Consider the following 138,289-nt stretch of genomic DNA (forward strand, 5'->3'; position numbering starts at 1 on the left):
CAGGAAGCAGAGGCTGGTAGATCTATGAGTTCAAGACCAGCCTGGTCTACAGCATGAGTTCCAGGTCAGTCAAGGCTACACAGTGAAACCCTGTCTCAGAAAACCTGAAAAGCAAAAACAAAACGAAATTTTCTCGTTATATTTATTCATGTGTGGGTTGATGTACCATGAATAGCATTCCTGAAGAGGTCAGAGGAAAACTTAGGGGATGAGGCACTCATTCTCCTTCTATGTAGGTCCCAGAGATCACACTCGGGTCCTCAGCAAGGGCCTTTACCTGAAGGACCATCTCAGCTGCCGAAGGCACTGACTTTATCAACTTAGTGTAGCCTGGGTGGAGTCCTAGAGTGAGTCCTGGGCCTTCCCAGCCCTTCCTTGCTCACCCACTGGCTCACTAAGGACAGTTCCCGTCCCTGGATGTTCCATCCATAGTGAGAGTCCTGAACAGATGGGCCAGGTTTGCACTGTAGCATTTAGAGACAAATATCATCGTGTCCCCAGAGCCTGTAGGATTGAGTATAGTGGTATCCGGCTCACAGCCTAGGAGCACCAGTCCACCGTATCAGCTGGGCTGTGGAAATAAATCCTGCCATGTTCATGCAGAAAGAAAATCACCTGAGACATTTCTCACAGCATATTGGCCCTGTTCAGCAACTCACTGTGTGTATAAAATCTGCAAATATCTATGAATAAGTAATACCACTGCAGTCTTGTCTTTTGGGACACTAGTATATTTCCTTTAGCTGTATTCCTGTTTTGTTTTGAGATATGGTCTCTATGTAGCCCAGGCTGGAGACCAGGCTAGTCTTGAACTGATAGAGATCCTCCTGCCTCTGCCTCCTGAGTGCTGGGATTAAAGGCGTGAACTACCATGCCTGGATAGCTATACACTTAGAATGTTATGGTTCAGTCACTCCTCAGTGGTGTTTTCCTCTTTCCACAGGATTAATTACCTGTCAAATCTGAGGTTTTGCATTGTTTGTTTTTTGGCAAGGTCTTCCTATATAGCTGGAGCTGGCCCTGAACTTTGCAATGTAGAACAGGCTAGCCTGACCGTGAGCACTGGCTGTTCTTCCAGAGGTCCTAAGTTCAGTTCCCAGCAACCACATGGTGGCTCTCAACCATCTGAAATGAGATCTGGTGCCCTCTTCTGGAGGCAGGGGTACATGCAGACAGAACACTGTACACATAATAAATAAATCTTAAAAAAATAGATTCATAAACTCACCAGAGCAGTGGTGGCACATAACTTTAGTCCCAGCACTCAGGAGGCAGAGGTAGGCAGATTTCTGTAGGTAGAATTTTCTGTCCTGCCTGCCAGCTCCCAAATAACCACACAGAGACTTATTATTATTAACTATAAATGATCAGCCAACGCTTAGGCTTGTTACTAACTAGCTCTTACAACTTAAATTAACCCATATTTCTTATCTATGTCCTACCACATGGCTCAGTACCTTTCCTCAGCATGGCATGTTCATCTTGCTTCTCCTTTCATATGGCGACTCCACTCTTCTTCCTTCTAGAGATCTCTCCCTATCCACAAGTCCTGCCTCACCTCTTCCTGCCTAGCTATTGGCCATCTAGCAGATTTAGGCACTAACAGAAAATATAAAGCAGCAAGCGAGAGACAGCAGGCATGAACAGCATCTTCCACCAGTGTACAAGATATGAAGATTATTTCACACAACAGATACTCTGTGAAGTTTTGACGGGCCGAGCCTGTAATGTGTCTAATCACCATGTCTTTGCTAGCTTTGTTAAGCTTTAGTTTTTTTTTTGAAGAAATTAAGTCATATAAAAGAACTGTGATGTCTTATAAAAGCACACTATACAAGGATCATGAAAATGAAGTTCCCAATTTCTCCACAGAGTTTTAAAGTGTATTTTGGTGCTGAGTGAGCTTTAATTCAAAATTGTGATGTTTAAGGCTCAAAAATCTTGAGGATAAAATTATAAAATCCTTATCCTATGAGAATAACTAACTTATTGTAAATTGTTAAAGGTACTTAAGACATAAAAGACATGCATGGTGGCACAAGCCTTTAATCCCAGCACTCAGGAGGCAGAGGCAGGCAGATATGAGTTTGAGACCAGCCTGGTCTACCAAGAGAGTTCCAGGTCAGCCAGGGCTACACAGAGAAACCCTCCCAAAAGATAACGATCTTATAAATGACCAAATATCTTTAGTGTGCCCCGATTTGTGTTTGTAGTCCAGCTAAGTACAAAGGTAATTCACTTACAGAGACAAGTGTGGAAGGAGAGACCAATTTATATCTCCCATTATATAGTCTTCTGGATATGTTGTCAATTAAGCCTAAAACATGTAACTCAAAACAAGTTTCAAGTAAATGTAAAGTTTCTTTAATATAAACTAATACTAAAAATCATGTATATTTTAGAAATTGGTTATGAAAAATGAATGCTTGATTAAAATGGGTTAAATTACAATATGCTTGCACAACAGGACATCCCTAGACTCAAGTAATACCCTTTTCCTTGGACGGGACACAGACCCCAGCAGAGTAAATTGCATGCTAGCCCCGTTAGAGGAGAAGTATGTAGGGAAATTATACCCACTAGAAGTCTGCTGCTCTCGTCTCTGGCTGGGTAGGCCAGACCTGGAAACCTTCCTCCTTATCTATAGGGCAAATGAACTACTCTCCATGCCTCACATGACAGGGGGATGGATTCACTCACCCAGCAGAGGTTCTCAGAGTCTGCATTCACATCCTAAAGGTCTCCAGCAACAGAGACAAACAGCAATTACTCTGCTCTCAGTGTCTCCCAAACTGACATATGAGCTACTGTGGACAGAGGAAGCTTGTACCTAAGCCTGCCACCTGACTGGGAAGGGACCTGCATGCTACTTCGATTGGCCATGCCTCCTTCCCTGGCTTTCAATTATCCTCTGAGCTGACAGGAAATTCCTTGATTCTGTTAGAAGTCCCCAGAGAGTTTCAAATAACGTAAGACTAAGACAGAGGCTCTGCCACGGCCAGCCAGCACAGCAGGTCCACTGTGGACACTCATCTACGCATTAAGTTATAGGTGTCATCTGGACCCACCGTGACTGGGCAAAGAAAACAGCACAGCCGGAGGAGGGGAAATCCTGGACTGTGAAAGTTCACCCAGACCAGCCTCTCAGAGTTTCTTTCCAGAGATGACAACTGGGACCAGCTAGCTCTCCAGCCTGCTCCTGTGGAAAGCCGGAAGCCAGGGGGCCTTCCCATGGTAAAGCTTACGGAATTCAAGAGTGGACATTTGGAGACAGGGGTTGTTAGATTTCTGAGGCAGGATAAAGAGACAGAGGTGGAAAGAGAGCAGGCTGACCGGCAGAAGACCGTTTATTTCAAACAGCAATGGGCGGACATTCTCCTGAGGGAAAGGGAACACTTGGAGCTTATGTAGGGGGCCTGGGGAACGCAGAAGTTAAATGCAGCTGCAGGGGGATGTCTGCCATTCTGCTGTCTCTATTTCCTGGAACTGTTTGTCCAGACTAGGCTGTTTTACCTTTAGAAACTGTCTTGCCTGTGACCGTCAGGATGCGGGTGATAGTGGGTGACTGAGTTAGCCAATGGCAGTGGAGGGGGAGGGGCTGGAGTGTCAACACAGGGACGGGATTTCAGCAAATCTTAGGGCAGCTGAAAGCTCCTTGGTCAGGGCTCAGAAGAGATTGTTCACGGTTTATTCCTTCAGGGATTATGATGTCCCTTTCTGCCTCTGAACTTGTCATAAAATTAGCCACAGTGCTTCCTATAGGGCACTGACAGCTCCCCAGGACCGGACTCTGACAAAATTTTATTACCTCTGCTGTATCTAAAAATAATAGGTTTAGATTTTTTATCTGATTTCTTTAATAACTCATGCCTGATTATACACCTAAATAACAATTGATCCTTATAAATAATAAATAAAGGAGACCAATAATCCCTGGTTCCATAGCTGGTTTCATTGGAATCCATGGCCAACCACTTTACTCATGGCCCCATGGGTCTACTTGCCCTTGTTCTCCTAGATTTAACGATCAGGCTCTACCTAGTTCACCGGTTGTTACCCAGCACCCACTCCTTCATAAAAAAAAAAAAAACAACAATGTAAATGTACCTTAAATAAATGAGTGAGTGAAGTGACCGAGGTGAGGCCATCTTGACCTGGCTCCATTTTGTGTCCGCTTGGACGCTTAGTCCCCTATCCCACCACCTCCAACGGTCACATCTAACCTGACTACACACTTGAGATTTCCATGCTTCTGACCATGGTCCAGATGCATTAACCAAAATAATTAATATCTACAATAAATGAAGAAGGTATAAGTCAAAAATGGTTGCCATGTTATGCATGAAATAACTACTATGGTCTGCCAAAACCAGATGTTGTAAAGTTACCCTAACTCTCATCTACCATTAATGTGGTTTGTATCTTAAAAAATGCTGGACCCCTGAGCTCCCACTCCAAGAGACATGGACTGAGGCACGAACCCGCTCTTGATCACAGGCCAGAAACAAAGGGCAGCATTTGCTTTAACTGTCTTAATCTGCATGGTTGTCTGTGTCTTTCTTGAATGGATTTATTATAGTATATATGTGCAGCATGTGCCTGTCTGGTACCTGAGGAGGTCAGAAGAGGGTGTTGGATTCCCTGGAACTGGAGTTACAGATGGTTGTGGGTTCTGGTCCTCTGAAAGAGCAGCGAGTTGTCTTAACTGCTGAGCCAGACTTTACTACCTTTAATTGTAGACTTTAGCTGGGTCTGATCCCAGCACTCAAGAGACAGAGGTAGACTGATTAGTGTGAATTCAAGGATAGCCTAGTCTACATAGTGACTTCCAGGACAGCCAGGGCTAAATTGAGAGACCTTGTCTCAAAATTAATTAATTAAAGCAGATCTTGGAAACGCTTCTAAGTACATTTAAAAATGCGTTTAGAACTATTGAATATTTGTTCTGTAGGGCCTAAACAGTTATGTAAGTTTGCAAATTTGAGTGAGAATCCCTTGGGTGGCTGACTAGACATAATAGCAGCCTGAGTTCTCCCACGAGGATGGCCAGGCCCGCGTGCTTTCCTCTCCTCTGTCCTGGCTCTTGACGCCCTCTCATCACAAACCCTTTATTTTGCTGGGCCACGGAAGCAATCGAGCCTTTCCTCTAGACTGTAGACGTGCTTTGGGTCCAGGGCCAGATCCTTTCACACTCATACTTCCAAGACTCCAAGCCCTACAGCTTATCGAACAGAGAAGGTGCCATGTTATTTTATTGGTCAGTTAATGCCCGGGACGCCCCTCTGCCCGGGAGCCCGGTGAGCTGAGCTGGGTTGGGCAGGCAGGTGGTGGGGCTCAGTCCTCGTCTGCCGAGAGAGACCCGCCACTCCGTCGCGCGCGCGCGCGGCAGGACAGTGCGCTCCTACTCAGCGTAGCAGTAGGTCCCGTAGGCCGCCTGCTGGGGCCGGGGGAAGCCGAAGCTGCGCACCCCGGGGTCAGGGAGACCCCCGCAGCGCGGCCGCGGCGTGGTGATGGGGAAGCGAACGCTGCCGTCCGCCAGCCAGCCTCCGTCGCAGCGATCCAGCCCCGAGAACTTCCAGGCGGCGTAGAGGTGCCCGACCTTGGCTACTACAGCTCCGCGCCGCCGGCAAGCCGCATGGGCTTCAGACAGCGTCAGCCGCCCGGGCACGAAGAACACCTGGCCTGGGAAGGTGAGCGGGTGACCGATCGCCCAAGCAGCCGGTCTGGGAAGGGGACGCGACCGCGAAGCTCCGGAAATGGCAGGACTGTGCTGGCGGGAGTCCAGAAGACTGCTGTCCCTGACATCAGACCCCGCCCACATCCTTCCTGTCCCCTAGTCCTGTAGCACTAGGCCCCGCCCCAGACCCGCCCCCGCCCTCCAGGCCCCGCCCACGATCCTGGGCGCAGACCGGCGCAGGCCGGGTCTACAGGTCCTGCTCCTGCCAGGTCCTTGCACTCGGCCGGGTCAAGTCCTTCCTCCTGGCCCAGGCCCGACCCCGCCCTTCCTCCAGCGGAGTGCCCAGGTCGGGCACCGCCTGCCCGCGGTTGGCTCACCTGCCAGCGCCGAGGTGAAGCAGAAGGCGTCGTAGCGGTCGCGGCTGCGGTCGCGGGGCCCGTAGCTGCGGATGCCTGGCCGCCCTTGACCGCCACACGGGGCGCGCGCGTTGAGCACCGGGTAGCGCACCGAGCCCTCGAGCAGCCAGCCGGCGTTGCACCAGTCCAGCCCCTCGGTCCACGCTGGCGGAGGAGGGGCCGGAGAGGACGGGGGTCACCGGTGCAAGCCAGACTCGAGCTCCCCCCTCCTCCGCCGCTGCCAGCTTGCGGGGACCGGTGTGCACCCCGGGGTCACCGGTCGGGGATCCTGCGCTCACCCTGGTACAGTTGGCTGTAAGTGGCTAGGCGTCCGTCCTGCTCCTCGCACGCCTGCTTTGCCTCGAAGTAATTGAACTGGTAGCGGCCGCGGCTGGGTTGGTACGGAAACACCACACCTGGGAGCGGGGAGAGCTTGGGCAGGGCAGCTGGGTGCCGGGGGGGAGCGCCGGCAGGGGAGACCCCAGCAGAGGCGAGGTGGCCGGGCACAGCTAGTGAACAGCGGTGCGGGAACCACATAGCTCACCCTCCAGGCGCAGGGTCAGCGCCACGCTCTCGTCCTCGATGCCATTGATGAGCTCGCAGCGGTACCGGCCCTCGTCCTCCAGGCGCACGTTCTTGATGACCAGGGTGGCGTCCAGCCGATGCCCCCTCCGCATGCTGGCGCGCCCTCCCAGGGGCCCATAGCCCCGGGCGTGCAGTCCGTTGGTGATGAGGATTAGCGTTTCCCGGAGCTCCCCGGGCTCCACTTTGCTCCAGCGTACCTTGTAGCTGGGAGGCGAGGTGCCCAGGACGCAGGGCAGTGTGGCCGTGGCCCCACGACGAGAGTGAATGACCTCGTGGATGGGGGGCAGGAGGTAGTGGGGACCCGGATGGGGGGCTGAGCAGAGGGGCCACAGTGGCAGGCCTCTTATCCTCCCTGCCCCAAGTGCCCGCTCAGACCTGGTCCCCGGAAGCTTTCCTCGGGCTCACTGGCACCACCCTCGCCTCTCCGTACGGATTCTCCCTCCCTAGGTCCTTTCAGCAGCTGCTCTTCCTAGCCCTCCATCCCTTGACCCCCTCCCCCAGTGTCCAGGTTGGGGGCTGGGCTAGGGTCTTACCCGAGTTCCCCAGGGCTTGGTGAAGGATGGTGAACGCCCAGGGGAGAAGGAAGCAGCAGAGTGCAGAGAGAGGGGTCCGACGCGCCATGATGGTGTCAGCAAGCGCCGTTGGTGGGGGAGGAATGAGGATCAGCTTCCTGCTGGGTAAATATGGAGGCATTTGTGCAGCTGGGAGGCGAGAGGCTGGTGACAGGTTATCTCAGCCAGCAAGTCCCACCTCAGCACTGCTCCCGGGTCCCCTCATTGTCTGCATTGACAGCATCACTTTCTATCCCAAAGCCAAAGTAAATAGGATTTCTCCTGCTTGAAAGCGTGGCTCTCCCTCACGCTGCCGATGAAGTCGAACCTTCGTCACAGTTTCCAAGGCTCCAGGCTCCAGGCTCCCCTGCACTGTCAATGTCTCCCCTATCCCAGTCTGGCTCTGCACTGGAATCCAGACACAGTGAACTTAAGAGACATCAGAATTGGGCCTTAGGTCTGGAGAACCTTCCTCATCCTCCAATCTGTCTCACTGTGGATATGAAGTCTGCTGGACTGGACAAGGAACTTTTTCCTCACGCCCTCATCGCTGGCTAAACTAACTGGATTTGAAAGCACTGTACATGCACTGGCGGGCTGTGTCGCCAGGATTTTCTAGAAGTTACAGTGCATAACATTGTAAAGTTATGCAAACAGATTCAAGTGCAGCTGTCTGTCTGTCTGGGCCGTGGATTCTCCTCCTTTTTTTTTTTTTTTTTTTTTTTTTTTTTTTCCTTTTTTGGTTTTTGTTTTTGTTTGTTGTTGTAGTTTCTATTCTTATCACCTGGAAATTTTTTTTTTTAAACAAATGGTGGACCGATGACCCTTGACTTGTTTTTATTCTCTTTTCAAATTAGGCTCTTCCATGTGCTACTTGCATAACCTTAACCAAGTGTCTTGATTAGGAAGGTGCTAATCGGAGCATCCTACCTGGCTAGTCCCATTGTCAACCTGAGTGGCTTTAGAATTACCTAGTAGACTCTGGAGCAAACCTCTGGGCATGACTGTGAGGATCTAGCCAGAGAGGATTAACCAAGGAGGAGGCCGACCCTGAGTGTGGGCCACATCACCCGGCGGGCAGGAGCACCAGACAGAATAGAAGGGAAAAAAACCTGTGAGCCAAAATCAGTCTTTCCTAAAGCTGCTTCTGTTGCATATTTTGGTCGTGGCAACATTAAGCATAACCAACACACTACACTTAGCAGTTGCAAGAATTAGGTGAATTAGTCATGGATGTATAAACCACTTAGAACGGCGTCTGACGTGGAACAAGCGCTGTACAGTACAGAGTAGGGTCAAGCTGGATGTGCACTGCTATAAACTAACATTAAACAGTTACGGGAAGCAGGGATGGGAACACTAGGTTAGGGTAAAGAGAGGCTTCAAAGAGTGTCTGAAGCACTGGGCTCCGAAGACCAGTTTGTAGCTGGAGAAACAGGTAGTTACACTAAGATGGCTCAGAGCTTGGGAGCACTGGCTGTTCTTCCAGAGGTCCTGAGTTCAATTCCCAGCAACCACATGGTGGCTCACAACCATCTGTAATGAGATCTGGTGCCCTCTTCTGGCCTGCAGGTATATATGCAAATATATACAAACACTGTATACATAATAAATAAAACTTAAAAAAATAAATAAAATGTGTTTAAAATAATGGACCAAGAGTGGTCCAGGATAGCTACCATCGGCATATTTAAAGTGCAATCTGATCAAGGCACTTCACTCTATACTTGTGTGTTCATGCCTTTGGAGATTCAGGGAGGCAATGATAAAGGCCACAGGTGCTGCCACAGAGCTGTGAAAGAATTTGCTGAGGTTTGATTCCAGACCTGACCAGCCTGAGCTCTTAGCCACTGATCTAGAGTTCTGTAGTTAAGAGAAGCACACACATACCGTTTCCATACCCCTTGCAGAAAGAAACCAACACAGTAGCCTGCAGCCTGGTGCCTACCTGAAAAGATGACCTCTCCTCAGAGACAAAGAGACCGGTGCTTAGAAGCTTCCTGTCCTGCTGAAGGAAGAAGTTCCAGTGGAGGTGCTGTTGGGGATCCTGGGGGTTCAAAGCACCCTAAGGCCTCAGAGCTTGGGCGCCTGGTCAATGTTCTGGCTCCTTTGACACTTTTCCAGGAAGGCCTGTTTCCTGTGCTCAAAGAAGCCAGGTGTTGAGACCTGTTCTCCAGCTCACGCTAAGCCAGCCATGATTGGATCAGTGGCACTTGATGTCCTGGGGCCAGGGCAAGACACAGGGTTGGGATGACAGAGGACAGAGTAAAGCAAGCGACCCGGATCACCTAGAAGAAAGCAGAGGGCAGGCCCTGCTACTTCTGTTCTTAGACCAGGGATGGGACAGACCAACTGCTAGTATGAGGGTGTTGGGCCGGGCGGGATGGGAACGCGCCCTAAGTGTGAATCCAGCCCTGTATTTCCATATGGACCTCATCCAAAAAACAAAATTTCCCCTCCCCCCCACCAAAGCCCTCACCTGTGCCCTCGGTGCCAGGCTACATATGGCCTTTTGGAAGAGGCTCTCAAGGTAGGAATCAGACTTCCAGGATGTCCGGATGCTTCAGGACCCTGACCCTTTCTGTCTGTCTGTCCTTTTCTTTTCTGTCCCCACCCACTGGAAACACAATTTCCCATTGTCTCTGTCTTTCCCCCATTGTTGGACAACAGGGCCCTTTTATTCATCCCTTGGGCAATCGCGTGGAAATGTCAACAGCTGGGGATGTGGGATGCAGGACCGGCTGGCACAACGCACCGGAAAAAGGCCTGGGTGGGTGAAATCGGCTCCGAGCAGAAACTGACATCCAAGGGGAAGAGTATAGGGGAAGGCTGAAATGGGCACCCGCAGTGCTCCAGACTCGGGAATTATAGAGTATGTGTGATGCTGGGGAACCACCTCATTCAGGCGGGCGCGGGGATGGGGTCGGATGTGGGGGGCGGGGAACGGCGGACACAGGACAGGAGGAACAGCTAGGATTACTGTTGGAGAGGTAGAAATCACATGAAAATTCTCTCTCCCTGGGAACGGACATGCAACTCCTAGCAAGGAGGAACTGGGGAAGCTCTCTAGTGGTTTCATTTCATTGTGTTATTTTAGATGTGTGAGTGTTGCTTTTGGAGGTGTGGTGGTGCACATCTGTGCTCCCGCGGAGCCTGCAGTACTCGAAAAGGCCAGAAGAGGGCATCAGATACACGGGAATGAAGTTACGGACTGTGTGCGCCCGCCACACTTGGTGCTGAGAATGAAACCTTTGCAAGAGCAACAGGTGCTCCTAACCAGTGGGGCAGCGCTTCGGCTCCTCGGGAAGCTCCCTAAAACAGAGGTCATCTGATCGGCCCTTTCTTCAGGAGGGCTGGTGAGACGCTCAGCAGGGAAAAGCACTAGCCACACAAACCTGGCAACCTGAATTCAATCAGCGGAACCCACAGCAGAAAGAGAAAACTGACCTCCCAAAGGTTGTCCTCTGACCCCCACACCCAGATTCAACCTGCAGCCCCTCACACACAGTAATGCAATAAAGATGTGAAATTCTGAAGAGGCCGAGTGTCCTGGTTCACATCTCTAATGCCAGCACTTGAAATGCTGAGGCAGGAGAATTGCCATGAGTTTGAGACCAGCTTGGGCTACAGAGTAAAATCTTTCTCAAAAACAAATAAAAATAGGGCCAGAGAGAGGGCTAGAGAGGTTAAGATCACTGGCTGCTCTTCCAGAGGACCTGGGTTCTATTCCCAGCACCCACATGTCAGCTCAGAACTGTAACTCCAGTCCCAGGGGATCTGACACTCTCTTCTGGCCACTGTAGGCACCAGGCACACATATGATGCACAGACACACATCAGACAAACACTCATACATATGAAATAATAAGATAATAACAAGAAATTTCTGAAGAGGAAGATCTTTAATCTCTTGGGTGGGAATTTACTTCCTCTACAGTCTCCCCGGCCTTTCCTCCTGCTGAAGTCCACTCCCATAGACAGAATTACAGTTCACATACAGACGCACAAAGCTGAGGTGGACACCTGGTGTGGTTTTCACCCGTGTATACCATGTCAACAGGTGCCCCATCAACAATTCAGATTAAGACTAAGATTTTGGCTTCTCTCAGTGCAGAGGACCTGCCCCAAGACAGTTATCTGGAAGCCTTTGAAGTTTCAAATTGCTTCTCCTCCTCCTTTTTTCTTTTTCAAGGTTTTATTATTTTTAGCTGGGAGTGGTAGTGCATGTCTTTAATCCCAGCACTCAAGGCAGAAGCAGGCGGTTCTCCTGGAGCTCGAAGCAATCTGCTCTACACAGTAAGTTCCAGAACCCTGTCTCAGAAGAAAAATAAAAGATGTTTTATTATTTAGTCATGCGTGTGTCTGTGTATAGGTAAGTGCAGGTGAGCTCCTGAGGAGGTCAGAAGTCAGATCCTCTGGGGCTAGAGTTACAAGCGGTTGTGAGCTCCCGGATGTGGGTGTTGGGAACTGAACTCAGGTTCTCTGCACGAGCAGCTCAGGCTCCCAGCTGAGCCATCTTTCTAGCCCCTTCGGATTGCTTCTTAGCCATCTTTTTCTCTGCTGGTCAAACTACACCTGGTAGTTTCAAGATCTTAGTGTCCTTTTAGAACAGGGGCCCAGACATTGAAGAGACGAGAAAGCCGACGCTGCCCACCAAAGCTGAGTTATGACTAAACTTTCTGCCTTTTTGGTGTTTGGTGTTTGAGACAGGCTCTGATTACGTAACCTTGCCTGGCCTGGAACTCACTCTGTAGACCAGGCTGGCTTTGACCTCACAGAGATCCACCTGCCTCTGCTTCCTGTGTGCTGAGTTTAAAGGCGTGCGCCACCACCGCCAGCGACCCCCCACCCCACCCCTCTTAACTGTGGGTGGGTGTTTCGTTTGCTTGTATGTGCATACCACATGCATGTCTGCTGCCTGCTCGGGTCAGTGGAGGGCACCAGACCCCTGGAACTGGAGTCACAGACAGTGGTGAGCCTCCATGTGGGTGCTGGGAATCAAACCCAGGTCCTCTGGAAGAGCAGCCAGTGCTCTGGACCATGGAGCCATCTCTCCAGCCCTTCAATTTTTCTGCTAACCCTTCTGCTCCTCTCTTGGTCTCCCTAAGCCTGATGAGCCCCCCAGAATGTCACTTGGGAAGACCTGACAAGAGGCCCAGTGGGTTACACTCCTCAGGGCCAGGTCCTTTTCTAAGCCACCCCACCCTCCACCCCGTCCTGCCCTGCTGCTTAACCCTTCACTCCTCCTGGGACCTACCCCCCACCCCACCCCTGTGAGGGGACAAACTAGCCCTGCTGTCTCAGAGTTCAGGGCAGCCCGGTCCTGTGCATCTGACTGGCTTCCTCCCAAGGCCAACAGGAGAGGAATTGAGTCTAGAGCATGGGAGATGCTCCTCCTCCTCCCGGGAGCAGGCTGGCTCCTCTCCAGCTGTGCCCCGAGTTTCTCCAGCATGGAAGGGCTGAGCTTGGCCCCTCAGACCTTCTATAGCTGCAGAAGGAGGCTTCTGAGGAAAGAACACCCGGTGAGCCGCTGGGTTGTGTGTTCAAGGCTCCGTTCTCTGGACCCTGTGAAGAGGAAGCAGGCAAGCACTCCGGTTTGAGTTAGCATCTCTTCCCAGGTCTAGCGGCTTCCCAGAGAGGCTTGGCCTCAGGCCTCCTCCACTCCCCGTCCGCAGCTCCCAACTTGGTGGCCCTGGTCAAGTCAAGCTTGGTCCCAGGTTACCCCCAGGTGGTCACACAGGCTGGCAGGATGCTCCTGCAGGGGTTTGAGAGGGGTGGGTGTGACTGGCAGGGCTCCCCTCCTCTTCAGGGACTGTCACTCAGTTGCATCCAGGGTCCTCTCAAGGTGTCAGGATCTCACCACACTAAGGGGTGAACCTGAGAATGAGCCCCGAGGACATCACACTTCCACTCTTAAAAGCCCTAGGCGAGTTAAAGCGTGGGTTCAAATAGGAAAAAGAGAAGGGGGTGGGGGGGGGGTGGGGGGAGGGAGACACACGGACACCACGATGGAGAGATTTGAGACCAGTAGTCTGCAACAGTGACACCTCCTCAAGACGACACAGCCAGCCAGACTTCAGGCTCCCTTTGCAGACTCCGTTTGCAGTCTACGCAGAAGCTACCGCGCCTCCTCTGCTGCCCTGCCGGCCTAGGAGTCCTGGCTGGGGTCCAGCAACCTGCTCTCCACTCCGACCCCTTGAGCAGGAGTCCCCTAATACCCGCCCAGAACCTGGAACCGGAAGGAGGCCGTGGGAGGAAAGAGCTCCCTGACAGGGGCGCCTTTCTGACATCGTACCCTCACCCCAACCGAGCAAAGGCCCGAGAAGTCCAGGAGCTCTTCTCCAGGGCTGTTGAAGATTTAATGACTGAATTTTGTTCCTGAACGATCATGTCACCCACCATCTGATTGCAACAGTCCACTGCTGTGTTAAAGTGGGCCATTAAAGCAAATTTTTGCCCAACTGCCCCTGTAGATAATTTAAGATCTTGACTCCTTGTTCTGTTAGACTACTGTTGTGTGACATTTTGTTTGTGTCCTGACAAATAAAGCTTGCCTGGAGATCAGAGAGCAGAGCTAGCCACTAGTTAACCATAGAAGCTGGGCGGTGGTGGCACACACCTTTAATCCCAGCACTTGGGAAGTGGAGACAGGAAGTAATAAGGCGGGGTGGAGACAGGACCTCGGTCCTTTTGGTTGGAGGATCCAGAGAGGCAAGAGGTCACTAGTGGCCGCTCCTCTGTTTCTTGATCTTTCAGGTTATTACTCCCATATCTGACCCCTGGTTTCTATTGGTAAGATTAATTCGATTTACACTTCAGAGCACCTTGGTTTCCTGGGCCTCAAAGCTGGCTCTTTCTGTGGCTTGGCAGGCCTTATCCTCCAAATCCTCCTAGTGCAGACTCCGGTGTAGCTGGGCTGCAGGCTTGAGGCTGCCCCAGCCTTGCCACCTCAGGCCCCTGCTGGCTTTCCTGTCTGTTGGTGCACATGGGGTCAGGGTCACATGGGTCAGTCTTACACCCAGAAGTGAGGTCTGCCAGTGTGGTGTCCTCATTCTCGGGCCGGACAGACGGCTAAAGGAAACAAGCGGACCCCGTTGGTTTTCTCTGTCTCTACATTCTTTGGCAGAGGCAAATCCAGCTCAGCAGCGGGATGTTTATTTCACAACTGTGAGGGATGGACACAGGGGGCGATGGCTATGCTTGTCACTTGATTACATGTGGAATTAACTAAAACCCAGACAGCTGAGCACACTTTGAGAGACTTTTGATTGAATCATTTAAAGTGGGAAGACCTGCAATGTTCGTGGGTCAGTAAAGAGCACAGAGATGACCCACGGAGACGGTTTCAGGGAACAGTGTCTGCCTTATTGCACATGAACAACAACTTATTTAGGGGAAGCCTATAGACCGTGAGCACATTGGTGAGCACATTGGTGAGCACATTGCCTCGGACTGGACATCGAGAGCTCACGTCACCAGGGTCTCTGTGGGAAGAAGCACATAAAGGAGACATGGAGCGTGCAGACTCATCCGCTGGCCAGCTACCGGCTACTCACACCACTTCAGAATTCAGGGTTCTGACTTCTGGAATTACTCAGGAGCATGGCATGCACGCTTCTTACTTAGAAGCACCATGTGCCAGTAGGCTGACCACCAGGACATGCCTGCCCTCTCCTACAAAGACCCATCTGAAATCTGGATCTTCTGAAGTGGGAAGAGCCCTTAAATCTGGGCCACATCTTCTGGTGGCAGCCTATATAAGGACATGGAAGAAGGAAGCTTTTGCTCTCTGCCTGCTTGCTCTTGATTTTGCTTCATTGGTATTAGGGCCTATGTAGACTGAAGACCAGCGGAGACATTCAGCCTCGTGGACTGAACAACTACTGGATTCTTGGACTTTACACTGGAGACAGCCATTGTTGGACTAGCTGGACCACAGCCTGTAAGCCACTCTAATAAATCATATATATGTATGGCAAATAATATAATAAACAATAATATAATAAAAATATATGTGTATGACAAATAATATAAACAATAATATGATAAATAATATAAGTATGACAAATAATAAATCATATATATGTATGTATACGATTTATTCTATTGGTTTTGTTTCTCTAGAGAATCCTGACTAATGCATTGGGAAAGGGCTATCTGCAAAGAGGGAAGGGGATACTTGGAGTTATATAGGGGGCTTGGAGAATGGGAAATTAAGGTAGCTGATGGGGTTAAGGTGTAAGCCTGAAGTTTCCTTCAGAAACTGCCTTGCCCTGGCTGTCAGGATGCAGGTGACACTGGGTGACTGAGTTAGACAATGGCAGTGGCAGGAGGAGGGAGGGCCTGGAGTGTCAACAAGGCTCTGGTCAGAGTCTGCCAGGAAGAGGGAGGGAGGAGAGGGGAGTGGGTCTGTGGAAATGGGTATAGAGTTGATTCCGGGTGTGGTGGTTTGAATAAGAATGGCCCGTGGGCGTGGTGGCACACGTTTAATCAGACTCGGGAGCAGAGCAGGCAGATCTCTGTGAGTTCGAGACAGCTGGCTACAGTGAGCTCAGAAAGAGCAAGTACACAGAGAAATGTCTCGAAAAAAAAAAAAAAAAAAAAAAAAAAAGAATGGCCCCCATAGGCATATATATTTAGATGCTTAGTCATCAGGGACTGGTACTACATGAGAAGGATTGAGAGGTGTGACCTTGTTGGAGTAGGTGTGGCCTTGCTGGAGGAAGTTGATGGAACAGTGTAACTCCATTTTAGGATTAGAAACCATCTTGTTACAAGGTCAAAATAAATTCATTGCTGTTTTCTGTAAAAACTTAAATTTGACCATATCTTGACACATTTTTCTGGAATTTGACATCGAATCCTCCACCCTGACCTCCACCCTGAGGAGATTAGACGTTCTGCCAAGCTTCTACATAATCAGAAACTCTTGGAAAGCCCCTAGCCTTGCAGTTTGGGGGCTATAAAAACCCTATTTCTTCTGTGTTTGGGGCTATTATCTCAAGTCCCATTTTAGGGAGATAGCCTGTATGTCAGAATAAAGCTTGCTTAACTTAACCAAAAATTAGGATCAGTGACCTTTACTTTCGTTTGATGGGATTAACAAAGTGTGTCATTGGGAGTGGGCTTTGAGGTTTCAAAAGCCCAAGCCAGGCCCTGTGGACCTTCCTTCCTGCAGATCTGGATGTAGAATGCTCAGTTACTTCTCCAGCACCATGTCTGCCTGTGTACCACTGTGCTCTCTGCCATGATGATCGTGGACTAAACCTCTGAAACTGTAAGCAAGCCCCAATTAAATGCTTTCTTTTATAAGAGTTGCCATGGTCATGGTGTGTCTTCACAGTAATAGAAACCCTAAGACAGAAGCTGGTAGCAGGGACTGGGGTATTGTGTGACAGGCCTGACCTGCTGTTGGTTGATGGAATGTGGACTTTGAGACTTTGGGTTGGGAAAGCAGTTGCACACTTTAAGTGGGACTACATGGGCCATGCCAGCAGGGGACAGGGGGTCTGAAAACAGTGTAGACTGTGATAGCTCAGCTCAAGAGGTTCCAGAGGAGACTATTAGTCAGTGGCCTGGAGACAGCTCTGGTGTTTGGTGAAGAATGTGGCTGCTTTCCGCCCTTGTGATAAAAATCTGCCTGAGGATAAATTGAAGAGTTTTGACTAATGGCATCGGCAGAGGAGATTTCAAGGCAGCTTAGTATTGACTCTGCTGTGTGGTTATTGGTGATCACTTTTATGTAGACCTGAAGCACAGTGACTTCGAGAGTGACAGTGGCTGGTCCATGCTGTTGTACTGAAATGCAGTTATGGAGCTGGCAGAAGCATCCGGGGCTACAGAGCATGGAAGGAAGGCGACGGGAGAAAACACAGGACTGATGTCCACAACTGTGTCTGCAACAGGAGAAAACACAGGACTGATATCCATAACTGTGTCTATGACAGGAGAAAACACAGGACTGATGTACAGAACTGTGTCTGCGACGGGAGAAAACACAGGACTGATGTCCAGAACTGTGTCTGCAACAGGAGAAAACACAGGACTGATGTATAGAACTGTGTCTGTGACAGGAGAAAACACAGGACTAATGTACAGAACTGTGTCTGCGACAGGAGAAAACACAGGACTGATGTCCAGAACTGTGTCTGAACAGGAGAAAACACAGACTGATGTATAGAACTGTGTCTGTGACAGGAGAAAACACAGGACTAATGTACAGAACTGTGTCTGCAACGGGAGAAAACACAGGACTAATGTACAGAACTGTGTCTGCGACGGGAGAAAACACAGGACTGATGTCCAGAACTGTGTCTGTGACAGGAGAAAACACAGGACTGATGTCCAGAACTGTGTCTGCGACGGGAGAAAACACAGGACTGATGTCCAGAACTGTGTCTGCGACGGGAGAAAACACAGGACTAATGTCCAGAACTGTGTCTGGCCTGGGGTGAAAGGTGGGAAGGTCCACCACAGCCGGAGTCTCCACAGCATCTAAAAAGTCTTTTTGCAGGTGGATCAGGAACAAACGGAGCTGTTGGGGGATGAGAGCCATTCCGAGAACTTGTGGAACATTTTGTCTCGGTCTAGGGGGAAGTTCAGTAAGGAAAACATTTAAAAGGCCGGACGAAAACGTAAGTAAGTGTGAGTGTAATATGGAGGAAGGAGTGATCCAGGGGAGGAGCCAGAGTGGGAGGGAACAAAAGCCCAAATGTAGAAGGGGGCTAATGGTGAAATTTTTGTATGGTTCTTGTGTCTTTGGGCCCTGTCTCAAAGCAGTTAGTCCCCCTCTCAGAGGGCGCCTGAGCTGCCTCAGGGGCTTGGGGGTACCAATCTTACTTAACTGTTTCCATCCAACAAAAGGGTGATGTAACAGGGACACCCTCACAGGAGTGTCCCTCCAAGGGGCTAGAATAAAACTTAACAGGTGACAAAGGTCCAGAACATAAAATGGCCATTTGGTGACAGTGTGTCACACTATGCAAGGGAGGCAGTATCTGTAATATATAAAAAGTGAGGCAAACTGTTGGAACTATTATAATTTTTACTGAGCATATAGTTAAGAAGGTAGGGCAGTTTTGTCCTTAGTGGAGGAAAAGAACAGGCAAGAAAACCACCCCAGCAATCTTTGGCAGGCTTTGTCACAGGCATTAGCAAGACTGATGATTTTTGTCACCGCCCATCACAAGACGTAAGGCCATTGGTTTGGTGGAAGAGCCTGAGACAGTTTTCACTAGCCAGCACAGTTCAGAACCATCTACTGGCTCTTCTCTGTTACAACCTTGTGGAAAACATAAGAAAGGTACCGGGCTGCTAGACTCCTGCATACGGAACAAACACCAGAAGCTTTGTAAAGGAAGTCAGCTAAATTCAGCATCTGACAGTTTAAAAGAGAAATACAATCTTATTGAGTCAGTTTTATAGGACTAGCTAGCAAAGATTCCAAAAACACCACTTGGATATTCTGAATAATTTTCAAAAGCTGTGAGTTTAATGATGGAGAACCTGGCAGCCTCCTTTAATAAGGACCCTGGGTGGTTAGTGTGAACCGTGAAATTAGGTTGTGGTAATAGGAAGAACTGAAAGCCAGGGTAAAGGGTGTGACCAACTGGCTAGCATGCCAGTCTGCAGAGCTTCTGGGTGTTTGTTTCTTATGCCGGAGTCTAACCGCTAATTAGTTACCTTATCCTTCTACGGAACTCTGGTGCACGGTCCAGCCAGTTGTATAATGCATTTCACCTTACCGAACAAGCACACCAGTCAGGTGGTAGGCTTCTGTACAAGGTTCCTTTGTTCACAGCATCCCCATATGTCAGTTTAGGAGTAATTTTGTTTCTCTGTTGTTTGAGACAGAGATGTGAGTGCAGACTCTGAGATCCTCCACTGGGCAAGAGAATCCATCCCCGTCATGAGACACAATTCATCTTCCTTATAGATGGGGAGGAGGTGTTCATGGCTTTGCCTATACACAGATGTGGTTAGACTTTTGGAAGGCCTGATTGCCCCATGCATCTTTGTCCTGTAATGAGGTTCACATGCAACTTATTCCATCCAGATAGCAAAGTGGGATGGGTGCTCCTAAGGAACAGCCATGCTGAGCTTCCATGTTTCTTCTAGAGGCTTCCTAATGAGCATGAGTGGGCAGAACACCCTGAGAAGTCCTGCAGAGGAAGGAACCTGCCCGATTTTAACACAGAACTCCAGTAAACCTGGAACCCCGCTCTCATCCCAGAGACCTGTTTGGAGACTCACTTATATTTTGCTTGTTTCCAAAGGTCTGTGGAGAATAGGGTCATGGAACTTATTTGGGCATTGAAGAATGGGTTTAATCTAGCAGATTGGGGTGAGGGTGCCTGTGATTAATTAATCTTAGTTGCCAACTTGGTGAGATCTAGAATCAATGAGCTGGAAGATGGGCCTCTGGGTGTGGCTGTGGGGGGACTATCTTAATATATATATTCTTCAGTCTCTGTTTTCTTTTGTTGTTGTTGTTTTTTCGAGACAGGGTTTTTCTGTGTAGCTTTGCACCTTTCTTGGAACTCGCTCTGTAGACCAGGCTGGCCTCGAACTCACAGAGATAGCCTGCCTCTGCCTCCCGAGTGCTGAGATTAAATAAAGGAGTGCACCACCACCGCCCGGCCAGTCTCGGTTTTCTTTTTTGTTTTGTTTTGTTTTTTTGAGACAGGGTTTCTCTGTGTAGCTTTGCGCCTTTCCTGGATCTTGCTCTATAGACGAGGCTGGCCTCGAATTCACAAAGATCCGCCTGGCTCTGCCTCTCGAGTGCTAGGATTAAAGGTGTGCGCCACCACCGCCCGGCCAGTCTCGGTTTCTAACTGTGGGTGCAATGTGAGCAGCTGCATCACGCTCCTGCTGACTTCTCTTACCACCGCGATGTATTTCACCCTTTGCAACTGGAACTGTGAGTCAAAATAACCTGTATCAGTCAGGGTTCTCTAAAGAAACAGACTGATGGAATGAATATATAAATGTGTGCGTGTGTGTGTGTGTGTGTGTGTGTGTGTGTGTGTGTGTATTAAAGTTGCTTACAGGCTGTGGTCTGACTATTCCAACAATGGCCGTCTCCTGATGGAAAGTCCAAGAATCCATTAGTGGTTTTGTCCATGAGGCTGGACATCTCAGCTGCTCTTCACTGTATGCCAGAGAAGTAGGCACTAATGCCAGTGAAAGAATGAACTTTCCAGTAAGCGTGGGAGCAAGCAGGAGGGCAAGAGCTTTCTTCTTCCACGTCCCCTATGTAACTGGCACCAGAAGGAAGGTCCAGCATAAGGTGAGTCTTCCCCTTTAAATCCTACCTCAGATGATCCAATCAAGGAAAATCCATCACAGGTGTACCCAGCAGCTTGGCTTTCACTTAATTCTAGATGGTCAAGTTGACAACCAAGAATAGCCACCACACCCTCCAAGCTTGTCTCTGTAAATGAATTCCATTCGTATTTAACATGACTATAAACATAGTTCTGAGCATATTAAAGAATTTGATCCTTTATAAGGTAACTGACCATTAACTTTTGTCTTAATCATCTTCAGGAATTCTCATAAGATTAGAATTTTATGTTACAATTTTTGAGCTATTAGTGTGGTGATATTTTGTTTGTGCTCTGACAAATAAAGCTTGCCTGAAGATCAGAATGTGGAGCTAGCCATTAGTCCCGGGACTCTCGATTGAGCCAGGTTTGCGGGTGTATGGGAAGCTCCAGAACCATCGACCTGGCAAATCTTAAAATGAGACAGAGGGGTCCTCCCCTGAGCCTCTAAGACCTAACGAGGGTGCTTCCGAAACGGAGGTTAGAACCGAGCCTCGCTTCCAGCGACTGAGAGAGGAGGAAGCTTACACTCAGCCTAGTTTCCGTAGCAACCATCCGGGAGCGTTGCCTCTGTCACGGCATCTCTATGGTTTCCGCATCCTAGAAGGACCGAAGCGCACTTCCGGGAAGATGGAGACACCCGAGTCTGATGTGACACGTGCTTCCACGGAGAGGACCGCGGACTGAAGGTAAGGGCTTTGTTTTCCTCAGGGGCGGGAGCAAAGGCGAGGATCCGCCAGTAGTTCCACGCTGCTGACTGCGGCTGTGGGGCTTGGATTTATAGCAGGAGGAGAAGGCGGCGGCGGCCAGCCCTGGAGCCAGCTGCAAACGGCAAACGGGCTGGAGTGGAGACAGCGCCGCAGAGTGTGCTTGCAGCCTTCACACATCTGGCTGCGGCTGCCCACGCCTGCCCTTTGCAAGGGCGTTGAAAGCGATTTCTACTGTGTCGCTCAGTTCAACCCGAAACGCTGAACGCATTCTTGTTGTAATTGTCAAGGGCTGGGAAATAAAACTTGTTTCCGGCTTCCGGGGAGTGTGGTTTTGAATTACTGTGTGGAGGAATAGGATGTGGGAGATCTTATAGAGAGCACAGCAAGCTGTAAGAGCCCTTTCTCCAGCTTATTCCTTGGGAGACTTGGACAGCCTGTGCCTGGATGTCACCTGTCACCTGTTGGATAGAAATTCTGCTCATTATTCTTAAACCTAATATATAATATTTAAGAAGCTCCAGGTTTACTCCAGTAGTCCTTAGTCAGTTTTGACAGTTTTCTGTAGTCAGGGTGGTGGCATACAGCATTGTTCCCAGCACTTGGTAGGCAAGCAGATCTCTGTGAGTTTGAGGCCAATCTGGTCTACATAGAGAGTTTCAGGCTAATGAGGGATACATAGTCTCAAAACAAAAACAAAAAGCAGTGGTCTCCTATGCCCATAACAAATGATCTTAGCACAAATTGATACTGGTAGTCTGTGTTTTCGGTGTGATGTGCCATCTTAACTGTTTTGGACACTAAACTGTCAAATTGGCAATTCTGTGTACAAGTTGAATATTTGCCATTCTTTAGCATACAAGTTGGGTCCAAAAGGAAGTATGTGTGAGTTACTGTAAAGAAATGCAGTTACTTCAAATCATGCAATTTGGGCTTGTGTTCAAATTGCCTAAATAGGTCTCTAGAGAAGAAACCCAGGTCCTTTTTTCTTTACTTGTAGGATGAGGATACTACCTATTGGACAGGACTATCTATGAAGTATAATGAGGTGGTTTGATATAATAAATGAGGTGATAGTGTGTGACACCCTGTTGTAGAATATTATTTTAAGGTGTGTTACTTTTGTTTATGCTGCATTTGTTTAACTCTGTGAAGCTGGGTTACTGTGCCTGTCTAAAACACCTGATGGTCTAATAAAGATCTGAACAGCCAATAATAGCAAGGCAGGAGAAAGTATAGTCAGGGCTGGCAGGCAGAGAGAATATATAGAAGGAGAAATCTGGTAGGAAAGAAAGAAGTAGCTGGAGAAAGAGGAGGACTCCAGGGAGATACCCAGCTACACAGCAAGCCATGGAGTAAGAGTAAGATTTACAGAAGTAAGAGAACGGGAAAAGCCCAGAGGATAATTTAAGAAAAGCTGGCAAGAAACAAGCCAAGCTAAGGCTGGGCATTTATAAGTAAGAATAAGCCTCTGTGTGATTTATTTGGGAGCTGGGTGGCAGGCCCCCCCAAAAGAGTAAAAAAACAAACAACAAGAATACCCATCTTTGTTTCTTTAGTGTTCAGTTAGTATCCCCTTCCTAAGATGGACAGTTTAAAGGGAAGCTTTTGAAAGTGAACTTCACCGGTAATGTGTAAATGGAGGGTTTTCTCTGTCATGCTCCATTCCACAGCTGCTTACAAATAATCACTCAGAGGCTTAATATTATTTATAAATGCTTGGCCATTAGCTCAGGCTTGTTACTAATTCTTACACTTAAATTAACCCATAATTCTTATCTGTGTTTAGCCTTGTGGCTTGTTACCTTTTCTTAGTAGGGCATTCTCATCTTGCTTCCTCTGTGTCTGTGTCTGACTCCACCCTCCTTCCTCCCATGCTCAGTTTGGCTTTCCCGCCCAGCCTTATTCTGTCTGGCTATAGACCAAAACAACTGTATGACCAACCAAAGAGAGAATCACATATTCGCAGTGTACAGAAGGACATCCCACAGCAGTGATGTGGGAGGGAGGTTGGTTCCCACACCAAGACAGTACGAATGCTGGAGCATAGGTGTAGATGGTAGGCTCTCTTAAGTAATAGTTGCCAGATACCACATATCCTTTTTTACATGGTAATGTATTTGGGGAGATTGTACAGATGCTGCAGACAGGCTTCCTGGTTTAAGTTCTCCATGTTAGTTGTGTGACCTCTAGCAAGCTACTCATGATAGCTTACATTTTAATGTACGTGTGCATGTGCGTGTGTCTGTGTGCACATGCGCATGGGCATGGAGGTCTGAGACAGCCCATGGAAGTCAGTTCTCTCCTTCCACTAAGTAGGTCTCTAGGATCATGGGTTTGGCACAGGTCATGCATTTGGCAGGAAGCACCTTTACACTGAGCTCTCTCTCTCTAGCCATAACTTCCTATACTCTAGGAGCCAGGCCAGTGAATGGTGCTGGGGATTGAACCCAGGGCCTCATGAGGCTAGGCAAGCATTCTGCCTACTAAGATAGCCATAGACCCACACTACCTCCCTTTTCTTTTTCACTCACTTAGCATCTCATACAGCACAGACTGGCTTCAACCTTTCTATACAGTTGTGGATGATAGGAACTTCTGATCCTCTTGCTTCCATGTTCCAAATGCTAGGATTACACATGTGTGCTCCACGATGCTGGGGGTTGAAACCTGGGGCTTTATGTGTATTACACAGGCACTCTCCTGTCTAAGGTGCATCTCCAGACCTTCCTTTCCTTATTCAAAGGATGATGTCACATCTTCTTCCCTGGTGAGAACCTGAGGACAGAGCCTCTCCGACCACCATGAGTGTCACCCCAGAGGTCAAGAGTCGTGGGATGAAGTTTGCTGAAAAGCAGCTGCTAAAATATGGATGGACTCAAGGTGTTCTAGGGCCTCTTCCATATCCTCCCAATTCCCTCTTTTCCTCTGCCCTATGTCAATTCAACCAGCGGAGAAACTAAAGAGAAAGCTTTAGAAGCATAAATGTTCTGCTCTATCTGGAAAAGGGAAGAATGGGTAAAATTCTCATTCTTGGATAATGGGGATAATGGGGGACAATGTGGGTAAGAGGGACAAGTAGTTGGGCAGACTGGAGGAGGCAGTCAGGAGGAAATGTAACAAAAAAGGACCATTCTGGGTCAGACTTGTGGAGCAGTACGAGAAAGAATAGAGTGAGGTAGACTTCTGAAAGGTACATGGTCTACCCAGTGATCACTGAAAGAAATGGCAGTTAGCCCAGGAAGACTTGGTGAGGGCTCAGGGCAGGCTACAAAATAAATCACTCCCTGTCCTCTACAGGCAAGGGCCTGGGCCGGAGAGAGAATGGCATCACTCAGGCCCTCAAGGTGACACTGAAGCAAGATACCCATGGGGTAAGCCTGGGAAGTGATCAGCATGAATGGGAGAGCACCATGGTGGGCACCCATGAGGGCCAGTGGGCGGTGCTCAGCTGTGACTTTCATTTATTATTTACCTGAAGGTAGGACACGACCCTGCCAAGGAGTTTACAAACCACTGGTGGAGTGATCTCTTCAACAAGACTGCAGCCAGCTTGGTAGTGGACTCAGGGAAGGTATGAGCTTATCATCAGGTAGATTGATGAGTTGGTGTGTCTGGGATAGGGCATGGAGGTTCAGCTTTCTCACTCATGCTTTCCAACAGGATGGAGTGCAGATAAGGCGCCTTTCCAAGGAGACCACCCAGCGTAATCACCCCAAGCCCAATTTGCTGTATCAGAAGTTTGTGAAGGTACCAGAGTGAGAGATCCAGCTCTTTATTGCTTCCTTATTTCCCCAGGTCCTGATCAACTGCCTTGTGTGCTCAACTAATTCTCAGGATATCCTAGCACATGGAGATCCTGTGTCCAACTGTGCTGTGCTTAAACTAAGGCCCATGCCCCCATCCTGAATTGAGATGTGAAGGTTCCAGGGACCCTGCCGTCTGCTGGGGTGGCAGCACTGAACGGTGGTGGAAGGCCATCACTTAGTTAGGAGCTGCTGGAGTGAGATGTGTTGGTGTCTAATTCAAAAAGGTTTAGAAGCCAGAAGAGTCCTGAGAGGTTACCTCGTCTGTCTTTATATATGTGAACCAAAGGGTGAAAACGGGCCACTAAAGAACCCACAGCTGGCTAGGAAAGGAAAAAGAATAGAACCCAGGCTTTCCAGCTTCTTCCACTCTAGTACAGAAAGCCAGCAGTTAGTGAGCGTAGGTTCTGTGCCTGGGGCTTTCCAAGTTACCTAGCAACCCTTCCCGGTTCCTCCGTTTGTTGGCATCTACTCTTTTAGTTCAGGCAGGCCTTGCCTCATTCAGGAACTCTTTGCCTCTGCTCTCATTCCCCACATAGTCAGCTGACCTACAAAACAGCCATTTTCTTCTCTCTGAAACCAATTGTATCATGATCCTTTTTTGTTGTTTGTTTTTCGAGATGGATTCTCTCTGTAGCCCTAGCTGTCCTGGAATTCACTCTGTAAACCAGGCTGGCCTCAAGTTAGAGATCCACCTGCCTCTGCCTCCCAAGTGCTGGGATTAAAGGTGTGCAATACTAGTGTCTGGCTCCACCCATTTCTAATGAGATTGGCTTCCTTGGCCCTTTAAGCTTCTTGTCTCACTTCTACCTCTTCTCTCTGGGACAGAAGCAGGTCACTTTCTTCTCCTTCAAGAAGCTGTGTTCTGGGCTGGAGAGATGGCTCAGAGGTTAAGGACACTGACTGCTTTTCCAGAGGTCCTGAGTTCAATTCCCAGCAACCACATGGTGGTTCATAGCCATCTATAATGAGATCTGGTGCCCTCTTCCAGAGTGCAGGCATCATGCAAGCAGAACACTGTATCCGTAATAAATAAATAAATCTTAAAAAAAAAAAAAAAAAGGCTGTGCTTTCCCATCTGCCCTTTACCTGCCAACTATTTCTTGACTTTCACATTGAGATTATACATAAGTACCTTCTAGAAACCACTCCCAAATCCTGGCCTGAGTTATCTGTTGGAAAGGTAACATTCATCCTAACTGCCCATGTACTTACATCTGGACTGGACCCATCTCATTCTTTTTGTGTGTGTGTGTGTGTGTGTGTGTACACATGTTCACATATATGGTACACATGTGTGCAGATGCTCATGCATGTGTATGCATATAGAGGCCAGAGGTTGACATTAGGTACCTTTCTTGATCTCCACCTCATATACTGAACTAGGGTCTCTCACTTGAATCCACTCGCCGACTTGTCTAGTTTAGCCAACTAGCTAGCTTGCTTCCCCCTCCACCTCTTGCACGCTAGGATAACAGGTGGGTAGCCATGCCTGCCCAGCATCTCTGTGGTGCTGGAGATCTGCACCGAGGCCCTCAAGCTTGCACAAGTGTTGTTACCAGCTCAGCTGTCGTCCCTTGTTCTCCTCCCCCCCCCCCCCCCCCCCCCCCCCCCCCCCCCCCCCCCCCCATTTCACTGTCTGTCCTTCTCCTCTCTCCTGAGTTCTGTACATCTAGTTAAACAGACACTGGGACTAGGAGTGCTGCCTCTATTGTCAGTTACTGGCACCCGCTCCACTAAGAAAACTTAACTCGGAACCCTTTTCCCCCCGCTTGTTCTACAATCAGCCAGCTGTGAGCCAGAGAAGCCCTGGCTCTCCACTCCCAATACCTGGCCCATCTCCTGCCCAAACTGAAACATGCAGGCTGCATGGCTGGGCGGGAACAGTGGTAGAGGCTGTCAGATTCGTGCCTTGGGCAGTGAGTTCCGAGGGGCTTCTGAAAGGGAGGAGAGGTGGCAGCGGGGTTGGGTTGGCTTTGTCCATCTCTGTGATCCTCTTCCTCCAGACAGCCACACTAACCTCAGGCGAAGAGAAGCCGGACAGAGACTCAGAGAACAGCAGTGATGATGATGACCGTGAGCCCACGCCTCCAAAGATGTGAGACTTGATTCTGAAGTGAGGGCATGTGGGAGGAGATGCCTTGGGCTCTTCAGAGAATGAACAAGGAAATCTAATGCCTGACTGGGCTCTTCAGAGGGGGTTGTAGAATTAATTAGATTCTTAGAACTTCAGAAAGTGCCAGGTTGTGAACAAGAAATAGTGAAGATGTACATTTTTTAGACAGAAAAAAACAATCAAGCCTTTTCATCACCTTGTGACTTATCATCTGCCCTTACAGTCTGACTGATGAGATGCTACTCAAAGCTTGTGAGGGGCGAACTGCACACAAGTAAGTTGTGGTGGCTTTCTGGGTCTCCCATCTTCTCTGCCTGTGCGTTAGAACACCGGTGCCACCTCCCACTTGTTTTCAATCTTCCAGGGGCATAACCCTGTTGGTGACACATTTGGGTTGAAGCCAGGCAGCTCCCCTCCCTCTGTTCCCAACTTGCTATGAAATACCCATACTGATTTGGACCCATCTCTTAGGGCTGCCCGGGCTGGAATCACAATGAAGGCTAAGCTTGCTCGCCTGGAGGCCCAAGAGCAGGCCTTCCTGGCTCGGCTCAAAGGCGCAAAGGATGTGGGAACCCCTCAACCACAGACTGACAGGGAGCCCTCCAAAAACAAGGAAAAGAAGAGGAAGCAGGAGGAGGAGGAAGAGGCTGCAACAACTGAAAAGAATGTAGGTGAGGAGCTCCTAGAACACACCGACCAGAGCGTTAGGAAAAGCAAGAAGAAGAAAAGGAGGCGGAAAGATGAGAGAGAGGGAAAGGCTGGAGGAAGTGGGGAGGAAGAGGCTGAAGGAGCAAGTGGGCCTGCAGAACTGAGCACAGAGCAATCGGATCAGTCTCCTAGGAAAAGGAAGAAAAAGAGGAGGCAGCACCAGGAAGAGGGGAAGATGGAAGTCTGTGATAAAGGAGGCCGAGATGTGCGAGGCAGACCAAAGGCAGCGGACAGTGGAGCAGGCACAGACCCATGGAGAAGCAGCAAGAAGCCATGGCAGTGTGGGGAGGACTTGGACACCCAAGACGAAGAAGGGAAGGATGGCCTAACAGAAGGAGAGAGAAAGGTCAGACGAGGCAAGAAGAAAAGACGGCGGTGTCGTGAGGAGGTGGTCTCGGATGTAAGCAGTAAGGATGAGGATGGCAGGACTTGGGAGGTTGAGGATGAAGTCGAGAGAAGCCAGCCACACCCAAAGGAGAGAGCCAAAAAGAAGAAGCGGAAGAGGGACTGAAGGCCTGCAGTGTAGCTCTGCTGACTCCTTTTCAGGGTTGGCCTGGGTTTGGGCAGGGTTTCTCCATCCCCTCTGCAAGTGGCTCAGGAGCACCGGTCTGCTGAGGAGAGCAAAGCATTCAATGCTGGCTGAGGGGGTGGACGTCCCCTGTACAACTTCCTGTCCAAAAAGTATAAACCCTGGTGTGCCTAGCAGAGGAGTGTTCATTTGAAGAAGTGTCTGCTAAGTCTGAAAGTGTAGACTTACGTGAAAAGACTTTTTTTTTGAGACAGGATTTCTTTAATATAGCTCTAGTTATACAGAGATCCACCTGCCTGTACCTCAAGAGTGCTGGAATAAAAGGCCTGTATTACCATACCCTGCATAATGTCTTCATTTTTAAATACTGTGAAGATTGAGAAAAACATACATTTAGATGTGTGGTCTGGGTTAGCCAGACTGCCTGTTTCTAATCATGATTAGATGAGAGCTTGGGCTATAGGTCATTCCCAGTTGACAACATTTCTAGCTTGAGAAGGTCTAAACACAGCTTAGCCTTTGAAGACTTTTGAAGAAGTTCTTTCTGTTAGTCCTTTGGGGTATTGCTACAATGCTAAGCTGAGTTTGTTTGGAGGTACCATCTACCTCTCTGTGTCTCTATCACAAATAAGGAAGCATCATCATTCCTGGGTAAAGGCTATCACACCTGATGTAGCGATGGAGTTATTTCTCATTGCTTACAAATGCCTGGTCTGTTTCCCCAAAGAAAGTGTAACCCACTGATAATTAAGGCCAGAAAATTCCAGTTTGCAGAGAGAAGGTACCAAGTCTTTATTAGAAACCTGCCTGCCCACCTCCCTTACTGTAGACGGTAGACACACTCTGTGTCAGGGTAGGCTGGCAGATTCAGCTGGTACTTCTTTTCTAGAGCAGGTGGTACAAAACGACCCCCCAGGTAATGATATCGTCCAGTAAACTGGGCTGCAGACTTCTTGGGTGCTGTCAGTGAGATGAGTAAGTCTGGTTGGATTCCTCCCGGGTTTCCCTTCTCTACATCCCATCCTGAAGAGAGAAAGTAGTGTGAGGAAGTACAGAAGGCCTAGTCCTAGAGAAGGGGGAAACTCCCAGTCCCAGTACTATCAGGCTCGGGTTTTCCCACAGGGCCAACATGAACCCCGATCCCCGGCCCTAGTGTGGGACATGGAAAGGTACATTCAGATTATGTTAGACCTGGTCTATACTGTGGATCAAGAATCCAGTCCCCTGGGTTCCAGTCCCCCGACCATCTGGGTCCCGGCACCTGAGGGAATGTCGATGCTAGCAATGGGCACGGTAAGTCCACTCAGGACGCTCAGAATGCTGTGGAATGGCTCCCGAACATCACCCTTGAAGCTGAAGCCAAAGATGGCATCCACCACCAGCTCATACAGCTCATCAACCATCATGGGCTGTGGGAGGGGCAGGAAGAATGTCAGGAGCTGCTGTCACCTAGGGAGGGCTGTCCCTGCACCCACAGACCACAGGGGCATGGATATAACTGCTTCCTAAGGTACAGAGTAAGGTCATTCCTGTTCTGAGTGCCTGCCTGCCCACCTTCCTGCCACTGGGGAGAAAGGGATTGACAGTGTAGAGGAGCCTGAGACTGGAAGCCAGAAGGGACCGATTCTGTCTTAGCTTTGCCTTGCTCCAATTCTGTGATTCGGGGCAAACCATCTCTCTGCAGGTCGGTATCTTCATCTACAGAATAAGTTAATTCTCTTTTTAAATTTCAGATTTCCCACCCCCAAATCCGTGCAACTACAGAAAAAGGGTTGGGGGTCTCACTGAGGACCAGATGAGTGTTAAATGCATGCTAGGGGAGACAGCTGTCTGCAGAATAGGGGTGCCTAGAGCTGCTAGTGTTGGGCAGCCGTGAAGCACTCAATATGGAGGCGCTCCTGTACCACTGCTACTCAGAGAGCAACTTTTATGGCAGGCAGACACTAGGCAGGCTAGCTTGGCCCGAAACATGAGGGAAGGGCAGAGGCAGTACTTACTGGGGAGATGAAGGATCAAGCCACCTACCTCTGGGGGCATTTCACTAAGGAAAGGAATGTCCATTTTCTGACACTGAGTCACTAGCCCAGTGAAGAGTGGTTTGTTAGGTCTTTTGGGGTAATAGATAGTTGGCTGGTAACCCTAATTGAAAAGGAAAGCAGCCATTCAGTTTCTGATCCCAAACTCCCCGTACCTTTCCCACGAAGACTCCGCTCATATACTCACAAAAAGTTTGAGGTGTCGCGCGCAGACCAGGCCGTCCCCTCCGTTATTGCCGGGGCCACAGATGACCAAGACGGTAGGGGGGCTCCTGGACATGGACGTGGGGGGATAAGCCTGCAGGCAGAGGCGCAGAGGGTCCGGCCGTCACCGCCGTCGGCTCCACCGCGGGCGGCCCTTCCCGCCCGCTCCCCACGAAGGCTCTGCACTGGGTCCGCCTACCTTGGCGATGGCCGTGGCGCAGCTCAGCCCGGCCAGCTCCATGAGTTGATCCACGCTGAACTGGTACTCGTTAAAGAGCTCCTCGTCCACGGCCCGCGCCTCCTCCTGGCTGAGGGAAGTCCCGGCCTGAGTCCGCCGCCTGGGTGCCGGGGGCGCGGCCTGCCCCGCCCCGCCCCCGTGGGAGAGCGCGGCCGTACCTCAGGTACTTCACCGGCGTGCTCGCCATGGTCTCCGAGCCCCGGCGCGGCGTCCCCCACCAGGTCGGCCCTGCACGGCACACCCTCGGCCGGCCTGCGAGCCGGGGCAGGCGCGAGCCCGCAACCAGCAGCCCGAGCCCAAGCAGCGCCCGCAGCCCGGACATTCGGCACGCAGAGCGCCGCCAGCCCGCCCGCCCGGCGCATGCGCAGGGCCCGTCCGGGGCCCCAGCGCCGTTTGCAACGAGCCTTAGGTTCCGGAGTCCCGGGCGTCCCGCGCACCTTGGTTCCGCCTTGCATTCTCGCCTTTCCCCAGCGCTGCAAGCAAGTGTTCTTACTGCTCTATAGATAGGCTTCGCTCACTACCTAGCACAGGCTGGCCTCGAACCCAGGCAGTTCTACCTTCAAGCCTCCTTCGTGGGGGCTGAGATCACACGCATGTACCGTCATGCCCAGCTCTTTTTAAATAATAAATATCTCTTCTAGGGCTTATCTTTGACCTTCCGCTATGCCTATTTCTTATTTTTAAACATTTGAAAATATGGGGGTGGAGGTGAGGAGGCATGCACATGCCCTGGTGCACATGTAGAATTCAGAGGACAATTTGTGGGTATCCATTCTCTCTTTCCTCCATGTGGGATTCAGGGATCAAACTCGGTTGTCAGACTTGGCAGCCCTTGCCCTCCGAGTAGTTTTGTGGGCCCCTGCCATGCCTATTTTACTTATTTGACGTAGGAAATAGAATTTCGAAGGCAGTGATAGTGGCTGGATTTAGAAAATTCATCTAATTTTACTTAAAGTCCAAGGTTCAGGGGTCTTATTTAGAACCTCACTAGCTTTATCTTCTGACTTCACAAAGCATGTAAGGGGGCTTACTTTTACATGTTACTCGACTCCTTACAGAATTGCTGAAGAAAATTAATTTGGTCTGTGGTTGATTTTCAGCCGGTTGCTTTGTTTTGTTTTGTTTTTCCCCAAGTGTTTCTGAGTGTGGTATGTGCACATGAGCTCTGGAGCTACAAGCTGTATCATGTGACCTAGGCTGCCCTTGAACTGATGCTGCCAAAATGGACATAAATGCCTGATCCTGACTTCACCTCTCACTCGCTGAGATTCTGGGTCTGGGTCACTATGGCTGGCTTGAAGTTTCGTGATTCTGAAGATTCATTTCGAAAACGCAACATGAAACATGTTTATTTGACATAGATAGCATGTTGGCCACTTACACGTGCCAGGTGCTAGCATGAACCACCTCATTTCACAGCAAACCTATTATTCCCATTTCAAAGGTAAGAAAAATGTGACCTGCCCAGTGATAGTGATGGTGGGAGCTGGGATCTCAGGAGGTGAACCTACAGTCTATACGGAAGACTTATTCTGTATTCACCAGTTACAGAAACATGTAAATAACAGCTTAACCCTTCTCTCAGATATATACCCAAAGGACTCTACATCCGACTAAAGAGACACTTGCTCACCTATGTTCATTGCTGCTTTACTCATAATAGCCCAAAAATGGAAACAGCCTAGATGTCCATCAGCAGATGAATGGAAAATGAACGTGTACATTTACACAATGGAATATTATTCAGCTGTTTAAAATATGAAATTTGAAGGTAAATGGACAGCGATAGAAAAGACTCATGCTGAGTGGGATAACCCAGACCCAAAAAGACAAACATCGTATGTTGTCTTAGTTTACTATTGCTGTCAAGAGACACTGTTGGAGAATACTATTTTAAGGTGTGTTACTTTTGTTTATGTTGCATTTGTTTAACTCTGTGAAGCTGTGTTGCTGTGCCTGTCTAAAACATTTGGTGGTGGCGAGGCAGGAGAAGGAATAGGCGGGGCTGGCAGGCAAAGAGAAGAAATAGGAGAAATCTGGGAGAAAGGGAGAAGAAATGAGAGAACAAGGAGAGGAGGGCATCAAGGCCCAGCCATCCAGCTACACAGCAAGCCACGGAGTAAGAGAGAATGAAATGTATGCAGGAATAGAGAAAGATAAAAGTCCAGTGGCAAAAGATAAGCAGGATAATTTAAAATTAAGAAAAGCTGGCTAAAAACAAGCCAAGCTAAGACTGGCATTTATAAATAAGAATAAGCCTCCATGTGTGATTTATGTGGGATCTGGGTGGCGGGCCCCCCAAAAGAGCCAAAAACAACCAACAAGACACCATGACCACTGCAACTCTTATAAAGAAAACGTTTTTTTTTTTGTTGTTGTTTTTTGTTTGTTTTGTTTTTCGAGACAGGGTTTCTCTGTGTAGCTTTGGCGCCTTTCCTGGGACTCACTCTGTAGCTCTGTAGCCCAGGCTGGCCTCAAACTCACAGAGATCCTCCTGGCTCTGCCTCCCAAGTGCTGGGATTAAAGGTGTGCACTACCACCACCTGGCTTAAAGAAAACATTTCATCGAAGGTGGCTCATTTACAGTTTCAGAGGTTCAGTCCATTATGATCATGAAGGGGATCTTGGCATCATGGTGCTGGAGCTGAGAGTGCTATCTATATCTTGCAGGCAACAGGAAGTTGACTGACACTGAGGGAAGCTTGAAAAAGAAACCTCAAAGCCTGCCCCACAGTGACACACCTCCTTCTTCAACAAGTCCACACCTCCTAATAGTGCCACTCCCTTTGGGGGCTGTATTCTTTCAAACCACCACATATGTGTTCTCTTACATGTGGGTAATAGCTTTTAAGCCTTCAGTAAGTATCAGTATAACCACAGAGGTTAGGCATAGAGTAAGCAACTAAGCAGGAGGGGAGGTTCTTCTTGGAAAGATCTCCCAAGGAAGGGGAAATAGAATATATAGTAAGAGGGAGACTGGGGGTGGGGAGGAATAGGAGGATTAAACAGAGTAGGAGAGACGAAGGGAGAGACTATAGGGAGGAACAGCTAACCCAGGGGTCACTTGAGTGGTCATATGGTACCTAATTACAGCAGAAGCTTCTTAAATACATACATATATGAAAGAAATCTAAATGGAATCACCGAATAGAAGGGGAGACAAAGCCCCAGCCAGACACCTTTCATCATCAAATGAAGCCTTCAGCACCAGGAGTGGATTACATCCAACTGACTTGTTGGCCAAAGCCCATGGAAACCCCCAAACAACCTGGGCATCATCAAGGCTATTAGTTGCTCTCCACAGTTGATGGTAAGGACCTATTGCTGAACACAGCATTTACATATTTCATTGAACACAGAGAAGCTGAACTAGATGCTGGGTGCCTCGCTAGAACATTCACCCCTACTGACTAGTGTTCATGAAGTAATAGAAGGTGCTCTGTATGCTACCAGAGGAAAAAGATAACCACCAAAAAAACAGTTACAAAACCATCCATCTACAGCCCTGACCTACCTGCATGGCTCTCGGATGTCACAGTGTCACAAACATTGTGTGAGTCACCAACCACTGTCTGACTGAATTTAAGGCCCAATTCATGAGATGGAACCTGTCTGACACTGCTCAGACCAAGAACCTGAGACTAGATAGGCCATGGCTGTAGGTGAAAACCAAATACTGTCGTACTGTCTAAGGAACACAGTAATAAGATGACTCCTGATGACATTCTGCTACAGCCATAGATCAGTGTCTTGCTCAGTCATCATCAGAGAGGCTTCCCCTTGTGTGGTAGACGGGAGCTAACACAGCGACCCACAAAGGGACAATGTGCAGAGTGGGAGACGTTGGAACACTCAGTCCTAAATAGGATGTCTTCATCACACACACACACACACACACACACACACACACACACACACACACCCCCACGCTCCTCAGGGCCTGTGCAGAAGAGGCAGGAGGATGGTGAGAACCAGAGTTGATGGAGGACCCCAGGGAAAACAGTGTCTTCCTGACACAGCAGGACTGTTGCGTGTGTGAACTCACAGAGACTGGCAGTGTGCAGCGCAGGTTCAAGTCCAATAGGTCCCAGTGCTGAGAGGGGAAGTGGACATGATCTCCTGCTCCCCCCATCAAGATGCTGTTGTCTCCCATTGACAACTACTTGCATGTGGGGGATCAGCCCCCACCTTTTTTCAGGGTTCCTATCGGGAGAAGCAAGGAATAAGGAACTTGTAGATAGAATGACAGGCCTATCCAATGAGAGGAAAGACAGAAACACAGGATAGCTTCGGGAGGACCTGGGTCAATACCCAACAGGCCAGAACTTTATTCAAAGGGGCTTTTTATAACAATGCCAAGGGGCAAGGCAAAAGACCTCCCCCTTGCGAGATAAAACCAAGTGTAGACCCTTCCAAACGCCTGGTACTGGTCCAGTTATCCTCTTATGCAGTCCTGTTTGGTAAAGCAAGCTCAGATCTCACTAGGAAACCTCTGTGGGCTCCCACACTTGCAAAGGAAAAATTATTTTCTCTGATGGAGTCTCACTGGGCATATTAACCACACTTAATGGCAGGCCTCATGCCCAGCAGTAGATGGCCAACACAAAATAAACTCCATGGTGTTTTTGTAGACTTTTTGTCTTACATTGCTTTGTTTGGGCATTTTTTTCATCTTGCTGGTCTTTTGCTTGTAAATTATGGTTTCCAATTTTGTGTTTTTATGGGGCTTGTGTGTGTGCATGTTTTTTGTTTTTGTTTGTGTTTTGTTTTTTGACTATTTGAGAGAGAAAGAAGGTACAGAGTTGAATGGGTGGTGAGGGTCTGGAAGAAGGATGGGGGAATGGGAATGGGAAACCGTGACCAGAAAATATTGTATGAATTAAAAAAAAAAAAAGCTGGACATGGTGGCACATGCCTTTAATGCCAGCACTCAGGAGGCAGAGGCAGATAACTGTGAGTTTGAGGCCAGCCTTGTCTACATTGAGTTCCAGATCAGCCAAGGCACAAAGAGACATCCTGTCTTAGGGTGAAAAATAAGATAAATGTGATTTTTCTCTATGAAACTGTGCTGGGATGATGATCCACCCAGTCATATTCTTCATTTTTTTTTTAAAATATAAACATTAACTATCGGGGACTAGGGGGGTCCAGCCCCTCGATAGTCCCCTCCCAGGGTCTGGGAAGAATCTACAACCAGCTGATAATTAATCTTTGAAGAAAAGAAATGAATCTATGTACATGAAACTCCTTAGTCCATACACTTTATTATTTTGTGTCAGTTTTTTCTCTCTACAAGCTTATACTCTGCTCTCATTTTTAGCTCCTATCGTGCCCAATTTCTCTTTACATTTATCTGTTGTCCCCTCCAGGTTCTATCTTAATTCCTTCATCTAGTTCTGCCCCTTCTAGATTCTCATCCATCTTGTTCTTTCCCATATCAGCTACTCTCCCATCTCCTTCTTTCTCATCTGTGCTCTTCCTCATCTTGTTCTTCCCCATCTGGCTCTTCCTCACCTTCCATCTCGTTCCTCTAGTCTCTCTTTTAGTCCTTCAACCTAGTTCTTCCTCATCTCAGTTTGTTCCTCTCAAGTTCTTACCCATCTAGTTCTTCCATTCTCTTTTCTCTTCTCTGTCCTCCAGTGCCCTGGAAGTCCTGGTATATATGTACTTAAAAGCAGTCATCCCTTAGCAGTGCAAAGCCAGGCTTCCAGGGTCAAACTGAGGGGTGATAAGAATCACATAGGAGGCGATAATTGTTAATTATCATTTGCAACCCCAAAGGGAAGTGACCAATGGGGAAATGGATTAACTAAAGGCTAAATTCGGGTAATATCTAAGAAGAGGGATCTTATGTGCTCAACTATAGTCTTAAATGTGATTAGTAGAAAATGTTAAGAATGTTAAGTTGCTAGGTCAATGGGAGAAAATAAAACTGCCTTCTTTTTTCCTGTGGCTCATATCTGTCCAAGCTATCTGCCATTTTTCTGCAGGGTGGGGAAAGTGTGCTCCGTCGCTAGGCAACCTGTGTACAGCTAGATGCCTCTGGTGATAGTTAAAGGGAGATCTGGAACTGGAGGTAAGGTTTGGGAAAGGAGGAAGTGAAGCTTAATTGGCACATCCGCCAGGCCTTCTCAAACAGGTAGCCTGGATGCTTAAGTCTGTTCTTAGAGAGTACAGAGGTATCTCTGATAAGGTACATAGCTCTGTCTGGGGATGCACCTGGACGGATGCTGCCAGTGATGATAATTACAGGGAGGCTTGAACTGGGTTCTGGCTGAGCATAGCTGTTAGCACAGAAGGTTATCTAAATATTCCTAGAAGTGGTTAGGTAAGGAGTTAAAGGTCTATAAAGTTAGTAAGGCTGTAAGAAAGGAGGGTCCGAGCTAAATTGTGTAAAGCTATTACTTAACATCCACCTGACCTAGGCAGTGTCTCCTTGTGTTTACCTTTAATCAGGAGACTTGCCTGTGGACTGTTATTACTGCTAGTCCTTGAAAGTGGCTAAGGGAGATACCTGATTCCAGAGGAAGCCTTTCCTGAAGCTGTTCTCCGAATACCTGGAATGTGTATGTCCAGAGAGTGATCAGTCCACACCGTTAGCCCTTCTTAGGGAAAAGTCAATTGGGAAAACTATGAAGGCACACATGATTTTCATAACAGAAGACAGCTGATATATAACAAGCCAAATTAACACCAAAAGCTCCTTGGAATTTGGCTTCCTCTGGAGAAAATCCTTGATCTCTCCAGGTGGTGACTTTGCCATAACCAGCTGAGTTCTTATGATATATTCCTGTGGCCTGCAGCACTTAACAGTTACCTGTCACCCACAATTTCCAGTTTGCTTCTTTTAAAAATAAAACTGTTACACATTTTAGATCCAGCATTCTGTATTATCTACTTACTAAAGTGTAATGAACGTGTGTTTTGCCTACATTTATATCTGTGAATCACATGTGTGCCTGGTGCCCTCAGGTCAGAAGAAGGCCTCAGATTCCCTGGAACTAGAATTATGGATGGTTGTGAGTCACCATGTCGGTGCTGGGAATTGAACCCTGGTCCTCAAGAAGAACAACAAATGTTCTTTTTTTTTTTTTTTTTTAATGGCTGTGTGAAGGTGTTAGATCCTCTGGAACTGGAGTTACAGACAGTTGTGAGCTGCCATGTGGGTGCTGGGAATTGAACCCAGGTCCTCTGGAAGAGCAGCCAGTGCTCTTAACCACTGAGCCATCCCTCCAGCCCCCAACAAATGTTCTTAACCATCTCCCCAACTGCTCTCTACCCCCAGTTTGCAATCGGGTGTCAGATTACTCTGGACTCTTAGGATTTGGGTCACTTTGTAAAACCCTCCTTGCTTATATCCAGTTCAACAAAGGTTTTTAAAGTGATGAACCTTGACCTGGAGCTGGTGCTGGAGCCCTTGCTTAGCACATGCCTGGTTAGGCCCCCGGTCCCTAACTGCAACGGAAATAAACAGAAGCAACCAGAACAGAGACTTAAGTTGAATGAGTCTTTTAAGGATCCAACTCAGCTTTGTAGAACAAAGCTTCTTTTCACACTTAGGTTCTGAATTCACGTTTTAAGCTAAGGCTGAGCATTCATAATTAATAGTAAGTCTCCATGTCATGATTTAGGGGCTGGCAGTCCAAGAAAGCCTGCTACACCCTAGTTGTTTTTTAAGATAAATCTCACTATGTAGCCCAGGCTGGCCTTAAAGGGATCTTCCTGCCTTCTTCTGAGTGTCAGGACCGTAGGCCTGTGTCAACATGCCCAGCTCTCTCTTTTCCTCACATGCTCTTGTAAGGAAATACCTGCAAAGTGCTTAAGGTTTGGAGTAGGCTTAATGTCACATCATTATTGCTGCTGTGACCTGTAGTGTCCTGTAAGGGGCGGTAATGTCTGTTCTTTCATATCTTCTGTTGTAGGTATGACATTCCTGTCTCCCACATGGAAAAGGGGGCATGGAGAAGGTCAGTGGTCCCAAAGTCACCTGAGCTGGGGAGTCATTTTTAGAACTAGCAAAGGCCTTAGCAGTAATGACATCCCAATCCAGAGAAGCAAAGGTCAGTGTTCGCCATTCACTTTCCAGTCTTTGGTCTACTGTCCTCCCAAAGAGGAGCGAAGAGAATCTCAACGCTGAGCCAGCACAGCCCTTGGCCTGCCCAGGAGTGCTATGTCCACACCCAGCTGAAGAGGCTCCTCCCCAAAGCCCCTAAATGCATCTATTGGGAAGTTCCTGCAGAGGTAAGGGCTGTGGCCGGCAGGTACAGGTCACATGATCGTGCAGAAGCCAGAGTAGGTGCACATCCTTTGGGGATTCCTCCCAAGGGCTTCCTTGGTCCACGCGGATGGCCTAAAAGAGGCAGAGGGGTTGCCATGGGCAACTGGGGAAGCATAGGAGGCAGTCTCCCTGTTTACAGCTTCTCATCCCTGTTTTCTTTAGGACCCTGCTTTTCCCAGGCCTGCAGGGATACAGCGGGAGCCTTTCTTCCCTCAACCTAATAATGGTCAGGCTCACCCCAAACCACCACAAGCTACGTCTTTTACCTGCACTGTCTGTCCTGCAGGCCTCTACCCCTCCCCTAGGACCTACCTATTGACTTGGAGCTGGTGGGGGGGGTGCTGTGATGGCCGGGTGCTCCTCTCCACTGGGACTGAGGCCTCCAGATGGAAGGTGAACTGTGGCTCCTAAGCCTGGATGGAGAGGGTTGGATACCTTTATCACAGGCCTCTTCATAACCAGGAGAGCACAGTGGGAAAGAGGAAGAAGGGGCAGGGACAGGTGGGGTGGACGTCCAGGCATGGACTGGTCACTTCGTGAAGGATGCCTTGTACAGGCCAGGTGCTCGGTAAACATGGAGCACCCAGTGGCAGTGGTATGAGCTCCTGTACCAGGAGGGAACACACTGAAAAGAACACGTCAGTGATTCAAGCCAGCTCACCGAGTAGCAAGACCTTTGGGACAGCCTAATCAGAATCAAGGCCTAGCACAGTGCCTGGACATAGGGCACAGGGTTTGTGGAGTGCCCACATGGAGTTTAAAGTGTTAGGAAATGAAAACCACGGAACAGGAGGGGACACACACACCCGGGAAGGGCTTGGAGGAGACGGACCAGGCCCTCAAGAGACAAGCAGGAATGTGGAAGGCTGTTGCAGGGGGTGGCAGCCTTGGGAGGTAGGGGGTGGTTGGCAGGCATGGGTGGGGGACCGGGAGAGAGAGGAGAGTTCTGACTCCAGGAGTGGGGCATGTTCCTCCCACTCCACTCACGGTCCTGTCTCTGAGGTCCTACCGAAGCGGTCATGTTCACCAGCCCCTCCGTCTCTTTCTCCTCGTGGCCCTCTTCTGGTTCGTCATCTTCCCAACTACTGAAAGGTTTTCAGGCACAGAGGACTGAATGTGGCCCAGCTGTGGGACACCCCAGTGTGGCGGCCAGCTCCCCACCCCTGACCAGTGAACCCAGGTCTTCCAGCTACCCAGGCCTGCTTGGCTCACCTGTCCGGGGCATCGCCTGCACTGCTTTGTACCCTGGCAGAGGTCCTTGCCACCAGGGAGGCCTCCCACTTGGCCTGGAGCCTTCCAGGAGCAGAGGGCTGGGAATGGGGGGAGGTACAGAGTGTGGCATGGGGAAAATGCACACCTAGTTATCACACTGTCCTTCCAGCTGCTTTCAGGGAGCACAGACTTTCTGCTGGAGACAGCCCAGGAGGGTTCTGAGAATCAAACGCTGCAGTGAGGTCCTTTGCTCTATAAAGGTCCATCTTCTAAATCTTAGGCTGCAAACTGGGTTTGCTGACCGGACCATACCCCGAGTACTCCCCTGTCACACTCTGTGAGCCTCTCTGGTACTGTCAGAGTCCGTGGAGGACCTTGGCTGAGCCCAAGACTTTTGACTTTCAATCCAAGCCCCTGCCTGTTTCAGGATAACGACCCCTACCCCGAAGTGTGGTAACTGAACTTAGGGCCTCTGCTGTGGGGTATTAGATCACACCGTGAACCCTGAGTTTGTGTTTGCGTTAATTAAATCAGCCTTGGGTCAGGAGGCGGAGTTAGCAACTGATTGACAGAAAGTAATCATAGGGAGTCATAGGGTGTCTGTAAAAGCAGAGGGAGGGACTTAACTGCAGCTCTGTTTTGGCAGAGCTGGAGGACACCCTCTTTTGGAGACACTGGGAAAGAGAGAAGGTCAGCTAGTTGCTACTCAGCCTCTCTGAGCTAGCAGGTTTTCACCCCAGCCTCTGACTCCTGAGTCTTGCTGACAAACAGAACAATAGAGATTTAATTAAAAGCTGTATTTGGCAGTGGTGACCCAGCCAGTGCCTGTGGGAGCAGAATTCCCACCAGGCCACAGCCTGAGCGGCCGGGCCGCCACCAGAGAAGCAGGCCAGTAACTACACAGCCACACTTGCTGGCTGAAACAGCAGCAGATTAAAGCACAGTCTCCGTGCGGATGGAAAAACAACAGGTCTCACAAGCTGTGAGCATTCTCCACTGCGCTACATCCCCTGCTTCAGGTGAATTTAATTGTGCTCAAAGATTATGCAGTGTCCTGGTCTTCAAAAAAAGAGGGCATTCAACCCATTCAGTCCCTATAATAAAGCATACACTGCAATTCTTGGGGTGAGAGGAAGTTTCCTACAGAGGAAAGCATTCGGAGGGCCGATGACCTGTGGACAGAGACTAGGAAGCCAAATGAGCTGGGGGCAAAGTCTAGGGGGACCTGGCGCATCCCCTACCAACAACACGGCTCTTGGAACTTTCTTGGAGCACCACCCCCCTCCCGTGGCCATTTCAGGAACTGCATCCAAGGATCCAATTATTCACATTAAATGGCTAAAAGGCTTTGGCACTCAGCCAAAGTTGTGGGACAGCCCTTGTACAGACACAGTCTCCGCCCACCTCCCTGTCCACCCCACCCCCCAACCTGATATACATGCATCCCTCATGCAAGCCCAGAGGCAGATGAACACAAGAAACAGTTAAGTGTGGCATCCCTGAGAACATCCTTTTTGGGGAACTTGCTCCCACTCACACTTCCTGGTCTCAGGTGTCATATTACCAGGATAGGAGCCTGGGTTAGCCTCTCCTGAGCCAAGAAGGTCCGCATGGCATCCGCCAGCTTGGCCACAAGTCGCTCTCGTACAGAATCTGATTCATGCTGGAGGGAGGGGAACACAGTGCGGGGGGGGGGGGGTGAGGGGGGATGAGAACGGACTGGGCTGTGCAGTCTACAGAAAGAAAAAGGGACAGAAGGAAAGGGCAAGAAAGAACTCCACTTGCCTCTTTTTGTGCCCTGCCTCCATGCCCCCATACCCCCATGCCCCCATGCCACGGAGCCCAGAACTGTAGAAGACTGCCTCTTCCTCCAAGTCACTGCCCAGGACCTGGGATGGATGTTGTTTCTAGTCAGTAACTAAGAGGTGGAGCAAGGAACAAGGGCGGCAGTGTCAGCCAGAGAAGACTTCTGGGGGAGGGGAGGGCAGGAAGAGTCAGCGCCGTCATGGAGGGTCTCACCTGACACTGAACCAGCGCTTGCTTATAGTATTTCAAGGCCTGGTCATGTTGTCCCAGTCTGGCTGCCGCCGCCCCAAGGCCCTCACAGGCCTGCCACTGTCCCTTTGTGTCCCCTAAGGAAGAGAGCTTGGAAGATATCTTCCTGTTCCAGGCCCTTCCGGCACTGTGCACCCTTGCGCCCCGCCCCCAAGTTCCAAGCTAACCCCTTCATTCTTACCAGTGTCTTGGGCAGCCTGCAGGGCATGCAAATAGCTGTCCCAAGCAGCCCTGTGGTCCCCCAGCTGGCTCAGTGAAAATGCCAGACCGCCAAAGCTCCGCCCTTGCTCCAGCCGCTGGCCCACAGAGCCTGAAAAACCAGAACACATCTGTTTGTATGGGGACTTGGTTGCTGGGGCATGATGACCCTGCCCCCAACAAGGGAGGGTCCCAGGTGTCCCAGAGCCCAGCCTCAGTGCCTCTAGGCGACCCACAAAGGCCTAAACTGTCCAGGTTATCCTCTCTCACCTCAAGTTTTACCCCAAATGCCTCCCTGGCCCCTTGGAGCCAGTGAGTCAGTCAAGGTTAGATTACTAGTTTGGGGGGAGGGGGGTTAATTCTTACTATATAGGACTGTCTGGTGGAATTCACAGAGATCTGTCTCTACCTCTATACCCAGCAGGAAAAAACTAGTTAGGGCGAGGCACTCAGGTCATAGTTACAGTCCCGCTTATGTGATGTGGATGCTATGTTTGATTTTTTATTTGTTTTTGTAGCGCTGGGAATGGAAGCCGGGGTCCTGTGTAAGCCAGGCCAGCACTTTACCGCCGGGCCACGCCCCCAGCTAGCTGCTGTTTTAATTTCTTTCCGCATTTAGTTTTGTAGGTAGATGAGTGTGCACGGGTGGAAACTTCCAGGAATAGGTGTGCTCTCCTTCATCCACACGGGTTCTGGGGATTGAACTCAGGCCAGCATGCTTGGCAGCAAGTCCCCTTACCTGCTGAGCCATCTCGCCAGCCCCTCATAGTCTCATTTTTATGTTTGGAATCTGAAGCTCAGAGATAGAAAGTGGTTTGCTATTGAAGGTCACACTCAATGGAGGAGATTCAGGGCAGCACTTATTCTCTCTCTCTCTCTCTCTCTCTCTCTCTCTCTCTCTCTCTCTCTTTCAAGGCATTGTTTCTCTGTGTAGTTTTGGTGTCTGTCCTGGATCTCGCTCTGTAGACCAGGCTGGCCTCGAACTCACAGAGATCCTCCTGACTCTGCCTCCCGAGTGCTGAGATTAAAGGCGTGCGCCACCACCGCCGCCCAGCTACTTCTGCTCTCTTAAACTCCAGTCCCAGGCCAATGAGCCCACAGCCTTCTGCTCCGTCCCTTCTCCCACTTCAGGCGTCCCAGGGCAATAACTGACCCCAGAGATCCATCCATCCACGGCCACTGGGTGTACAGCTGCACAGATACAGCTCCTGACCCCTCTCCTCCAGGTTCCCCAGGCCCCGCCCAGCCCTCAGGACGCCACCCGGCCCATTGGAAACATTTTAGTCTTTTTCTTTTTTAACAGGATACCATGTAACCCAAGCTGGCCTTGAATGTGATGTGTGGCCAAGGCTGACTTTAAGCTTCTGAGTCTCTTGCCTCCACTGACTGAGTACCAGATCCTCAGATGTGCACCCGCTACACTTGGTTTTGGTTGTGCTGGGAATCAAACCAGGGCTTTGTGTACGCTAGGCAAGCACTCCAGCTGTCTCTCTCCCCAGTCCTGAAACCTCTTCTTAATCCTTTAGTCTGGCTCCAACTCCCCAGCCCCAGGCCCCCACCATGCAGGTTGGCAGCCTTCTGGTGGAACTCCTGGGCTTCCTGATGGTTGCCCAGGGCGTTGTAGGTCATTCCAAGGTTTTGAAGCACTGTGGCTTGCTCTGCCGGCTGTCGACACACGGGCAGGGCCTGCAGGAAGGCCTCTACTGCCAAAGGGAAGAGTTGAAGTTGGAAGTAACCCATGCCCAGATCATTGTAGAGCGGCCCTGGAGAGGGACAGTCACCGGTGGTCAAAGGAACCATAACGAAGGCTGTACAGGTACAGCACCTGACCCGCTCCGCAGCTTCCAGTCCCCTCCCAGCACTCAGGGCACCACCAGACTCAGGCTCAGCACTTCCCCAGACCCTACGCCTTCTTTACTAAGGCTCACCCAGCAGTCTGCGGTCAGTGCTCCGGTCAGCATCGGCAAGCTTACGGCCCTCGTCCAGGGCCTGCAGCACATCACTCAGTCCATGCTGCCCGCTGCTCAGCATGCATCTCACTGCAGCCACCTGGGCCAGGGCTGCATCCCAGAGCTGGCCTGCCTGGGCATAGGCCCGGCTTGCTTCCTGTAAACTATCGGCTGCTTGCTTAGGCCTTCCCAGGGCCTGGTAGCAGGCTCCCATTTTTGCCTGCGCTTCCCCATGGTCACCCTGTGGCTGGTAATGGCCCAGAGCCCTGCGGTACCAGTCCAAAGCTTGGGTCAGTTCACCAAGGGCATGATAGGCCAAAGCTACATTGAAACACTGGTCACCCCGACACCAGCCTTTGGACGTCCCTTCAGGACGGGCTCTCAGAAGCAGCTCAAGTCCTGTGGCCGGGGCCCCAGTCTCCACGTAGGCAGCCCCCAGGTTGAAAGCACAGGCTCGAAGAACAGGGCTATCTCTGGTGGATGGAACCTTGGAGGCCAGCAAGAAGGCCTTCTGGAAGTGGCCCAAGGCCTCCTGAGTCTGCCCGGCCTTCAGGGCCCTGAGGCCAGCCCTGGTGAGGGTCTGGATGTCGGCTTCTTGCTGCAGCCGATTCCTTTGCTCCCTTTTCTTCCTGCAGTTTGAAGGTTTGGGCACAGGCTCGAGCTTCAGGTGGCTGTCCTTGGGGACAGGGGAAGACCTAAGGTTGATACCGGAGAACAGAGGAGTCAGCATGTCAGCCTTTGCTCTCCGCTCCACCCCTCCAGGAAGATCCCTTAAGGGAAATTTGACCTCAGAGCACCAAGAATTTCCCTCTGACCTCTCTTACCTTCCTTCCTGTGTCCTAGCGGGCAGCATTTTGACTCCCACTTTTTAAAGAACTCTTCCTGGTTCTTTGTCAGCACGCAGATCAAGTGAAGGCCGCTTCCTGAAAGCCCCCTTCCGTGAATTCAATCCCCCGTGCTACAAAGACCAAACACCAGACAAACAAAAGTCCCTGTAAACTTCTGTAATCTCATAGGATTTTTCTCCCAAAGCTTTCCCCCAAACCCCAGCCCCAGTACTGGGGATTGAACCCAGCCTTCCAGACAAGCACTCTGCCTCTGAACTGTGCCACTGGCCTCATTTATCACACAGGGTTAACAAGGTTGACCCTCTTGTATGGTGATATTTTAATTGTACTGAATTGTGATTTTATTTGTATGTTAATAAATAAAGTTGCCTAGGGGTCAGAGCTAATAGCAAGCCATAGCAGAAGCTGGGCAGTGGTGGCGCACGCATGCCTTTAATCCCAGCTCTTGGGAAGCAGAGCCAGGCAGATCGCTGTGTGTTCCAGGATACAGCCAGCATGGAGAGACACGCCTTTAATCTCAATACCAACCATAGAAGACCTGGAGGTCTGTATAGATGGGCAGTGATGAGGAGGTCATGTGGTTGGGTTTACAACCAATGAGAAACTGAATAGAAAGTCAATAAAAAGGACAAACACACAGGAAGTAGCTCTCTTGCTGAAGAGGACAACAGCGGCAGTGAAGGGTACGGTTTTTAGCTCTGACCTCTTGGGCTTTCATCTCTGCATTGGCTCTGTGTTTCTTGTTTAACAAGACCGTTCACCTACACTCTTGTCTTCCACTAGCCAGGGAACAAGTGGAAGGCAATTAGATTTCAATTAAAGTGTACTGAAGGGTTGGGGCTGGAGCAATGGCCCAGCAGTTAAGAGCACTTGCTGTTCCTGCAGGGGCTCAGCTTTGGTTCTCAGCACCCACATGGTGACTGACAACCGCCTGTAACTCCAGCTCCAGGGAATCCAAAGCCTCCAGGACACGTACATACACACACACCCCTATCTTTTAAAGCTTCCTAACCTTTCAAAGTTTAGTCACTTCTGCGACTCCCTCTTCGGCTTCTGCAGGCACTCGCGCGCGCACACACACACACACACACACACACACACACACAATTTTAAAAATAAATATTTTAAGCTGGGTATGATGGTGCATGCCTTTAATCCTAGCACTCGGGAGGCAGAGACAGGCTGATCTCTTGAGGTCAAGGCTAGCCTGGTCTTCCAGAATAGCCAGGCTACACAGAAAAACTCTATCTTGAAAAACCAATATATGTACAATTTAAAAGCATCTTCAAGGGTCCAGTTCAATGACATTACATGAATTCAACTGTGCAGCCATCACCCAGCATTCCTAGGGGACTTTCATCCCCTTTGGTCAACTTCGAAAGAATTTGTGTTTGTTATTTTGAATTATGTATATGTGTGCGCATGTGGGTAGGTGCACCAGAGGCTTTAACTGCCCTGGAGCTAAAGTTATAGGTGGTTATGAGCTGCCCGATGTGGATGCTGGGAACTGAACTCAGGTCTCTGCAAGAGCAGAAAGTACTCTGAATTGTCTTTTCAGCCTCCTGGCCTAGTAGTCTTGAGGTCCAGGGTTTGAACCCCAGCATTTCCATTAAAACCAAATGATGTCATGGCAACCCACATCTTTAATTCCAGCACTCAGGAGGTTAAAGACAGGCAGATCCATGTGAGTTTGAGGCCAGCCTGGTTTGCACAGTGTTGCTACATATAAAGACACTCTCAAAATACAAAACCCAGCCAACTAAAAGCCAAACAGCAGGCACAGGGCTGCCCTCTCACCTCCTTCTCACTGCACCGTGCACACAGCTGCCCTCTTGTGGTCTTTTCAGAGAGGAGGCAGAAGGCAGGCCTCTTTTCAAAGAAATTGTCTCCAGGATTGGGGATTTAGCTGAGTGGTGGAGAAAGGGAGGGATTGGGGTGGGGGGAGGATGGGATTGTGGGGGGAGAGAGGATGGGATGGGGGGAGCATTGCTTCTAAAACACATGAAAGCCTGACTTGGCAGACTCCCCAGGCTTGAGGCATTCCTGCTGTACCCATACAGACCTGGGGACCCCATCACAGGATTTCTCACCTCTGCGCTTTTTCCTCTGCGGTTGGCTTTCTGGAATGGTTTCTCTGGCTTGGGTTACTTCTTACTAGCTTTTAGCTCAGAGCTCTGTTACCAGACACCGGGGCACTGCTCTCTACTCCGGGGCAATCCTCTGAAGGACAGCTGTGGCGGTCTATCTTAGTGCAGAACCTTGGTGCTCAGGCTCAGCCAGCTAAGACCTACTCCTCTTCCTGCTCAGCTGCTGCTCCACTTCTGCAGACGCATCCTTGAGTCCTTCAAATAATCAAAACGTCAGGGGACTATTAATCAATTATATCCTCAAAGATTATCTATCCCTTCTTCCCATTTCTTCTTTTTAATTTATATTTATTTTTAATTTTAAAGTAGGTTCACATGATCCTCTTTGCTCAGCCTCCTGAGTGCTGGGATTACAGATATGTGTCACCCTGCCCTGCTCAGTCTCTCCCTTTCAAAGGGGAGGTGACAGCCAAAGAGTTCCATCTGCTACAGAGTGACTGTAAGCATTAGTGAGACCTAGACCATTCCAGAAGTGGACCTTTCCATGTGTACACATACTACCTTGCATACATAATTGCATACACACGTGCACATGCACATACATGCACACTCACATGCATACATAAATGTGCACTGAATGGCATGTTTATGGTTGGTAACAGGATGGCAGGTGATGCTCATAAGAAGCCTGCAGAGTAGAAGAACTTCCTTGTCCCTGGACTCTTTAACCTCCAGGTTCTGTTTAATGAGAGGACAGGAGGCCCCACAATAACCAGAACCCACAAACCCCTAACCCACCATTGATGGCTGCATCTGAAAGGAGATATCCTCACTGCCTAGGGAAAAGCCCTCTTGGAGAAGAAAGGCCATGGCCAGAAGCAAACTCATGAAGTAGTTGCGCCGAGCACAGTTGCGATGCGGCGTTTGACGCAGGCCTGGTACCCGGCGCCGTATCTGTGCTCCAGACGGCTGAAGCCTCTGCTCTGGCCTGGGCTTTCAGAGGTGCTAGCACAGCCAGTGCAGGCCCGTTAGGCCAACAAGTCCCATATGCAGCAGGCTTCCCTTCAGGAAGATAATCTGGGGAGGGGCAGGGCCTGAAAGTGCTCTTAGCCAAAGGAGCTGCCCGTAACCAAGGTCATTTCCAAACCATTGGCCAGTTCCTTCTCTGTCTTGCCCAACACATCCTTGCAACTCCCTCTGTAATTATTTAAACACAGAATACCACCGAGAATATAAACAGCAGGATGATCACAATCAACAAGGTCATTTCAGCAATAACTTAAATACCAGCGGCCTCAGTTCTCCGATCAAAAGACACAGACTGACTGAATTCACCAAGAAAAAAATCCATCTATCTGTTACCGCCAAGAAACACAGCTTTAAAGATGGATACCAACTTAGGGAAAAAGGACAGACAAAAGTACTCTAATCAAATAGAACAGGAAATAAGCAGGCATCACTGTCCTAATATCTGACAAAACAGACTTCAAACTAAAACAAGTCAAAAGAGATAAAGAGGGACATTTCATTCTAATCAAAGGAATGGTTAACCAAGAAGACATTACTATCCTAAACATGTATGCATCAAATTCTGGGGTGCCCAATTTCATAAGAAATCTACTACTGGACTTAAAGACACAAATTAACTTCAATCCATTAAAAGTTGGTGATTTCAGTACCCTACTTTCTCCAATAAACAGGTCATCTGGACAAGAAATAAACAGAGAAACATCATTAATTGACATCATACATCAAATGGACTTAACAAATATCTACAGACTATTTCACCCAAACATCAAAGAAAATACAAGAGTAGTAGTACATGAAATCTTTTCTAAAGTAGACCACATCTGGGACACAAAACAAACCTTTACAAATTCAAGAAGCTTGAAATAACTCCTTGTATCCTATCTGAACACAATGCAATAAAACTTGAAATTGACAGCAAAAAAAAAAATTTCTCTAGTCAATATACAAACTCAGAGACTAAATAGCTCATTATTGAATGATCAGTGGGTCAAAGAAGAAATCAAGAAAGAAATAAACTTCCTGGAACTAGGACTAGTAGTGGCTCACGCCTTTAACCCCAGCACTCAGGAGGCAGAGCCAGGTGGATCTCTGTGAGTTAGAGGCCAGCCTGGTCTACAGAGCGAGATCCAGAACAGGCTCCAAAGCTACATAGAGAAACCCTGTCTCGAAAAACCAAAAAAACAAAAACAAAACAAAACAAAAACTTCCTGAAACTAAATGAAAATGAAAACACAACCAATGAAACCTCTGGGACACATTGAAAGCAGCCCTACGAGGGGAATTTATAGCTCCAAGTGCAGGCAAAATAAAGAATCAGAAAGAGTACAAATAAATGGCTTCATAATGCAGCCCCAAAAGCTAGAAAGGTAAGAAGAGCTGAGAAAATTTTAAAAGTCTAAGGCCAAATGGATTTCCAGCAGATACTACCAAAAGATACTACTACACTCAAAGAAGATCTACAGCCAGTCCTTCTTCAATATTAAAACAAACGAACAAAAAAGAAATGAATAAACAGAAGGAGCGCTCCCAAACTTCTATAAACCCAATATCACTCTCATATCCAAACCAGGCAAAAACACTATTAAAAAAAGAAAACTACAGGCCAATATCCTTGACCAACACAGATTCAAAAGTACTCAAGAAATACTTACAAACAGAATACAGACATATATAGAAAGACTATATACCAAGACCATGTTGGCTTTATCCCTAAAATGAATGCAGGGATGGTTCAACACATGCAAGTCCATAAATGTAACAAGTCACATAAATGGACCTAAAGAAAAGAATGATCATCTCAATGGATGCAGAAAAGACTCCTGACAAAATCCAACATGTCTCACAACAAAAGTCCTAAGAATGCAGGGCTAGAGGGAACACATCTCAACACAATTAAAGCTGTATATGAGAAACCCACGGCCAGCTCATCCTAAATGGAGCAATGTGTACAGCAATCCACTGAAGTGAGGGGTGAGACAGGGCCGACCACTTCCCCACTCCTTTTCAGCATCGTGAGAAGTACGAGCTGGAGCGACCAGGAGAGAGAAGGAAATGAAAGGGATAAAAGGGGAAAAGAAGAAGCCAGACCATCCCTATTTGCAGATGATATGATACTATACATTAGAGATCCCAAAATTCTACCAGAAAACTTCTAGAAATGATAAACAAATTTAGCAATGTGGCAGGATGCAGAATCATCTCGCACAAATCAATAGCTTTTCTTTTCTTTCTTTTCTTCTTTTTTTTTTTTTTTTTTTTTTTTTGACAGGGTTTCTCTGTGTAGCTTTGCGCCTTTCCTGGAACTCACTTGGTAGCCCAGGCTGGCCTCGAACTCACAGAGATCCGTCTGGCTCTGCCTCCCAAGTGCTGGGATTAAAGGCATGCGCCACCACCGCCCGACATCAATAGCTTTTCTACACACCAACAACAAACATATAGAGAAGGAGATCGTGGACACAGTCCCATTCACAATAGCCTCAAAGAAAACAAAGGATCTAGGAAAAAACCTAACTGAGGAAGTGGAAGACCTCGCCAATGAAAAATTTAAACTCTGACGAAAGAGATAGACACTAGAAAATGGAAAGACATTCCATGCTCACAGATTTATAGAATTAATATTGTGAAAATGACCATTCTACCAAAAACTATCTATAGATTCAATGCAATATCAGTCAAAATTCCCATCTTGTTCTTAACAGAAATAGAAAATAAAACTATCCTAATTTTTTTTGAGGCAAGGTTTCTCTGTGTAACAGTGCTGGCTGTCCTGGAACTCGCTCTGTAGACCAAGCTGGCCTTAAATTCACAGAGATCTGATTGCCTCTGTCTCCAGAGTGCTGGGATTAAAGGCATGTGCCACTACTGCCCACTATACTAAAATTTATATGGAACCACAGAAGACCCCAGACAGCCAAAACAATCGTGAGCAAAAAGAACAATTCTGGGAGGGTCACCATTCTAGATCTTAAGATATATTACAGAGTCATAATAATAAAAACAGTGTGGTGCTGGCACAAAAACAGATACATAGACCAATGGAGAAAAGTTGAAGACCCAAGCATGGGTACAGGTAACTTCAGCCATTTAGTATTTGACAAAGATGTCAAAATCACACACTAGAGAAAAGAGAGCGTCTTCAATGAAAGGTGCTAGGAAACCTGAATTCCCACACGCAGAGAATGAAATTAGACTCATATCTATCACCTTGCACAAAAATTAATTCCAAATGAATCAAATACCTTGATGTGGAACCTGAAACTGATAGAAGAAAACATAGGCGGTACTACATGATAGAGGCCTAGGAAAGGCTTACGAAGAGGACTCCGTTTGCCCAGGAATTAAAGTCAACAGCAGACAAGTTAGGAAGCTAAGGCCAAGAAACATCTCACAACTAAGGAAAGAATCCCACAGAACTGGAGAGAATCTTTCCAGCTAAGACGGAGGATTAATATCTAGAATATACCAAGAACTCAAAAAACAAGAGTGAAAAACCCAAATGACCCATTCTCAAGAAACAGACCTGGAACTTGAGTACAGAGTTCTAAAAAGAAGGAAAACAACTGTCCAGGAAATATCTCAAAGATGTTCCTTGTCCCTAGTAATCAGGGAAATGCAAATCAAAACAACTCTGAGATGTCGTCTTACCCTGGTCAGAATGGCAAATATCAACAAAGCAATAAACCCTGGAGATCAGGACGGGAGAGGCAGTCCTCATTCACTGTTGTCAAGATTGTAAACTGCCACAGCCACCATGAAAATCAGCATGGAGAATTCTCAAAACGCTAAAATTAAATCTACCATATGACAGAGCTATACAACTCCTTGGCATATGCCCACATGACTCAACATCATACTCTCCAGATATGATTCCTCAGCCATGTTTATTGCTGCTCTATTCACAATGGCTGAAATGGAAACCACCTTACTGTCCTTCAACTGACGAATGGATAATGAAAATGTGGCGCATACACACTATGGAATACACACTACTACTCAGCAGTGAAGAAAAATGAAATCATGAATTTTGCAGGTAAATGGATGGAGCAAGAAAAGATCTTATTGAGGGAGGTAACTGAGACCAGAAGGACAAATGTATTATGTTCTCTCTCACTGGAGGCTCCTGGCTCTAAATCTTCAGATGTGAGTACATCGCTTGAAGTGATTGCAGAAACCTGGAGAGTGAAACAGGACCATTGCCTGGATAGGAGGTGGGGATGTGGGGTTGAGAGAGGGGAACAGCAGGGTACATGTGACCTGAGCAGGGAAATGAAAGAGGGGGCTCTTTAGGGATGGGGGGGATACACGAGAAGTTGGGATGAGGTCCTGTGGAAGGAGTAGAAAGATTGTAAGAGCCAGAAGTTCAGGGAGTGTTCTGTCAGATTGGGTCTCCTAGGAATGTCAGAAGTTACACCCATAAAACCTCACCGATGTCGCTGTTCAAACATGAGCTAAACAAGGACGACACCAATGGCCATGGCAAAATGGATGGAGGAAAAGCTCACGAGGCCTACACAAAGAACTGTAGGCAACTGAGGAAAGCTTAGAGCAAGAGACGGTCTTCCCCAGGGAAGAGCTCACCAATCGGTCGTGCAGTGCCGAATGGTCAGTCCTGAAAACATGCACACAGACAACATTATACAGACTGAGTGGGTTATATTTAGGAATATACATGCGTGTACATAAACATATATGAATGCACTGACAATTAGTAAAAAAGAGGCCATGAATTTGAAAGAGAGTAAGGGGGTATATGGAAGGCTTTGGAGGGAGGAAAGGGAGGGAGGAATGTGATCATAATCTCAAAACAGCATTCATATACATGACTTTTTAGAAAAGCAACTGAAGAGAGAAAGGATTTATATGAGCTCATAGTTCAAGGTACAGTTCATCCTGGTCTGAAATCAGAGCAGCAGGACCTTGAAGTAGCTGCATCTACAATCAGGAAACAGCAAGAGCCAAATGCAGGGCTGTCTGCTCAGCCCCACTTTATGCAGTCCAGGAGCCCCTGGCCAGGGAATGGTCCCACCCACGATTTTAAAAGGTCTTCTTACATCAGTTAACATAACCAACACAACCCCCCCACGCACGGCTAGAGGCCTGTCTTCCAGGTGATTCTACCGGGTTGACATTTAACAATAGCTATCTTAGAGCCTTTTCAAATGTCTGCCATGAGGCTTTGAGCCTTGGCCACCGCTGCTTGCATGACATGTGGAGAAGGGAGAAAATATAGGTCAGAAAAGCCTAGCCCACACTATGCCCGCCTGCCCGCCCGCCCGCTCCTTTTCTCACCATAGTTGTTATAATTGTCTTTATTAGTGAAGCCGTATTATCGGTCCTCTGTGCCACTGAAGTGGCTTCCCAATTAGTCTGTACCCAGTCTCTCTCTCTCCAGGTCCCTGCTGTCATCTTTTCTAAAGCACGAGGCTGCTCTGACCTGCGTCTAAAGGGTTGGTAGTTGCTCACCAGCTGCGGTCTCCGTGCCTTGGCAAGGTGCCTACGGACCATGTCTGTCTCCCTCGCTGACCTTTTCTCCACATCACTAAGACAAGCTGAAGGTCCCTAAATATTGTTACCCATGCTGTTCCCACTGTGTGGGGCGCCCCTCACCTTGAATCTGGTAAATTCTTCCAGTTTCAGCTTTGATAATCAGGGGCCAGAGGCACAGCTCCCTGCCGCCACTGTAGCAGCCTGAGTTCGTTTCAGAGACCTCTGCCAGGTGAAGCCGGGATTCTGATTTTGCTGCAGAAAGGAATTTCAGGACAAGTCAGAATGAAGCAGAAATGGAGTTTTATTAATAGGAGCTTTGAGCATAGATTTAAGCACAGCTGTTAATAGGGAAAAGAGAGAGACTACACACCCAAGCATGGGTGTGGGCTTCTGCCGTGACTCATGCTTTTTGTGCCTTTGTAATAACCATATATCAGATTTCGACGGCTTCTGAAGTTACATCGAAGGTTGCCAGGGAACCTAAGGGATCATTGGTTGGTTGTCAAGGTGCATGGGACAAGGTCACATGGAGCAGGGAAAGCCGTAGGCAGACATGAAGATTGCACAAGACAGCTGAACTATGTTTTTTACTGTAAACAATGATCATATTCTTATTTGTGAGATTCCCAGAAAAGGGGCTTGGCCTTTGTGGCAGGGGCTGCTCAGAGCACTGCTCCGTGGGAGTCTGCAGAAGTACACCGGCAAGCAGACAAACCTGCCTTCTGTCTTGCGCTGCAGAGCCTTCAAAGGGCACTCTCCTGCATTCCCAGGTTCTGGGGCTCCAGGGTCAGGAGAATGTAGGTGACTTAGATGGCCCCTTACAATTCACCACTTACCAAAGACACCACAGGATGGGATCCCATAGGGACTTGGGGAACACTTAGGCCTTCACTCCACATTGCAGGTCCATATCTGGAAAAGAAGGAGCAAGGCCAGATTGGAAGACCCACATGTGCTTAGGTCTTAATCATGCATGGTTCACTGAAACTTGAAGATGTTTTTCTTTCCTTTTTTTCCATTTGGCAATTTCATATATGTATATAATGGGTTGTGATCAGTTCATTCCTCATATTGTATCATTCTTACTTGAAATATTTCTGTATAAAAAGAATATTATTGGGGCTGGAGGGATCGCTCAAAGGTTAAGAACACTGGCTGTTCTTCCTGAGGTCCTGAGTTCAATTCCCAGCAACCACATGGTGGCTCACAACCATCTGTAATGAGATCTGGTGCCCTCTTCTGGCCTGCAGGCGTACACTCCTGCAGAACACTGTGTGCATAATAAATAAATACATCTAAAAAAAAAACATTATCTCTATATTTTCTCTGTAGGTAGTCTTCACATCAATTTTGTTAGTTGTGTGGAAAGTCTTTTTTTAAAAATGATTTATTTAGTTTCATTTTATATGCATTGGTGTTTTGCTCGTGTGTATGGGTGTCAGATCCCCTGGAACTGGAGTTACAGACAGTTGTGAGCTGCCATGTGGATGCTGGGAATTGAACCCAGATCCTCTTGAAGAGCAGATAGTGGTTTTAACTGCTGACCCATCTCTTCAGCTCCAGGTAGGAAGTCTTAACTCTTAGGTGGTGAAGAGATTTCAACCAGACTCCATGGTGAGGGGCCCCATTTCTAGTTTTTAATTTTTTAATTTTAATTTTTTTTTTTTTACTCTTTTGGATCTTTGGGGCCTGCCACCCAGCTCCCAGATTAATACATAGAGGCTTATTCTTACTTATGAATGCCTGGCCTTAGCTTGGCTTATTTCTAGCCAGCTTTTCTTAAATTATTCTGTCAACCTTTTGTCTCTGGGCTTTCCCCTTCATCTTCTATATACCGTTCATTACTTCTTCCTCCATGGCTTGCTGTTGGGTGGCTGACCAACATCCTTCTCTCCTCTTGATCCTTGATCTTTTTTTTTTTAAATGAATTCTTTTTTTAAGATTATTTATTTATTTAGAAGAAAATATCAGATCTCATTACAGATGGTTGTGAGCTACCATGTGGGTCCTGGGAATTGAACTCAGGACGTCTGGAAGAGCAGCCAGTGCTCTTTACCTCTGAGCCATCTCTCCAGCCCCCCCCCCTTGATCTTCTCTTCCCAGATTTCTCCTATTCATTCTCTCTGCCTGCCAGCCCCGCCTATCCTTTCTCCTGCCTTGTTATTGGCCGTCAGCTCTTTATTAGACCATCAGGTGTTTTAGACAGGCAAAGTAACCCAGCTTCACAGAGTTAAACAAATGCAACAGAAAAGAATGCAGCACATCTTTGCATCATTAAACAAACGTTCCACAGCATAAATAAATGTAACACATCTTCAACTAATATTCCACAACACCATTCCCTACCCATGCCCTTTTAATTAGATCTGTTTTTCTTTTTGGTTTTTCGAGACAGGGTTTCTCTGTGTAGCTTTGCTACCGGGCTGGCCTGTGCCCCAAACTCACAGAGATCCGCCTGCCTCTGCCTCCCGAGCGCTGGGATTAAAGGCGTGTGCCACCACCGCCCGGCAGAGATCTGTTTTTCTATCTTGCCTCAAGATCAGCTGAAGCCTCCACTAGGAAGGTCCCTGCCCTCCGCTGAGTGGTTCTCTACTTCAGTGCAGCACTGACCTCCAAGCTCTTTGACTCTGCGTCTAATACTTGTTACAACAGCACTCACTAGAGAGCATGTATACACCTATATTTGTCACCTAGAAAGGAAGGGCGGCGGCAGGGACTATTTGATAAAGCCAACTGAGCAGAGAAGGGGCCTTGTAGACAGAGCAAATCAAGGAACTGCCCCAAAGCGATCCCTAGTGTCCCTACCTGGGAGAAACTACGAAACCCAGGATTCCCTGCGGCACAACCGGAAGCATCCCATCCCGGTGTGACCGCGGTGAGGGGTGGTGTCCCAGAGGCGGGAGATTCAAAACTGGCAGGAGAAGGAACATGGAGCCGTGTGCGGCAGGCCGGGCTCGGACAGCCTGTGAGTTGGAGAGGGATCTCAGGGGAGTGGAACGGGGGTGCTGCCGGTGGGGCTTGGCCTTCGCGGGCGGGGCTGCCCGGAGCTCGGCTCGGTGGGGAGTGGGCCGGTGTGCGCAGGGTAACCGAGCTGCCGAACCTTCCTAGGGTGCTCTCCCTTATTCTCAGGTTCTGGGGCCCCAGGGTCGGGGGATGCAGACGATCTAGATGGCCCCTTAAAATTCTGCAGTTACCATACTCGCCAAAGGGTGTCACGGGATGGAATTCCGCACGGAGACACCCCCTCTCAAACTTCTGGGTTCCCGATCACCTGGCCACTTGTTTAAAATGCAGAACCTGGAGGGCGGGCTTGGTGGCGCACTCCCTCCGGTGATTCCAGCAGTTGGAAAGTGGAGGCAGGAGGTCCAGAGTTCATGGTCATTCTTAGCCACCTAGTACTTGGAGGACGGCGCGGGCTACCTGAAACACCGCTTTCTTGGAGAGAAACCCAGGTTTCTGGGAAGGATCAGCGGAATGAAAAACAAAACCTGCTTTCTTTACCCCATCACCACTGGGACATAAAGAGCAAAATCGGTGTCCACTCAGCTCATGAGGGAATGCTAGTTTCAGAAAAACCATTTTGTGGTGGCTGTTGTTTTTGATTTGGGGGTGGGGGAGCTTTTTTGTTGTTGTCGTTGTTGTTATTGGTTTTTTGAGAGACTGTGTGCGCGCGCGTGCGTGTGTTGGTGCGCGCTCTAGGCCCCGCCCATTCCATCCCTCTGAGTCCCCAACTCATAGCTCTGAGGTGATGTCACTCACTTTACGGGGTTTATTTTCCATTCTTGAACAGCCAACTCTTGTTCCTTGTAAATTCCCTCAGAGGAACCCATGAGTTTTCTGCCGTTGGCCAGTACTTTCAAATCTGTATTTGGAAGTGTGTGTCTGTGGGGTTGGACTTTTATAACTGCCAATTCAAACACGCCCAGCCCTTCCTGACATCACACAGCAGCCTCTCCAAGATGAGGAACTAGGATAAGGAGTGAAAATAACTGCTGCCCAGGCAAAGCCAAACCGACCAAGCTGTCTCCTGCATGCTCTCCTGCATGCTCTTTGTCGTGCATGCACGCAGCTCTTCCTCACCCTGTTGAATTGTGTGTTGTGTCCCCCACAAGAAACAGAGAGATAGAGACTGTGGCTAAGGCAGAAGAGGAGTGCTATCCCATTTAAGGCATTCCCTGTTCTTGAGTTTGGAGGTCAGAGTGTTATCTACATTTTGTTCAGCGTGAAGATTGCTTTCCTCCTCGGGTGAGCTATAGAAAAAAGGATAGTGATGATACCTGTGTGATCTTTTAACATTCCCTTTGTCCTTCCCTTTAATCTTGTGAATAGTGTGGATCCCTCAGTTGGGCCAGCTGTTCTTCTTCAACCTGCTTGTCATGCTTCGAAGCTCAGAACAGTTTGCTTCCTTTGCCAGCCCGAGATCTTACTCATGGCTATAACTGCACCCCTCACTTCGGGTTGGAGTTATTCACTTACATGGTTTTCTCTTCTAATAATTGTCTCTGTGTTCTCTCTCTCTCTCCCTCCCTCTTTCCCTCTCCCTCTCCCTCCCTCCCTTCCTCTCCTTCCTCCATCTCTCTTTCTCTCTCTCTCAGTAAGTATTATGTTTTACTTGCCTGTATGTCTTTTATATTGCAAGAATGCCTGGGGCCAGTGAAGGCAATAAGAAGGCATCAGGTCCCTGGAACTGGCGTTATAGACAGTTGTGAGACACCGCGTTGGTGTGGAGAATTTAACCCAAATCCTCTGCAAGAGCAGTCTTTTTCTTCCTTTGTTTTTGTTTGTTTATGTTTTGTTTTGTTTTTTGGGACAGAGTTTCTCTGTAGTTTTGGTTCCTGTCCTAGATCTCATTCTGTAGACTAGACTGGCCTTGAACTCACAGAGATCTGGCTGCCTCTGTCTCCCCAGAGCTGGGATTAAAGGCGTGTGCCACCACGCCAGGCTTGTATTTTTTTAAGAGTAGAGGTTCACTAGCCCAGGGCCGGACAGAAAGATATTGAGTGACTGTGCTTAATTGTTGACTGTGTTAGCCATGCTTCCACGGGAGCCCCTGGGACAGCATGTCTTTGAGAAGTTAGCACGTAATGAAGGGTAAGACTCGAAACTAAGGTCCCAGCTGAGGAGGGCTTTGGATAGCCCTGCTGGTGGCACTGGAGGGCGTTCTTGAGGCAGACTTGGGAAAGAGGAGAAAGACAGGAAGATGGCTGCAGAGGAAAGAAGGAGGTGTCTCTGGTAAAGAAGGATGTTTCCTGATAATGGGTGAACTGGGACGTGGAGAGTGTTTCTGTGCTCGGAAGGGGCTGCCTGGGGGATATGTTCAAAAACAGCTGCATTAAAAAAACAAACAAACAAAAAAAGCAATCAACTCAGGAAAGCAGCGATTTTGAGTCAGAAAGCAAACAACAAGAAACTTCGAAAAACCAAAAACAGCTGCAGAGCTCAGGTTCCTGTCGATTTTTTGCTCTTTAAGATTTATTTTTTCAGGGCTGGAGAGATGGCTCAGTGGTTAAGAGCACTGACTGCTCTTCCAGAGGTCCTGAGTTCAATTCCCAGCAACCACATGGTGGCTCACAACCATCTGTAATGATATCTGATGTCCTCTTCTGGTCATACATGCTGTATACAAAATAAATAAAAATATCTTTTAAAAAAAAAAAAGACTTATCTTTTCATTTATGGGCATGTGTCTGTGTGTATATATGCCCTGTGTGTGTGTGGGTGCCCACAGAAGCCAGAAGAGGGCATTGGCTCCCCTGAAGCTGGTTGGTTACAGAAAGTTGTGAGCTGCCCGGTGTGGGTGCTGAGATCCCTAGCTGGGGCTACATTCCTTGACTGTGTCCCCTCACACTTTAGATGAACGCCTCACGGCCGAGGAGATGGACGAGCAGAGGCGACAGAATGTTGCCTATCAGTACCTGTGCCGGCTGGAAGAAGCCAAGCGGTAAGCAGGGTCCGGAAAGATGGACTCCTTTTGGTCCCCCTTTCCTACCTCTCCTATTCAGGCACCGGTCTCCAAAGCAAATGCAAACAGACAAGGGGCCGTTCTGTGGGGAAGGGCACGTTAAAACATTTGTCATGCCAGGCATGATGGTGCACACCTTAATCTCAGTGCTTAGAGGGTAAGAGAATAAAAAGTTCATGGCCAGCGGCAAGGGGGATGCCTCAGTTGGCAAATGCTGCTGTGCAAGCATGAAGACTGAATTCAGACCCGCAGTACACATAAAAAGTACCTGTAATCCCAGGGCTGGGGAGGCAGAGGCAGGCAGATCTACAGCGTTCATTGGCTGGCCAGCCCAACCAATTAGTGAGCTCTAGGTTCAAATGAGAGAAATGAGAAACCCTACCTCAAAAAACAGGATGGGAAGCAATCATGGAAGTTGCCTTATATCAACCTCTGGCCTCTGCATGAATATGTACACACTTGCAGGTGTATACCCATGTGAACAGGCACCCCCACTCCCACCCCATACACATACACAGAGTTCAAAGTCTGCCTCTACTACATGGCAAGCCTGAGGCCAGTCTGGACTTCATGAGACCCTGTCTCAAAACAAGACAGAAAAGAAAAATAGCATTTTCTGTTTTTTTTTTAAGGCATTCTTCCCCCATATCCTTCATCTATAGCTCTGTAGTCTTTGGGTACCTCTTTACCTACCACACTGTCATAATGCCCAACTAAATTACCTGTGAATGCCCGGGAAATCAGGAACCAGGCCATTATCCAGCTTCATTCATTGTCTAAAAAGAAAAATCTGTCTTTCTATAATAAAGTACCATGTACAATGACAACGTATAGTGGAGTTTTTAAATTAAAAAGAAGTAAATCTGTCTAATTAAAAAGAAGAGTCTAGCCAGGCAATGGTGGCACACCCATTTAATCCCAGCACTTGGGAAGCAGAGGCAGGAGAATCTCTGAGTTCGAGGCCAGCCTGGGCTACAGAGTGAGATCCGGGACAGCCAGGGCTACACAGAGAAACCCAGTCTCGAAACCCACCCCCACCTGTATTAGAAGTTTCTCCAGTCCTACCCGGTCCTGGGTCCTGTGTTTCTCTGGTCTTGCCCTGCCCCCGCCTGCACCACAGTTCTGAAGCCATTTATAAAACAATCATTCAGAGGCTTGATATTAATTGGGAATTATATGGCCTATGACTCAGGCTTCTTACTAGTTAGTTCTTATAATTTAACTGAACCCATAACTTTTTTTTTTTTTTTTTTTTTTTTTTTTTTTTTTTGGTTTTTCAAGACAGGGTTTCTCTGTGTAGCTTTGTGCCTTTCCTGGAACTCACTTGGTAGCCCAGGCTGGCCTCGAACTCACAGAGATCCTCCTGGCTCTGCCTCCCGAGTGCTGGGATTAAAGGCTTGTGCCACCACCGCCCGGCCAACCCATAACTCTTAATCTCTATATGGCCACGTGTTCCATGGCTTTACCTGAATCCAGTTCCATGTTGCTCCTCCGGCAGCTGGCTCGCCTCTCCCACTCTGCCTTTCTCCTCTCACTCTCTCCCTTGGATTTTCTTGTATGGGAGCAATACATATTCACAGCATCCAGAAAGACATCCCATAGCACCCAACCCCCACAAAAGAAGAAGAATCTAGAAGTTTGCACATGACACTTGCCTCTTAGGCCTTCTTTAGCCAGGAGCACCTCTCCCTTTTTCGTTTATGTCCCTGACCTTTTTAGGAAACTGGACCACTGACACTCTGGCTTCATTAGCTTCCTACGTCATTCAGCCCGTGCCCCCAAGCCCTGTATTTCCTGTGATGGATGTTGACTCTTAAAGGCTTGATTAGTGTCAGGGTCAGTGGAGGACTTCTTGGTGGTAGCATGTGCTTCACCTCACACCTCACAGGAGGAATATGGCATCTCCTTATGCTGCCTATAAAGCTGCCTCTAGCAATTCTAGGTCTGATGTGAGAGTTTGTGTGATGGTGGTCTCTATCTCATAAATCTCCCCATTAGCTTTTACCATGTGACTTCTTGTTGTCCCTCATTGGAACCCGTTATTGAGAATGCAAGATGCCTGCTTGGCCAGGCGGTGCCTGCTTGGCCGGGCGTGGTGGCGCACGCCTTTAATCCCAGCACTCGGGAGGCAGAGGCAGGCGGATCTCTGTGAGTTCGAGGCCAGCCTGGGCTACAGAGTGAGTTCCAGGAAAGGCACAAAGCTACACAGAGAAACCCTGTCTCGAAAAACAAAAAAAAAAAAAAAAAAAAGATGCCTGCTTGGTTTTTTGTTTGTTTTGTTTCCCCCAGTGCTTGAGATAGAATCCAGGGCTTTATGCAAAACAAAATGACTATTTTCCAACGCTATCATGTCTTCTTCATTAATTAGCTAAAATTTTTTTCTTGAGCAATGACTTCCCTGGCTGGGTTGATAGGTAAGTGGGTAAGAACACTTGCTGTGAAGACACGAGGAACCAGCATGTAAAAAGTCAGACCTAGCTATGCGCGCCTTAGCCTCAGAAATGAGGAATTGGAGGTGGGTGGATCCCAGGAGCTCACTGGCCTGGCCGCTTAGTCGAAAGAGTCAGCTTCAGGTTCAGTGAGAGACCCTGGCTCCAGGCAATAGGGCAGAGAGCAATAAAGGAAGACACCCAGTTTCCTCCTGGCCTCTGCATATGTAGAGATTTGCATTATGCATCCCTGCACTCACTTAAATACCACACAGAGCACACATGCAGCTTTATTCTTTCATCTTCTGAGGGCTATTTGGTTACCTTATGATTCATTCTACCAAGGAAGGGCATGACAAATGCAGTGTGTGCGTGTGGTGTGTGTGTGTGTGTGTTTGTGGTTTGGTGTATGTATGTGAGGTGTGTATAGACATCAGAAGAGGATGTCAAATGTCCTGGTGTGTCTGTCTCCACTTTATTTCCTGAGACAAGGTCTCTCACTAAACCTAGGCTACTGGCCAGCATACCCCAGCCACCTTTTGGGGTTTTATGAGCTCAGGCCTGTGTGGCAAACACTCAGACCTACTGAGTCATTTCCCCAGTCCCTTTTTCTTTCCTTTAAAAATGTTTTAAATTTATTATTATTTTATTATTATTATTATTATTATGATTATTATTTTGGGTGTTTATTGGTTTGTTTGTTTTGAGACAGGGTTTCTCTCTGGCTGTCCTGGAACTTGCTTTGTAGATCAGGCTGGCCTTGAACTCACAGAGATTCTCCTGCCCCTGCCTTTCAAGTGCTGGGATTAAAGGCGTGTGACACCACCGCCCTTTTTTTTTTTTTTTTTTTTTTTTTTTTTTTTTTCCCTGTGGCTGAGCAAGTTCCAGAACAGCCAGGGCTACACAGAGAAACCCTGTCTTGAAAAACCAACCAACCAGGCTGGAGAGATGGCTTAGCGGTTAAGAGCACTGACTGTTCTTCCAGAGGTCCTGAGTTCAATTCCCAGCAACCACATGGTGTCTCACAACCATCTGTAATGAGATCTGGTGCCCTCTTCTGGCGTGCAGACAGAACACTGTATACATAATAAATAAATAAATCTTTAAAAAGATTTAAAAGAGAAAAAGAAAAACCAACCAACCAAATAAATAAATCGGGTGTCCAGCAGTGATAGTGTGAAGCAAGGTATACTTGGCTCTCTTTGGAAACATATCTGTAGTCCTCAATATCTGGAGCTTCTACCCAAGGAGTCAAAGTGTGCTCAGAATCGCCAGCTCACTGATTCCGGCAGCTGCCCACTGAAGCCGGCAGAACCAGTGATATCGGCCTCATTTTTGCAGAATGCAATTGAGTTTCAGAGTCGAAGTGAGGGAGATGGTTTGGAAAGTCTGATTCCTAGAGGTCTGGCCTTTCTGTCCCGTGTGCTGTTCGATCAACCCACAGGGCCCCTAGTGCCCCCCTATTATCCTCAGAACTGAACTGTGAACTGTGGAGATCATTGCATCAGACACGGGCTTTCTGCACCTAAGTTTGCCGAACCATGCCGAATGAGAGGTGGCAGATTCCTTTTGGGTTGAGGCTACACCTCCTTGAAGACAGGCAGGTGTGGGAGCCGCTCAGGGAGACTTTCCAGGATGAATGAGGCCAAGGTTGGCTAGTTTAGGCATCTGTAGCAGCTTGGGGAGTGCGGAACAGCGAAGCAACAGGGAGAGAAGGGAATTTGGGGTAGGAAAGGAAGGCTGCATCCGGGCTCTTGAGGGATGGGCGGGTCCTACAAGTGTGGCCTGCCGGTGGGTAAGAACTGCTCTCCTGCTCACAGCTGGATGGAGGTGTGCTTGAAGGAGGAGCTTCCTGCCCCGGTGGAGCTGGAGGAGAGCCTCCGGAATGGAGTGCTGCTGGCCAAGCTGGGCCACTGTTTTGCACCCTCTGTGGTCCCCCTGAAGAAGATCTATGACATGGAACAGCTGCGGTACCAGGTGGGCACAGTGGGGTTAATCCGTCTGCCCCTTTCCCTCCCAAGACGCTCCTTGTCACAGCTGTGAGGGTGTAGTGACCCTGTAACTTGAGAGTCCACACATGACCACTTTTGAGGCTGAAAAGAAGTACAAGGAATGGTACTAGGGCAGTAGGTGTTCGCCAGTGCCACTCTGCCGGGTGGGTCCTCTGCTGGCCGCGGGAGGTACTGCTGCATGGGCCTTAACATGCCCCGAGGTGCAAATGGTGCACACTCCAAGGCTCATGGGCTTTGCCACCCTGAAGGGCCTTTCTGGGCACGTGTCCCTTTTCTGCATTCTAGTCAGCCCAAGCCTCCTGTCCTATGCCAGCTTGGAAGCCTTACTGCACGACCCTCCCCTACGCCAGCCTTCCCATTGTCCAGCTGGCTCACCCATTCCTGGTGGTCTCCGCTGTTTTTCTGTTCCGTGGGGCGGGGATCCACAGGGTGGGGTTCTTTGGCTCTGTCTACTCTACCCCCATGAATCTTTAAGCTGGCATCTGGGTTCCACCCGTAGGGCACCCTGAGAACTGTAGAAACATTCTCTTTTCTCTCTTCAGGCAACGGGCTTGCATTTCCGGCACACAGACAACATCAACTTTTGGCTTTCTGCGGTGGCGCACATCGGCCTGCCTTCGGTAAAACGGGGTGCCAAGATGATTATCTAAGGGCCCCGTTCCTTGGGGCTCTGTGCCCTTGAACCAGGCTGCTCGGGCTCCGCCTTCACCTCCGTGGATCCTGGGCTGAGGGTATCAGCACTGTCCTGTAGTGGAGCGCCTGTGTAGTGTGGGTGGGTGCGGCTCATGTCAGCCAGGCACCAGAATTTCAGAGAGAAGCAAGAACCTGCCCCATCCCCAGGTGTGGGACTTCCGACTGGAGCCTTAGGTCCGAGACACTCTGTATTCATGTTACTCGTCCTTCCCCTCTGTGAACCCCAGCCTGTTTCTCATCTGTAAAGTAAGTGTGATACTTCCCACCTATGATGTTGGTAGGAGAATTGCAGGGCCTATATAAATTCCCCTTGTAAAGCACTAAACCAACTAAGGCTAGGCAGTATTCTGCAGTGTGGGGGTCCTTCTCTGTGTTCCTTCCCTGTAGACGGTAACTATAAAAATGAGGTGAGCTGGGTGGTGGTGGCGCACACCTTTAATCCCAGCACTCGGGAGGCAGAGGCAGGCGAATCTCTGAGTTTGAGGACAGCCTGGTCTACAGAGTGAGTTCCAGGACAGCCAAGGCTACACAGAGAAACTGTCTTGAAAACAAACAAACAAACAAAAACCAAAAACAAAAAGATGAGGTTTGTTGGCTCATCGGGTCAAGGAGCTTGCCCCTATACCTGACAATCTGAGTTTGATCCCCAGTTGCCACATGGTGGAAGAAGAGAATCAGCTCCTGCAGGTTGTCCTTACACACATACATACACACACACACACACACACACACACACACACACACCGCGCATGCTTGCATGCATGTACGTGGAAATAGTAGCCAGGACATTTTGGTGGGTGTAGTGATGCAAATCTATAATTGTGATTGAGGCCAGCTGCATTATCTAGTAAGATCCAGGACAGGCTCCAAAGCTACACAGAGAAACCCTGTCTCGAAAAACCAAAAAAAAAAAAAAAAAAAAAGAAGAAGAAGAAGCTGAATGTATCGTAGGATGTGCTGAGTTTAGGTTTCACTTCTTAAAGGGGCTTCTACAGATCAGAGGCCTCTGCCTTGGCAATCCATGCCTCGCTGGGCCTTCCCTGGGAGCATGGTCAACTCCCCAGCACATCATGTATGTGATGGAAATCTCAGGTCAAGGACCGGGTTCACGGAGACCGAGCGCCTGGGGCCTGTGTTTCCTGGAGGCTATGGCCTGCATCCTCTAGCCCTGAGGTCAGCTAACCCTAGACACTGACTATGTGAGTGGCTCGGTAAGCCTTTTCCACACTGGACTGAATGGGGATGGTTATAGAAACTGACTGAGAAGCCTGGGCTGTGGTGCTCACTGTTCTGGTTAGAGAGAGAGAGGTGCATTGCTCAGCCCAAACCTGTCCCGCACCAGCTTGGAAGCCTTACTGCACTACCTTCCTCTGTACCTGAACTGTCTGGTTTCTCCTCTAGATCTTCCTCCCAGAGACCACGGACATCTACGACAAGAAGAATATGCCTCGGGTGATCTATTGCATTCATGCTCTCAGGTGAGACACACACACACACACACACACACACACACACACCCTGACTTTAGTCAGCCAGGTTCCTCTAGGTCACTGGTTCTCAATCTTCCTAATGCTGCGGCTCTTTAATACAGTTCCTCATGCTGTGGTGACCCCCAAACATCATATTATTTTGTTGCTATTTCATAACTGTAATTTTGCTACTGTTATGAATTATAAATATCTGTGTTTTCTGATCATCTTAGGTGACCCAGGGAGAAGGTCATTCAACCCCTAAAGGGGTCGCAACACACAGGTTGCGAACCACTGCTCTAGGCAGATCAATAGATGGATCAATCAATAGCAATAAATATAATAGAAAGGAGGGAGGATAGCCAAAAGGGCAGTTTTGGGGAGGGTGAGAGTTTAGATCTGCATGGGTGTTTACATTCATATGTATGTGGGCACCTTCATGTGTGAGCCTTGGAAATGAAGGACCAGCAGGATCAAGTCCTTAGTTTGTGACTGGGACATGAATGAATCAGAACCAGGACCCATCAAGAGCATCACATGCAAGCCACATATTACAAGCAGGGAAGGCCACTGGGTTCTACTCACAGGCAGGTATACCAGTTGGCTGAATCATAGAATGGGACCGTCCAGTGCCTGTGTCCACTGTATCATCTCTTTATGCCTCTCCTTCCCATGCCCTACTTTGCCTCCATCCCTGGCTTCAGCAGCTTTGTTTGCTGTATCTTCCTCTTGTCCACCTGTGACATTCCACTGCAGTGTGTCCTCTATAGAGCCATCCCAGTGACAGAGGCTCCTTGTGGAAATAAGTTTCCGTTCTGTAGCTCTTTCTTGTCTTGGCTGGTTATCCCTGTAGGCCAGAGTGACTCGGGGCCAAGTGCTAAGTGCTCTTCACCTCTCGGCCTCCATTGCAATTTTACATACCTATTGTGGACAATTTTACATCCCAGTGTGTCCTTATGCCTTCCGTTCTTCCCAGTCTCTTCCTCTTCCGGCTGGGATTGGCCCCTCAGATCCATGACCTGTACGGGAAGGTGAAATTCACAGGTAAGAAGCCAGCTCCTTCCTCTGGTCCATAGCCTGACTAAGCAGGGGCACGGGGATTCTGAGCCTAATGAAGAACCCCTCTGGTACCATTGCAGCTGAGGAACTCAGCAACATCGCTTCTGAACTGGCCAAATATGGCCTCCAGTTACCAGCCTTCAGCAAGATCGGGGGCATCCTAGCCAATGAGTTTTCAGCCGATGAGGCTGCAGGTAGGGCTTTGCCCTAGAGTAGGACATGGGAGCATGGGGTGGGGTGGGGGTGTCCTCATGGGATGAGGACGACAGCGACCTCGTAGCCCTTGGCTGGGCTTTGGCATCTCCTCTATCCACAGGCAGAAGGGTCAGGCACCCTGGTGCTACAGCTAGCCATGCTCTGGTCTGGGTCCTTTCTGGCTTCTTGACCTTCTTCTCCCGCCCCTCCAAGTCCACGCAGCTGTTCTTGCCATCAACGATGCCGTGGAGCGAGGGGTGGTGGAGGACACTCTGACTGCCTTGAAGAATCCTAATGCTCTTCTGGGGAATCTTCGGGAACCTCTGGCAGCTGTCTACCAAGAGCTGCTGGCCCTAGCCAAGATGGAGAAGGCTGCCAATGCCAGGAACCACGTAAGGAGAAGCCTTGGGATACAGGGGGAATAAGTTGAGAGGCCTGGGGAGTCTTAAGTAGAGTGAGGACTCAGTTTGTCCTGCCTCGAGTTCCAAAGATATGCCCGTGACTTAGAGAAGTAGGGGAGGAGCCTGGAGTGATGTCTGTCGCGCAAGAAGGCTGGAGAAGAGTCTGGATGGCTGAATTGGCTCTGGAATGAAGCACGAGATGAGCCTAGCCTGGGGAGTCCACAGGCTGATTGGCTTAACTGTTGGTGCCAGGGCTTAGCCCCCAGGTTCTCCTCAGAGTCCTAGGCAGACTGGTCTTTGGCCTGGCTATTGGTCTGCAGAAGTGAGTGTGGCAAGGATAGGGAGGAAGATTTCGCAGTGTCTCCAAGTCTCTCCATCTTGCTTTTGCAGGATGATGGTCAAGAACAGGACATCTATGAGTCCTGCCTCACCCAGGCAGAGATCCAGGGCCACATCAACCTTGCCAATGGTAAGAGATGACTGGGAGAGCCCGGGAAGCTGGGAGATGGCTGCTTTAATAAGCCCCATGACCTTATGTGAGCTAGATCCTGCCCTAGGGAAAACTCACAGGCCAGGGATTCTATGCCCTGCTCTCTGGCCACAGCAAAGAGGTTCATACCAGGGAGCTCCTATGGGAATGGAAAATTATTAAGACAGAGGCAAATGGACAGGCCTTTCAGCTCCCAGTGCTGGGGGTGGATGTTTGGATTAGGGTCCCTCAAGAAGGAAGTGTAGCTGGGAGTAATACCACACACCTGTGATCCCAGCTGTCTAAGGCAGGAAGATTAAGAGTTCAAAGACTCACAGAGCCATGTTGTGAGACTTTCTCAAAAGAAAAGGAAGCAGGAAGAATAGAAGGAAGTATGGGGATAGATGGAATAGGGAAGGTGGTGGACAGAGCAGCAACCTGAAGGCTCACAATGAGAGTCCGTTTGCCTGTTAGGATCAGGGTGTGCTCAGGGTCTGGAACAGTGAGATGGGAAGGCTATGAAGACCAAGAGGAAGATGTAGGCTGGACCACAGGAGCTCACTGTGTCAGCTGTCAAGGATAGAGGCAACTTTTGGGAGGCAAGAAGAAGGCAAATTCCCAGGATTGGCTGGGGATGGTACGAGGTAGCTTTCACACACTTGGAGTTTTGCTGTTTTTCAGTCCAGGGGGCTCTAGAAGTTGTTGATGATGCTCTGGAGAGACAAAGCCCCGGGGCCTTGCTTGAGGCCCTTCAAGATCCTGTCCTGGCCCTGCAAGGGGTGAGAAGAGATTTGGCTGACTGGTACCTGGAACAGCTGAGTTTGGACAGAGAGCAGAAGTCACAGGTCAGGCTCTGACTAGCACCTGTCTGCCGTAGGGTAGGAAATGCCTTTTATGTGCATATCATCACTGACTCCATGTTTAAATGGCGGAATCATCTCCCAAAGCATAGTGGACCAGGCTGTCTGCTCTGCTTAGAGTCTCAGAATGGGAGGGAAGGACCAGGCCAGTCCATTAGGTAACAATATGCTTCTCATTGCTGAATCGGGGTCTTGATTTATCAACTTTATTTTCAATGCTTTGACCCCCTCCTCCCACATTTTTCACGCATAGATGTCTGTGGAATAAGTGTTTGTCTCTATGTGTGTTCACACAGGGGAGGGCGAATGTGTGGGCATGTGTATAAGAGGTCCGACTTTGATGTCAAGAATCATCCGAAACCACTCCGCCTTATTCACTGAGGCAGGTTCTCTTAACTGAACCCAGAGTTCACCAATGTGGCTAGTCTCACTAGCCAGCTTGATCTGGGAATCCTGTCTCTACATCTAAGGCTGGAATTACAGGCAAGACTTGCATGGGTTCTGCAGATCCAATCTCCAGTCCTTATGCTTACATGGGAAGCACTTTAACCAGGGAGCCATCTCTAGCCCTTTATGCGCTGACTTTCTGTTTGATGTTATTTATACTCTAGTCTGTTGTTATTTTAGACATATGCTGGGTTTAACAAAAAAAAGAGAGAGATAGAAAGGTAGGCCAGGTCCTTCCACCTGCAGGGAGAGGCAGGACTGAGTCCTGGCAGCTCCTGATGCACGTCCATGGCCTGGGGACTCTCCTCTACTGCACCTCTGCCCTCTTGCAGGAGCTGGGTCTGGTGAGGCTTCTAGAAAAGGAGGAGGTCCAGGCTGGAGTGGCTGCAGCCAATGAGAAGGGCGAACAAGAGCAAGCCAGTAAGTCATCTCCAGGCGGGGGCGGGGGGTCTGCCGGCTCCTGGGAATGTATCTTGCTCCTTTACTGGCATATGTATTGGACAAGGCAAATGGCCGTCCAGTCCAGGCCTAACAAGGAACTTTACCCTTCACATTCTCTGCCCTCTGCTCCCCAGAGGGACGAATCAAAGGAAAGATAATGACATCCTGTTGCCACTCAGGACCAGGCTCCTTCTGAGAAGTTTGCCTGTAATTTTGTTGCTTCCTGTTTATATTTCTCTGGCTTCTGAAATGTGATTTCTCAGGTAAGGACAAAACACATTCTAATTCAGTGTCCTTTAAAAAAAAAACATTATATGAGCAGGCAGTGGTGGCGCATGCCTTTAATCCCAGCACTTGTGAGGCAGAGGCAGATTGATTCATCTCTGTGAGTTCGAGGCCAGCCTGGTCTATAGAGTGAGTTCCAGGACAGCTAAGGCTACACAGAGAAATCCTGTCTCGAAAAATCACAAAACAAAATATTATATGTAGGTCTGTTATGGCTCAGTGGTTAAGAATACTTGTTGCTCTTGCAGAGGACCCGGGTTCAGTTCTTAGTACCCACATGGTGGTTCACAATCATCTGTAACTCCAGTTCCAGGGGATCCAAACTGGATCTGCAGACATGAGACATATGTGGTACACACACATGCAGGCAGAACAATCCCTGCATGGACGATAAAAGAAACTTAAAACAAAACAAAAATGATATGCAACTGTAACTGTGTATTCAGGGTGTGGATGAAGGCAGAGTCCTGGGGCAGCAGCTACTGGGTCTGTAGTTTGGCCTCCACGTCAGGTTTGAAGTCACTCAGTCACCATTTACCTCTGAGCAACAGCCTTCAAATGTCAGTTCACAGCCTCCCCCGGACTGCTCCCGGCTGCTGCCTGCCCGCCCTGGGAGCCCACTTCATTTCTGATTGTTGTTGCCAGAGCGAGCTTGGTGCAGATCTCTTAGTAGAAAAGCTTCGGCTCTCCACTCTTGGTTTGTTTTTTGTCTTTTGAGATAGGATCTTACTGTGTAGCTCAAGCTGGCCCGGAGCACAATGTGATAGTTACTTAGCTTCCCAGGGGTAACCCTGAGTGATTCTGTCACGGATGTGCGCCACCACACCCAACTGGCTCTTCCTTCTGTTTTGAAGATTTCTTTACGCTGGGTGGTGGTGGCATACGCCTTTAATCCCAGCACTCAGGAGACAGAGACAGGTGGATTTCTATGAGTTCGAGGCCAGCCTGGTCTACAGAGCTGGGGCTATACAAACAAACAACAAAGATTTACTTATTTTGTTTTTTTTTTTTTTTTATATGTTTAAGTCCATGAGTGATTTGCCTACATGTATGTCTGCACCATATGCATGCATTGCCCATGGAGTCCAGAAGTGGAGGCCTGGGACTGGAATTATGGGTGACTGTGTGCCACTGTGTGGGTGCTAGGAACTGAACCGGCCCTCGCAAGAGCAGCGAGGGTTCTTAGTGGCCGAGCCATCTCTCCAGCCCTGGCTCTTTCATTCTTTATCTCACACTTTGGGTCCACCCCCTGGGCCTGGCAGGTGAGGCCTTCTGGGTGATCCCCCCCTTGCTTTCCAGCTCACATTTCACCCAGTGCAGCTAAGCCACACAGGCTGCTGTTCCTTGCTCCCTTCCCAGCCCCTGGCCTCCAGGCCTCCGAGTGACATTCCTCCCACATTTCACCTGTCAGAAGCGGGTGGAAACGTCTGCAGAGCCGTCTCCAGGGCTTCTCTGTAAAACTGTCTGCTTGCTCCCAGTCAGAAGCCCTGCCTCAGCACGGCCAGAGCTGGGGTGGGCCCACTTCCAGCGTGGCCTTATTCCTCCCCACACGATTCTGTGCTCCTCAGAGCGGGTGTCCATTTCTGCTGGCACTTGACTGGCCCCAGAGTTCGTCAACTCACCACACTTGGGTGCTGTGGCCCTTTAGCTTCGCTCTGGTGTAAATGGAGCTGGCTCTGTGTCTCTGCACTGTCACCAAGGCTTGGTCCCCAGGGCCCTTTGACTTACTTCATCTTAGTTATGCGCCATTACCACCTGTCAGTCTGCGCTCGCTGCCTTGGGAACTTCCTGCTGCGTTCTAACCTACGCGATTTCTGGGCCCAACACATTGCCTTTCACAGAGCACCTCCCCCCCCCGTTTTTCAGGATAGGATTTCACTGTGTAACCCTGGCTATCCTGAATCTCACTCTGTAGCCCAGGCTGGCCTCCAACTCACAGAGCTCTGCCTGCCTCTGCCTCTGCCTCCCGAGTGCTGGGATAAAGGCGTGCGCCACTGCCTGGCCAGAGCCTCTCTTTTAAAGTACCCCCTCCGCCTTTCCTCCGGAACACTTAGAAATGCATTTTGAATCCAGCAGAATGGCAGTCTAGAAGCGTTACAGAGCCACTTCCCTTAGAGATCCCAGCAGAGCCTGGTTAATAAGGAGAGCAAGAGATGACAGGAAGCACTCAGCCTGTGGGATTTCTTGCTGTCCTCCTCTGCAGTGCTCCAGGCGGTGTGGAGAATCAACAGAGCCATCCAGAGGGGGGTGGCCGCAGACACTGTGAAGGAGCTCATGTGCCCAGAAGCCCAGCTGCCCCAAGTGTACCCCTTTGCCTCTGCTGTGTACCAGCAGGAGCTGGCTGTGCTCCAGAAGCAGCAGCAGGGGGTAAGTTCTGGGGCCCCCAAGCAGCTCAGGGGGGTGGGGTGGGGGTGGCCAGACAGTAGGATGGGCAGGGCCGCTTCCTTAGGAGCATCACGGCGGCCAGTAGCGCCACACACACTTGGCGTGGGCCACACACACTTGGCGTGGGCGGCAGCCCTGCCAGGTAAGTGCTGGGTTTCCACTTCAGAGGTAAGAAGAGGGTCGCGGACGTTGAGTGCTTGCCTGCTCAGCTGACTGGCAGTGCTGTGGCTGAATCCAGAGCTGAATACACTGCAGGACATGCTTTAACCACGAGGCTGCCCCACCTCACTCCTGCCCACTCAGCTCCTTCTGATAGTGAGGCACGAGCCTTGCGTCGGGTCCACCCGAGGGAGGGGCCGGGCAGAGGTGGAGAGAAGAGCAGAAGATGTAGGTGGAAGAAGACTGGATACAGCAGTGACCAGGAAAATGGAGCAAGCAGTGCTGGGGGAAGTCTGGGAAGGCTTCCTGGAAGAGACTCCGTAGTGAATTCCCCCAACAGCAGGTGTTTACAGAACACAAGGGTATAGGACAGCACCACAGAGGTACGGGGTGAAGGCATCGTACTGAAGGTTGGCCTGAGAGGCCTGAGTTCAGATCTAGCTCTGCGGCTTCTTAGATAGGTGACACTGGCAGGTCATTACTTCCTCTGCTTCTCAGTTTCTTCATAAATGATACCAACCTCACGGGATTGGTTCAAGGACTCTGAGTTAGCCTATGTTCCTTAGAGAAGTAAGTTTCAGCCATCGTTATTGTTGTTTGCAGCTCTCCTTGTAGAATGCAGGAAGAATGCTCCAGAAAAAGGGAGCCGTCTAAGCAGATATTTGAAGGGAAGCCAGAAAGAAAGTGGGTTGGAAAATGGGGCCAGGGCCTCATGGTGTGCAGCACAGTGTGAGATGGGCCGCTTGGTCGCCGCTGCCCAGGGCCCTGTGCAGGTCTGTCTCTGCCTGACTGCCTGACTCTCTCTCTCTGGGTCCTTTTTGGCTTTTCGAGAGATAGGCTTTTCCATAGCTCATGCTGGCCTTGAACTTGTTGTGGAGCTGATTATTCTGCCTCTGCCTCCTGAGTACTGGAACCACAGGCGTTCATCCCCACAACTGGTTTCATGCAGTTCTTGATATGACATGGGACCAGAAGGCTGTTGGCAGAGGTCGCACGTTGAGGGTGGGCTCTGTAGTCAGGCAGCCCCCATTTAACCCACATTACTAGCTATGAGCTGGGCTGGGAAACGGGGCTCTCAATGGACGTACCTCGTTTGGTTTAGTTATGGAAATTAGGATGACACTGTATGTGGTCTTCATGCTTGTGTTCACGGTAAAAGTCCATCCCCCGGTGTAAAGAATAAACGTTGGTGAGTGAATGCATCCTAGGTGTTGAGCATGAGTAGTGTCATTGCATGAATGTGGCCCAGATGTGTCCCAGGTGTTGACATGAGTGGTGGTGTGGAGTAAACGGAGCTCCTGGAACTTGGGAATGGAGGTGGGGTATTGGAGAGTTTGGGGTAGGCTGGCCCCAGCAGCGCCCCCAACTCCCTTCAGCTCTCTCCCTCTACAGGAGCTGGGCCAGGAGGAGCTCTTTGTGGCTGTGGAGATGCTCTCAGCTGTGGTTCTGATTAACCGTGCTCTGGAAACTAGAGATGCCTGTGCCTTCTGGGCCAATCTGGTGAACCCTGCTACCGGCTTGGCCCAGGTCGAAGAAGAAAATGCTCAACGGTGAGCCGCATGTCAGAAGTGAAGGCTAGCCTGAGGGCGGCCGACACTGGACGGCAGCCTCCAGTCCGGCACCCGTTCTGGCCCCAGCCCCTGGTCCTGTTCACAGTTGCCCCTCCTGTGCTTCTTCCCCAGTGGGGGAGCACGTGGTCACCCCGTTTCCTCTCCACTTTTTCAGAGCAAATGTTTGAGTGCCCACACACTGCCAGATGCCATCCTAGGTGTTGAAAACAGTGACTAAACCAAATCCCTGCTGCTCTTGGCAGGCACACACACAAGCAGGAGTCATGATGGAAAGAGGACAGAGTGGGGGAGGGGCAGTTTTCCTCGTCACATAAGGTGGTGATAGATGGCTTTTGAGAGAGGTTCATGGAGAAGGACCTACGGAGCCTGAGTTATTCCCGTGATGCTCGTCAGGACAGGAGAGTATCCTTGATGCACTCACAGGACATGAGGAAGAGCCTGGGAATGGCTCAGTGGTTGGGTGCTGTTTCACATGTCTGGCGCTCTGGTTTAACTTCCCAAAGTTCCAGAAAACTAAAAACAAAGACTACCAGGGAGCCAGAGTGGCCAAATGGAGTGCCGCAGGAAGGGAGTGGACTAGCAGAGACGAGCCCATGTCCTCAAGCATGGAAGGAAGCCAAGGGGTGTGCAGCAGTGAAGGAGCCCATGGGACCTGCTTACCAAGATGGTTCTGGCTGTGTGCTGAGACTCCACCACAGGGCCCGGGCCAGGGCAGAGCAGCAGGGATGCCTTTTAGGGGCGCTGGTAGACCCAAGGGAACGGGAAGAAGGCGGCAATGTGAATGTGTTCTCAAAGCAGAGGGAACAAGGGGCAGATGAGTCAACAGATGTTTATCCAGAAGGGACAGGCCGAGGCACAAAGATAGACGGAGGAGGTGGGGACTTCAGATATGAACTGGGGTGTTTAAGACCCTGTCTGGCATTCAGGGGGAGATCCTCAGCAGTCCCTAGGGCCTATGAGGGATGCACGTATGCTTTAGGGATTCGTGAGTGTAAGTTATGAAAGGCCTGGTGAAAGGCTGAGATCTGGGATGAGGGCACAGAGGGAAGAGAGGACGGAAGTTTGAGAAACTCCATGCTCCACACAGGGGGCTCAGAACAGCCTGTGAAGGGAGAAGACACCCTGGAAATGATGGTGGCCTGGGGAGGAGCCTACTCAAAGCTCTCTCCACTTGTGGCTGTTCCCTCACCATCACATGGCTGCTCACATCACTCCTCTTCTCTGCTGCTAGTTACTTCGACGCCCTGGTGAAGGTGCAGCAGCTTCGAGGACTGGATGGAGCCTTCCTGAGCTGGAATGACCTGCAGGCCGCCGTGTGCCAGGTCAATGCCCAGGTCCAGGAGGAAACAGATCGTGAGTATCCCCCTTACACAGCCTTGCCCTCAGTCTTGAGTCTGGGACTGCTGGTCATCTAGATGTCTTCTGCAGAGGTCCTCGCCATCAGCCTCATCAATGAGGCTCTGAACCAAGGTTATCCTGAAAAAACTCTGTCTGCCCTGCTGCTTCCAGCAGCTGGCCTGGAAGACGTCAGCCTTCATGTCGCACCTCGGTATCATCTCCTCCTCGTGGCAGCCAAGAGGAAGAAAGCCAAGGTAAGGTTAGGGATAGATGGCTGGGTTAGACACTATAGTAAGGGGATCAGCCTTGGGTACTGCCAGGGATGTACTCTGAAACTGTTTCAGCCTCGTGAATACAGACTCTGAACCAGGTGAGGCCCAGGCAGGATTTGACTGTCATGGGAAAGAGTGGGTCTTCATTCCAGGACAGTGGGGGAAAAGAGCAGGCCTAGAGATCAGGTGACGGGAGTTCTCACTCTGATCCCCAGTGATCGCCTGATCTTCAGCAGTCCCTCAGTATCCCTGTGGTGTGTGTACTTATCTGTAAGACTCGACATGCTCTGCCCTTGCACCCGGTGCTGCGAATCCCATGAGCTACCAGTGGAGCAGGGGATTCGAACTGACACACCCCTGGGTTGTGTGGCAGCAGAATGAGGCTGAGACCTGATGACTGAGCTCGCATCCTGCAGGCTCACGCTGCAGCATCACGGAGCCTCCCTGTGCTGCCGTCCCCCACCCCACCCCACCCCCGCAAACCTGTGACGGACGAGCTTCTCTCACGGCTGTTGGGTTTGAGTAAGGTGCCACGGCAGGAGTGCCAGCCGGCATTGATTGAGTTTACACTCTGTGCCCGGTACTGCTTGATGTGCCACACAGGTACTGATTCCTGAGGCTGGAGAGCTGACTCGGTGGTTAAGAGTGCTTGATGCTGCCCCAGAGGGTCTGAGTTCAGTTCCCAACACCCACCTCAGGTGGCTCCCAACCCCAGATACAGGGGATCTGAGGGTCTGTCTGATCCCCTCTTCAGGACACTTCATTCACATGTACACACCTCCACACTGATGTATACATATACACCTAACTAAAAATAAAATCCTCTTAAAAAAAATGAATTCAAAAGAAAAGTTCTAGGAACAGTACCTGATAGCTCACACCTGCAGTGTGTCTGACGCTGGCTTGGCCTACAGACCCTCTCAGAAAGAAAAGACAGGCAGGCAGGTAGGCACCTGATGCACAGTGCTCAATAAAATGCTGGTTTACAGAGTCTATTTCTGAGGAGGAAAGGAGCGCAGTGAGTTGGCTTAGATTCAGACTGACCACAGCAAGCACAGGCTTCCCTGACCTGGGGACGCAGTCTTCCCACTACTTTTTGGTGACAAGGAATGTGTAGCCAGGAGCCATAGAGCCAGAGCCAGGATCCGGCTAAGGGCTGTGAACCGAGGCAGAGGGAGATGGGGAGGGCTGCAGGGTAGGGGTCCCCAGGCATGGCTGAGGCACAGAGGCTAGCAAAAGAGCCGTCAGAAGGTGCTGGGTACTGAGGGTACGAAAGCTGGAGAGAGCCCTGCGGCCACGCCACGCCACCGATGCTCAGATTCTGAAAGCAGGGTAAGAAAAGAGCCTCTGAGCCTGGCAGCCAGACGAGGGGGCCATGGGGTCATGACTCCACGAGGAAGGGAGAGGAGAGCCTTCCCAGCCAGCCGCTTCCGGGTGTCTGCTCTACTTCAGTTCCCTGCTGGGCTTGTGGGAGCCTGGAGATACCAGTCTGGGGTCTTGTGGTTTTTTTTTTCATCTTCTTTTTCAATTTGCCAGGTGACAGGAGATCCTGAGGCTGTACTGTGGCTGGAGGAGATCCGCCAGGGAGTGGCCAGAGCCAATGAGGACACAGACACGGCCCAGAGAAGTAAACAGCCGGGCACCGGGAGGGCAGAGTGGAGCCCAGCCCTGTCTGTCCGTAACCATAGGAAGCGTCTTTGCTTGCTCTCTATTGCTGGGTAACACCGTGGCTGAGAGCACCCTGCTGTGGGGGCAAAGGGCTTATTTATTCTTGCAATTCCACATCCCAGTCTGTCCGCCACCAAGGGAAGCCAGGGCAGGAATTCAAGACAGGAACCTAGAGGCAGGAACCAAAGCTGAGGGCATGGAGGAGCGCTGCTTACTGGCTTGCTCCTCATGGCTTGTTCAGTTTGTTTTCTTACATACCCCAGGACCACCAGCCCACAGGTAACACCGTCCACCATGGATTTCCACATCAATCATTAATCAAGAAGATGCCCTACAGGCTTGCCCATAGGCCAATCCAGTGGGAGCATGTTCTCAATTAAGATTCCCTCTGCATGCCGGGCGGTGGTGGCGCACGCCTTTAATCCCAGCACTCGGGAGGCAGAGGCAGGCGGATCTCTGTGAGTTCGAGGCCAGCCTGGGCTACCAAGTGAGCTCCAGGAAAGGCGCAAAACTACGCAGAGAAACTCTGTCTCAGAAAAACCAAAAAAAAAAAAAAAAAAAAAAGATTCCCTCTGCCCAGATATGCCTAGATTCATGGCAAGTCGACCGAAACCAGTAAGCACAGGGGGGCAGGTCATAATTGGAGCAGGAGAGTTCTTTGACCCCAGGTAGATTTCCTGGCACACAGCTGGACAGGCAATACCCACAGGAGCCCGTCCCTAACTGCCCCCTCTCCTCCTCAGGGCAGCTGCCTGCTGCTGCTTCCCGAGTACAGCTGTGCCACCCCTGGCACTCCCGGTGCCCTCCATCAGCCATGGCAGCTGTGTGTGTGTCTCCTGAATCCAACCCCACTGGACAGGACAGGGCTCATGGGAGGGACCCCAGAGGACTGACTTTTCTCTCCTGATGCCCATCAGTAGCCCTGGGTGTGGCTGCCATCAATCAGGCCATCAAGGAGGGCAAGGCAGCCCAGACAGAGAGGGTGTTGAGGAACCCCAGCGTGGCTCTCCGAGGGATAGTCCCGGCTGTGCTGACAGCTACCAGCAGGCCCTGGAAGAAGCCGCGGCGAAGAAGCGACGTCCTGGTAACGGCCCTGGCCCACCTTTCCTCTGCCGCCTCTCCCCTCCTCGGAGCCCTCTTGGCTAACCTGAGTTTCTCCTCAGGGGACACAGCCTTCTGGGTCCAACAAGACATGAAGGATGGCACGGCCTACTTCTTCCATCTGCAGACCTTCCAGGGGACTTGGGAGCATCCCCCGGCTGCCACCTCAATACCTCCCATCTAACCTGGGAGGAGATCCAGGTTGGCAGGGTTCCTGCCAGGGTCGGGGATTGTGCGTGGGGAGAGGCTTCTTCACACCAAAGGACTCCCTGTCTCCACAGTCAGTCATCACCAAGGTCACCGCTGCCCATGACCGCCAGCTCCTCTGGAAGGCCAACGTTGGCCTTGTCGTCCGGCTTCAGGCCCGCCTCCGGGGCTTCCTTGTCCGCCAGGAGTTTGCCGAGCGTTCCCACTTCCTCAGGACCTTGCTCCCAGCCATCATCAAGATTCAGGTGGCAGCCTTGGCTTGTCCCATGCCTGGGAAGATTGGAAACACAGGGTGTCCACCCTCCTCCCCTCCCCCTGGGTGGGGTTGGGATGATTCTTGGACCTCTGAGCTATAGTGATGAGAGGTGCGGGCTCCTGTAGCCAGACCTCTGTGGTTAGAAGCCCAACTCCCTGACCTGTTAGCCATGTGGACTCGTAAGCTGTCCTTTCTTTTTGTGCCTCAGTTTACTCCCTGCTCCCCGCCAAAAATGGGAATGGCAGTACCACGTTACGAGGTAGCGAGGACAATTTATAAGACAATGTCTAGAGTGTTTCTGTGCAGAAAAGCAGGACACGAGCGCCAGTTATTGGCATCATGGTCACCATTGGGGGAGAGGGAAGGGGGATTCGAACGCTTTCCCTGGGACAGGGGTTGTGAGGAGTCGTCCCTCTTCTGCTTGGCAGGCTCACTGGCGGGGTCATAGACAACGGAAGACGTACCAGCAGCGGCTGCGGTACTTCAAAGCCAACCTGGCTGCGATAATCAAGGTAACGACCGTGGTCGGGATGGTTCCTTTCCCTTGACCGGTCCTCAGAGCACTGCCGTCTCCCCTTACCTCGCCCTGGACTTGGTTGCACTGGCCAGGGTCTGAGGGTGGGTCTCAGCCCGACGTCCTGAACGCAGTGTCTTTTCTCTCAGATCCAGGCCTGGGCCCGAATGTGGGCAGCCCGGAGGCAATACCTCAGGCGCCTGCGATACTTCCAGAAGAATGTGAGTGCTGCCCCGCCCCCACCGGTCTTTACTCACAGATGAGAGCCAAGTGACCAGGACAGCCACCCTGTTCTCTTGTGTCCATGGCAGGTTGACTCCGTTGTGAAGATCCAAGCATTTTTCCGAGCCAGGAAAGCCCGTGATGACTACAGAATGTTAGGTAAGCTGGGGAGATGGAGACCTGGAGCCAGAAGGGTCCGCGGGATCCCTCTGGGGGATGCAGGCAAGGGCAAGGCCATCACAAGTTGTCTGAGGTGTGCTGAGCCCCTCCTCCCAGTACCAGCTAGTTCTGTCATAGATAAGAAGACTCCTCTAACCAGGTACTTTCTGAGCAGGCCTAGCATATCCATCCCCCTGTGGTAGGCTCTTTTCCCTCCCTGAGCTTCCAACTGTGCCCCTTGCCTTGAACTCCCACCTGGCCTCTGTAGCACAGACACACAGCCTGGCAATCTTTCTGCTGGAGCAGTAGAGGGTCACCAGCTTCCTGCCCTGTTTTCCACAGCTGGGCACACATGTAAAGTCTTAAGGAGGCGTGCGTGCGTGCGTGCGTGCGTGCAAGCCAGAGATTAATGTCAGGTGTCTTCCTCTATTGCTCTCCACTTTATCTTTTGAGACAAGGCTGAGATTCCAGGTCCTTTTGTGTGTGCAGCAAGAACTTTCCAGTAGAGTCCTTTTCCCAGCCTAGTCCCTGTCCTGCAAGTCCGGAGTCCCAGCCTTGTGTGAGAATTAGCACACTGGTCCATCTCCGTGTTCATCTCCTACTCTGGATTCCTGGAGCAGCTTCTCACTTCTTAGCCCTCCTCTGGCAGTGGCCTCTGGCCGTCAGCACGGCTGCTCTCCGCCCTCCCTCCCTCCCTCCCACCCTCTCCCCTGCTCTGACCTGGAGCTCATGGTTCTGCCTGTCCTTTATCTTCCTTCCTTCCCTTCGGTTCTTAGTGTTTCTGGGGAAGCATTCTTCCAATGCCTCCTCCGACTTCCTCAGCCCCCAGAATCGGCCACTTCCTGTGTGGCTTGGTGGCTTCTGTGTTGAGGATTCCTTCCCATCAGAGACGCGGTCACCTGCCATCATTTCTGCAGCCATTTTAATCTACTAATCCCGAGTCTGAGCCGATTTTCGTTGGCTGATCTTGGTGTCCGTGGGGTTGAGGTCCTGCTCCTCGGTGCCGATCGGAGCGGGCTGTCCAGCTGAGCAGTTCTGCTTCTCGTCTCTTCCACTAACCCCTTGCGGCTCCCATTGCCTGAGGTCTAGCCCCAGCACCCTCCAGCCCCTCCGCCCTCGATGCCCTGAACTCTCACACCTTGTCTTAGGCTCCTATGGCTGTCATAAACACCATGACCAAAGGCAACTTGGGAGGAAAGGGTTTATTTCGGCTTACACTTCCATGCCACAGTCCAGCATTAAGAGAAGTCACCGTAGGAACTTGAGGCGGGAACTAAAGCAGACGCCACGGAGGAAGGCTCCTTCCTGGCTTGCTCACTTGGTTACTTATATACCCCAGGACCACCTGCCCAAGGATGGCCCTGCCCACAGCAGATGGGACCCTTCCACATCAGTCATTAATCAAGAAAATGCCCCACGGACTTCCCTACAGGCCAGTCTGATGGGGCCGTTTTCTCAGTTGAGGTTCCTTCTTCTCAGACGGCTCTAGCTTGTGTCAAACTTTACAAAAAGCAAGCGTGCCCTCATTGTGCCGTACTCCAGCCACGGGGCACCTTCAGCCTCTCCTGACCTCTGCTGTTGCCCTTTCTCACCTCTCACCTGGTAGTGGGCGGGGCTTCACGCAGTAGGCGGGGCTTCACGTAGTGGGTGGGACTTCACGTAGTAGGCGGGGCTTCACGTAGTAGGCGGGGCCACAGCCTCTGGCAGTATTTCTTTGCTCTCCTGTAGGAGAACAAAGCTCCCTCACGCTTGTCCCTCCCAAAGCAACAGCCATCATCTGCCTAGATCCCTCACTAGATTCCCCCTAGCCACGAGGTCTAGATTCGTTCAGCCTCCAAATCTGACTGTTTCGGTCGTTACCAGCTAGTTAACCTAGGCCAAGTTACCCACCCTCTCTCTGCCTTTGGAAGCTCGTCAGTAAGCTTGATACTACAGTGTCTGACCCATTGAATTTTTTTTAAAAACACTTAGGCTTGGGGCTGGAGAGATGGCTCAGTGATTAAGAGTATTAGCTGTTCTTCAAGCGAACCCAGGTCCGATTGCTAGCACCCACACATGACAACGCACAACTGTAGCTCCAGTCCCAAGGGAGCTGATGCCTTTTGGCCTTCGTATAGTGCCCAGACATACATGCAGGCAAAACACCCATACACATAAAATAAGATCAAAACCAAAACACTCAGACTCAGGCCCGGTGGCACCTGCCTGTAAGCCAGCACTTGGGAAGCGGGGTTGGGGAGGGGGCCTTATCCTAAGTTCAAGGCCAGCTGGGCTGCATAGCAACACTGACCGAGAACACCAAACCAGCAGCAAGACACAAGGAACCCAGCCTGTCTCAGTGAGCATTGCATGTGTTGTCTTGTTTCCATGAAGCTTAGCTCAGAGGCTTCTTCGGGGGTTTCTGTTTTTTCTGACTTCTCCATTAAAAAGTGACCACCTTAGCTACCTATACCCCAGCCCAGCCATGCACACTCCACACAAGTGCTACATGAAGCTGGCAGGGCTGTGACTGACAGGTCAGGGGCATGAGGGGCAGGTCAGCCCAGCAGGAAGAGGAATGGGCGAGATAGAATGAGGATGCCTTTGAAGAGCATTAAAAAAAAGTGGGGGGGGGACCTGGTTTTGGTGGGGGACATCACTTGGGAGGCCCACATGCGTGGTGCATGAGGGACAGAGAGGAACAGCTGTGTCGCTCCTAGGTGGGAGGCAAGAGCCCAGGGATCGACCTGGCAGTTAGAAGAGGCTGGGATCGGGCACAGGGGGTCCTCGTGCGGCAGGTACCAGCGAAGAGGCTTTATGAACACCCCCCTGATTGACGTCTCCCTTCCCGGCAGTACACGCACGCCACCCTCCCCTCTGTGTGGTACGCAAGTTCGCCCACCTCTTGAACCAGAGTCAAGAGGACTTCTCTGCCGAAGCGGAGCTGCTGAAGCTCCAGGAAGAAGTGGTCAGGAAGATCCGGTCTAATCAGCAGCTGGAGCAGGACCTCAACCTCATGGACATCAAGATTGGCCTGCTGGTCAAGAACCGGATCACCCTGCAGGTGAGAGGCCCCCTGGGCCACCCCTTTCCCAATCCAGCTGCTCCTGAGAGAGCATCCTTACCATTCTCCAACTAGTAATTCAGTCCTTTCCACATGTGTCAGTTTCCACCTGGCTCAGGTCCCCGTGACAGTGGCCCTCTGCCCTTGTGATCAGCTGCTGGATGTGTGTGTAGTGCAGAGCCCGTGGGGAGAATGGGAGTGACTGGATCTGACTGCATCTGCTGACTTCCATCAAAGGGGCTGTAGGTGGTCAATTAACCTTGAAGTCTGTTTCCCCTTTAGCTCTCTGGAATAAGGAGTTGCTATCACCATCCCATCTCCACCCCCACCACCACCACCACACACACACACACACACACACACACACACACACAGTGCAGAGACGGCTATGAAAGCTCTATAAATTACATTCAGATAAGGAGTAGCAGGCCAATGATGCTGTGGTGTCTCCACCCCCAAGATTGTACATTAGTCAATAAGAACGAGTAGCAAACACAAGTAGACACAGTGCCTCTGCCTGGGGACCCAGAGCTCTTTGAAGACCCACCCCTGAAAGCAGAGGTGCCAGATGGAGTTGTAGGGGCGCTCTCCCCTCGTGAGCCCTGGTTCTTCCAGACTGAGTCTGGACCATGGTTGGTACCAGTCTGGACTGGTCGGTTTGCCCCTGCTCCCGCATCCAGGAGGTGGTATCCCACTGCAAGAAGCTGACGAAGAAGAATAAGGAGCAACTGTCGGACCTGATGATCCTGGACAAACAGAAGGGATTAAAGTCCCTGAGCAGAGAGAAACGGCAGAAGCTGGAAGCCTACCAGCACCTTTTCTACTTACTGCAAGTGAGCAGGACTCGCCGAGGAGGAGAGGCCTTGGTGGGGGGTAGCGCAGTGGTAGAGCATTTGCCTTGTACACACAACACACACGGGGTAGGGGGGGAGTGGGGGAGAAAAAAAAAACAATTTAAAAAGCCAAGAAGTCTCCATCACCTCCTGAGCCTGAGGCCTTCTCTTTACCCTTCTCCATGCCCTGGGTCATGCTGTCCCCAGGGACAGAGCCTACCTCTCCCCATTTGTATGGACTACTTCCAGCGCCCTGGGAAGGCCATATTTTCTCCCATGTCAGGAAAACCTTTGCAACTGGTCTGATCGCTAGTTCTCCAAGAGCGTTCCCAGCCCTCTGTCTCCCCGATTGTTCGCAGACTCAGCCCATCTATCTGGCCAAGCTGATCTTCCAGATGCCTCAGAACAGAACCACCAAGTTCATGGAGGCCGTGATTTTCAGTCTGTACAACTATGCCTCCAACCGCCGGGAGGCATACCTTCTGCTCCAGCTCTTCAAGACGGCGCTCCAGGAGGAAATCAAGTGGGTTCCCCTGACTCAGGAGCAGGGCTGGGGGTGGGAGGGTGGATCCATCCCAGAGATGGCAGCTGTATACACCTTAGAATGGCATCGGAAGGCCATTCTTCTCTTCAGCTTATAGGAGGAATGTAAGGCGGCTCTGGAACACCATGGTGGGAGGGTGTGGGCTGGCCTAGCTGGACGACACCCGGACAGGGACCTCCCTTGGGGTGGACACTAGAGTCGGCTTGAAAAGACAAAACTCCGGAGAAGGAAAGACACTACGTCCTCCTCCTTAAAGTAGGAGGCCAGTAACCTATTGCACCGCAGGTCAAAGGTGGAACAGCCCCAGGACGTGGTGACGGGCAACCCGACCGTGGTGAGGCTGGTGGTGAGGTTCTACCGCAATGGCCGAGGACAGAGTGCCCTGCGGGAGATCCTGGGTGAGGTGGTCCAGGGTGTGCTGGAGGACAGGGCAGTCAGCATCCACACAGATCCTGTCCACATCTACAAGAGCTGGATCAACCAGGTGGAGGCCCAGACCGGGCAGCGCAGGTGAGCCCGCAGCGAGGAGCACAGGCTATGGCCGGGCCACTCTGCGGACCTGTAGAGGAGCCTGGGTGTGATTGAAGGTGACATGCAAAGGACTTGTGCAGAGATGACGCGGGCCTGCGGGAGATTTGGGCCCTGGCTTTCTCTGTCCCCCCAGCTGCCAAGGATGATTTGACAGCAGCACCTAGGTGTCTGCTTCTGAGTCTGACATGTCTCCCTGCGCTTTTCCAGCTGCTCTGTGGCTCCTGAGTCCTCCCTCCTCCTCCCCCTGTGTGTCCTCACTGCTGCAGTCCTCCCTCCTCCCCCTGTGTGTCCTCACTGCTGTAGTCCTCCCCCTCCTCCACCTGTGTGTCCTCACTGCTGCAGTCCTCCCCCTGTGTGTCCTCACTGCTGCAGTCCTCCTCCCTCCCCCTGTGTGTCCTCACTGCTGCAGTCCTCCCCCTGTGTGTCCTCACTGCTGCAGTCCTCCCCCTGTGTGTCCTCACTGCTGCAGTCCTCCCTCCTCCCCCTGTGTGTCCTCACTGCTGCAGTCCTCCCTCCACCTGTGTGTCCTCACCGCTGCAGTCCTCCCCCTGTGTGTCCTCACTGCTGCAGTCCTCCCTCCTCCTCCCCCTGTGTGTCCTCACTGGTGCAGTCCTCCCTCCTCCCCATGTGTGTCCTCACTGCTGCAGTCCTCCCTCCTCCCCATGTGTGTCCTCACTGCTGCAGTCCTCCCTCCTCCTCCCCCTGTGTGTCCTCACTGCTGCAGTCCTCCCTCCTCCTCCCCCTGTGTGTCCTCACTGCTGCAGTCCTCCCTCCTCCCCCTGTGTGTCCTCACTGCTGCAGTCCTCCCCCTCCTCCCTCTGTGTGTCCTCACTGCTGCAGTCCTCCCCCTGTGTGTCCTCACTGCTGCAGTCCTCCCTCCTCCCCCTGTGTGTCCTCACTGCTGCAGTCCTCCCCCTCCTCCCTCTGTGTGTCTTCACTGCTGCAGTCCTCCCCCTGTGTGTCCTCACTGCTGCAGTCCTCCCCCTCCTCCCTCTGTGTGTCTTCACTGCTGCAGTCCTCCCTCCTCCCCCTGTGTGTTCTCACTGCTGCAGTCCTCCCTCCTCCCCCTGTGTGTCCTCACTGCTGCAGTCCTCCCCCTCCTCCCTCTGTGTGTCTTCACTGCTGCAGTCCTCCCCCTGTGTGTCCTCACTGCTGCAGTCCTCCCCCTGTGTGTCCTCACTGCTGCAGTCCTCCTCCCCCTGTGTGTCCTCACTGCTGCAGTCCTCCCCCTCCTCCCCCTGTGTGTCCTCACTGCTGCAGTCCTCCCTCCTCCCCCTGTGTGTCCTCACTGCTGCAGTCCTCCCTCCTCCCCCTGTGTGTCCTCACTGCTGCAGTCCTCCCCTAACCTCCCATCCCCCACCCTGTGTGTGCTCACCTCTGCAGTCCTCCAGGTTCTGCCCTTTCCTCTGGCTCTTCCTCTTGGTGCACAGGTGTGTCTCAGGCCCCTCTTGGTGCTCTGGTGTGTCTCAGGCCCCTCTTGGTGCACAGGTGTGTCTCAGGCCCCTCTTGGTGCACGGGTGTGTCTCAGGCCCCTCTTGGTGCACGGGTGTGTCTCAGGCCCCTCTTGGTGCACGGGTGTGTCTCAGGCCCCTCTTGGTGCACGGGTGTGTCTCAGGCCCCTCTTGGTGCACGGGTGTGTCTCAGGCCCCTCTTGGTGCTCGGGTGTGTCTCAGGCCCCTCTTGGTGCTCGGGTGTGTCTCGGGCCCCTCTTGGTGCTCGGGTGTGTCTCGGGCCCCTCTTGGTGCTCTGGTGTGTCTCAGGCCCCTCTTGGTGCTCGGGTGTGTCTCGGGCCCCTCTTGGTGCTCGGGTGTGTCTCGCCTTGCTGTGGAAGAGCGTATAGTTAGAGAGGAGTTGATGGGACAAGTCTGGGAAGGGAGGCAATAGAAGGGGACGCCAGCTTTGCCACCTCTCTCTGCCCACAGCTCTCTTCCCTATGATGTCACTCCTGAGCAGGCTTTGAGCCACGCTGAAGTCCAGAGAAGGCTGGACATCTCCCTACGCAATCTCCTCGCCATGACTGACAAGTTCTTTGTCGCCATCAATTCATCTGTGGATCACATCCCGTAGGTGCCCCTGCCTCCCCCCAGGGCTACCAGTTTGGAGGGGGAGAGCAGACAAGTGACCTCTGAGGGGAGGGATAGCAAGGAGGAGACAGAGGTGCCGGTCGGTCGGGGTCAGATGTGTCGAAGCCCTTGCCAGGGAAGTGAGCTGGGATGCTACAGGCGGGTCTGTGTGGCTGGTCACTGGTCAAAGAGAAACCCAAAATGGTGACAAATACTATTGTCTGAGAACAAGTGAAGAAAAGACAGGGCTCTTTGCCCACAAAGCCAAAAAGGGGTAATATTTTAGACTGCTAAAGTACTTCGTAATTACGATCCTTCCTCCGTGCTTTCTTTCTTTCTTTTTTTTTTTTTCTTTTTTCTTCTTTTCTTTTTTTTTTTTTTTTTTTTTTAAGATGGGGTCTATCTACATAGCCCTGGAACTTGCTCTGTAGTCCAAGCTGGCTCAAACTCACAGAGATCCACCTGCTTCAGCTTCCCCAATGCTGGGATTAAAGGGATGCACCACCATGCCTGGCCCTTTTTAATCCTTTCTTCCTATCTATCTATCTATCTTTTTTGGGGGGGGGGTTGGGTTTTTTTGGGACAGGGTTTCCTGTGTGAGACCAAACTGGCCTCAAACTCAGAGATCCACCTACCTCTGCCTCCTGAGTGCAGAGATTAAAGGTGTGTGCCACCATCTCCTGGCTTGGCCCTTTTTTATTGTAGATTTTTTAAAATGTGTATAGGGTTTTGCATGCATGCGTATCTGTGCACTGTGTTTGTGCCGGGTACCCTCAGAGACCAGAAAAGGACAACAGATCCCCCTGAGACTGGAGTCAGGTGGTTGTGAGCTGCCATGTGGGCGATGGGAATCTTTCTCTGTAAGAGCAGCCGCTTATTAACCACTGATCCATCTCTTCAGGCCCCAGTTCTCTTCTTCCTTAAGAACTGGCCACTAACTTGGAGGTAGAGGCAGGGTGGTCAGAACTATAAACAAGCCTTATACTTCTCAGTTTGAGCCCAGCCTAATGAAACCCTGTATCACAACAAACAAGCAAACAAAAATCGTCGAATAAATGTTTTGTTGAAAAATATTTGATGAAGCCAGGTAGTGTTGGCACACACCTTTAATCCCTGCTCTCAGGAGGCAGAGGTAGGTAGATCTCTGAGGTCAAGGCCAGCCTGGTCTATTGAGTGAGTTCCAGGACAGCCAGGACTACATAGAGAAACCCTGCCTCAAAACAAAACAAACAAACACACAAACAAAAAACCTTGTCTAATGAAAATGTGAGCAGGTAGGTGTCGTCTAGACCAGCATCCAGCCACCAGCCTCGGTTCTTAGCGAGGGTACCAAAGGGGAAACAGCCCCAAACTTGCAGAGCTGGACTGAGGCTTGGCAACTGGGAGTAAGAAAAGATTGCCTGACGTCTAAGAAGGGAAATACACAGCGAGTTATAAATCTGCTGGTAGCTGGTAGCGGAAATAGCTTTTAACGGAGTCTGGTTAGCTTTGCGGTGGCAAACCCATCACAGGAGTGACAGAGAAGTTCAGCACGGTGGAATAACACTGCTACCTTCACGAAAACCTTGCGAGACAGAGCTCACTCCAGTCGTCCCAGCCAGGGGACAGATGTGCAGATCGGAAAGAAATGGCCGAGCACCGATCTCTGGCAGGCAGGCCGGCCCTGCCCCAGCCCTGACGCGCTACTCAGGACCTCTGGGAGCCGGCAAAGTTGGCTGCCTAGGAGGCTCCTGGGCTGTTAGGTACCCAAGAGACAGAATAACGTGCGTCTGTAGAGAAGGTGAGAATACTATAAGCAGAGGTGGTCTGTGAGGAAGTGAGAGGCCTCAGAGGAAAGGGTCCTCAGCGGGATGTGCTAGCACACAACGGTGGCAGAGGCCCTTGGAAGGCACAGGTTGAGATCCTGAGTGTGAGGCATGCGTGTACTTCTGCACTGCAAGAGCCTGTCTCAGAAACAAGGAGTTGGAGGCAGGGAGAGCTTCGGGGGCCAGCAGGGCCCTGTACCTGGTCTCGACATGAGGATGGGGGAAGGGCAAAGGCCCAGGGGCGAGGACTGCAGCAGGGAGCACCAGGAAGAAGAGGGAATGTGTGGGCTCCGCCCTGGTGTGGCTGAGACAGGGAGAGAGGCAGCCAGGCTCTCATACGGTGAGTCCTGGGACGGGAAGGGCAGGGCCACACCTGCTGTTTTGTTCCTGAGGTATGGGATGCGGTATATGGCCAAAGTCCTGAAGACAACCCTGGAGAAGAAGTTCCCCCGTGCCACAGAGAGCGAAGTCTATAAGGCAAGTGTTGTGTCTCCTCTACCACCTCCAAGACCCTCCTTTGGCCCATTTTTGCCGGTGATGCCCAGATAGACAGGATGACAAACTATGCTATAAACATCCAAAGAAAGAAATGGGGCCGGGCGGTGGTGGCGTATGCCTTTAATCCCAGCACTCGGGAGGCAGAGCCAGGCTGATCTCTGTGAGTTCGAGGCCAGCCTGGGCTACAGAGAGAGTTCCAGGAAAGGTGCAAAGCTACACAGAGAAACCATGTCTCAAAAAACCAAAAAAAGAAAGAAAGGAAGGAAGGAAGGAAGGAAGGAAGGAAGAAAGGAAAGGGAGGGATGGAGGGAGGGAGGGAGGAAAGGAAGAAAGAAAGAAAGAAGAGAGAGAGAGAGAGAGAGAGAGAGAAATGGGTTCCGTCCTGTAAATAGAGCCTGGCCTACCACTGTGGACTTTGGAGCTATGGCTGTCGAGGTGGGTTCTAGAACTTTCTGGAAGGTTCTCCTCTGCACTCAGGTGGTTGGGAACCTCCTGTACTACCGCTTCCTGAACCCAGCTGTGGTAGCCCCTGACGCCTTCGACATTGTGGCCATGGCAGCAGGCAGCGCAATGGCCGCCCCACAGCGCCATGCCCTAGGGGCCGTGGCTCAACTCCTTCAGCATGCTGCCGCCGGCAAGGTCTTCTCCGGGGAAAGCCAACACCTTCGAGTCCTGAATGGCTACCTGGAGGACATGCATCTCAAATTCAGGTCTGGGTCCTGGCACCCTGCCCCTCCCTGGCCCTCTCTCCACTCCTCATGGTTCACATCCTGCTCTCCTCTCCAGAGTCTGAGGAAGAAAAACCCAGAGGTACAGGGAACAGGGAGCCTGGGGGCAGCCGTAGGCCTCCCAGGGGATAGAGAAGACCCCCCAAAGCTAGTTCGGATGGCACGCTGAGACAGAGGGAGGACCAGATAAAAGCAGGGCCAGGACTGCTGGCCTAGTCCGCCCTGACATACCCTCTCTCTGGGATAGGAAGTTCATCTACAGAGCCTGCCGGGTACCAGAGCCAGAGGAGCGCTTCGCCGTAGATGAGTACTCCGATATGGTAGCCGTGGCCAAACCTGTGGTGTACATCACTGTCGGGGAGCTGATCAGCACGCACAAGGTAAGGGGTCAGCACCGGAGGGCGAGGCTGACAGTCCGAGAAGATGCCTGACCCCCAGAGCCAGGCCTGGTTCAAGCCTGCACCTCCTTCCTTCTACCATCCAAAGCTCTTGCTGGAACACCAAGACCACCTGGCCCCGGATCACCAAGACCCTCTGCACCAGCTCCTGGAGGACCTCGGGGAGCCACCCACCACCTCTGACCTCATCGGTGTGTGCCTCCTTGGCATGTGGAGCCAGCTAGGCCTTCAAGGATGGCTGTCAACAGGCAGCTGGTCATAGGGACCCCCTCTGTCGTTCTCTGTGACTCTGATGGGCACAGACTCGCGGCCTTGTGTGGACAGTGCACAGATACTGATGCTTGAGGAGACCCAACTATGACAATGACCAGTGCAGTCATGCATAAGAGACGTGGATTGGGAGAGAGAGCCTCTGGGGTCCTGCTAGGTCTAGATGTCTAGCTCTATCGCTCTGGCAGTGTCGGCGGGATGCCAGGACCTCTAAACGGCAAGGCCCAGCTGGCACCCAGGTTGAGATCATACAGAATCCCAGTAGGAGTACCTCAAGTCCTTCCTCGAGTGTCAAGGTTGAGGGCACGGTGTGGTCCCACGGGACAGGGTGGGAGGGCTTCCCGAAAGATGTGTACAGACGACCGCTTCTGCCGTGACCTCCATCTTTGTGGGCCTGTCCCGCTCATCTCTTTCCCCATCTCAGGTGAGAACGTGGCCACAGATGGGCAGGTGGATCTGAGCAGGCTCGAAGTGTCCCTGACCCTCGCCAACAAGTTCGAAGGGCTGGAGGCAGATACCGACCACACCAGCAACCAAAGCCTGCTTCTGAGGTGGGTGTGCGGCTCTCCCAGGGCTCAGTGTCCTCTGCTGCCAATACGGTGGTCCCACTCAGAGACGGCCATCCGACCTTCTTATTGCCCTACCCACCCCCTGTTCTGCTAAAAGTTCTCCCGGAAGCCTAAGTCACATTGGTCTCACTGAGAATAGCGTCAGCTGTTCTTTGGCAGCCTTTTCCTCGGAGTCCTAGCTGAAGGCACAGGGAGGATCCAGATCCTGGAGCAGCCGGGGTTTGCAGGTTCTGCTGCTGCTGCTGCCCCGGCACTTTGGTTTATTTACCTTCTGAGTCAGGATCTCCCACTGTAGCCTCCCGTGGCCCCGATTTGCTCTGTAGTCCAGGCTGACCTCAAACTCCAGGTAACTCTCCTGTCTTAGCTGAGATTACAGACATGAGCCACCGTGCCTGGCTTGACCAAAGGCATTTTAGGTTAGCGTTTCACCTTGGGTGAAGGAGGGGGCTCAGATGGAAGCCTCCTCTAAAGTCCACGACCACCCAAAGTCCACAGCCCATGGGAGGTGGAACCAGGTGGTCATGCCTGCCCTAATGATGGTCAGAAGAAAAGCTGAAATTTTTTTTTCTCTGATTTACTTATTGTTGTGTATGTATGTGCATGACTAGGCCAGCACATGTATGGAGTTTAGAACAGCTTTGTGGAATCAGTTCTTTTGAAAGATTTCCATCGTCACATGAGTTCTGGGGGTAGAACTCAGATCAACAGGCTTGCATAAGCAAGGGCCTTTACCGACAGCCATCTTACCAACCAAGGCCAGGAACTCATCCTTCACACTTCTGCAAAAGCCAGTCAGGAAGACCACACAGGGCTGGGCTGGTCGCCTGGGCCAGTTAGCGGCACCGGCAGCATCCCCCTGAGGCAGCTTCTCCACTCAGTCACACACGTCAGTGAGGCGCCTGTTCCCTCAGCAAAGGTCTTAGAGTGGGTAACACAGCAGAACGCTACCCAGAGGAGGGGTCAGGTGCCCTGAGAATCAGTCGTGGGGCTAGCAGGAGGAGGTGAATACTTGGGCTGAAGGATCCACGGAGGCCAGCTTCAGGGAAGGTATTCTAGGGGACAGCACCTCCCCTGGAGCCTCTCACGCTTCAGTGTGGGCCTCCCTAACAGCCCAGGGGCAGGATCCACTTCCCCTCCGTTCTTTGGCCACCCTGTCTGGACCCTTCCTGAACCTCACCCTGCCCTCCCTTTAGCACCAAACAGATGCTGGCTGACCTCATCCAGTTCCACCCTGGGGGTTCCCTCGAGGAGATCCTGTCCTCCTCAGCTCCCAGAGAGCAGGTGAGTAGCCGGGATAGCCCATAACAGCTAAGTCTTTAACCCTCCCTCTCCCTCGGCACTGCCCGTTCCTCTCAGTCTGCTACAGAGGTCCTGGGGCTCATAAAGCCAAGCCTCTGACCTTGACCCCAGAGGCCACGGGCTGAGGGAAAGCCTAGACAGCCCGCTCTCTTCCTGCCCCCTCCACATGCTGGGGTTCGGATAATGCCGAGGGGCAGGCTGTTCTGAGAACCACATAAAGGAATTGCTCTGGAAACAGGGCATGTCGGAGGGTCTGGAGGCAAGAAAGGATGACAGGTGGGCTCCTTGTTGGGTCTGGAATAAGGGCAAAGCCAGGAGTCCCCTAAGTAAAGGTGGCAATGGCGTGCAGAGGCATGTCCCAAAGCAGCTAGGCAGGCTCCACACACACCTCATGCCCATAGGATGCCACGATGGGTTTGGGAGGCCGTCAGGAGCCTGTGTCTGTACGTGTCCTGGGGCCACCTGGGGTCCACAAGGCACTAACGTGTGTCATCGCCTGTGTGTTCTCCACCTCCCCCCCCCACCCCAGAAGCTAGGCTGGGAAGGTGGCACCTTTTCTGACAGCACACAGGAGTGTGCACAGGACCCCTGAGCTCGGGGTTTGTCCTGGTTTGCAGTGGGATGTGGTAGGGCCTGGGTCCCCCTCAGCATCTCTGCCCCCTCCCCAGGAAGAGGCCCATCATCGGCTGGTGTGTTGGCGCCAGGCCTGTGACACCCAGAAACCAGAGTCACTTCGACGACGACACACTCGATGATGTCACACTCCCTCCTGCCCCTGGCGGAGAAGCAGCGGCGCGTCCTGCGGAACCTGCGTCGGCTCCAGGGCCTGGGGCTGGTCAGGGCCAGTGACTGCTATCAGGGACTGGTGGACGAGCTGGCCAAGGTGATAACCCAGGCCAGGACTACACGTGGCCGGATGCAAAGCCACTGTGCTGGCGTTACAGAGGCAGGCTGTTCCCTGCTGGGTGCCAACCCCAAATTGCCACCAATGTGAGGAAGGCCCAGGGTTCTTTTTCAAGGAATGGTCCCAAGGTTAAGTGGGCAGATTTCCTCCAAGCTCTCTTCCACCAAAGCGCAGTAGCCTTAGCCAGACGTAGTAGCACATGCCTTTAATCCCAGCACTCAGTTCCAGGACAGCCAGGGTTGCTACATAAAGAAACCCTGTCTCAAAAAAAACAGCAACAAAAAGATACAGTAGCCCGGAAAGAAGCGCTGAGTTTGTGCCCTGGGTGTTAGGTGTGGTGTCCTTGGATTGTCTCCTAGGTAAGAGCAGCGGTCCTGGTACTGGGAACGGAACACGTGCTAGGCAGACACTCTACCCTAAGCCCCTCCGGCCCCAGGCCCTCTTCCTATTCTCTCAAACATCTTCACGGCGAGCTGGGGAGGTGTTCTAGGACTTGGGAAAGGCTGCCGACCCGCTCCCGCATCTCCATCTGCAGGACATCTGCAACCAGCGCAGGCACCGGCAGCGGCGGAAGGCAGAGATCCTGAGACTCCGGGCCACGCTGCAGGGCCTGGATGCAAAAACCACCTTCTACGAGGAACAGGGCGACTACTACAACCAGTACATCCAGGCCTGCCTCGACCACCTGGCCCCCAAAGCCAAGTAGGTGTTGTGAACCCCCACCCTAACCCCTGGCTCCCCCACCCCTCACCTGTCCACCTTGGTCCCGCCACCTCCCAACCCTGGCTAGGAATCACCCTCAATACAGCACCGCCTGCCGCTGACTCTGGCGTTGGTGGCTCCCTCCTCACCTTCCACAGCAGAGAGGCTCCTCGGGGCCTGGCATCTTCCTGCCAGCCGCCAAGAGCTGGCAGCCGGTCTTGAGAGGTTATCGGACAAACTGTCTGGGGCCTTCTTTTAAACAGGAGTTCCGGGAAGGGGAAGAAGCAGCCCTGTCTTCATTACACAGCCGCCCAGCTCCTGGAAAAGGGCGTCTTGGTGGAAATTGAAGATCTCCCTGTCTCTCAGTATGTGTCTTGGGGGGGCAGAATGTGAGACCCTTCGCGTCTCCTGGGAGGGACAAGGCTGGGATGAAGCTCTGAGCGGGACTCTGGGGTGGAAGGAAGGAGGTGTTGCTTGCTGGAAGAAAGGCGGGGACATGGGACATCTTTAAGCAGAGGGGGAGGGTAGTAGACATGTTCAAGCCCTGGGAAGGACGCCAGGAAAGCTTCCTGGAGGTGAGACCAGCTTGGGAGGGCCAGGCAAGTAAGAAGAGATTAATTAGGCAGAAGTCAAACTAGGAGAAGACAGAGAGCAGGCCCCAGCAACGGGCGCAAGGAGAAGCCCGGGGCTGTCAGTGGTGCACAGGACCCACCCAATGAGCGGCTGGGGGTGGGGGGCTCTGAAAAGAGGAGCCCTGTGTTAACTCCTGTTCCTGACAGCTTCAGGAACGTCATCTTTGACATCACCCCTGGAGATGAGGCAGGAAGGTTTGCCGTAAATGCCAAGTTCCTGGGTGTGGACATGGAGCAGTTTCAGCTCCACTACCAGGTGAGACCCTTGCAGTCCCTGCTGGAGCTCGGCCCGGGGGTGGAGGTCTGCAATCCAAGCGCCTAGGAGGCTGCGGCAGAGGGATCAAACGTTCAAGGCCCAGGGCTGGCGATGGCTCGGCTCATGATACCACTTACCTAAAAAGCCTGTGACTTGCCTTTTGATCCCGAGGTCCACCCACATGGTGGAGGTAGAGAGCTGACTCCTGCAGGTTGTCCCCTGACCTCTGCACGTGTACTGTGGTGTGCGTGACCACATATATGCACACACACATATATAATTAAGTAAGTAAATATAAAACAAAAAAAAAAGTTTTTTTTCATTTCAAGGCCAAACTTGAACCACAGAGTTCGAGAGCAACCTGGGGAATTTAGTGAGACATTGTTTCAAAACAAAAACTAAAGCTAGGATGGCCGTATACTCTTTTAATCCCAGTTCTGGGAAGCGGAGGCAGGTGAGTTCCAGGCCAGCCAGTACTACCTCGTGAGAATCTGTCAAACTAAAGAGACAAGTGTAAGATTAAAATTAAAAAGAGAAGCCGGGCAGCGGGTGGCACACGCCTTTAATCTTAGCATGGCAGAGCCAGGAGGATCTCTGTGAGTTTGAGGCCAGCCTGGTCTACAGAGTGAGTTCCAGGACAGGCTCCAAAGCTACACAGAGAAACCCTGTCTCAAAAAAAAACCAAAAAAATAAAATTAAATTAAAGAGAGAGCTGGGGATACATCTCAGTGGTGGAGTGCTTGTTTAGCATGCATGAAGCCCTAGGTCAAATCCCAACCCTGGAAAACAAAACGCCCCTCCCACTGGCATGCCCTCCAGGCGATAATTAGGGGACAGCGCTCTGCTCTGGCTGCCTTGTTTAATCCCTAGCCACTCCACAGTGTTTACCCGTTTTATAGGCTCTGAGGCTAAAAGGTTAAGAAGCTGACCTCAGTCCCAGCTAATGTTCAGGGAAGCAGTGATTTCATTTTTATTTGAAATGTCTCGTGTAGCCTAGAATGGCCTTCGCTAGCTGAGGGTGACCTTGAATTTGTGACTGTCTTTGCCTGGCTTCCTCCCAAATGCTAGAATTGCAGTGCGCACTACAGCACCTGACTTCTGGGGTATCAGGGCTTCACACATTTTAGGCAAGTACTACTCCAACTGAGCTACAGCCCCAATCCCGTGTTTTTAGAAAATTGTTATTTTTACATGGGTTCTGGGAACCCAACTTAGGTCCTTGACAAGCACTTTGCCAACTGTCTTATATCCGGCCCTGTTTTCTGTTGCTGTTATCGGGGTGTTTGGGGGTGCATGTGTGGAGGTGTACTCACATGCACATGTGGAAACCAGATGTTGACATTTGGAGTCTTCCTCTCCTTTTTTTTTTTTTAAAGAGGCGGGGTCCTGAACCTGGAACCTGCTAGGTCACCATTTTGAGTACGTTGGCTAGCCAGTGAGCCTCTGGGGTCTACCTGTCTCGGCCTTCCGGTGCCAGGGTTATATAGCACACACCCACGGGTGCTGAAGATCCAAACTCGGGTCCTCACTCAGCATGCGCTTTCTCTGCTGAGCCACACCCTTAGCCCCCCCCCCCTTATTTTTTAAAAGTATATTTGACGGATTTGTGGTTGGATGAGTGTCTGCACCTATGTGTGTGCAGAGTCCAGAAGAGGGATCGGATCCCTCGCAGCTGGAGTTACAGGCACTTGTGGGATGTGGGTGCTGGGATCTGAACTTTGCTCCTCACGGCTGAACAGCAAGTGCTCTCGATTCCTGAGCCATCTTTCCAGTCCATTTTTTGTTGTTTGTTTGTTGAGGTAGAATTCCCCCTCTGTAGGTCAGGCTGGTCTTAAACTCTAGGTAACCTTCCTGTCTCAGCCTCCTGGCTTACAGGTTTGTGCCACTACATCCAGTGAATCAGTGGTTTTATCTTATTTTTATTTATTTAGCGGGGGGGGGGGGGGATGATGAGACAGGGTTTCTCTGTGTAGTGCTAGCTGTCCTGGATCTCGCTCTGTAGCCCAGGCTGGCCTCGAACTCACAGAGATCCACCTGCCTCTGCCTCCTGAGTGCTGGGACTAAAGGCGTGCACCACCATTACTTAGCTTTAGCTTTATTTTTTTTAAGACAGGGTTTCACTCTGTAGCTCAGGCTAGCCTCAAACACACAGAGCTTTGCCTTCTCTGCCTCCCAAGTTCTAGAATTAAAGTCATATGCTACCATGCCCAGCCCTATTTAATGCTTGGCTTTTTTTTTTTTTTTTTTTTTAAAGATTTATTTTGTTTTATTTTTATTTATTTATTTTTTAAAGATTTATTTATTTATTATGTATACAGAAGAGGGTGCCAGATCTCATTACAGATGGTTGTGAGCCACCATGTGGGTGCTGGAAATTGAACTCAGGACCTCTGGAGGAGCAGTCAGTGCACACTCATTCAGATGTGTGCCAGGAAGCCCAGAAGAGGGTGTTGGATCCCCTGGAACTAGAATTACAGATGGTTGTAAGCCACCTAGATGTGGGTACTGGTATCAAACCCAGATTCTCAGCAAGAGCAGTAAGTGCTCTTCCCTGCTGAGCCGTCTGTCCTGACCTAGTTATTGTTTTTTCACTTGTTTGCTTTGGAGAAAGGGTCCTATTCTAGACCCCAGGCCGGCCAGGGACTTGTCACTGTCCTCTTGCCTCCTTGTCCCAGGTGCTGGAGTAACAGGTGGTACCAGCACAACCTGATTCAGAGCAGGGATTTTCAGTACCGATCTCTGTTGTTTGCCTTGTGAACAAGAAACCCGCTTTCAAGTCCCGGCTCCCTCGGCCTGACGTTTGGTCCAGTCACTGGGCCTGTTTTCCTCCTTTGCAGAAGTGGCCGGTGCTCTCCTGGCAGCTCTAAGGCTTCTCCACAAGTGTTTCCTAGGCTGCCTGGGCCACTCCCAGAAGCTCATAAATCCCCCTCCCTGTTCCTTCCCTCCTAGGACCTCTTGCAGCTGCAGTACGAGGGCGTGGCTGTCATGAAGCTCTTTAACAAAGCCAAAGTCAATGTCAATCTTCTCATCTTCCTCCTCAACAAGAAGTTCCTTCGGAAGTGATGGCGGCTGTGGTGCTGCCCGGCCCAGCCTCTCAGCTGACAGGCTGCTTTGCCTTCGCATTAACCTGCTGTGCTCCTGCAGACCAGGCTCAGGCCTGCTCCTGACTCACGGTTCTCCACCCTTCCTGCCCAAGAGGAATTGTCCTGCTTGGCTACAAACACTAGTGTTTCTACCCAGGTGAAGTGGACCTTGCTTCCAGGTCCAGCTGTGTGGCTTTTCCCACACATCTGGCCCCGTCTCTGTGAACCAGAAACCTGCTCTCGTTCCTGGAAAGGCCTTCGAGGGGTCATCCCAGTATTTGCGGGTCCTTGCAGCACTGCCGAACAAACTATCTCCCTTCCTTTCCACAGACTTCCAAGGCCGGGGTCGGGTGTCTGCCCTGCCTCCCGTTAATAAGCCCTGGGCTCTGCTGTCCCCTGCAGCCGGGGGCCTCTGTGATGTGCCCCCCACAACCTCTCCTCCTCACATCCCAGTGACTCGGGGGCAGCATTTGCTGGTGTCTTTCATGTCTTTTCACCTCAAATCTCATTCCTTCATTTATGGTCTGTTTCTTATGTGTGTCCGTGGGGTATTTATTCCAGCCTGATTGTTGTGTAGCCTTAATCATGGTTTTAATTCTCACATTTGAACTCAGAAAACGAGTTCTCGTTTCCTCCTCTACAATGTCCATTCCGTTTTCCTCTCCCTTATATTCATGTCTCTGGGGTTGGAGCAGGGAGTTGGAGGGAAGAGCTCATTGTCTCAGCTTTCTGCAGGACAAAGGCAGTCTTACCATCTTGTCACCTCAGAGCTGACTTCCGGGTGGTTCCCATAGATCTGCAGGCCTGCCTTGCCACTCTCTGTCCACCTTACCCTTCCCAGCTCCTTGCCCTTTCTGCCCTCTAAGCCTCCTCTCAATAAAGCCAGCTGTTAACCCACATCTGTTAACCCCGTGTCATCTCCTGTGGTACAGCCCTCGAGTTCTGGGGTGCAGTTTCAGAGAACTTGGGGATGCATCCCTCGGCAGCCTTCTACCTGCCCTGGGCACATGCCCATTATGCCTGCCCGCCCAGGCTTTACAAGTGGAGGATGTGGCATCTCTCTCTTCTCACCCAGGGGACAGAGGAGGAAAAATGTTTAGGTTGACTCTGTTCCCATTGGCCACTCTAGCAGCTCAGGCTGAGGAGAGCCCAGTCCCGACGCCATCCACCCATTTACACGGCTCCCACTGGTGCGGGCCAAAGCCTGGACCTACCATCTCAGCCACAAGTCCCCTTGCCATGGAGAAAGCGTCTCTTTGCTTTTCGGGAAGCTGCCGGGGCCTGTGTGGGGAGGGGGAGACCGCACACACCTGCCTGACATTCCGCAGCATCTCCTGGGCCCCCACATTTGCCTGGCACAGGCTGCCTGCCTCTACTCCATTCCCTTCTGTCACTCAGTATCTGTCTTGCTGTCACATTCAATCTCACTCAAAGCCTCTTCCCCCTTAACATGTCACAGTAAAAACTTCAAGGGCTGCCTTGCTCTGGGTGACAGTGACATATTCCAGGATCCTGGTTTCTACGCATGCACAGTCATTAAAAATCTCACACTCACCAAGTAGCTCTGACATTGTCCCGCTGCAGGACCAATGTGCTCCTGCGCACACACACACACACACACACACACACACAGAGTCACGAGCTCGGCCACACATACCACATGGAGAAATGTCACAGTAGCTAAGCTGTAAAGGTCATCACAGGACTCCATCGGTGCCGTCCCTTGCACCCGACCCTGAGACATGTCACTCACCCCACACTCCTTCGCCTGGTAACAATCCCTAATAAGCTCAAGTTAATCAGTGTCCTTGCCAACTTCCAAGGCCCAGTTTGAGATACAGGGGCTGAGCCCCTGGGTGGGAGTATCAGAAATTTAAATACAAAGTGCTAGCAAGCAGAAAAAGTATTCTAATCCAGGCATCTCAGCACGGGACAGGAGAGGCAGTATATTCAAAACCAGCCCTGGCTACACACCACGTAGAGCCCCGGGGGCTAAGGACAAAACTCAGAGGGTGATTGTCTACTACACCCAGGGTCTTAGTCTGAATCCTCAGCACTGATGGGGAAAGGGGGGGTGGGGTGACTTCAGTAGATGGTCCTGAGAAAAACTGGAAATTCACACTTTTCTAAGAATGGCATTGAAGCCCAGGCGCCTGTCTTACGCCATAGGCACATGCTGGCTTTGGAGACAGTCTCACTACCTAGCACAAGCTGGCCTTGAACTTGCGGTCTTCCTGCCTTAGCCGCCCCAGTGTTGGGGTAGGGAAATTCACTCAAAGAAGTTCATGAAATCGAAATAAAAAGAAAAGAAACTCTAGAAGAAAACAGACTGGGCAAGGACTCAGTAGGGAGCCTGCCTAGGAAGCACAAAGCTCTAGGTTCGATTCCCTGCTTTGCATGAAACCAGGTGGTGGTAGACACCTGCAATCCCAGCACTCTGAAGGCAGGAGAATCAGAAGTTTGTGTGAACTACATACCAAGTGCAAAGCTACCCTGATGTACACGAGACCCTGATGTGCGCGCACCTGCACAGACACACACAAACTTAAATTTTCCTTACTTTGGCATGACATTTTTTTAGGAAATAAAAAGCAAAGCAGAGTAGGCAGGCTGGCTTTACCAGCCTGAGAAATGGCGCTCTGAAGGACATTTTCAAGACCTGTAGTGAGGTGCACTTTAACCCCAGCCCTCGAGAAGCAGGAGGATTTTGCCCCTAGAGGGAGCTCAGCAAGGCTGCACTAGTGAATTCCAGACCAGTGAGGTGTGTCAGAAAGGGAGCAGCAAACAAAACGAAGACACTCCCAAAGAGCACCACGCAAGGAAGGAGGTGTCTTCTGAGATGGTCATCGGGAATCACCAAGTACGCGCAGCTCAAAACCATCATGAAGGAACAGATGGACACAGCATTTGTCTCTATGCGTCCAGACTGAAAATACCATGTGACCAGCACCCGACACTCCCTGCCACAGTGTCCTGTTACCTCAAACTTATGAAGGACACCTGTCCCTGCTGGGAGGGCTAACACAGGGTAGTGAGGGTGTAGAGGAGCTACAATGTGTGCGTTGCTCCTGGGAATCATGTTGGCAACTCCTCAAAACATAGTAGAGTAGCCCAGCAAATCCACTCGAGAAAACTCAAGGCCAGGCATAGTAGCGCAGTTTTTAATGCCAGTATTCAGGAGACCGGGCAGGCAGATCTCTGAGTTTGGGGTCAGCCTGGTCTAAAAAAGCGAGTTCCAGAACAGCCAGGGCTACACAGAGAAACCCTGTCTCCAAAAGCTGAAACAAAGTATATGTTGAAAACAAGCTAGAGACACCAGCTGCTCATCTGGAGGAGCTGGGTCCAGTTCCCTTCCAGCACCCACGTGGTGGCTCACAACCATCTGTAGCTCCAGTTCCAGATCTGGTGCCCTCTTCTGGCCTACACAGATACCAGGCACATAAATACATGCAGGCGAAACACTCCGACATGTAAAAACAAATAAACCTTAAAAAAAAAAAAGAATATTGAAAACATGTATTTTCAGGTATGTTTCAAAAGTCTTCCATAAGTATTCATGTCAGCATTATTTGTAATAACCACCAACTGGTAAATGGATAAACTCAAGGTGGGCTGTCCACACAGCAGGGTGCTGGCCATTAAAAGCAGCAGGGGCCTGAAATGCAGACAAAGCTTGACGACAGGCTGGCGCACACGCCTTTAATTCCAGCACTCAGGAGAAAGAGGCAGGCAAATCTTTGAGTTTGAGGTCAGCCTGGTCTACAGAGAGAGTTCCAGGACAGTTCGGGCTACACAGAGATATCTGCCTCAAAAAAAAATTTTTTTCTTTTAATTAAAAAAATAAAGTGCTCACTTTGGCAGCACATATACTAAAATTGGAACGATACAGAGAAGATTAGCATGGCCCCTGTGCAAGGATGATACGCAAATTCATGAAACATTCCGTATGTAAAAAAAACATAAAAATTAGCACCAAACGGTGGTGGCACACACCTTTAATCCCAGCACTCAGGAGGCAGAGGCAGACGGATCTCTGAGAATTTGAGGCCAGCCCAGTCTACATGGTAAAAGAGCCAGGACTACACATTGGGGCTCTGTCCCCCGCCCCACAAAATCCTTTTTTCTATATGTATTTATTTTTGTAGGGGGGTACGTGCATGCTATGGTGATCACTCGAAGGTTAAAGGACAACTTTCAGTTCTTCTCTCCCACGACGTGGATTCCGGGGATGCAACTCAGTGGCTAGGCTACCCACTGAGCCTTCTCCCCAGCTACCCAGGAAGACCCTTTCTCAAAAAATACAAAACAAAGATATCACAATCAAACCTATATGAATGCTTTTCTTAAATTCAGATGCATTACGCAGCATTTCCCAGAAATACTGGCCCTAGAAATAGGAAACCCTTTATTCTTTTATTTCCGTCTTCCGAGACCTGCACACAGGTCTTCCTGCTAAGCAGCCGTCTCCAATTGAGCAGCTGACCCCAGCCCCTCCAACCCAAAGGTACTTTCTCTTTTCTTCTTTTGTTTCACTTCAAACAAATGAGCTAGTACGCATGCGGTCTCAGCACAGAGAACTCCAGCAATTCATGCAAAAGTAAAGTTCAATCTCCCCGCCCCCATCCTCCTCACAGGTGACACTGTGGGCAGCCTGGGACAAACCTTTCCAGGCCTTCCTTCCACACGCTTGCCTTCATGTGCATGCTCAGATCATGGCTAACTCTAGTTCCCAAATGGCTGTATTTTCTCTTTTACCTGCTCATACCTTCTGCTTGAGGCAGTGGCTCTGGCCTCCATTTGAGAAGCTAGATGGCCTAGTACCCCCTGGTAATGCTGTGTCCCCCAAGGCCAGTCATCGCTATGGTTTAGATCTGGCCTGCATCCTGCTAGGGTTTCTGTGCCCCAATTTAATCCCTGCTGTGTGGTGTTAAAAGGGTGGACACTGGACTGGAAGCATAGCTCAGTGATAGGAAGAATGGGAAGCTCTAGGTTCAATCCAAGGCCCCCAAAGAAACAGAGAAGAGGGCAAAATCTACAATGACTGTGGTATTTGGGGGGAGCCTTTGGGAAGTGCCTAGGGTTAGAAAGGGACTCTTGAGTGGAGCTCCCTGAGTGACTTTCCAGGAAACACAAATGCCAAGTTCCTATTATTGCCATCTGATGCCCCGGGTTACGCTGGGACATCCCTAGCAAGAAGACCACCATGAAATGTGGACAAGATGTCCAAAACTGTGAGCTGAAAACCAACAGGGCTGTTACTGTTTGTTTACGAGTTATAATCTTGTGGTATTGTGTCATCATTTTGTTTGTATTTTTGACAAGTTCTCACTATGAAGATCAAGCTGGCCTGAAACTCACTGTGCCGCTTGCCTTGGCCTCCTCCCAAGTGCTGGGCTTACAGGAGTGAGTCACTGTGTCCCATTGATATTGTGTTATTAGCAACAGAAAACAGGCTGACGCCGTCATCAAAAGCAAAAGCAACAGCGAGGAGCTAGAGAACGTTAAGAATGCTAGAGCGTTCTAAATCAAATCTTCTCTTTAAAAATGTGTTTAGTGCTGGCCACAGTGGCATAAGCCTCTAATCCCAGGACCTGGGAGGCAGAGGCTGGTGAGCCTCTGTGAGTTCGAGGCCAGCCTGGGCTACAGAGTGAGTTCCAGGGCAGCTAGGGCTACACTTGAAAAAACAAACAACAGCAAAAATGCTAAAAGTTAAGAACTCTGACTGCTCTTGCAGAGGACCAGTATTCAATTTCCAGCACCCACGGGGCAGCTCACAACCAGAAGATCCACTTCTGGCCCCTGAGTGCACTGCATGCACATGTTGCACATACATACAGACATGCAGGAAAAACACCCATGCACATAAAATAAAAAATTTTGGCCAGGCGGTTGTGATGCACGCCTTTAATCCTAGCACTGGGGGGTGGGGGGTGGGTGGGAGAGGCAGAGCCAGGTGAATCTCTGTGAGTTCGAGAGTCCAGCCTGGTCTACAAAGTGAGATCCAGGACAGGCTCCAAAGCTACACAGAGAAACCCTGTCTCGAAAAACAAACAAACAAAAAAATTTTAAATATTAAAGTAAAATTGAAGGCAGGACTAGTGATTGAGTCCTATAACTCTGGCTACTGAGAAAAGCTGTTGGGACAAGAAGTCAGAAGCTCCAGGCCAGCCCGATTGTCACAAAGAAAGGGTCTGGAGAGATGGCTCAGCTGTTAAGAGAACCGGTTGATCTTCCAGAGAACCCAGGGTTGACTCCCAGCACCCACATGACAGCCCACAACTCTCTGTAGCTCTAGCCTCAGGGGATCTGAGGCCATCTTCAGGACTCCTGGGCACTAGGCCCTCATGTGGTACACAGACATACATGTGGACAAAACACCCATACACATAAAAATAATTTAAAAAACTTTTGAGACAGGGTCTCTCTATATAGCTCTGGCTGTCCTGGAACTTACTGTGCAGAACAAGCTGGCCTGAAACTCAGAGACCCACCTGCCTCTGCCTCCTGGGTTCTGGGGTAAAAAGCATATGCCACTGTGCCCAGCACTGCATACATTTTTTTAAAGAGAAAATGAATTAACATAACACTGTGCTAGGCACAGTGCCTTTAATCCAGCACTTGGGAGGCAGACACAGACGAATCTGAGTTCAAGGCCAGTGTGTTCTACAGAGTGAGTTTCAGGACAGCTAGAATTACACAGAGAAACCCTATCTCAAAAAACAAACAGACAAACAATAAAAACCCGCTGGACATCTATAGCTCAGTGGTCAAGCATTTGCTTAGCATACACAAGACTCTGGGTTCTATTCCCAGTGCCACACACACAAAGGAAAGAAAATCGCAATTAAGTGGGGAGAGAGAGAAAGGGAAAAGGGAGAGGGGGGCATAGGAGAGGTAGAGGAAGAAGGTAGAGGGAAAGAGGGTAGAGAAAGGGAAGGGAAAGCAGAGGAGAGGAGGAGAGAGGAGAGCTTGCCAACATGGCCGTCTGTATGGGTCCCTCACTGCAGGTGGTGAACCGCACAGGGTGGGACTAGGAAGTCATGGAGCTAATGGGGCTGTAGATTCCATCCTCATCCTTTGAGAACTTTGGGTTTCTCTGAGTTTTCTCAGCCTCTGCCTTAGAGGAGCGGGAGGTTTGGTCTCACCCTCGCTCACCAGTGTCCACCCGCACCAGCATGAGGTCAGCGTCCAGCCACCCTGGGTACCTTTGCTCCAAACATGACCCCGACTCTGCCCCTTGCCTACCACTGAGGAGGGTGTTTTGCTACAGTCCTGGCACTCCACCAACACATTTGCACCCCCCTCTTGAATTTGACTCTAGTGAGATGTCTTCTGCAGGGGCTACAAGTAGAAGTCCCATCCATCGTTTCCAGACAACCGTGGGCATTCTGCTTTGTTTACAATTGTTATTTTTGCAGCCCTTTGTGAGTAACCCTCACATGATCATAGCACTAACGAAGTCGTGGCTCAGAGAGGGTCAATGATTCACCCATGTCACACAGCTAAAAATGATGCAGCAGGGATTGGATTCCAGAGGGCGCTGACCCAGCCTTCTCACCTAGCCATTTCTAAATCTGAGATCCCTATGTGCCCAGACTGGATCTGTGTGTGTGTGTGTGTGTGTGTGTGTGTGTGTGTGTGTGTGTGTGTGCATTCTTCCTTCCTTCCTTTCTTTTTTGTTTGTTTGTTTGTTTGTTTTGGTTTTTCGAAACAGGGTTTCTCTGTGTAGCTTTGCACCTTTCCTGGAACTCACTCTGTAGACCAGGCTGGCCTCGAACTCACAGAGATCTGCCTGGCTCTGCCTTCTGAGTGCTGGGATTAAAGGCATGCACCACCACTGCCCAGCTTTTGTTTTGTTTTTTTGAGACAGGGTTTCTCTGTGTAGACCTGGCTGTCCTGGAACTCTCTCTGTAGACTAGACCAGGCTGGCCTTGAACTCACAGAGATCCACCTGTCTCTGCCTTCCGAGTACTGGGATTAAAGATGTGTGCCACCACTGCCTGGCTTCATTTCTTCTTTTAAGATTTATTATTTAGAGCCCAAAGAGATGACTCAGCAGTTAAGAGCTCTTGCTGCTCCTGCAGAGGACTTGGGTTTGGTTCTCACCACCTACATGGTGACTAACAACTGCCTGTAACTCCAGGGGTGGGAGATCAGATGCCTCTCCTAACCTCTGTGGACTCCTGCATGCATGGCATTCATGAAGGCATACATATATAGATATAAAATATTACTTTTAAATTAAATATGTTTATTATTTGTGTGTGTGCATGTGTATGTGTCCTCAGAGATGGAAGAAGGCATGGGATCCCTTGGAGCTGGAGTCCTAGGTGATTTTGAGTCACCTGATGTCTTACTTTTCTTTTTTTTTTTAAGATTTATTTATTATGTATACAGCCTGCATAGATGCATACACATCAGAAGAGGGAGCCAGGTCTCATTACAGATGGTTGTGAGCCACCTCATGGCTGCTGGGAATTGAACTCAGGACCTCTGAAAGAGCAGCCAGCGCTCTTAACCTCTGAGCCATCTCTCCAGCCCCAATGTCTTATTTTTCTATTGCTGTGAAGATACCACGACCAAGGAAACTTACAGGAGAAAGAGTTTATTGGGCTTACAGTTTCAGAGGGTGAGTTCATGACCATCATGGCAGCATGCAGGCAGGCGTGGTGCTGTGGCAGTAGCTGAGAGCTTACATCTTGATCCAGGCAGAGAGCGCTAACTGGGAATGATGTAGGCTTCCGAACCTCAAAGTCCACCCCCAGTGACACACCTCCTCCAACAAGACCACACCTCCACCTCCTAATCCTTCCCAAACAGTTCCACCAACGGGGGGACAAGCAGTCAAATATATGAACCTATAGGGACCATTCTCATTCAAACCACCACATATGACCTGGCTACTGGGAACTGAACTACTCCAGTCCTCTGGAAGAGCAGCAAGCTTTCTGCCTCTATCATCACCATCATCATCATCATCATCATCATCATCATCATCATCATTATTTTGGTGACACCTTCACCATGGTGCTTGTAAGGTCTTGTTCTAAATGTGCTTCAGTGTTTGTGGGGTGTTTGTGTACTGTGTGAGGATGTATTGCTGGTGCAAGAAAAAGCAGAATGGCCAATACCTAGACAGGAGGTGTAGGTGAGAATTTTGGAGACAGAGAGGACTCTGGGAAGAAAAAGATGGAGAAGTAGAGCAAACAGGATATGCAAGAGGAGAGGTAACAGCCACGAGCCATATGGCAGAGTGTAGATGAATAGAAATGGGTTAGTTTAAGTTGTAAGAACTAGTTAGAAACAAGCCTAAGCTATAGGCTGAGCTTTCGTAATTCATAAGAAGTCTCCATGTCATTATTTGGGAGCTGGTGAAAGGCTCGTCACACTTCAGTACTTCTCCACCAGCAGCTTGCCACTGTGGTCGTGGGGTGCTGGCTGTCTTCCTCGGCAATGGTACGACCCAAGCTGGTTTTCCCCTGACCCCTACCCTTTACTCTTGTCTGGGCCCACACAGTTCTGAACTGCAATCCCACAGCTACTTTCTGAGTCTGGTTTTGTTTTTTGAGACAGGGCCTCACTAGCTTTGGCCTCTCAACCGTCCTCCTGCTCCAGCCCTGGGAAAGCTGGGATTCTAGGCACGAGGGGCCGTCTGGCCCCACAGCCCCTTGCTGCTGGGTGGACGTGAATTTACTCACTGGCCTCTGTGACCTTCCAGTTTCCTTGTCCGAGAAGCCTCCAAGCCTTGGTGAACAATGAGGTGCTATAAAGCAGGGTGGCTGGTACAGAGCAGGAATGGAAAGGAAAAAACACTTAGACCCATTTTGTCCCCAACTCTTTCTCTACATAAGAGGCTCTGTCACTGCCTCGTGTCCCCTCAGCAATTAGCCCTGGCTTAGGTCTGGAACGTGTGAGACCATGACCTCAGCTTCTATCTCCTCTTAGAGGACGGGGCCACGGGAGGTGGGGGCCATACCAGGATGAATGGCAGAAGACTGGTAGCTAGCAGGTGCCCCATGGGGGAACTCATTGTCACAATAAACCTGCTGAGTGCCAGCCCGCTGGGTATGTGTACCCACTACCCCTCAGGGTTCTCCCATACTTTGACCAGTGGATTCTAGCTGCTTAGTAAAGGCCTGTTGAAGAAAGACATTCTCATCAGGAGAGAAACTGAGTCAGTAAAAGACAGCAAGAGAATGGCACTGGCCCTGTTTCAGCATGGAGAGGCTTTGTGGCATAAATCCTGCTAAAGACACAGCCTTCACTTGAGTGAAGGCCGGGCAAGGAAGAGCACCCTGTCTTCGGTTGATTCCATGGGCTCTCCAGCTGATGGGCCCCGCCCATCTGTGCCACAGTGCGGCCAGCCTGAAAATAGGAGGTGGCACAGTGGCACAGCCTTGGATCCCAGGCCCGGTGACAGGGTAAGACCCCGTCCCTTAGAACAGCAACAAAGCTGGCCACAGTCACGTGCATCTGTAATCCCAGTACTCGAAAGCCTGAGGCAGAAGCATAACTAGGAGTTCAAGGCAAGTCTGAGCTACAGAGTGAGATCCTATCTCAAAATAAGACCCCACCCCACCCCACCCCTACAACAGAGACTCACAACTGAGAGGAGGGCTGGGCATAGTGCTGGAATTCCAGCACTCTCGGAAAGTAGGAGAATCAGAAGTTCAAGGTCATCCTTAGCTACTTATTGAGTTTGGGTACCAGTCTTCATCAAAGAGACCCTAAGTAAGTAAGCTAGTAAAATAATAAGTAAACCAGAAAAGGTAGTGGTGTGGTAGGGAAGCCAGATTTGAGACGCAGTGTAGGCTGTACTCCTCAGGGAACACATCCAGCTGCTTCTAGCCCCCACCCACTTCTACCCCCTTTTCTGCAGGAGTCACCCTTTGGCCTTTAAACAGAACCCCTCCCCGCCTTTTCAACAAGCAAGCACTCCATCCTGGGCTACACCGAAGCCCAGGTCTGTGCTTAACCTTATAGTTCCTGTCCTAGCCTTCCTCACACAGCCCTAGGCTCTCAGTCCTGTGAGTGTCCAAGGCACCACCCACCGTCACCAAGCTAGAGAGGGCTCGCACACTTCTTTCTCAATGCTTGATGAGCTGTGGTCATCCTTGCTCTGTAGCTATGGGGAGGCAGGAGAGAGCTATAAACTTGGCTCACCCAGCGCTTTGCAGTCTCCTTGCTCACCAGCAGTGCCAGGACCCCTCCTATATGCCTTCTGTTGCTTGGTAACCATGCATCCTCCCCATCCTACAGCAGTGCCCTGGGAACTCTGGTGGTGATGCAGGAGAGAGCCTTGCTGGACCCCCGCAGGACCTGATGAGCTACTAGTAGTTGGTATGTGGAAACATGATCCAAAAAGGCCTCGGTGTGAACGGGGCTGCTTCACATCCAGGCCCCATACCACCTCTGGCGCTTAGCCTGTGTGGGCATGTCACCTCTGGTACTTTCTTTAAAAAAAAAAAAAAATTTATTTATTTATTATGTATACAGCATATGTGACTGCAAGCCAGAAGAGGGCACCAGATCTCATTCCAGATGGTTGTGAGCCACCATGTGGTTGCTGGGAACTGAAGTCATGACCTCTGGAAGAGCAGTCAGTGCTCTTGACCTCTGAGCCATCTCTCCAGCCCATACCTCTGGTACTTTCACATCTTGGCCTGCATTTCTGGGTCTGTACCTGGGGACTCTTCTTCACTAGCTCAGGCTGCACTTCCGTCATTTTGGCTGGCTCTTGTCAACACACACACATTTCCAAGGCCTCACCTGTCAAGCATGTAGTAGCCAGCCCTCACGCCACTTCCCACCAAGGACCAGCCACGGTAGCCAGCCCGTGATGTCTCCACATGAGGACTACAGCTCCTGGGCCATCTTCCCACATCACCCATGGTGGGAGAATCCCAGGAGGAAGACTCAGGAGCATTGTTTGCTCAGCCGGCAGGGGCTCCCAGAGAAACCACACTGGCCTTAGGGCCAAGCAGACTAGGGCTGGGCCCTGACTAGAAAGACTTGCACCCTCACTCATTCCTTTATGTGGGCAGTCCTGGGAGGCTCAGTGTCTGTGCTGGCCAAGATCTCTCCACCCAGACCTTCCACCAACCAATAGCAAGTCCCCTCCACAGGCATGGTGCTTGTCTAGATTCACCTGGCTGTCCTCTGCCATCCAGCCTTCCTGGGTCACTGATACTGGATTTGACAATATTTTTTGTGAGTTAAGGAGCTGGACAGAGCCGGGTGGTGGTGGCACACGTGACTAGTCCCAGCACTCAGGAGACAAGAGGCAGGAGGATCTGGAGTTCGAGGCCACCTTGGTCTACAGAGCAAGTTCCAAGACAGCCAGGGCCACACAGAGAAACCTTGTCTTGAAAAACCACCACTTACCTTCCCTCCTGCAAAAAAAAAAAAAAAAAAAAAAAAAAAAAAAAAAAAAAAAAGCTGGACTAAGAGGTTAGTCCAGAGCCAGCTAAGACACTGGCGGGCTGAAGGGACGTTCAGTGGGGTGGGGCAGTTCGCTCCCAGCAGGCTGGAGGGGTGAACTGTAGTGGGTAGCCTGCAGGCTGCCTTCTTCTAGCTGAGGAGGCCAGCAGATAGTAGACAGCAGGTACTTTTAGTCCCGGGCCAAGGGATCTCACCAAAACCCACTGCCTGATGCTGTTGCAACCTGGCGAGTTTCCCAGCTCTCCTGGGTCCCCAAGTAGAAGGGCTTAATTTATCTCACTCCCCAACTTAGGTTTGAATAATTAAACAGAGTGGACAGAAATAGCAGCTGGACAGCGGAGACGGGTTATTTTGGGGTTTTCTGGATCACACTGCTCCTGGTGCCACCCAACCTCTACAGAGGGCGGAGCCAGCGCCGAGGCTGCTGGGAGATTCCTGTGGGGAAACCCACCTCACTCTTGGGGCTCCATGGGTCCTTAGGGCTGCTCTGAGCCAGAGGAGAGTCTCAGCTCTCCTTGGGCCTCTTTTTCAAAGATGGGTTGGTACCACTGCCTCCCGGTCTCAGTTATTCCCAGGCAGGAAGTGCCCTCTGGTGTCTGTCAGGCCTTCAGTCTTGGAGAGGGTGACAGAAACTGACAAGGAGCTCAGTGAGACAGGCTGGACAAGGACTAGGAGGTGGTCTCTAACCACAAGAACCTGGAACCAGGTGACAGGAGGCTCTGCTCCCTCACCACAGGGAGCGAAGGGGGAGAGCAGAGGCGGAGATGGGGGGAAAGAATGGCAGCTGGGGGTAGGGGTGGGGGAGAGCAGGGGTGAGGCTTCAGAGGAGAACACCCAAGCTGAGTGAGTATCCGGCCAAGACGTTTCTGCCTGAGACATTGCATTGTATATCTGTAATTACCCTCTGTGCTGAAGTCAGATGGCAGATTCGGGCCATCCTGGGCTACAGAGTGAGAATGAAGGCTGTGAGTCTCCTGGCAGGAAGCAGGTACAGCCTCCCATGTTTCCCATGGCTAGCTGAGGCACCTTTTAGCTACAGAGCTGAACTTCAGCTCTTGAGAGTTAAAACCTGCCAGGATCATACTACTCTCTCCCTCGGGATAATTTCAGGGTGGGAATGTAGTTCAGACCTGGGAGACTCTGAAGTCATTAACTTTTTCTTTTTATTCATTTAACAAGGTGTGTATTGTTTCGTTTTAGACGGTGTCTCCAGTAGCATAGGCTGGCTTGGAGCGCACTCTTTATGCAGTCCAAGGATGACTGTCCTCGTCACTGTGATGTGGTGTCACTTTGGTGCTGTGACAAAACACCATGACCAAGGCAACTTCTAGAAGAAAGCATTTATTTATTTATTTATTTATTTATTTTTTTTTTGGTTTTTTCGAGACAGGGTTTCTTTGTGTAGCTTTGCGCCTTTCCTGAACTCCTCGTAGACCAGCTGCCTCGACTCACAGAGATCCGCCTGCCTCTGCCTCCCGAGTGCTGGGATTAAAGGCGTGCGCCACCACGCCCGGCTAGAAGAAAGCATTTAATCGGGGCTTGCGTACAGTTTCAGATGGTGAGTCCACTGTTTCATGGCAGGGAGCGTGGCAGCAGGCGGGCACGGTGCAGGAGCAGTAGATCAGAGCTTACCTCCAGATCCACAGGATGGAGGCAGAAAGAGAGAGAGAGAGAGACTGGGTCTGGGCCTGGGGTGGACTTTTGAAAGCTCAGTACCACGCCTCCTCCCACAAGGCAACATCTACTTCAACAAGGCCACACCTCCTAATTCTTCCCACATAGTTCCATTAACTGGGGACCAGTCATTCAAACATGAGCCTAAAGGGCCATTCTTATTTAAACCCCACAATGACTGAATGCTTGATCCTTCCGGTGCTAGTATTTATTACAGGTGAGCACTACCACACTTGGTTTATGAGACATTGAACCCGGGCTTTGGGCGGGCATCTAGCCCAACACTCTGAAACTAAGCTAACAAGAAATCTTTAGGTAGGTATGGTGGTGCACTCCTTTAATCCCAGCACTTAGGAGGCAGAGGCAGGCGGATCTCTGTGAGTTCAATGCCAGCCTGGTCTACAGAGTGAGACCTTGCCTCAAAAAAACAGAAAGAAAAATAAAGTTTATTTTTAGTGACTTTTTGTGTGTGCTGGGGAGGAAAGACAAGGGCCTCTCATCACAATATCACTAAGCTACATCCTCAGCCTTCATGCAACAAACTTTTAATCAAAATGTATCATGCTGTTTTATTTTTATAATTTTATTATTTTGCCTAAGGCATGCCTGTGTACTACTGCCTGCATGCCCGGTGCCAAAGGAGGACAGAAGAAGACGTCAGATCTACTGGAACTGGAATTACAGACAGTTGTGAGCCTCCAGGGAGGACCCTAGACCCTTTGGTCCTCTGGAAGAGCTGAGCCATCTATCCAGCCCTTCCTCATTTGGAGACAACTTCTCACTATGTAGCCCAGGCTGGCCTTGAACTCACAAAGATATATCTGCCTCTGCCTCCCAAGTACTCGGGTTAAAGGCATATACCACCATACCTAGCCTGATGTTTTTTAGAATGAATTTTAGTTATATGTCTGTGTGTGGGTAACATGTGAGTCACCTGATGTGGGTGCTGGGAAATGAACGCAGGTCCTCTGCAAGAACAGTAAATGTTTTCTTCCTTCCTTCCTTCCCTTCCTTCCTTTCCTCTCCTTCCCTTCCTTCCTTTCCTCTCCTTCCTTCCTTTCCTCTCTTTCCTTCCTTCCTTCCTTCCTTCCCTTCCTCTCCTTCCCTTCCTTCCTTTCCTCTCCTTCCCTTCCTTCCTTTCCTCTCCTTCCTTCCTTTCCTCTCTTTCCTTCCTTCCTTCCTTCCCTTCCTCTCCTTCCCTTCCTTCCTGCTTTCCTTCCCTTCCTTCCTTTCCTCTCTTTCCTTCCTTCCTTCCTTCCTTCCTTCCTTCCTTCCTTCCTTCCTCCCTTTCTTTTTTTTAGACAGGTTTTCTCTGTGTAACTGCCCTGGCTGTCCTGGATCTCACTCTGTAGACATGGCTGGCCTCGGACTCACATAGATCCGCCTGTCTCTGCCTCCCGAGTGCACCACCACCGCCCAGCACAAGTGTTTTTTAACACCTCTCCAGCACCATGATTTACTTTTATTTTGATATATGTGTGTGGGGGCGCATATGGGTACCTGAAGAGCTGGCATTCGGTCCCCTGGCGCTGGAGGTACAGGCTGTTGTCACATGGGTGTAGAAGCTGGACTTGAGTCTTCTTCAGAAGCACTGAGCCATCTACTTCAACTACTGAGCATTCCTCCAGCCCCAGCAAACAGTATTTATTACAGGTGTGTGTGTGTGTGTGTGTGTGTGAGAGAGAGAGAGAGAGAGAGAGAGAGAGAGGAGAGAGAGAGAGAGAGAGAGAGAGAGTGTGCGCGCGCTCTTGTGAAGGTCAGAGGACCACTTTCAGGGATCAGTTCTTTCCTTCCACCATGTGGGGCCTGGGGATGGAACTCAGATTACAGGGTTGACAGCAAGCCCCTACCCACTGAGCCACCTTGCTTACTCTCAACAAACATTCCTTAAAGCACCAGCCATAGGCTTTGTCTTGCATTTGATGCTGGAAATAAATTTCATTGCCTTATTCTCGAGAAGCTCGCAGTTTAGGAGGGGAGAGAGAAGGTCATTGCAGAAGCCAGGCTTTCAGTCTGGGTACTGCTGCCCAATGAGACTCTGTGCTAAAAAAGATTGACAACCCCACGCATGCGCTCCTCCTGGGTGTCTGCCCCAAGCCAAGTGCCATCCAAGTCCTTCACAGAGCGCTTGAGAAGCTTGGTGACCTGCCCTGATTGTCATACCGGCGCTGTAGCCTATGTGCGCACACACTCACAAAATTTTTTTATTTTTATTAATTAATTAATTATTTATTTTGAGACAGAGTTTCTCTGTGAAATAGCCCTGGCTTTCCTGGAACTCTCTCCGTAGACCAGTCTGGCCTCGAATTTACAGAGATCCGCCTGCCTCTGCCTCCCGAGTGCTGGGATTAAAGGCGTGCGCCACCACTGCCCGGCTAATGAACGATTTTTAAAGGGTTGTTTGAGACGGCTTTCTGGGTAAAAGGTGCTTACCATCAAGGCTGACAAATCTGAACCCCCACAGGTCCATAGGTCGTGTCCTCTTACCTCTGCATGCACGCATGCTGTGTGTGTACGCTCACGAACAGAGAAACTGACGTAGAGGTAATGAACAACAAAAAAGGAGCTTAGCTGGGCATGGTGGCACACACTCTAAACCCCACACTCTGGAGGCAGGGGCAGCGGGATTTCAGTAAGTCCCAGGCCAGTCAGGGCTCCACAGTGAGATGTTGCCGAACCTACAAGCCAAAAGCGTCCGCTGAAATTGCCCTATTGAATGCTCACACTACATCTGTCCTGGAACTCACTCTGCAGACCAAGTTGGAACTCAGAGAGATCCGCCCGCCCTGGCAGTGCTTCCGCACAGCTAAAACTCATAGTTCTTGGGTTTGTTTGTTTAGTTTTTCAAGACAGCGTTTCTCTCTGTAGCCTCGGCTGTCTTGGAACTTGCTCTATAGACCAGGCTGGCCTTGAACACTTAGATCTGCCTGGCAACTCATGATTCTTAAAGGCAAGGCTCCTTTGCCTTTAGACTCAGCCTGCGTCTCCAGTTCCTGGGTTTCTTTCCCAGGTAAACAAACCCAAACGTCTCAGGGATCCAAAGGAAAAGCTTGGTTTAGCATTGCCCTCTTGAGCTGGGGCACGGAGCTCAGTGGTAGAATGTGGGCTGGCTGTGTGTCAGGTCCCTAGGTTCAACCCTAAAGGGGAGGACGAAGGAGGAGAGGGTTAAAAGGGGGGCATCGGGCTCCGCTGTGAAGAGCGCTGACCGCCCCAAATCGCCCAACCTAATGATTTCAGACCCGGGAACCCAAAGGTGAGAGGAGAGAACCAAGTACGGCAGATGATCCTCTGATCTCCACACTCGTTCACACCACACACACAATAGAGTAAAATAAAAAAGAACAAAAGAATATACTCCCCTATGCTGAGAAGTCTTTTTAAAAAGTTTATTAGTACAGTACGTGTGCGGGTGTGTGTGTGTGGGGGAGAAAATGATGTACATGAAGGTCAGAGGCTAACTGGGGAAATGAAGAATCGCGGGCTTGCACAGAAGCACCTTTATCCGCTGAGCCCCTTCGCCGGCCTCATGCAGTCCTTCTCAAAGTCTCCCCTGCATTTCTTCCTGCTCCAACAGTTTCCAGCATTCCACTTCGCTTTTCCTTTCTCCGGTAACCCAACAGGCCCGGAGCGACTGGCCCTTTAAGATTGCCTTCTTCCCCCCACGTGCTGTCTGGTTGGGCTGGCGATGCTGACGCACGATTGACGTCAATAGCAGCTGGTGGAGTTTGGGCACGAGGAGAGAAGTTGGGATGGGGGTTGGGGGGGGGAGCGGAGCAAGAAGGCGATCATTTGCATTTAAAGGGGCCTCTTCCGACTTAATCCGCGCTTTTACAGAAACGTGTACTGGGCAAACTTTCTGTCCTAGGCTGGAGATGGGGGCAAGAAAATGGCGTGGTACAACTAAGGTCCGTGACGGCGGGTTTGAGATGTCCTTCCGCGGAAAATGGGAAATAGTCCGTCGGTGCCCAAGCCGAGAGCACGTGACCCGGAGGGGGTGGAGGCAGGAGCTGGGGGGGAGACTACTGTCGGGCTGTGTTCGTCTGCCCCCACCCCCACATCCTGCCCACCCAACTGCAGCTGCCACCACATCCTGCCCAGCCGGGGGCAGGGAGCTCCTGTAGGGGTACACGGACCGGGACCCGCTCTGGCACCTCTCCCTCTCCGCTCCAGGGGCCTCCGCTCTTGTCCTCACGTCTGGTCCCAGACACCCCGACTCTCGGCACTACTGTAGGGCACTACTGTGTCACACGGAACTTGACTCCGGCGGACTCGGCTACCTATCCCTCACCTCAGCTCTGCCCTGAAGTGGAGTCGTAGGCGCCCACGATTATCGATGCAGAAACGAGGTGTTGAGTCGAGTTTGCACAACCCTAACTCACACAGCTACGCACACACATTTGCTGAGCGCGTTCCACGCCAGCTCTGCAAAGCTCTGCATCCCCGCAGGAACTCAGGAGCTGGGGAGGAAAAGTACCTTAGGAACCAAACCCAGCCAGCTAGTGCGTCCTGAGGAGACGGGGACGGGGGGCAGCGTCCCACCTTCGCGCTGAGAGTACCCACGCCCACCTGCTGAGGGTCCGGTGCGCTAGCGTGGTGGTAGATGCCGGGAGAGATGGGGTGGGGTGGGGGTGTCTTTGCTGGGATCATCCAAAAACTGGAAGAAGAACGAGCTAGGTGGCTGGGGGTTGCTGAGTTGCGGGTGGAGGTGGGGACTGAGAACTGTCCAGATGGCGCAGGGGAAGGAAGGTGAGGAGGGCCAGCCAAGCAGCTCACCAGACTAGAAGGGACCGCAGGAGCACTTCTCCTAGGCTGGGGAAGGACTGCCAGGTGGAGGAGGGTGCAGAGAGGGAGGGGGACCTGCGGGAAAGACCTATCCAAGCGCAGGTGAATTAGAGAAGCCTGAGAAGGGGCGGGTAAAGGAGGGATAAGTTTGGTTTGCCAGGGAGCCTTGTAAAGATGGCATTGCAGGTTGAGTTTAGACGGCATTCTTATCAGGACTTCGGTGGGCAGCTAAGTGTTCCAAGGGCCCACGGGGGATTTTACAGCAGCTTTGGGCTGGAAGGTGACTTTTCTTTAGAATAGATGGGTGGAAGCCGGGGAGATGCCGAGCAGGCCTGGCAACATGAGTTTGAGCCCCCCAACCTATGGAAAGGTGGAAGGAGAGATCGAGTCCACAGAATCGTCCCCTGACCTCTAAGCACACACCATGGCACACTAACAAACACAAAAAAAAAATAGTAAGAGATAGGTGCATAGCCAGAGATGGGAGAGGAAACGTGAGACACAGTCATTTGCCACCCAGAGGATTCTGGGATGGGAAGTCCTGGGGCCAGAAGAAAAGAATTCAGGAAGTCCACTTTTCATCCAGCCGCCAACATTACCTTGGCCCTTTTCGGTCCTCTGTGGAAATCAAGACCTCACGATTGTTACCTTTTCTCTTCTCTTCCAAGGCGTTTTCAGACTCTGGATTTTGCCCCGCTTGGAGTGTTACTGCCCCCTTACTCTGTGTGGGCTGTGAAGTCAGCATGGCAGCGTCCAGGGCCCCCACCTCCCCGCAGCTCGGCCCTCTTCTTTCCCTTCTAGCTAGTCCTTTAATACCTTCCCCCAGGTGACTCACCTTCCTTCCTCATTCCTTTGTTAAGGACTCAACATTCCAGGTCTAGAATGCCCAGCCAGCCAATCATAGCTCTGGAAGGCCCGCCTCAGACTGGAGATTGGCTGGGGTTGTGGTTGGCGGGAGGCTCACCAGGCAGTTCTAGGAGAGGTTGGGGAGGGGGATTCTGGGAAAGGATTTCTCCTGGGCTTGGTGGTGTTTTGAGAAACAATCTTCAAATGGAGTTGGGCCAGAGGGTTCTCTAGCTTGGATAGCCTCCAAGGTTGAGGCAGGTTGAAAACTCCTGAGGGCTTAGCTGTCCCGGGCCCATCCTGGTTTGTTTTCCTATGAGCTGGGACCCAACGGTCTGAAGGCTGTGTTCCCAGGCCTGTTCCTAAGAAGTCTTTTACAGCAGCCCTGGATCTCTCCAGTCTCAACATTCTGCTTTTCCCGACGTCGGAAACAGCCGGAAAATAAACACCCTGATGACTAAACGCTTTCTCCAGCTCGAGCCTGGGGAAGCACTAAAAATAGAGGCCACAGTGAGGGGAGGTTCCCCACTGGGAGGGCACTTTCCCATCCTGCTCCCACCACTGCTTCAAGAGCCCGAACAAGGCTGCTGCGTTCTCCAAGTGCCTGGGGAAGAACAGATGCCCTCCCTGAAGTACTGGGGGCAAACCAGCCTGGGCCAGAGTACTGGCATCTCTGCGCTGGGCGCCCCACCCCCCATACTACTAGGGAAACTAAAGAGCAACATTTGGGGACCATGTGTGATACTGTATAAATCAGGCTTCGGGAAGGAGGGGCCAAGTAGAAGGGTTGGAAAGGGAGGCCAAGGGAATAGGAGCCTGCTAGCTTCCTGTTTAAGGAGGTACATGTACGTCTCCAAGCTCTTTGCAGAACCGTCCTATGGAACTTCCCCCATGAGCCAGCCTTGTCTGGACCCATCCTGGCCTCAAGGGCTCTCATTTCCAGCTGAGCAGCCCGAGGGTCATGACAGTGTAACATAAGGTACTGTCCTAGTCTACCGGGAACCAAACTCACACCAGATCCACAAGTTAGATACTGTCCTTATCACCTTCATTTTACCGGAGAGGATGGAGAGTTAAGAAATGTGCTCTGCTCCTCATAAACAGTAGACGGATTTGAACCAAGACAGTCTGGCCCCAAGATTGACGTTTCTAACCCACCACGTGTTGCCTCTCTACCAAAACCCAGAACAAGGACTTGGTCCAGTAAACCAGACCCCGGCTTGTGAAGAACCTCTGTTCTACAAGGCTTTGAAGTCCACGCCAGACTCATTTCCTCAAGCTCCAGGTAGAGCCAGCCGAGGACTTGGAAGTGACAGGATGCTGGACAGGAAGTCTGACGGGTCAGTGTTCAGAAGCAGTGGTGCGCACAATCTTGTTGTGAAGCACTTAAAAATTCGCCACGCCCAGAAGCCACCAGGGATTTTAAAAGGTTTTGTTGTTGTTTGTTTTTCAAAAGAAGAGTGACTATTTCTTCTTTAAGACGAGGTGGCTCCTGGATGTTTCCTGTAAGGCAAGGGAGGTGGTGGTTGGGGTCCCGCCCCTTTAAATTGCCCCTTGGTAGTTAAGTGCGCTGGGGCCGCAGGCACTGAAGATTAGGTCACCCGAGAATTATGCACTGTAGCTTTAAATGTCTGGGCGTCAACCGAGCCGGCCAGGGGAAAGGAGGGGACCTGTCACAGGTAGAGGGAGCAGCGGAGCTCCCCAGGTAACCCCGAGGAGAGACCGCGATCTGGCTTCGGAGCTTTGTCACACAGTAAGTGGAGGAGCTGGGGCCTCCCAAACACTCCAGTCTCCCCAGAACTTATCTACTTAGACCTCTGCCAACTCTGGGGTCGGGGTGCTGAGGTCCCCGCGGCCTCGCTCTGTCCCGCAGGCGGAGGGATCCGGGCTCCACGCGCCGCGGTCGCGCGCCCCGGCGGGGTGGGGCGCGGGCGAGGGCAGGGGGCGGGGCTGCGCCCGAGGCCGCCCTGCCAGGCCCCGCCCCTGCCCCGCAGGGCCCTCCCATTGGCCCCCCGCTTGTCCGTCACCCTCGTCTTTCCCCCCCCCTCCATCCCGCAAGCTAGGCTGCGCGGTGCCTACGTCGGCCTCGAGTCTAGGGCTGGAGGAGTTGCCTTTAGAGCCCGAAAGGAGGAAGGAAGCAAAATATCAACAACCGTCGAGGCGGCTTGGGCGCTCGGCCGCGTCCCCGCCGCCCGCCGCCGCCGCCCGCCGCCCCGCGCGCACCAGGGGGTCCGGGTCCTGCGGCGCCGCCCAGGCCGCGTGGACGCGGCGCCTTCGCTGTTCCCCCGCCGGAGCTCCGGCTTCGCGCAGCCGAGGAGACCGTGGGCCGGGCCGAGGCTCCGGGCGCCGTGACAACCCCGTTCCCCTGCGGGCTGGTGAGTCGCGACGCGCGCCGGCCCCTTTAAGAGCCCCTCCCCCACGCCGCGCGGCCGGGCGCAGGGTGGTCTGGAGTGCGAGGGGTGCCAGGGCGCCCAGGCACGAGCGTCCCGGGCGGGCGGCGGCGGCGGCGGTGGCGGTGGTGGCGGTGGTGGTGCCGCCGCCGCGGGGCGTCTGCTGTGACAGCCGCGCCTGGCACCCGAGCCCCCGCCGCCTCGCGCTCCGGCGGGCGCAACGCACGTGGCTCCGGCCGCGATCTCGTACCCGTGGGGCCCCCGGGTCGGGTGTGTCAGCGACGCTCGCTGGAGAGCCCCCTGGCCAGGAGTTTGCCGCTGTTCGCATCGGACAGGACCCCCCGGGGGGGGGTGGCTCCCGTGGCCGGTGCTGGCCGAGCTGGTGCGAGTAGGGTTCGAGTGGTGAGGCTGGCCCAAGGGACTGCGATGCTCCCGGCCTCCCATGGCAGAGAGGGGGCAGCGAGGCCTCCTAGAGATTCCACTGAGCCCTTGGGGTTTCCAGTGGCCCTGGGCTACCCAGCTTGTCCCGAGTGCCAGCTCTGCCTGAGACTGACCGGCGCTTTAGGGCCGGGCGAGGGGAGTACAGTGGGTGGACCCGGTACCCTGCCCTCCCCCGTGTGAGTTTCCCTCCGAGGCCTAGCTGCTTTGGCTGAGTGAGTGGCCGATCTCCCCGCTCCCCCTGGCCCTCAGTGGGTCTGAGCTGCCTGCCTGACTGTGGGAAGTTTGCCGTCTGGGACGGTGACCTTGGGCTGCTCTGGCCGGATCTCGGAGGGGAGCCTACTGAGTGCACTTGGCCTTGGGAGCTGTCCACCTTCTGTTCCCCTCCCAGAGCTAGCGGAGGTATCCGCGGAGGGGAGCACTGACGAGGTACCTGTCAGTGTTCCCAGACACCCAGCGTCTGGCCTCTGGCCACCGGCCACCAAGCCCCACTGCTCAGCCTGGCTGCCCCAGCTCCCATGGCCTTGCCTGTGAATGAATTTCCTTCCTGCGTCTTCCAGGATGGGGGTGGGGTGGGATGATTGTGGGAGTGGCTGAGAACCTTGTTATGTGGGGTGGTTGGGGAAATACAGGAGCTTCTGTAGAGCACTTTTTCCCATTTACCCCAGAAACGGACGCTGGGACCTTGGCATCTCAGTAGTCCTATTCTTTGTTGTGATTCCTGTGCCCTTCACACGTTTGCTGTGTGTGCTTGCTGCGTGTACTTTGTTGTAAGAAGAGTCACTTGGAAGGCAGGAGCCTTCATTCATTCCCATACCTACCAGAGTGGTCAAGCATTTCACCTGAGATCACACAGCAAATCTGTATCAGAGGTTAGTTTCCCCCTCTTTCCGCCACAGATTTCATGCAGGGAGAGACTCTTAAGAATGAAGACATACATGCCTTGCTCTTGCAGCCATTGGCCTACAGAAGCAGCAGGACCCAGTCAGAAAGTATGGGAAGCCTTGTGTGGGGGGATGGGCACAGGGCTTGTGCTGCTCTGCTAAGAAGGGAACAGAGTGTGGGGGACTTGGACAGGAGGCAGGTGCAGGTTGCCCATCCCCCTCTGTGTGGTGACACTGGGCTGGAGGACCCTGCTCCGGCCCTCTGGCTTCTAGTGCTAATAGGCTGGGCGATGTGACAGGCTGGCTGGCTGCCGTTATATAATCTCTCTCCAGCAGGTTTTTTTTTTTTTTCTCTCTTCTCCTGGTCTTCCTGGGTGGTATGATGGGGAAGGTAGAGGAAATCTCCCGACTTGGGAGCTGGGCCCAGGGCATGGGGCTAGACTCACTGAGCCCCCCACTCTGACCCTGCTCAGGAAGGAGGCCTCTGCCGCAGCATCCTTTGCTCTTGTGTCCTTGGCCTGGACCTCTGCCCATCTTCCCAGCTCTGTCTTCCTTGCCAACTGAGCCCCCCGGCCCGGCCCCGGTCCTTGTTGGACAATTTGCCACCCACACTGGGGTTGAGTGGGTAGGCTGGCTTTTCTCTGTTGTGTCCACTTCTCTGCCCCCGCCCCACCCCCGCCCAGACAGTGTACACGGCCTACAGAAGAGCTGCAGGCAAGGGGGACACTGTGTGTCCCATAGACAGTTCCCTGAGAGCCCGTTGGCAGGGGTCAGATGTAGGGCTGAGGCTCTGTGGTGGTGGGCTCTTCCCACCCCTGGGGACCACGCCTGGGATTTGTAGGTTCTCTGAAGCCAGTTGGCCTGAGAAAATGATCTCCTTTACAGGGAAGCGGGAAGGAGGGATGGTCGCATGCCGCACGGCCTCCGCACCAGCAATCACTGGTGGCTTTTATGAGGTCGTCATGGGGCCAGAGTCCAGCCAACCCTCTCTGTCCTTCCGTCCCAGTTTGGTGACTTACTCATGGGGGAGAGGTGGCATTAGCTGCTAGGAGCCGTGTTATAGAATCGGACATCTGGCCGTGTTGTGGCTGACATTGCCCTCTACACAGTTAAGGCTGGATAGAGCTTGGATATCAGAAAGAACTTCCCTGTGAAGCTAGGTTGGGGGAAAGATGGCTCTTAACTTGGCCAGGGAAAAGAGGGGACTCTCAGGCATTCTCCAGTGACTCTGCTAAAAAGGCTCTGACCTTTGGCCTAGTGGGGCTGGTGCAGTTTGGCTCCTAGAATATTTTCTCATCTCCCCCTGCCTAGGACAAAACATATTCTGAGGAGTTGTCCTGGAGCTGTGGGAAGCCTGGCCTCCGAGCCCTTTCCCCAGAAAGCAGGCCGGGGGTCCCCTGCAGGCCCCGCTGCACCTGGCAGCCTGCAGCAGGTCATGGGACACACGCGGGAAGGTGTACAGCGCACCCTTGGGGGTGTGACACCCACAGAGCAGCTGTTGTGCTGCGGGGGTGGGGGCAGCAGTGGTAAAGATGATTAAAGGATTGGAGGGTGGGGGGTGGGGGAGGGACTGGAGGCCAGGCAGGAAGGCGAACGCGCGCAGGACCCAGAGAGCCTGGGCTGGAGCAGGGCTTGAGGTCAGAGCACAGATGGGCAGGCAGGGCCTGTCTGTGGAGAGCATGCTTTGTGAGTCAGGGAGCCCTGGCTGACTTCCACCTTCCCTTGCTGCTCTGTTCCCTGGCTAGCCTCTGCCCTCCACCCTGGCCTGAGCCTTGGGTAAGTTGCCCCTCTCCTCCGCTCAGCCTCAGCCCTCCAGGTGTGCGGGAGCCTCCCTTTCGGTGGCAGAGGCACCCGTGTGTCTGATGGATGGTCCATGCTGGTCTTTGTCCCCATCTCCCATGAATGAGGCTACCGGGCTGCATCTGGGGGCAAATCCTTGGTCTAGGAGGTCCCCAAAGCTCTCCAGATCCACCTTGGCCCAGCTCACGTGCCACCCCTACTCCAGGTGTCCCTGGCAGAATTAGGCAGGACTGCTAGTGTGGCATGGATTGAGGGGGCCGACTGTGGCGGACAGCCCCTTCTGTGTAGGGTACTGGAGGGAGTGACCTGCCCCAAGCTCTGGCCTGTGGCAAACCACACCCAGGCGGGACCATATTTACTCATTTAAACTTACCCTCCCAGGAGGCCCTGAGCTCTAGGCCTGGTCACTGACCTTGGCGTGGTGCCCCTGGCTGTTCTGGGGCCACTCCCCTAGCATTGGGCAGACAACATGCCACAGGGAAGGCGTGTTCTGCCTGTCCCTAGCTCTCCCCTCCGGCATCACCCATGCACACCCAGTTTAGCAGGGTGCATGGTTCAGAGTCAAAAATGAAGACTTCCGAGATCCCCAGAACTGGATGAAGGGAGTACCATTTGTTGTGAAGGGTCCTAAGATAGGCAGGGATCTGTCTGCTACTGGTCTTTGGTATTGGGCAAACTGAGGCTGAAAGACTAAGGATTTATTCAGTGAAGTCCATTGTGAGGGTTGAGAGCTCTTGTCTAAGAAGGCACCTGTCTGCAGGAGTGAGGCCCTAGGCCACTCTTGACCACAGTTCTCAGGGGAGGGTTTGGTGGCAGTTTGGGGGTTCATTGCTCTGACTCCTGAGACAGTAATTCCTTCAGGACCCCCTTTCAACGGAAGAAGCCCCAAAGCAAGGATCTGGAGCAGGAGCCAGCAACACACAGAGGCCCCTGGAACTCTGCTTGGAGCAGACAGGAAAGAGATTGAAGGTGGCGTGGGGGGCAGGGCAGCCTTGTCTTCCTCCCCGACCCCTGCCTTTCCTGGAGGAAGTAGGTTCAGTGGGAAGTGTCACAGCTGCACCCTCCCTCAGGACCTTCAGCTAAGACCCAGGGTGTAGGGACAAGAACTTGAGAAGGCTTTGAAGGGGCCACCAGACCCTAGGGTGGCAGGAGAAACAGAGGCTCTCCTTCCCATGCCAAGCCAGCTGCCTCCTGGCCTCCAAACCTGCCCTGCAGACATCCCAGGTCCTTAGCTAGTGATGTCCTCCTCCCCCCAGCCTGAGTTTGAAGCCTTTGGGAGAATAGACAAGAGGGTCACTGGGGCGGGGGCGGGGCCGATGGCAAGGGGAATAGACTTCTTTTCTGGGTTCTTCCTGTTCCGGGAAGTGGGAAGCAGGGGCTGTGAGTGAGGGGCTGGAGGCTGACCTTGGGCCTGGCTGCTCTCCTCTGGCATGTGCCTTGGGTCAGGGTGGTTCTTCTTGCCCTGTCTCCCCTTGACATCTGGACCCCTCTCTTTTTGCCCCCACACCTGCCTGCCTCTTGGCAGACTTGCCTGTGTGGTCTCCAAGCAGACCCTTGGCCAGGCGTGGAGTGGAAAACAGGTGTCGTGGCCCAGCTGTTCCTGCTCTTCTCCCCCACCTGTCAGCCTGCAGTTGGGGGTGGGGAGCTGAGGAGAAAGGGAGCCTTCACCTGTTCCCAGGGACGGGCCTTGCTTGTAAAAGCCCCTGAGAGCGTCCCCACAGAGGAAGGGACCCTCTGGGTCGTGCATAGACAGACAGCAGTCATTGCTGACAAAGTCGGAGGATCTCTGCTGTGTTCTGATGAAGCAGTGGACCCTGTTTGATGAAGGCGTGCTTTGATGAGACCACATATAGTTTTCCCCAGGCTGCTCAGGACCCACCGCCTAGGCGCCCAGCCTGATGTCTTTTCTTAAAAGCAGTAAGCTAATCCCCATAAGAGCCACCCTGCCACCTTCTGCCTAGGGCTTAGAGACCCAGGCACCGCCCAAGGCCCCTTTAAATCCTTGGTGCTCCTTGAGGTCACAATGCCAGGAGGATTTGCCTTCCCTGATTGGATTGGCCTCCTTCTGGCCTGCCCCATCTGAGTGTGGGTGGCCCTTCCTTCACTCTGTGCACTGCCTCCCGTTCCCCCTATGCCAGAAGCCCAGCGTTTAGGGCTCAGCTCTTGGTCTGTTCCTGGATGCTTGAACAAAAAGTGGTGCCCTAGGAGAGAGCCTTTGTGAGACTCTCCAGCCTGCTCTGTGGCCCAGGCCATGCTCAGAATTCCCCGCCGTTTTCATTTCAGTGGGAAGTCTCTCCACCCCTCCAGCCAGCATCCACTTGTTGCAACAGTGGCATTATTTATGCTCATCCCAACGCCCGCCCGTCAAGATGATCTGTCTGTCCTCAAGGCCCAGCTGCAACTTTCACTTCTGTCTCCTGAGACCCCAGGGGGAAGTAGGGTAGGGAGGTGGAAGGTGACACACTCAACGGTCCCAACTGCCCCCACCTCTCCTCAACCAAGGTCCCTCATACAGTATTCTTGTCTGGATGACTGAAGTAGGCTTAGATGCCATGGCAGGATTGGCTGTGAGAGTAGTTAGACACCAGGAAGAACTTCCCAGAGTAGGCAGTCTCAGCTGGGCCTCAGTTCAGAGGGTATGGCTAATACGTAGGTGCTGTAACTGGACAGATGAAGGTTAGACTTCCAGGTTCTCAAGGGCCTGGTTGTCCGCCCACAGCTGTGGTAGGAGCACAGCACTTTCACGGCCCCCATGTGTCCCCGGCTGCCTGTCTTGGTTGGCTAGCTTTTGACGAGGTGAGCTAACCCCCAGAGTCTGCTCTGAGTAGGACCCAGTCTTCAAAGTCCTCTCCGTGATCTAACTCATGTCCACAGTGTTGGCCTCACTCTGAACAGTGGAGAGTGGACCCCAGAGGTAGGATAGGAACACCTCCTGCTGCTCTCCCGCCTTGAGCCCTGTTCCAGACGCTCCTAGCTGGGCTCTGCCCTCCTGTCCCTCTCCCTGGACAGGCGGGACAGGGTGCTGCAGGCTCTGTACTGTTTGTGCATTGAGGGGTGCGTTCCGACAGAGAAGATAGAGCCAGACCTGAAGTCCTGAGTGCCACTGGTGCTGGACGTGGGTGGCCTACGCTCTGGAGTGGGAAGTTGAATTTGGAGAAATAAGGGTGGAGACACTATGCAAATCGCCATGCAAATGAGCAGCAGTGAGTCATGGCTACTTGGCCTGTTAGGCAGAGCTAAAGCAAAGCACAAGCTTGGGTTTCAAAAATGGGCCAGACCAATGACAGTGACTTTGGGCCTAACCAAGACCAGGGGCCTTGGAGGCCCCAAATTCTGGGTCCCATAGGTGTACCACGAGTTGGACAGGATCCTGAGAGCTGCAACTGGTACCAGGGCCTCCTGTGCTCTACCTGGCCCTGGCCCCAACATGGTGGCCCAGAGCCAGCTCTCCTTCATCTGCTAAGGGGTGACAGTCCAGAAAGCACATCCTGGGCCTGAAGGGGACCTAGACTGGCACTTCTCTTTGGAACTGCATGGCTGACTCTCTTCCTGATGGGCACTTCCACGAAGCCCAGGAGCAGAGTAGTGGGGTGGAGGGGCCCTTGGGGAAACCTACCCTTCTACCCATCTGTAATGCTCCTGGGGAGAAGCTGGAGGGCCAGTGACTGACTTGGGCACACAGCAGGATCTTGGTACAGGCTAGAGAAGCCCAGCCAGACGCTGCTGCAGACTCTTCCTTCCCTGCCTAACCGTATTCACCCCTTTGCTGCCAGGATGGGTCTCCAGTGGCCTGTAATGGTTCCCAAGGCTCAGCCGGTGGCTGTAGGAACTTTCCTGTGGGTGGGAGGAGGCCTAGGAGCCTCAAGGCCTCAGCTGCTACAGGAAGGACGGGGAGTGGGACACAGTTGACAGTCCCTCATGGAGAAAACAGGATGACACTTTCCCAAGAGGTTTGCTAGACAGGAGAGGTGGGAAGCCAAGGGTGGGGTATGGGAGAATTGCCCAATGGACGCTAGGGAAAGGTTTCCAGCCCCACTGGGTGCTCCTCAAGTCAGCTTCTGTCTCTACAGGTCACGATGCCTGGGACCACCCCTCCCTAGCCCTGCTTTCCTGGACTGCCCCCTAGCCCGCCCTCAGGTCCCCTGTTGGTGAGTTATAATTAGCTCACTGCCCAGGCTAAAAATAGGCCCTGCCCAACCCCAAGCGCTGGCTGGGGGAGGGGATGGTGGGACATGGTGGGAACCGGGGTTTTAGGTAGTCAGCCTGACAGAACTTAGAAGGCTCGGGACCTGTGCTTTCATATGCTGTTGGGAACTCTGGAGAAGAGAGCTAGCTTGGGGCAGGGAGGAGAGGAGAGGGCCTGAAGGGTGCCCCCAGGGCAGGCTGCCGGGGCACCCCTCGGCTGCCCAGCCCAGCTGCTCTCCCATCCTCACTGGCCCCTTTCTGTCTCCTTCCTGTGTCTGTGCATCTGTCCCCACCTTGCCCACGCCTCCTCCCACTAGCAAGCAGGCTGCCCGACTGTGGGGGTGACAGGTGGATTGGATTGTCGCCCCCTCCCCCAGCGCCGGCTGCTTATTTCATGCCCTGCAGCCCTGCCGGGGAGAGGGTGGAGGAGGGTGACAGCTGTCTTCAGTGCAGCCTGCTTTCCCGAGTCCCAGCCTGAGGCCCCCCAGCGGCCTAGAAGGGAGGGGGAGTGTCTAATGAGAGCAGATACCGCCTTGTCTCCCACTCCCTTCAGGAAGAGCCCAGGGCTTGGCCTTTTTGGCCTCTGCTCCATTGGAGCCTGCTGGTATAGGGCTCCAGAGTCAGATGCATGCAGCTTTTTAGAGCCTCAGGCAACCAGGACACAGTACTCAGAGGAGAAGGCTATGAGGGAGCAGAAAATAGGGGTGCATTGCTAAAGAGCTGAGAGGAACTCTGGAGACTGCCGAAGAAAGGATGTTCCTGCCTGGCCCTTCAGTAATGGCTACAGGAACCAGTCCTGACCCCACTCCATCTCCACCCAGGCCCTTCACACAGGAACTGAGATGCCTCATTCTGAAACCCCAGAGTGGTTTGACTATTGCTCAGGTACCAAGAGGTGTGACGATGCGTTAGGGAGACAAGGACCTATTCTCCCATGATCCTTCAAACCAGTGCCCCTTTGCTTTTCACCTGTCCCTCTTTTGCGTGTGAACAGTGCACGTTGCCATGGATCCTAGATCCTAGGCTTTCCTGCCCCCCCCCCACCGCCTCCCTGCTGTCGGCTTCCCTACAGATATCACCAGCCAGTGCCGCCTTCTTTCTGCCGCTGCTGCCATGGCCTGCTGGGAACACCACCCTGCCCAGCTAGAGCCTGCTGAGGGCCTCCGCTGTGACACAGCTGTGGTCTGAGGTCAGGATGGGAAGGCCTGGGGCCCAGCATCTCAGCATGTCTGCCAAGAGCTGCAGACGAGGCTTAGAAGAGCAGCAGCCCAGTGGCGGTGGTGGCGGCATGCACCTTTAATCCCAGCACTTGGGAGGCAGAGGCAGGCAGATCCCTGAGTTCGAGGCCAGTCTGGTCTACAGAGTGAGTTCCAGGAAAGCCAGTGCTACACAGACCCTTTCAACCCCCAACCCCGGCCCCTGCAAAAAAAGAAAAAGAAGAAAAAAAGCAGCCCAAAGGCCAGGGCATGAGAGAAGAGGGGACTGGACACTGTCCAGGCCTTGCAGGAGCAGAGCCTGCATCTGGAGAGCAGAAGCCCAGGTCTCTGGCTCCTGGCAGTTAGATTGCTGAACAGAGGACTAATTAAGCAGGCCCAGGTGTTCGTTAAAATCTCCTGATGGAGTAGGGAAGTTGGGTCAGTCTGAGGTCCTTTGTGACCGTCTCTGCCCAGACACCACTCTTCCAGAACCAAGACCAAGTTCATATTCTTGCCCCAGGGCTTCCAAAGAATTTGAAGCAGTGTGGAGCGGGCAGTGGAGGGGACAGAGCCTGCTTTGTAAAAGAACTTGTGGTTAGCTAGGAGGAAGGACTGCCCAAGGCAGGGTCTGTCCTCTGGCAGAGGAAGAACAGAAGTGAGCTAGACCTGGGAGGCATGGCTTATTATAAATGGCTGAGCCAGTGTAGAGGGAGTCAGGGTTGCTGGGGCCTGACCTCTTAAACAGACAGATTCCCTCTGCTAAAGGATACTCACTGGGTCTCTCTGGCTTCCCTGCCTTCTCAGCCATGATCTCTCTCATATCCTAGCTCCCCCAGCATGCGGCAGGGATGTGGGGGGGCAGTGTAGGAGATCAGCCAGGGAGCTGGTTGCCAGGCGACAGTTGCCTAAGCAACCCCATCCTCTCCATCTCCATGTGCTCAGGGCTGCTCCTTAGAAGACTTAGAGTCTCACCCTCTGCACCAGTCGAGCTGAGTGTAGAGAGGGATGAGGGTGAGGGTGTCAGGGTTGGTTGGAGGGTTGGTGGTGTCCAAGCTGATAGACTTTGAGGGCAGCTGGTAGAAGGATTCAGCTCTGCAGAGGACAGTGAGAACAGCAGGACAGACAGAGATTAGACTGCAGGAAGGACTTCTCACAGGCTCATGTTTTCTTTGCATAGGTATTTCCTGGGCTCTTTCCTGCAGGCAATAGCATAGTAAAAAGACAAATGTGGTTCCTGTCTTCATGAAGCTCCAAACTTGGAGGAACCAGGCACAGAAGAGAAGCAGAGTTATTTGGAGATTGTAATGCTAGAAAGATTGTTAGACTAGCTGTTTGGAAAACTGAAAACACTGAGACAGTTCATGCCACCCTGCCTGAGGAGACAGCACTGGCCACAAGCAGGGGAGAGGTTCTGTCATCAAGAGTCTCTTCATGGACTGCGTGTTGTGGGCAGGAGATGGGAAAGGAGACAGGAAGGAAGGCAGCCGCATGGCCAGTGGGCTCAGGAGTCTCTGCACTGTGGTTCTGGATTGGAGTTCCCGAGGCTGGGCCAGAGAAACCCTAAAAAGGTCAACTGTCCTAGCCCTTGCCCCAGTGTGCCTTCCTACCTGCCCAGACCAATGGGGAGGCAGTTTGTGGATAGCCCTAAGAGTCGGGGTAAATCTAGAGTTCCGGCTGGAGCCTCTGCAGGGAGTTGGTGTCGCAGGCCAGAAGTGACTGCTGCTTATTTGGGTCACACAGGGCTGTCTAGGCTGCGGGTGGTCTGGGGTAGAGAGGGTGGGCAGTAGAGGCCAGGGACTGTGGAGCTCCTCAGCTGTCAGAGTAAGGGAACAGGGCGCTGGTTCCCTCTTTTGGTGACCTTACACACATGCAGACGAAACACTTCCTTTCAGGGGAAGAAAAGGAGCTGGGATATTCTCTGTAGATACTTAAGCAGAGTGGAAGCTAGACAATGAATCAATCCTGAGGGTCAGTCATGTGATCTGTGATGGTCCTGAGCAGGTAGAAACCGTTCCTCCCCCCACCCCATCATAGTCAGGTGCCTGTCAACTTCTTCACCTAGTCCGTAACCTTCAGGCCTTGTGGAAACGGCACCCAGCTGTCGCTGAGGAGCCCTGCGCCTTCCTGCTGTGAGTGTGTCTGCCTGCCACCATATTTGTGTAGTGCCTGTGAGACCAGCGGACATTAGATCCCCACAACTGAGGTTAAACATTTGCAGGCCGGGCGGTGGCGGTGGGGCACACCTTTAATGCCAGCACTTGGGAGACAGATGCAGGCGGATCTCTCTGAATTCAAGGCTAGCCTGGTCTACAAAGAAAGTTCCAGGACAGCCAGACATGTTACACAGAAAAAACCCTGCTCCCCCACACATATCCCCTCATCCCGCACAAAATAAATAAAAAAAAATAAATATTTGTAACTCTCCAAATGGGTATTAGGAACTGAACCCAGGTCCTTTTCAAGACCAGCAAGGGCTCTTAAATGCTAAGCCATCTCTTAGTTCCCCAGAGCACCTTCTTTGCATATCTCCTGCCCCACCTCCATTTATTTATTTTTATGTTTTTTGTCGTGCCCCCACCCCCCCAGCAGGGATCTCACTCTGTAGACCAGGCTGGTCTCAACTCACTGAGATCCGCCTGCCTCTGCTTCCCAATGCTGGGATCAAAGGTGTGGGACTCCTGAGTGCTGGGATCAAAGGTGTGGGCTGCCGCTGCCGCCAGCCACCACCACCACCACCCCGCCACCACCACCACCACCACCAGTCTCCTTCATTTGTCTTGTCAGCCAGGCTGCTACAGCAGAGCTAAACATTGCTACAGAATTTATGGCAATGCTGATTCTCTGGCCCTTTACAGAAACACTGGTCTGGATTAGAGTGAATTTAGTGATGGAGCACTTACCTAGGGAGTGTGAAACCCTTAGGTTCCATACTTGACACCACAATCATCAGAGAAAAGCCAGACTGTGGTGCAGGCCTTCCTTCACCATAGCTTCTCGGGAGGTTGAGGCAGGAGGATCACAAATTTAAAGGCGAGCCTGGGGAACTCAGCAAGACCTTAGCTCAAGAAATAAAAGTGGGAGTTGAGGATGCAGCTAGGCAGAGCACTTTCCCAGCAAGGGCAGGACCACTGGTTCAGTCCCCAGTATGAGGTGAGGAGTCAGGGGAAAGAGATCTGCTGCCCTCCGACCTCGAGTCGCTTGTCTGTCTAAGCAGCAGGACACCCTTCCTTCAAACAAAAACCGTGCTTGGGCTGAGCAAATGAAGCAGACCGATGCACACAAGCTCTGACTGGGGCAGGCATTCTAAAACCCCAGCCCTCACTGTCCCCAGACTCTGTTAGTCCATGTCAGGGCCCTCCTGCCACCCTGGACTGGGGCACCAGACACCCTCATTAGCATCAGACATCTTTCTCTCTCTCTGCCTGCTGCTTTCAGTCTGGGTAGGCATTAGCTCAACATGTTCTCACTATGGCTCCAGCATCAGAGCCTCCACTGGTCCAGGTGGTGGTGGGTAGGGGGAGGGTACAACACGTCGTACAGACAAGCACTACAGAGAGCAGGGCATGGTGCTCTCCAGGAAGCCAAGAGCCCTGTGCCTTCTGTGTGGCCTTAAGCCCAAGGAGAGCAGTGACTTGGGGTATCAGCCTAGACCCAGTACCGGTCCCAGTGGGAGCCCAACTTACACTTGGTATTGGGGGGGCAGGGGCGCGCATTTCCTCTAGAGCCAATATTGCCACAATTTGGGGATGGGGCAGAAATGCCACTAGTCTCTTACAGCTGTAGTGAGCCTGGCCCACATCTCAAGTAACAAAGCTGGGGTCTAACAGTCCTCTTATGACCCTCCCCTCCCAGGAGGCTGTGCATAGATGTTCTGCAGACCATGAACTGAACACTAGTCCCAGACATTCATGAGCACAGTGTGAGGCTCCTGACCAACACCCAGCAGCCCCTTCCTCTCTGGTACTAAGGACCCCCGGAGAAGATGGGGAGGAAAAAGATTCAGATCCAGCGAATCACTGATGAGCGGAACCGCCAGGTGAGGAGGTCCCAGAGCCCCATGTGGTAGGAGGGCAGGGAGCCAGCTTCCTTCACCCATGACCAGTTCTAGAAGAGGGATTCTTGGAAGCCCAGGGACTCACTGGAGGTTGTAAAGGGAGTGGGTCTGTGTGGGGAGAGGAGCACCTTTGTGTACCTCATCAACGCTGAGATGGGCCAGGGCCTGACACCATTGCCACCCCACAGCTCCCTCATCCCAGCAGGAACCTTCCTCTCCTCACCTGGGAGCTGCCCTTCTCAGCCCATTGCACAGAGATGTGGCCTCCTGGCCATCTGAATCCTTCCCCCGTCTGAGGCTGGCTCTGGTGTGTCTTGGCTGTGGTCTGGCCAAGGGGTGCCATTTTGTTCCTTTCTAGACCAGGGATTTCCATAGACAGTGGAACTCTAGGGTAGGGGCTATGTCCAGCTATCTATAGGCAGAGGGACTCTGGTCAGACCTGGCCACCCACCACTCTCCTGCAGGTGACCTTCACCAAGCGGAAGTTCGGGCTGATGAAGAAGGCTTACGAACTGAGTGTGCTGTGCGACTGTGAGATCGCCCTCATCATCTTCAACCACTCCAACAAGCTGTTCCAGTACGCCAGCACCGACATGGACAAGGTGCTGCTCAAGTACACGGAGTACAACGAGCCGCACGAGAGCCGCACCAATGCTGACATCATTGAGGTGCGCCTGTGCCCACCTCTGCCTGTGTGTAAACCCGTCTCTTCTCCTGAGCCCAGGCCCCCAGGAAGGAGGGGCGTGGCAGCGAAGGCATGAGACGTGGCCAGTTCCAGACCTCAGCTCGCTTAGGCAGTCTGTGGTCTGCCAGGTCTGAGGAGCATCCTGCTGTCCTCTGCTCTCTCTTTAGCGCCTCCTTCCTTCATCCTCTGGGATATTCCTTTTGTGTCTCCCTCTTTGTTCTTTCTGTCCTGTTCCTTTATGAGTCTGTGGCTCTTGCCTTCTGTTTCAGAGTCAAAATGTGAAATGTGGAAGGATGTGAGCTTTGGGATTCATCTCTGGTCTTGACTGGCCACATGGACTTAGGCAGGTGGTTTGGCTTCTCTGGGCCATGGTCTCCTCCACAGACTGAGCAGTGCTGGGTTACTAGGTTGTTCTGTGAAGAACACACAAGACAGCCAGCTCATGCTTCTCACTCTAGGGTGCCAACTTGGGACACAGAGGTTAAGAGCACTGGCTGCTCTTCCAGAGGACCCCAGTTGGATTCCCAGCACCCACATGGCAGCTCACAACTGCCTGTAACTCCAGTTCCGGGGATATGGCATCCACCTTCTTCTGACCCCACAGGCACCAGGCACTATTGTACACATACATGCAGGCAAAACACACATACACATGAAATAAACTAAAAAATAAATAAAAATAAGCCAGGTGGTGGTGCACGCCTTTAATCTCAGCACTTGGGAGACAGAGGCAGGCGGATCACTGTGAGTTCGAAGACAGACAGGAATACACAGTGAAACCCTGTCTTGAAAAGATAAGGGGCTGGAGAGATGGCTCAGAGGTTAAGAGCACTGACTGCTCTTCCAGAGGTCCTGAGTTCAATTTCCCAGCACCCACATGGTAGCTCACAACCATCTGTAATGAGATCTGGTACCCTCTTCTGTATACATAATAAGTAAATAAATCTTTTTTTTTTTTTTTAAAGTAAAGATAAATAAATAAAAGTAAAAATGAAGCAAGGGCTGTTGATGGCTTCCCAGGTAAAAGCACTTATTGCTGAACCTGATGAACCTGAGTTTAATTCCCAGGATCCCCGTGGTGGAGGGGAGGGAGCCAGTGCCTGCAGCTCGTCCTCTGACATGCACTCAGTGTGCTGTGGCATGTGAGCTCACACAAGTACATGAATAAATGTGATTTAAAAAACAACATGAAGCAAGTATCTTTAAAGTTTTGAGCGACCACAGGTACTTGGGTCTGCCACAGATGCACTTTAAGGTCATGTGCAAGGCTTTGGCCATGGGTGGAGTCTGGGGTGGTACAGAGCAAAAAGCTCAGTAAGTGCAGGTCCTTTGTGCTTTCCTGTATCACCCTCTCCTGTCTCCATCCAGTTCTCTCACCTAAGTAGAACCTAGGGCTTTGGACGGGCAGAGCCCCGCCCCCAAGCACATCCTTAGGGAGCAGGCTGGGGTTGGCTTCTCCCTAGATGGAGCCGTGGAGCACACCTGCCCCATGCCAGTGTACTGCCTAGGTCAGGTCCCACTTCACTCAGGGCCCCAAGGGAGCATGGTGTATGTCTGCGGGGAAGGATGGCTCTGAGGGAGGGGCTGGAGCTTGGCGGGAGAGAAAGTTGGAGGAGGCAGGAGGACCATGGCTGGCTGGCTGACTGAGTGGTGCGGTTGCAGACCCTGAGGAAGAAGGGTTTCAACGGCTGTGACAGCCCAGAGCCGGATGGGGAGGACTCCCTGGAGCAAAGCCCCCTGCTGGAGGACAAGTACCGGCGGGCCAGTGAGGAGCTGGATGGGCTCTTCAGGCGCTATGGGGTGAGCTCTCCTCACGTTTTCTCTGGTCCCCTTCGGCCCCTCCCCCAGGCGCTGCACAAGAAGCACAGGGAATGTGAGAGCCCTGAGGTGGACGAGGCGTTTGCCCTGACCCCCCAGACGGAGGAGAAGTATAAAAAGATAGACGAGGAATTTGATAAGATGATGCAGAGTTATAGACTGGCCGTGAGTAGTCGCATGGAGGAGAAGCCTCCTGTGCTGCATGGTGTGGCTTTACCCAGCCTTGCCCGGCCTCGGCTGCCTCTGCTGGGCGTACTCGGCTGAGCCATCCCTGAGCTGGCACTGACCACCGAGGAACTCCTGACCTTGGTCTCGACAACCCTCTTCTTGTAAAGCCCTTGCATAAGCTAGAGAGACAGACAGTGTCCCTTCACCAGCAAAAAGAGGGCAAATGCCATGAGTCTTCAGCGGGCAAGGAAGAGAATGTTCTTTGTCCTCTTATTTTGGGGAGAGGCCCTCCTTGGGCTGCTTGGTGCCCATGCCCAAGGCCCTCAGCTTTGTTTGAAGGAAGCCAGACTGCTAAAGGGAAGACAGAGAGGGGCTGGAGCTGCTCCTGAAGCAGGCCAGGTGGTGGGTGGCCACCGAGTGAAGCCATAGTCTCAGCAGCGTGTGAGTTTGGGTGTGTCCCCAGGGCACTAACTTGCTCCCGGTGTGTCCTGCCTGGCTGAGGACTAACCCACCTCCACTGGGGGTATCCAGTCCCGTCTGCAGCGGACAGAGCCTCGTGCTCCTGCCTTGGACCAGTGCTCTACTGTATTGTAAGGTGCTCTCACCTTTCTGACGGGAGGAAGGCAGGGGGCCCAAGCTGCTGGCCCTTGGAGATAGAGTCCAGGAGCCAGAGAACCCTTGTGCCTACCCTCTTGGGCAAAGTGGGTCCGGGTGAGAGGTCCACCTGGTGTGACGCGGCCCTCCGTCTTTCCGTCTAGTCATCTGTTCCGGCCCCCAACTTTGCCATGCCTGTCACAGTGCCCGTGTCCAACCAGAGCTCCATGCAGTTCAGCAATCCTAGCGGCTCTCTGGTCACTCCTTCCCTGGTGACGTCGTCCCTTACGGACCCCCGGCTCCTGTCCCCCCAGCAGCCAGCGCTGCAGAGAAACAGTGTCTCTCCCGGCCTGCCTCAGCGACCAGCTAGTGCAGGTAAGCGGGCTGGGGGGGGGTGTTGCTGAGGTGGACGTGAGGTGTGGGAGAGCCTCTGAGCTTCCCTTTTCAATGGTGGGTCTTCCCTTCACAGCATTCCCGCATGTGGGTGACTCTTGAGGGGAAAAGCCTAGGACTCCTCAGGGCCCTCTCTTCTTGTGCAGTCCCAAGACAAAGCTCATGGTAGCTCTGCTTTTCTCCCAGGAGCCATGCTGGGTGGAGACCTCAACAGTGCTAATGGAGCCTGCCCCAGTCCCGTTGGTGAGTGTGGCCGCCTTCCACAGGGGGGGCTCAGAGTGGTCGCCTGCAGGGGACCTGGAAAGGGACAGAGTGAAGGATATGCGAGCAGTGACTTGGGCTGTATGCTAGTTGCACGAGTGCATCTTATTGTTCCACGACCGATTTTTTGTGAGTGTTCGGATTTATTTGGGTGATAGCCTATTCCTCTTTTCCTTAGTGATTGGAAGGTGAGGCACTGGTGGCTAATGCCCTTGGCTATGGACAGTTATTCTGGTTCAAAGGGAAAACCAGCTATTCTGCTCAGAGTTGGCCTCCAAGTCACATCCATTCCTTGCCCAGCTTCAACTTCTTATAGTGACTTAGAGTAGATTAGTGTTTTTTCTAAATGGGGTGGGCATTAGATCAGCTCAAGGACCAGGTCATAAGTAAAGGTTCCAGAGACCTACCCAATCCTACTGAGAGTCACAGGAAACCAGCTTGGTGACTTCCATGCAGGCTGGCCTCTCTCTAGCGTTGAGAACCACTGGTCCCCAGGTGCTCTGGCCTCTTGGCTTTTCTGCTACAGATACAAGATGCAGTGGCCAGCCGGTACCCCAGCTCCCTCCTAGTCCCCCTTCCACATGCCATCAGTCTCTTCTTTGGTGACTCCTTTGGTACTGGCAGGCTAAGTGGCAAAGGAGCCCTTTGCAGGCCACTCATCACCACAACTGGCAGATTGCTGAGTAACGGAAGTGCTTTGCGGAATAAACACACTGTCTTTGTACAGAATTTACAGCCTCTTTTCTGGTACTCACATATATTTCTATAGAGGAACCAGACTCAAGAGCTGCATGTCTTCCTGTGTGGCTGGAAGCCTACAGGAAAGACAGGGCCCACGGTAATACTGAGCTGGATATTCTAAGAAAAAAAAAAAAAAAAACCAAACCAGATAAGGGTTTAGAAGCATCTTTGTGTCTGAATCACACAATCC

At 51.4% G+C, this 138,289-nt stretch overlaps 5 protein-coding genes, 1 long non-coding RNA gene and 1 other non-coding gene across 19 annotated transcripts; 3 read left to right on the top strand and 4 right to left on the bottom strand.

Annotated features, from left to right (window-relative positions):
• Nucleotides 1–5,234: 5,234 nt before the first annotated feature.
• Hapln2 (hyaluronan and proteoglycan link protein 2) lies at nt 5,235–9,839 on the bottom strand. 5 transcript variants are annotated; one of them, XM_037206765.1, is made up of 7 exons: nt 9,688–9,839; nt 9,157–9,345; nt 7,191–7,327; nt 6,617–6,970; nt 6,372–6,488; nt 6,055–6,237; nt 5,235–5,682 (listed from the first exon to the last, which is right to left on the bottom strand). In XM_037206765.1, exons 3-7 carry the CDS (start codon nt 7,276–7,278, stop codon nt 5,402–5,404), a joined length of 1,023 nt encoding a protein of 340 aa, XP_037062660.1. In that variant the 5' UTR covers nt 7,279–7,327; nt 9,157–9,345; nt 9,688–9,839; the 3' UTR covers nt 5,235–5,401. The 5 variants fall into 5 exon arrangements, with proteins under 5 accessions (XP_037062660.1, XP_037062659.1, XP_037062657.1 ...); XM_037206764.1 differs by having other exon boundaries at nt 9,157–9,429; XM_037206762.1 differs by having other exon boundaries at nt 9,157–9,496; nt 9,688–9,836.
• Nucleotides 9,840–21,121: 11,282 nt separating this feature from the next.
• Nucleotides 21,122–28,705, top strand: Gpatch4 (G-patch domain containing 4). Of its 3 annotated transcripts, none has more exons than XM_028857653.2 (8): nt 21,122–21,222; nt 23,987–24,123; nt 24,541–24,614; nt 24,722–24,814; nt 24,904–24,990; nt 27,053–27,144; nt 27,386–27,436; nt 27,634–28,705. In XM_028857653.2, the coding sequence occupies exons 2-8, from the start codon at nt 24,045–24,047 to the stop codon at nt 28,379–28,381; spliced, it is 1,224 nt and encodes a 407-aa protein (XP_028713486.1). In that variant the 5' UTR covers nt 21,122–21,222; nt 23,987–24,044; the 3' UTR covers nt 28,382–28,705. The 3 variants fall into 3 exon arrangements, with proteins under 3 accessions (XP_028713486.1, XP_028713489.1, XP_028713487.1); XM_028857656.2 differs by having other exon boundaries at nt 21,128–21,222; nt 23,936–24,258; XM_028857654.2 differs by having other exon boundaries at nt 21,128–21,222; nt 23,936–24,123.
• Nucleotides 28,706–29,166: 461 nt separating this feature from the next.
• Naxe (NAD(P)HX epimerase) lies at nt 29,167–31,241 on the bottom strand. Of its 3 annotated transcripts, none has more exons than XM_028857657.2 (6): nt 31,036–31,237; nt 30,839–30,947; nt 30,623–30,733; nt 30,425–30,538; nt 29,661–29,808; nt 29,167–29,422 (listed from the first exon to the last, which is right to left on the bottom strand). In XM_028857657.2, exons 1-6 carry the CDS (start codon nt 31,197–31,199, stop codon nt 29,220–29,222), a joined length of 849 nt encoding a protein of 282 aa, XP_028713490.1. In that variant the 5' UTR covers nt 31,200–31,237; the 3' UTR covers nt 29,167–29,219. The 3 variants fall into 3 exon arrangements, with proteins under 3 accessions (XP_028713490.1, XP_028713491.1, XP_037062661.1); XM_037206766.1 differs by having other exon boundaries at nt 29,332–29,422; nt 29,591–29,808; nt 31,036–31,241; XM_028857658.2 differs by lacking the exon at nt 30,425–30,538 and having other exon boundaries at nt 31,036–31,240.
• A 7,291-nt stretch (nt 31,242–38,532) lies between these two features.
• On the bottom strand, nt 38,533–47,754 carry Ttc24 (tetratricopeptide repeat domain 24). 3 transcript variants are annotated; one of them, XM_037206769.1, is made up of 11 exons: nt 47,508–47,754; nt 45,394–45,527; nt 44,549–45,264; nt 44,180–44,383; nt 42,604–42,732; nt 42,387–42,499; nt 41,932–42,030; nt 40,368–40,465; nt 40,143–40,240; nt 39,468–39,568; nt 38,533–39,227 (listed from the first exon to the last, which is right to left on the bottom strand). In XM_037206769.1, exons 2-10 carry the CDS (start codon nt 45,420–45,422, stop codon nt 39,468–39,470), a joined length of 1,587 nt encoding a protein of 528 aa, XP_037062664.1. In that variant the 5' UTR covers nt 45,423–45,527; nt 47,508–47,754; the 3' UTR covers nt 38,533–39,227. The 3 variants fall into 3 exon arrangements, with proteins under 3 accessions (XP_037062664.1, XP_037062663.1, XP_037062662.1); XM_037206768.1 differs by lacking the exon at nt 38,533–39,227 and having other exon boundaries at nt 39,475–40,237; XM_037206767.1 differs by lacking the exon at nt 38,533–39,227 and having other exon boundaries at nt 39,475–40,240.
• A 9,128-nt stretch (nt 47,755–56,882) lies between these two features.
• Nucleotides 56,883–99,659, top strand: Iqgap3 (IQ motif containing GTPase activating protein 3). Its single transcript, XM_028857666.2, is given in 41 exon segments — nt 56,883–56,985; nt 59,874–59,961; nt 64,232–64,388; nt 64,966–65,043; nt 66,518–66,594; nt 67,562–67,629; nt 67,725–67,838; nt 68,053–68,231; nt 68,631–68,709; nt 69,391–69,554; nt 70,349–70,436; nt 72,946–73,109; nt 74,679–74,836; nt 76,089–76,210; nt 76,286–76,449; nt 78,004–78,094; nt 79,053–79,157; nt 79,160–79,219; nt 79,299–79,391; nt 79,394–79,437; nt 79,518–79,688; nt 80,128–80,211; nt 80,363–80,434; nt 80,525–80,594; nt 83,429–83,637; nt 84,318–84,470; nt 84,830–84,993; nt 85,300–85,524; nt 87,468–87,608; nt 89,806–89,890; nt 90,389–90,621; nt 90,887–91,019; nt 91,126–91,228; nt 91,732–91,858; nt 93,070–93,157; nt 93,844–93,918; nt 93,921–94,058; nt 94,615–94,781; nt 95,045–95,146; nt 95,561–95,669; nt 98,619–99,659. Coding segments are annotated over 41 exon segments (4,893 nt in total). The 5' UTR covers nt 56,883–56,948; the 3' UTR covers nt 98,733–99,659.
• A 2,938-nt stretch (nt 99,660–102,597) lies between these two features.
• LOC114683368 lies at nt 102,598–102,704 on the top strand. Its single transcript, XR_003733147.1, has one exon. It is a non-coding gene; the product is annotated as a U6 spliceosomal RNA (small nuclear RNA).
• Nucleotides 102,705–116,231: 13,527 nt separating this feature from the next.
• LOC119088186 lies at nt 116,232–118,478 on the bottom strand. 3 transcript variants are annotated; one of them, XR_005091783.1, is made up of 2 exons: nt 118,298–118,478; nt 116,232–117,324 (listed from the first exon to the last, which is right to left on the bottom strand). It is a non-coding gene; the product is annotated as an uncharacterized LOC119088186 (long non-coding RNA). The 3 variants fall into 3 exon arrangements; XR_005091784.1 differs by having other exon boundaries at nt 116,232–117,521; XR_005091782.1 differs by having other exon boundaries at nt 118,249–118,478.
• Between the last annotated feature and the right edge of the window lie 19,811 nt (nt 118,479–138,289).

The sequence above is a fragment of the Peromyscus leucopus genome, chromosome 6 (genome assembly GCF_004664715.2).
Source record: "Peromyscus leucopus breed LL Stock chromosome 6, UCI_PerLeu_2.1, whole genome shotgun sequence".
In the NCBI taxonomy this organism is placed as follows: Eukaryota; Metazoa; Chordata; class Mammalia; order Rodentia; family Cricetidae; genus Peromyscus; species Peromyscus leucopus.

What these genes read in the sequence shown, in the direction of transcription:
- Hapln2 (XM_028857663.2), bottom strand. Translation starts at nt 7,350, where the DNA reads ATGCCTCCATATTTACCCAGCAGGAAGCTGATCCTCATTCCTCCCCCA. An exon ending in GCTGACCCTGCGCCTGGAGG is followed by an intron (nt 6,489 to 6,616) that starts GTGAGCTATGTG and finishes CCCCGCTCCCAG; the next exon opens with GTGTGGTGTTTCCGTACCAA. An exon ending in CTTCACCTCGGCGCTGGCAG is followed by an intron (nt 5,683 to 6,054) that starts GTGAGCCAACCG and finishes TCACCTTCCCAG; the next exon opens with GCCAGGTGTTCTTCGTGCCC.
- Gpatch4 (XM_028857653.2), top strand. Translation starts at nt 24,045, where the DNA reads ATGAGTGTCACCCCAGAGGTCAAGAGTCGTGGGATGAAGTTTGCTGAA. An exon ending in TGAAGCAAGATACCCATGGG is followed by an intron (nt 24,615 to 24,721) that starts GTAAGCCTGGGA and finishes ATTTACCTGAAG; the next exon opens with GTAGGACACGACCCTGCCAA. An exon ending in GAGCCCACGCCTCCAAAGAT is followed by an intron (nt 27,145 to 27,385) that starts GTGAGACTTGAT and finishes CTGCCCTTACAG; the next exon opens with TCTGACTGATGAGATGCTAC.
- Naxe (XM_028857657.2), bottom strand. Translation starts at nt 31,199, where the DNA reads ATGTCCGGGCTGCGGGCGCTGCTTGGGCTCGGGCTGCTGGTTGCGGGC. An exon ending in ACGCCGGTGAAGTACCTGAG is followed by an intron (nt 30,948 to 31,035) that starts GTACGGCCGCGC and finishes GACTTCCCTCAG; the next exon opens with CCAGGAGGAGGCGCGGGCCG. An exon ending in GCGCCACGGCCATCGCCAAG is followed by an intron (nt 30,734 to 30,838) that starts GTAGGCGGACCC and finishes CTCTGCCTGCAG; the next exon opens with GCTTATCCCCCCACGTCCAT.
- Ttc24 (XM_037206767.1), bottom strand. Translation starts at nt 45,422, where the DNA reads ATGCTGCCCGCTAGGACACAGGAAGGAAG. An exon ending in AAGCGCTGGTTCAGTGTCAG is followed by an intron (nt 42,031 to 42,386) that starts GTGAGACCCTCC and finishes CCCTCCCTCCAG; the next exon opens with CATGAATCAGATTCTGTACG. An exon ending in GCAGGCGATGCCCCGGACAG is followed by an intron (nt 40,241 to 40,367) that starts GTGAGCCAAGCA and finishes AAAACCTTTCAG; the next exon opens with TAGTTGGGAAGATGACGAAC.